Source organism: Aythya ferina (genome assembly GCF_964211825.1).
Source record: "Aythya ferina genome assembly, chromosome: 2".
In the NCBI taxonomy this organism is placed as follows: domain Eukaryota; kingdom Metazoa; phylum Chordata; class Aves; order Anseriformes; family Anatidae; genus Aythya; species Aythya ferina.
This window is the reverse complement of record NC_140297.1, coordinates 34,755,955-34,882,352: the sequence shown is the minus strand read 5'-3', so window position 1 is coordinate 34,882,352 and position 126,398 is coordinate 34,755,955. Positions and strand designations below refer to the sequence as shown.

The 126,398-nt window shown below is 38.5% G+C and overlaps 1 protein-coding gene across 6 annotated transcripts; it reads left to right on the top strand.

Annotated features, from left to right (window-relative positions):
• The first annotated feature begins 35,080 nt into the window (after positions 1-35,080).
• OSBPL3 (oxysterol binding protein like 3) lies at positions 35,081-125,755 on the top strand. Of its 6 annotated transcripts, XM_084508841.1 has the most exons (26): positions 35,081-35,173; positions 35,575-35,703; positions 54,441-54,567; positions 76,820-77,144; positions 77,688-77,928; positions 85,718-85,837; positions 86,067-86,120; positions 86,325-86,438; positions 87,242-87,412; positions 90,803-90,929; positions 91,780-91,883; positions 92,027-92,119; positions 92,791-92,947; positions 95,309-95,439; positions 100,243-100,350; positions 103,157-103,291; positions 103,971-104,064; positions 106,747-106,997; positions 108,562-108,699; positions 111,503-111,566; positions 114,583-114,661; positions 115,914-116,058; positions 117,380-117,524; positions 118,159-118,285; positions 118,854-118,976; positions 120,193-125,755. In XM_084508841.1, exons 5-26 carry the CDS (start codon positions 77,836-77,838, stop codon positions 120,287-120,289), a joined length of 2,670 nt encoding a protein of 889 aa, XP_084364967.1. In that variant the 5' UTR covers positions 35,081-35,173; positions 35,575-35,703; positions 54,441-54,567; positions 76,820-77,144; positions 77,688-77,835; the 3' UTR covers positions 120,290-125,755. The 6 variants fall into 6 exon arrangements, with proteins under 6 accessions (XP_084364967.1, XP_084364970.1, XP_084364968.1 ...); XM_084508844.1 differs by lacking the exon at positions 35,081-35,173 and having other exon boundaries at positions 85,721-85,837; XM_084508843.1 differs by lacking the exons at positions 35,081-35,173; positions 35,575-35,703 and adding an exon at positions 36,096-36,164.
• The last annotated feature ends 643 nt before the right edge of the window (positions 125,756-126,398 follow it).

Sequence of the window (126,398 nt, the reverse complement as noted above, 5' to 3'; positions counted from 1 at the left end):
TGTTCTGGAAAGATAATTACTAAAGACCAAGTTGAGAGTTAATAAAATCTTACTTCAGCAAAAGCACTAACCTAAAATCTACTGTTTAAAAGCAACTTCTGATGAACAGGTACAGGAATAAATGCACTGGTAGACTAAAAGGAAATTGTCTTCCTATGCGCCTACCTGGAGCCTATAGCACTACAGAAGGGTCTGTTTCATGTGTAAAGCAGCATTTTAACTGCATTTTCTTCAAATTAATTGAATTGTACAGATGAATGTATTTACTGTGTACAACACAAGCACAACTCAGAGTGATCAACCTGATAAATTAAAAGTATTGAAAGTTTCGTTTTCTGTATTGTGTGAAATTTAAGTGAGGAACAGTGGGGGTAAAGAGGAAAGTTGGGTGTCTGGCTTTGTCATTACAAGACAAGCACAAGCTCAGCATGAAAGGAGTAAATGCTAATGGAGCTAGTGTGAAAAGTGGTCAGCGTGGCAAGGTCAGAAAGCATTTCAAACCAGAACCAGCACAGCTAGGCTATCCTACCTGTTTTTTAACACTACTTTTGCTGCACTTCCTAAATTGGATGGGGTGAAAAACTCAAAATAGCATGGAAGCTGTAGGTGTGCTATAGAACTGATGTTTCTGAGTTATGTCAGGTAGAACAGCATGCTTAATGATCGAGTTCTGAAGGGCTGTTAGTCCCAGTACACGACAAGAATTAAGATTAACCACAGACATTTGTTAGTGTTACTCTGTTTAGTGACTTTTTTCAAACTGAATGCACAAGTGTTTCCTGCAAATAGGAAGGCAGACCTAATATTAACCAACATCAGTTTCCTTTCTTGTTAGTAGAGATGCTCAAGCTGTAGTTAATTACTGACAGATTTTTTTAGAAGCAGTGTTTATTTTGGTGCTTTTATGGCTATGCAGAACTAAACAGCTTTCACCATGCCAAAATCCTCATCGAGCAGCCCTAGGTGCAGAAGGTAACTTCACCCAGCTCTGCAGCCTTCTGAAATGATTAAGATGCTTTGCATAAAGAGCATTGTGAAGCTTTCATCAGCACCTTTATGAAACGACAAAAGACTTTTTTTTTTTTTTCAAGTTGTTCTTCCCTAGTTAGGCTGGAAAAGAAAGAGACTAGAGACGATTTTGCAGTAAGGTGGCATTTAAGCCTGCATAAGCAACAATTTAGAAGAATAAAGTTATGTAATTGGAAAAACTTCAGGAGAAAGCAGTGATGGCTTGATCAAAGGTAATTGTACACTCAGTTTAACTTGTTTGGCTTTATCCATCTGTATTTTGGAGGCTTTTCTATAAGAGGCACTGCAAGCTTATACATACCACAGGAGGCGGAGAAAACTTTTTCATTCTAGACTGGTGATGCATCCTTATTGGCATTTTGGAGGAAACCTTCCTCATTTCTAAGATTTCATTTCTCTCTATGCATACAACACTGGTTAGCAAGCGTTCACAAACTTTGTTGTAGTAAATAGCTAGCATCTGTTCCACCTAATACAATTGGACAAGCACGCTGCCACAGTATTTCTACAAGTGGCTCAACAAAGTAAAAATATCAAAAGGAAGGATATTAGATTGTCACCCATCGAGATTAATAGGAATGCAAGTATAAATTTGTTTTTTTGGGGGGAGAGATCCAAATGGGTTGTGGAATCAAACTTGAGTTCTTTGATTTCAAGTTTTACAGAATAGGAGAGTGAGGCTCGTTTTTGTTTCATGAAGCAGCAAGTATAGCGTTTTGCTTTTTGATAATGCTACCAGTCCAAATGTGACATTTCAGTAGTTTCTTAATAGTTCCAAATTAAGGAGTCAAAGCACCATTGCCAAAGATTGCTTAACCCCATAAACATCATTCTTGGCTGCAGGTTACATATTTGATGGGGCATGCCTTTGAAACTGATCTTGTAATGTTTTCACGTGTAGTTATGCGGATGCGTTAAAATTGTCAATAATGACTAGACAAAAGGTAAAACTTTAAAATACACCTTTTCATAGAGTGTGTTACGCTATCAGTGGTCCAAAACAAATACATTGATACATTGGGCTTCTCTTATGGGGAAGAACAGATATTAAACTTGTAATAGTGAAGGAACTATGAGGTATTCTAGTCTTTCATGTATATCAAAGGCCAATAAAATGCACACTTCTGTATTACAACTAGCCACTTATCTTTATCTAAAACACATCCAAAACTCTTCCAGGACCAAAGCCAACAAAACTCTGTGTTGCTACATGTAGGATGTGCTGAACGGTTTAAAACTGATGTCCTGAAAACCAGGTTATTCCAAGAGGGGAGCAGCCCAGAGCTAGCAAAAGAAATGCTAACCCTGGGAAAGGGTGTGAAATCCTGTCCTTTTCCAATGCTGTAACGGCTGAGTCAGGACTCCAGATGGTTACATCCATCTGCTCATGATTCAGAGCTTGTATGTAAGTACTTGCATGTCTTTTCCCACGATTACTCTTTTAATCTGAAATAGAAAAAAGTATGATGGTCACCTTTTGAATAATTAATTTCTGGTCAGAGGTCTCACAGGAGGTGAGAGACTTGTATTACATTTGTTTTGGTGACAGGATGCCAATTTACATCCCTAGATTTCTAGAAGGCTGCTTTAACCACCAAGCTGAACGTGTGCTAGGACGAAGATATTCTGTACTTCTTCTGGAGCTGTCATTATGCAAAAGCAGAGCCAGAAAGAAAATGAGCAAGGAGGAGCTAACTATAGAAGAGCATTCAAAACACATACCTTGGAGCAGGGAAGAAGCGGTGTTCTTTCCGGGTTGTTTATGTATTTAATTTTAAACAGCCTTGTATAAAAATAACCTGGCAGCGGAGATCAGAAGTCAATCAGAAGTCAAACCACTCTAGTGGTTTTACATCTCCCTAACAGGGTTCACCACATCTTTCTGCTGCGGGACAGTGTTTGTTCAGGTAACATGAATCCCTGCCTTGTTCCCAATCACCCATTTTCCAGATGCATCATCCCCTTCCTCATCATCCAGGTCACTGAAACATGTTTTTGTATGTTAGACCGTGCTGTCCTGATCTCACCTCACTGTCTTTTGGTCATAGGCACCCAAAAGCTGTTGAAGCATCAAAGAGCATTCTCTTCCTTATGGTACCCTGCAGAAATTTACTGCTCATGTCCCCAGTCCATCATGACTATATGACGACAAATTCTTTTAAGATGTCTGATGGTTCTTAATCTGTGTGATACTGCTTTTTATTGGCCTTCTTTAATTCTAAGCTTCTAATAAAGCTAACTAAAGCTGGAAGAGTTTTACATGACTTTTGGCTGCACTCTTTTTTTTTTTTTCTTGCTGGGAGCTAAGCAGTTGTTTTGCTCAGCTTTCCCTGATACGTAGTACTTTCAGACAAATAAGAAAAATGCACCAAATAGAGTGAATTAAAAAAAAAAAAAAAAAAAACATGCCATTGGTGTCACCTATGTGTCACTGGTAGCCTTAACAGCCTGGTGTCCTTACTCAGATTCCATTGCAGGAAAGTGCCTACATTGACGGGAACCAGCACTTCACGGAAACACAGGATGGTTGAGGTTGGAAGGGACCTCTGAAGATCATCTAGTCCAACCCCACTGCTGAGCAGGATCACCTAAAGCAGATTGCACAGGATGGCATCCAGGTGGGTTTTGAATATCTACAGAGAAGGAGACTCCACAACGTCTCTGGGTGACCTGTCCCAGTGCTCTGTCACCCTCAGCACAGAAGTGCCCCCTCATACTCAGCCAGAATCTCCTGTGCTTCAGTTTGTGCCTGTTGCCTCTTGTCCTGTCACTGGGCACAAATGAAAAGAGACCAGCTCCATCCCTTCAGCACCTTCCCCTCAGATATTTATATACATTAATGATGTCTCCCCTCAGTCTTCTCTTTTCCATGCTAAACAGGCCCAGCTCTCTCAGCCTGTCCTCGTATGACAGAAATCAGGATTTTCCATATCATACCATGTTTCTTATGGGATTCTGACATTTTATTTCCAATTATTTTGTCAGCTTACCTGATATTGATATTAAAACTGAAGTTCTTCCCAGTGCTATTTTTAAAGGAAAGATACCACATTTTCAACTCGACAGATTTTTGCTGTAGTAACTAATTTTAATTCTGATTCTCATGTACAAATTTTTATTGGTTAGCTTACCTGTTTGGTCTTTCTCTTCTGTATTTTACCTGCTACTGTTACACTTGTGTTGGCTGAACTGCAGGTACTTTACTGTTCAAATGGACACTTTAATTTGCACATCTCTTAACTCTGTAGTGGATTGGGGTTTTTGAAGTTTACAGATAATCACTTTACTCAAAAACACTTATTTCATTGCCTTTTTCATTATTTAAAATCTCTTCTGGTGAATGAGAGGAAAAAAAAAGGGTTCACTTTTTAACAGTTCTTCACACAGTGGTGTTTTATCTTATTACTTTGTATACACCACTCTTTTTGACCCAGCTATTCTTAAGTTTTAAACAAGGGTCGTGTCCTTCACAGGAATAACTGGGAAATAATCTTTTCTTGAGAGTCTCAGAAACATACTTTCAACAAGCAATCACATGAAGTGCTGACACTTGTACCTAAAACCGTTTGTTATTTATACTAGATGAACAGGAGAGGGAGCCAATGTACTAAATAAAAAGCAGAAGAAAATCATAAGTGCACTTGAAGGCAATTTTGAACAAACCTTAGGCAGCTGGAAAGTCTACGTTCATTTGTACAAAAGGCAGTTTTACTGAAAGCACTCGGCAAAAAGAGCTGGAGGTGACTAGTACAGCTGAATGCATTGGTATGCCTACAGTAACCGTAGGGTCTTCTGAATTCTTAAACTGATTCATGTTTCATATTTCATCAGGCAAGCTCAAGTTTGAAGTAGCCTATATTAAATTTCAACTTATTCAAATGGTAAAATATTCAGTTAGAAAGGATAATGTTTCTTTCTGACTATTAAGAGAATCTTAATCTAAAGTGGGGATCTCTAATGGATACTCTGGCTTTGTTCCTATTGTGGAGCTCACATTGATATCATCAGTTGAAGTATTATGCCTGAAATGCATAGACAGACTGTAATGCAGTTCCTCCACTAGCAATTAAGTAGGAACATGTAAACTTTTGTTAGTAAAAATGTGTTTTTATTCTGTTTTTAATACTGTTCTATGAATGGTATATGACGATAGGCTCAAATCACTTAGAAAACCATGATATATTTTATAATACAAGTATACGAGTAAATTGTTACAGTTTAAGGTCCCAGGAAAGCTAACACTTGCAACCTTGAGTCAAAATTTTAATTAGCTAGGGTGCTTATCTTCGTTAAGTAAACCATTTGTATCACTTTTCTAGCACATGCCAGAATATGATGCCTTTGCTACTTCAAGACCATGTTTTCCTTCATATCTAACTATATCTGATTGCAGCTAGAGATTTTGATTATGAGACCCAATCAGGAATCCCTTCTATTCTTTTGCATAAAAGATGGCATCCACTTTTGCAATACTCAAAGACTTAAACCTACAGGACTTTGAGCACCCATGAGTTGAGTGCTCAAATCTCAAATTAGCTCTATGTATGTTGCAAGTTAAGCTTGTTTTTCAGTGCCTAACTCTATCAGAAGCTGTGCGATCAGACATTACAAATTTAGTCCATACAAGTGCGTGCTGTCATTCTGAGTTCTCAGAAAGATGACATCTCTCTCCATGCCAGCATGCCGATGACACATCAGAAACAACTCCCCAAAGAATGAAGCAATCCAAAGGGAGGGCATTGCAGTCAGAAAATACTTCCACATCAGGAGATCTATCAAGAACATGGAGAAGTCTTCAAGGAATGAACAGGGTCACAGGATAGAAAACAAGATGACACAAGTGAGGCAAAGAAAGGGGAAACAAAGTGGAAATGAAATGAGGTTAGCACAGGCTGAAATGCTACATATTCTCATTACATGTTCAGCAGTTACAAGGATTAGCACTGTGCCTGTGCTTTAGCCTACTTAGTAAGGGTATTGCCAGGTGTTGCACTCTGAAAGGAGAAGCACTGGAAACCTAGAAGCAATAAAAAACAGACTTAACCTACCTTCAGCTGAAGGTTTGGCAACTCTGTGTGTGTGTTCAGTGAATATCCCTCTGTTTGGGTGCATTTAATTTTGCTTCAGCTCTGTGAAATCACCTGTTTGAGGCTACCTGGCTCCAGCAGTCTGTATTTTGCTGCCACTTATTTTAGTGTTATATATTCCACATTAGCAAATCAGCCAGCTGAGACATGGTGTGATATTTACTCAGTGCACGTATCAAATGATATTTTGCCAGGCTGTAAGCTCTGATCTGTCTTCTGCAACACTAGAGCCTAATGTCCCCACTTGTGCAACATGCTTGAGTTACGCTACAGTCAATGGCATAGCTTTAAGCTTTAAGATCCTACCTAAAAAGTACAAGGCAGTGATCTACACCAGTTGCTGTGAACATAATATAGACAAAAGGGCAAAAAAGAAAGGCTCAAGCAAAGTAGGGAGTAGTCATACAGTAGACTTAGCATGAAAAACAGCCTCTGTTTTGTAGCCAGAAAATACAAAAAGTGTTGATGGGGAGAGGAGCATAGCCTAAATTACATTTACATTGCAGTTTATCTTTTTATTATTATTATTGTTTAAGGAAGCTGATTCTCAGACCTGCACTGTGCCAATACAGAAATCACTTGAAAATCCTGCCATCAACAAATGAAGATAAAAAGCCACTGAACCCAGTGGATCTGCACTGACTATAGTGCTGTCTGTCTGCCTTGTTTGCTGACTTGAGCCAGTTGTTTTTCTTCTTCTAGACAACGCACTCTAATGCTTTTATTGATCATGTTAGACAAATTTTTGTTTTTCTCTCACTGATTCCAACAACTTCTTTATTTCATGTTGTAGAAAAAATTATTCCTTTGGTAAACTGGTTAGTTTTATTTTTCTCATATCAAAATTCACAGCAACCATAAATATCTCTTTCTTTGTGTCTGTCATTCAGACTTGGTTAACATTCTGGAAAAGATAAACAAGGGAAAGATCCATACTTTGCAGGTGAATAACTAGGAATGGGTGCGTTGCATGTTCCATCCACCCAAGCTCTCTTGAGACCAAAAAACAGATGGACATGCATTTGTGAGCTTGCTTAGTTTTCAGAGTCAGAAACAAGAAAAAAAAGAAAAAAAAAAAAAAAAAAAAAAAAAAGATTTATTCGAAGTTTACTCCTGTAGACACAATATCTGTGATGCATTTTTTTCTCCCTTGTCCAGTTTATCTGTGAACAGAGAAGGGAAGGAAACATTTTGAGTTTCCAAAGCATTTTGATTCTGTCAGTTCAGGGAGATAGAAGAGATGGGCTGTGTGATGAACCACTTGCTAGGAGAGAATTAAAACGCTCTTCTTAGAAAATGATTTCTTAGTGTAAATCAGTGCTTTGTATTGCACTTTGGTGTTTTCTGAAGGGAAAAATGGTCATAACCACCTTAGCTTCTGCTGGAGGCTCAATATCAGATTCTGGAAATGTCCAGCCCAAATCCATCCCTTATTTAAACCCCAGTAGACGTAGACATGATGTGTTTAGACCAGATAAAGGGGACTGGGAAAGGCTTCACAGAGCCCTAGCCTGGTAGAAATGTGTCACAGCCACAGGGAAAATGCCCCAGCTGCCAGGCACCAAATTGCCATCAGTGCACAACTCATTATCGTGCTGTCTCTGGGCTGTGGCATGAAACCCATGGAGGGGACCATCTCAGCTCACTGCAGCCATTGGGAGAAGCTTTCTCCATTACTTGTCCGTCTCACAGTTTCCAGTTGTTAGCATCACACAACGCTGTGCTAGGAAATGCATGTTGTCAGTACTGGTGCAGGGAAGGGGAGGGCAGGGGCCTTCAAGGAAGACCAAGGAGAAACCTAACACCTCCATGGGTTCCCTTGCAGGGACAAGATCAGGGGATGTGGAGTTATTTATTAGGTCCCCATCTAGTGCTACGACATGCATGTCATCAAGCAGCTCGCTGTAAGCAGCGGTCTCCAAGCTTTCTTGTTACAATTTTCAAACATCCTTTCTTTCTAATCTAGAGTTACAGATTTTGGTTCTTTAAAGAGCAGCACAGGATGCTTTCTGGAATAGTGACTTCTTGTCTAGACTTTGATTTCTGCAGGTCTCTCTTGGGCAAGGGCTTTTTGTTTGTTTGTTTTGTTTTGTTTTTCATTTCTCTGCTGAAAGGTGACTCTGAGTGACTTTAGCTATTGGGTAATTATTGGGTAAGAAATTCTTACTACTCTATCTATAAATTTTGTTTGTTGGTGCATATCAAATACTCACTTTCTCTTCATTTATGGACCTAAAGTAGTTCTAGAGCTTGCAAGTTCACTGAAAATAGTAATAAGTAAGTTTTATGACAGCATTCAACATCAAAAGGTTTCAAAGACAGTTTTCTTAACTTCCAGTAAAACAGATGCGTAAGTCTACATGAAACCTTTATGCTAGCATGAGAAGAATCTATAACTTGGTGGTTTCATCTTATAACTACATGTCTCCAGAAAATTAAATATATTGCTGTAGTGACTGCTGGAACATTCAGCTAGCAGATGTTTGTTTTAAGCCACTTTTAAGAGAGTTCTTGCATGAATGCAATAGTTTGTTCATTTTTCTTTTATTTTTATATAACTGAAGCCCTTGTCTCTCTCTCACAAACATAGAGGGTGGACCAGGACAGAGAGATTTGTGAACTCTGACCGCCATAGAGCTTTTTTCCATGTCTGTGCTTGTACTATGCATGGGTGGGACATTCTCTGTTTCCCGTGACTTGCTCTTCATACAGTTTCTTCCCAGACACAGAGAAGGAAATGTTCTTCCCTTTTGTAAAGCCACCTTTTGAAGGAAGACATGATGTTTTGTTGTGTAATACCATCTTCTCCAGTAAACGTGTATTCAGTTAATGGAATGAATCTGAGTACAGTCTTGTGCCAGTCTCTGAAACTTACTTTTGAAGTGGTTTCATTGGATTAATAGAAGATGAGATTTCATTACTCAGGATGCTATTCAATTTCAAGGCTAAAATTAAATACTTCTAACTTTCTAACTGGGGGCAAATATTATGCGTTTGTTTAATATTTGCAAGCAGGTGGAATTTTTATGTCTTGCCAGGCTTTGTAGCAATTACATAGTGCTACAAGCAATTTCTAAGTATTGAGTATATTTTGGTTAGTTCAAAAATGCCCAATTTTTTCCTTATACTTTTTTGGATATATGAGACCATGAATCTGCCAATATGTTTAATCACAGAAGGTACAAATGCCAGTAAGTCCATGCATTGTGTACAAAATATGTGGCCATAACTTTATTTCTTGTCAGTCTTAGGAAATCCACAGTCTGAAAAAAATTCAAATGCCAGCTAGACATTAATGCGGCTACACAGCTGTAAAATGGCTGCATAAAGTTATGGTGCTACACCCAAACTTCACTGACAAGGATTTACACTCCATTGGCCTTGATCTTAGTTGCATGTTGCCACGACCAAAATGAGAAACCTCTTCTGGGCATTATATCGTCTAGGAAGGTAGGACATAGACCATTGCATTAGAGCATCTCAATATGGGCTTGCAAAGCTGGTGTATGTATGTCGGGCCTGAAGGTTTAGGGCTTGTTTTTTCAGCTTCAATAGTTCCTTGGTGCTATGCCCTTTTCAAGATTAATACAGAATTGTAGAACAGTTTGGGTTGGAATGGACGTTAAAGATCATCTATTCAGATCAAAAAGATCACTGGCTTTATTGTTTCAAAGTTTGTCTCAGAAACACTCAGACACCAATATTTGTATTCCTTGCTTGAATTCCATTTTAAGGAAGACACAGCAGAGACAGTCCAATACTTACAAAGAAGTGAATGTTTTGCTGCCGTTGACTTGAGTCTCTGATAACAAGAAAAGCTAGTTTAATAACTGAAGCAACAACTTTGGTTAAAGATGTACTATACCCAGAATCCCAGATTTAAGTCCTAGAGGGATCAGCTCTTCATCCTTCATTTATCCAGCATTAAACAGTCTATTCAGAAAGAGCTTGTCTACAGTGAATGTGGAATCTACCAGTCTGATGGACTTCCCCCTCTGACTCCTGAAAAAATAGTGGTTTCTTTAATGTCTCTGGATGAAATCTCATCTTGGTACTGTTCTGCTGTTTGCTCACTGATTGTTTTCTCAAATACAGATATATTCTATTGCTACTTCACAGTGTACGTACAGATAGCTAGAGATTAAAAGTCTGCACAATATAAGTTACTACAATAATAATTCCAGACTCAGAGCACTGAATGTTCTGGGGTTTTGGTTTTTGTGGTTTTTGTTTGCTTACTTGTTTGTTTGTTTGTTTGTTTTTCAGGTAATGACCCCTGGTAGTTCATAACTGATAAATAGGATGCTGGATAAAGATATGCAGCTCTGGACAGTGTTTTCAGCAATCCTGTTTCTGTGGCTCCATTTATACTGTTCATATGCATTTTCTTGATATGTGTATGAAGCTCAAGAGGAAAATAATCAGCTTTTGTGGGATTTAGACCTTGCAATGCTTCTCTATTTCTAAGCACTCAAGTAATAAAGGCTTTGGTAATCATCTCCAGCATACTGTATTACTATCTTTCCAAAGCCATCATTGCTGTTAAGCTTAATGGCTACTCTACAACTTAGGAGCAGATATGAAAATCAAAAAGGATGACACAACTACAGACTGAAATCCAGAAAGCTGCGGTTCTTGCTCCAAGAAAATTATTGAACACATTAGCAGAACATGACTTCATTAACAGCATTAAAAGTTAGCATTTACTGGAAGGCAAGCTCTACTTTGGCACATATTTCAATGAATGACAACAATTTTTTGATTATTGCATCATGCATCAACATCTAGTTTAGGGCAGTGAGTCTAAAAGCATTTAAGATTACATCAGTGTTCTTCAAAACATTATGAAGAATAGTTATTGAACTCATTATTTTTTTAATTTTAAAAAGGCATTTTCCAGAATGTTTAGTATTTACTAATGTTCATATATAATTAAAACCACAGGCAAGAGCATAAGTCTCTGAGCTAATTATGTTGCCCAGTATCTTTCTGAAGCCATTGCCTTTTATCCTTTTCTCTTTCCCTCATAGTAGAAAAAGAAACAGATACTAAATTTTGGTCTTTCGTGGCTTTTATAGTTTTACTTAGAGTTGACTCAGCCTGATGACTGCAAGATTGGATTGCTTCCTTCTGGTTCTCCTCCATCCTCACCTCTATAGCAGTGGCTGGATTTGGTGAAGATGTCTTACTACCAGCTAGCCAGCAGCAAATTCTCTCCTAAGTAGTTGTCACTGCTGCTACAATGCTGAGATTTTTGTGACATTATCCTTTCTGGGGACAGCAGGACAGATCTCGTGAATTTCTGCAAGCCACATGCCTGAATAGGGATATACCATTCTCAAAGACTGTTACCATTTCCTGAGCCAGCAAAGCAGTAGTGATAATATTTCTTAGCTGTTCGGACTTTTTTTTTCTCTTCAGTCTCACGATTGTTTCATGAATAGATGGTAAAATTTTGATTTAAGACAGCATCATTCAGTGTTTCAGAAAATCAGGATCAGTTTCAATTAAGCTTTTCCAATTATCTTTTACTTACAGGGAAAAAAAAAATCTAAATGGATAACAATGTTATTGGGTCTCTTGGGATTTCTTGTTTACGGTTGTAAGGCTTAATTCTTTTCTCTCTTACAGTGATACAAAGTAGATATAAATGTAAGGCACGTAAATGTAAATGTACACTGGGGTAAAAGCAGAGAAGTGAGAGGAAAGCACTTGGGCCTAACATGGGTGAAGTAGAGAGTATTTAGATGCATGTAGGGTACATGATCTTTGAAGCAGAGGGGACAAGAACAGGAGGTCCGTGAAGGTGAAGTTTCAGGAATCTGAGGTCACATTCTGGAGAAGAGTGTTAGAGGTGTCTCATTTGGTGTCCTTGCCCACTCTCCCCACAAGCACACATTTTTGGGTGCAGCTTTTCAGACAGGAAGACTGTACAGGTGAGGTGCTTGACAGATAGAAGTGAAAGATAACCATCTAACACAAACCTTCCCTGCACCTCCAGGGACTTGGAAAGGAGAGGAAAAGCAGACTGGTTGCCCCTGTGTCCTGGCTCTGGGTGGCTGTGGAGACCAAGCACACCTCACCAGAGCACAGAGAAACGGGGGGGGGGGGGGGGGGAGGGGTGGTTCTGGAAACCAGGAGAGCCTCTTGGCAGCTGCCATGCCTGAGGAACTGCAGGTCCACCAGGAGCTGCCTTTGCCATGCCCAGGCCTGGGAGCAGCTGGCATCAAGCAGCCTTCTCTCCCAGGCGGTTAGGGAAGTCGTGCAGGCCTCGTTTGCTGTTACCACAACCTCACAGAGGCTGTCTGTAATGGAGCTGAGCACCATCACTGCCCTCCTAAAAGGGATGAAAAATGAAGTTTAAAGAAATGTGAGAAGAAAGCAGAAAAATAAATAATGTCAAGAATCAAGCTAAGAGCAAGCCTGCCCTTCAGCTCATTACAGCAAGGAGGAAAGAGTGGGGACAAGAAATCAGCAAGTCCTGGAGGGGAGGATGAGGGTACTGCATCAGTTAGAAGCAGGAACTGAAAATGTACATTTGCACCTCAGATATTCACCTTGTTGCTCACATCTAATTTTCTGCCAACATTTTCAACAATAATGGCCATTAAACACCACCACATGTATGCACAAAAGCTTGTGTTCTGGAAATGGCATTCTATTCTTCAGTAATTACAGACCGCTCCGTTACACTAATGAAATACCCAAGCAATGCAAGGAAGTGTTCCCTCTGCCGCCCACCAGCACAGAATAAATATATCATATATACATATACATAGCTACTGAACATGGGGTTTGGCATCTGTAACCAAGTTGCAAGTCACCAAAAAAAGAAAATAAAAATTCCTCAAGCCACTAAAAATTCAACAACATAATTCTCATTTGACATGCTGTGGGGAGGAAAGTCAGTATAAATTGTGGGGGCACCAGGAATGCTATGGGTGAGCTCCCTATCCAGTGCCTCGATGGAGAAATGCAGACAGTGGAATAAAAGGGTGACAGCTTAAGTGAGGAAAGGGGTAAGGGAGCCATGAAAGGGTGGGAAGGGTGAGGGGAAGATTAAGTGACTTTTTGTAGAAAGAAGGGCACCAAGAGTCACATTTCTCAGGAAGGAGAGGACAAAGGGACTGGAGATAGTCAGGGGAAAGGGAAGACAGTGATGTGATCACATGGAAATTAAAGAGGCAGTCCTGATCACATTTTCTGGGGAGGAGGCAGCACTGAAGGGAGACAAAGCAGAAATACATTTTGAAAGGACTTTTCCATGCAAAGTATGAGAAATGAAAAAGACTACAGAAAATTCACCCAGACATAAAAGGATGATGCTGAAGAATCAGAAAGGAAGAATCACAGCAGGACTAGGATGTTATTGGCTTTGCTTTATTGATTGTTTGGCACATCCAGCATGTTGCCCTGAGAGTGAATGATTAATGGCTTGCTTCCTTCCCTAGGCCCTGCTCCTTTGGATACAGGCTGTATCATTCTCTCTCTCTCTTTTCTTTTTTTTTTTTTTTTTTCTTTTTTTTTCTTTTTTTTTTTTTTTTCTGAAAAGCATACTGATGCACTCATGTAGCGGAAAGTCCATAAAAATTCAAACAAATAACTTTACAGCAAAGAGCAATATTACAGTGGCAAAGCACTGTGCCTCCACAGGCAGCAGCTGCAGGAACAGGGTCTCACTTTACTCTGATCAGCTCTTTACCCAAGCATTTTCATACGTCTATAGTCTTATTCTGTCCATTATCAGAGAGGTAACAAATGACAGAAGCTTCATATTATGAATTATGTAGTTCATCAGTTATTAGAATATATGTAACAGGAGGACATATACACATAATGCAATGATTTTAAATTTTAAATTATTAATTTGAAACCCCACTTACCGAAATACCAAGAAAATTACATTCTATCTGATAGGGTTTTGAGCTTTGTGTCTTCTTTGTTCATAAGGAGGTAAATCCCCCTCCCCCCCCTTTTTTTTTTTAATTTTTTCTTGTGCAGTAGAAAGAGAACACCCAAGATCCCCTTTTCTGTGGGGGAATTTCAGAGCAAAGAGTTGCCATCTCTTATAGCACCAAATAACTCATTGAACTAAGTCCTATTTGCAGACTCATAAAATGACAGCAATCCTTCGAAACATCTTTCACTGCTGAAATTGGTAGTTTTATTTTGTCTTCTGATTAAATTTGCTTTGGAAATAAGGAGTGGGGAAAATTACCACCCCTGTAACTACCCACCTGTGTTTGTACACCTTTTAATAATGTTGACCTGTAATTCAGAAAGAACCAAAATGCTATTTTTATGTAAATACATAGAAAGTTACTATCCTCTGATAATAAGCAAATGTCTAGGAATGTCTGAGACACAGGTTTAATTTAAACTGGAAATGATGTTTTAAAGAAGCTTTCATGCCTCACAAGCAGGCATATAACTGTTTTGTCTGTTTGTTTGTTTGTTTGTTTGTTTGTTTGAGGATAGTATTTTCATTTCTACTCAGCTTTCTCTATTTCTCGTACCTGCTCTTAGAAGATTTTTAAAAGAGTTTCATCTATCAAGTAAAAATTCCTTTAGGAAGAAATGGGAGTTCCTACTGTTCTCCTCTGCTCAAGGCTTGCCATGGCTTTTCACTCCAAGGGTCACGTACACCTGTGCTGCCTGGTGTAAAGATTTCCAAGCCAGTTCTTACTGAGTTAGCATTGCTATCAAAGTGATAACAGCTGCATTAGCAGAACGCTGCATGACAGCCAAGTTCTGCTGCCGAGAAGCCAGCTTGGATGCCTGCAGTCATTTAGCACTAGGTCCGGCATCACGGCCAGGTACCGGGTTCTGGCATGGAGACGTGAGCAATGTTTCTGAGAGAAAGAGCACTGACCACTTCCCCAGCCTGCCTGTTCCCAGATGATTCATCAGGCCAGTCTGCCTATTAGCAGCTCATGCGTGCTGGCTCCAGCAGCTCCAAAGGGCACGATCGCTCATGAGTGACACGGCGAGGTCAAGAGACCTTTGCATCTTTGGCTCCTGACCAAACTCCTCCATGATAGGCAAGGCAGGCGGGTGGCAGTGGCTGACCTGGAGCATCGATCCAGGCATTGATTCATTTCTTCCTTCAGCCTGAGCAGAGCAGGATCTTGTTTCTCCTTCCAAAGGGAACTGACTGTGCAGGAGCCTGAAGCGGAGCAGAGTGTGTCAAGCAGTACTGGAAATACCCAGGGAGGCTCTGCAGGCATTGCAGACGATGCTTCATGCAGCACCAAGAGCCATGCTATTGATTTTGCTCCACTCTTGTCATCAAGCTGAGTCGAGGCTCAGTTCTCCTAAAAGCTGCATTAGAAAGACATAAGGATCAGCACCTCCATGTATTGTTCTGAAAGCTCACAAGATTAGCTAGGCCTAATGCAGTAGGCCGGGGTATAATCTTTCTCTGTGATTGCCGGACATCCTTTTTGTTATGCCAGGCTCTGCCTGTCCTGAGAGAGAAAGGGTATTGTGCCAAATCTCATCCTAAGTGAGTGCAGTTCTATAAATCAATGTTAATGCTGAGCTTATTAGAACCAGGGGCAAATAAGAGGAGCCTAAATGAGCAATACTGTGTATTTAACTATGTATGAGGAACAATTCAAACAGCACAAGAGCTGTGTGTTGGATGTACTATCCGTAAATTCAGTAATGAAGCTGTTTACTGGGGAACACTTGCTTTTCTTTAGCCAAATGACAAGAAATCCTTTTTGGCATTGTATGACTGTGATGCTGCAAGTTTTGAAGAGCAGAAATAAACTTGAAAATCTAATTTAACACTGAACAATAGCTTGCTGATCACAGACTATATAATTTATCTTGAGGTAAGTCACTTTCCTCTAGACAACAGCAATTAATGCTTAGGCACAGAGGTATAATGGAGAGTTTGAAAAGATAGTGTCTTCATCCCTGTGTCTCATAAACCCATTGTCCTTAATGCACATAGTTCTCCTTAACCCTCAACAATGTCCTCTGCAGAATGCACTGCAAATGTTCTGGATGTTTGCTTCTTAAAGGGCAATCAAAATATAATGAGATGAAGATGGCTGTGATTTATTCTTGAAGTTGTTTGTTGCAAGATCCTGACCCAGATTCAGCCCTCCTTAGGGCAGTTTTGCACTGCACTCTGGGCAGGATGCCCTTGGAAAGGGCATAGCTGGTTCTGTGTTTGTGGAATGCACTCTGAGGTTTCTTAAGTAACAAAAGTCAAACTCTGTTTGCTCTGTGATTTTTTTTTTTTATTATTTTTTTTTTAATTTGGAAAAAGCTAAGGGTGGGGGAAAAAAAAAAAAAATTAGCCTGTAAAGAATATGCTGCCTAAAGCCTGTGTTAAGATCATGTATAGCAAACAGTGCAAAACAAGAAATCAATTTGACTCCTGCTAATAAATCTCTAAACGGGCCTTATTGTTGAAGAAAATAAATGAGGGCATTAGCCAGTCTAGTTAACACCCTTTGGGTTTGCTGTTTGGTACTGATGCTGGAAGTGCCAAGTTGGCACCCAGAATCCAGCCTTACAAGCATGACCCTACTTTTGCCTTTTCCTGAAATGTTCTGTAACAAAACAGGGCTCTCATCTCCTTTTTCCTGATCAATGGGCTTTTGTCATTCTACTTCTAAGAAAAAGAAAGGAAACATCATGATCTCCACTGGATTTAGCTTATACCTGAAACTTACTGTTTGTTTTACAGACTGTCCTTTGTGCATTGCCCTTCCTTGCATCCCATTTTCATTTCTCTTACTCATCCTCCCTCTCCCTCTCCTTGAGCAGGTAAGACTGTACACCTCCGTGACACCTGGATTAGAAAGCTGTGCCTTAAAGAGGCTGAGTGCTAATGCCAGCTCACCTAATTTTGCAGGCTGTGGATTTAACCTAGCTGCAAGGGTGCAAGGAGTGCTGCAGCAGCACAAGTCTCATCTGTACCTCCTGCACTTTCTCTCTGCTGTGTGCACTTTGTTTTGTTTTTACAGAAACACAGCTAGTTTCTCAACAATGACGGTGAAAGACCATGCTGTCTGCTCTTCTATTCTACAGGCTTTTCTCAGTTTCAGCTGCTGGGATGATCAGATAAGTGGTCCAGTAAGGGTGATTGTCTCACCACTGCCAGGCCAGGCAGGTTCATCTTGATGCAGAGAAAATTAGGTTTGTCTCCCTTCCCTCTGTGTATCTTACACTCGTGCATGCACACACACACATACACGTTTCCTACCTGTTCTTTCTCATGCCTCTGGGCCTGACTGTCACACCAGCAGGCCACAGCACAGAGGAATTTCCCCTTCCTGTATGCTTCAATTTGTGTAGGACATCCTGCAATGTGAAGGAGAGCCAAGACCCAAAGCAGCCCCCATGACCTGCTGTTTGTGGCTGACAATCTGCCCTGTGCTTTGAGAATGTCATTCTTGTTCACCTGGCCTGTTTCACCTCTGAAATGAGCCCAGCACTAACCACAGGAATATCTCTCACTCAGAGGTCACTGTGCAGGCCTGTAAGAGAACCGTCAGCCTGTGTCTGTTCAAGGAGGCCAGCGCAGCTGATCTGCAAGGCCCGGGGCTAAATTCTTCAACATGAGTGAAGCTCGATGGAAACTTCTCCCAAACACTTCGGGTCACGCAGAAGTCAGATTGGAGAAAACATGTGCTGTAACTGGTAGCAGAAGTAGGCAGTAGGCAACCCCAAACTGCAGTTAAGTGCACGTAATGAGATTAGCTATGCATATCAAAAGATTCAAAGACTGATGCAACCTGTATGGTTTCTATCAGAGCCCCAGTTTTGGCTTTCCTCTTTAGAAAATAAATGTTTCTGTATCTTCATTAGTGGAAGATTTTAAAACAAGAGTGAAGCAGGTGTCAGGAATAATCCCCATACCATCCCTGCTGCCAGTGTCCTTGGAAGCCAAGATGGGATTGACATTTTCCTCTTTTAATTATGTTAATTTTCATTTTCTGGCTGTTCATAAGGAAGCCATTAGCCTGGAACATATGCTGGGGCCGTGGAAAATTAACCCCAGCCGTGTCCAGGCTCCAGCAGATGGGTGTTGCTCTGCACAAGCTGATGCATTTGATACTGACAACCAGTCCTGAAGCCGAGGGCAGCAGGCTGAAAGCTGGATATGTCCTGGAGATCAGTCTGTCCTGCCTTCCTCGGGGTTTATCTTCTTAGGCCTTGCAGAGATGGATTTACGGGGGGAAATCAGGAGGAGCATAATGCCCCTCATCTGTAAGTACCATAGTGTGCTTTGTATCATGAGGCAAGGAAGTGACCATAGCATTGCTTTCTCTCCTAAAGCACCATCATAAGTGGTTTATAACTATCCCTGAGCTATGGACAAGTAGATAGGATACCTTTGGAAAATCCTGACTATCTCCTACTGCCTGTCTTCAACCCCAAAGCACATAACATAGTTTCTTGAACTAAGGCAAATCTGTGCTGTCTGGAAACTTTTACCCCAGCTAAAACACAGGTTGATCCCTGTGTTGGCAGTGGTGGTTTGCCCTGAGAACATTAGTTTGTGTGCTGTTGGTCTAGGGCGGCTACCTCCAGGCTTTCGCCTTGAAATTTTTATCTCAGAGCATGTTTGGTTAGTGCTTTTGCCCTGGTTTTACCTGTTCTCGGAATTATATTATGCAGTCTCCAGTGCTCCCTGTGCAGCATGTGGCTGTAATTTGCCCAAGACTCCTTCCATTCTGTCACTCCAAATGCTCTTTATTTAAATTAAGGCTGTATTTCATGGAGAAAATCAGCAGTGTTATGGTGAGTCAAGCAGAAGTATGAGGTCAGTTGGCATAACTTAACAAGAGAAACCTGCGTGCTGAAGATTTCATCATGCTAAATGCCTTTGGTTCAATTTAGGGCACTCTTTCACCAAGGACTAAGTCCCTCAGGATTAAGGACCACTTTAGTCACATTAGGACCACTTTAATCCTAAATGAGGACATCCATTTGGGGCTTTAATACACATTGGCTTCCTGTGGTCAGGTGAATTGGCTTAACTTTCTGAGTGTCCCCTTGCAGACAAACCCTAAATCTCCTTTGTTTTGCATTTTTGCAGTGTCCTACAGCAAAGGACTGCTGCGTCACACCTGCTATGCCACGTGTCTAAAATCCTCTTTCCTTCCCTAAGTCACTGACTCATCCCTCTCATCAACTCTTGACTCTCTTTGCAAAGTTTTGTAGGCTACAAGCTATATAAAGAAACAAATTGTGCTCGACTGTATTAGCAAGCAGCCTGAAGGGTTTTTGTTTTGATTTGTTTTTATTTCATTTTTTTTTCTATGCAACGTCAGAAAACAATTTGCCCCATGTTCAAACTTTCTGAAACACTTGACTCACATTCCTGAGTTATCAAGACTTCTTTATGCCTCAAAATTACTGCATATGCCGGTACTTTACTCCTTCATTCACTGCCTTTTTTTATTCTGAGTTGATCACTTTTTCAGAAACGCTATAGATAATGTTACAATTAGCTTATTTCACATAGAACTAGCACATTCATCTACTCTCTCACTGCAATTAGAGAGAAAAGTAGCACATCTGAAAATAAATAGCCCAAGCATGAGGTGTTTTTGTGGAACAATACAGAGCAAGTGGGTGGACAGGAATGTGGAAATAAAGCCAGGATTCAGAGTGGCAAAACTTGGCTTATCTCCATTAGCTTGCTTGAGCTACAATAGCATGAACTCTCACATTCACTGATAAGCTATGAAATGATTAAAAATGCATAGTATAAGGAGAAATGTATACATCTAAGCTGTTCTTTCAGAGGACTTCTGCTGGCAGCAGCACAGCTTAGAGACTAATGGTCTAAACTTAGGTTTTTGTAGTTGCCCTTCTGGCTGTAACCCACAGGGCCTTATGTCAGGGAAACCACACAAAATGGAGGGTCTCTGTGACAGATGGAGCGACTGGAGGTGCGCAGGAGGTGAACGAAGAGGATTCTCCCTGCTGGAGTGATCTGAGTGACCTGGAGATATGATGACTCAGACTGACAGCTCATGACTTGTAATTTATGCCATGGAATAGTGGAGAGAGAATAACATTGAAAAATTCCTTAGACTTTCTCCTCTTCTTGCTAGCACAGCTGGTTCTTTTCCTGACTTAGATTCTGGAGTGCTTTTTTTCAGAAATGCCAACACTTCCAAATTCAAGGTGCTGCTGGAAGTTGTATTCCCATCCTGACAGTCATCACCAACTTGACATTGCAATTCTCCCACGCTACAGCTACTGTTTATAGTTTCTCACAGGCAGCTTTCTAGTTTGTGTAAATTGGTTGGCCTTCCTTGGCATCTTCCAGATCATGGACAGTACTCAATAAACAACCATGCACCTAAAATCTGTTTTAGCCATCATTATGTTAGCACTAATAGGAGAAAAGCAGATCTTTGTGATCCAGCTTCCCAGTGTAGTATCTATGCCTAGAAATGTCTCCTGAAGTGAGAGCTTATCTGCTTGGTCGGTGCTGTTTAAGGAAGTCAGGTCATTAAAATGTACCAATCTTTACTTAAGAATTTTGTTTGTCTTTTCTATTTCCCTATAAGTCAAAAGACTTCATGACAGCTACCGTATCCTTAGAAAAACCTCATCACTGCTGTGCTATATTTATTAGTCAGAAGGCCTTTTTTCCTTATGACTCTCCAGACATGCTCTTCCACTCTTGCATTTATTTACTGCTTTTGGCTGACAGCAGCTTTTCGACCTGCTTAATATAGCATGTAAATATCATGAATTTTCAGAATATGGAGAATCAAAGGAGAGAATTACGTCTTACTATGGCCTTCTTCATTTCTCAGGCTAATTAATATGGTGTATGCTTCCGTTATTGAATTGGAAACAAGATTATTATTTTTTTTAATTTAGGTTAAGTTAAAAGGCTAAGAGTACTCCCACATGCTTACACGGGAAATATTATAAGCATGAATCATCATCTTCATTGCGTTTTCTTCCTTCTTGATGCTAGTGGTTGGGCTGGCGATCTCTCCCAGCAAGGACATTGTTTTGTGTGCTCTTCCATTCCCTGACGTACATCTGATGGCTGGGACTGTGACCAGTACTTAGTTTTCAGAGTTGACAGCTGAATTTCACACTTATATTGCTCCTGTCCAGGAATTTGGATGACAAAGTATTTATACAGAGCTCTACTGAACTGTTTGTGTAAGGACTATCATTAGGACATTGTTGGGAAGCAAGACATTTCTATCTTTTTTATATTTGATTTATCTAAAACAGCCCATTTTTCATTTATTATTTAATGAAGTACATCAGCAAGATTATTTGGTGTAGCTACCTCAGGTTCCCTACAATGAGCAATCCAGCAGTCACCAGTATCGTCACTGACCACACAGGAAGACCACAAGAGCACTAGTAAGGACCAGAAGTTGCTCAAAATTGTCACCAGTGATTACCAGGCCTGGCATTTTTTACTTTCATATCTTAAGGGAAAAAACAGCTTTGTCCTTTGGCCAACTTCAGATAAAAGGGATGGTTGGCAGAGATATCAGAGGTATGAAGGTCTGACAGGTAATTGAATGGGGGCAGGAAGAGGGGAGTTGCAGGGGGAACTCATCTGAGATTTGTCTCTCTTATCCATAGCTGGATAATCACTGGCTGTGCCTGCAGCTCTCCATACCCGGTGCTTGCTCTTGCTCAGCAGGAAGCCTGAAGGCTGTATGCAGGGAACATAAGGAGCCCTTCGGGTGTTGAATGAACGGGTCAAGGGACTGTAAGAGGAGCCTGAGGGGGAGGAGGATTTAGGGCAGGCTGGGGGCAGCGTTACAAGAAACACAGCTGAGAGTTGGATTACATGTACAGATTAGTGCTCAGGACAATGAAAACACATTTGTGAGGCATCAGGCTTAATTTGCTTTACTGCTAATGGAATAAATTGTTTCTCAAGTTAGCCCCAATTGCTGTTGCTTTGTTTTTGTAGTGGCTTCCTCATCAGCAGTGATATGAGAGGCAGACACAAACTTTCAGGGCCACTTGAAATTCTCCCATGGCAAAAAATAGTGTTTCCTAGGAGGGGAGCAGCTCCCTGAGAACTGCAGGAAGCCAATGGAAGAGTCAAAGTGCATGTGTGTGTGAGTGTGCACGTGTGTGCACGTGTGCGTGCCAGCAGCAGACCTCTCAGGGCAGTGATCTGTGCAAATTAGAAGCAGAGGTCCCTAACAAGCCAGCCCAATTTAGCAGAAAACTTACCAGAAGTGTGGTGTTTAACACCTTCTCTTACCCTTGGCTTTTGATATGTTTAGTGTGGGTGTTCTGCAAACAACGTGAATAGGCCTTATCAAGCTGTGACCTTGAAAGAGCTGCTTTTATGCAAGAAACCAGGCTATGCTTGTGTGAAAGTCACTAGCAGTCCACCACGACATTATTTGCCATTTACTTGGTGAATGGAGGTGTTGTGTTTTTTTTCACTTGGCAGTGTGCCTAGTTCAGTTAGTACCAACCAGAGACTAAGTCTAGATCTGTTACCTACTTCCAGGAATAGCATTTGCAATGCTGCTCCCTTTGTCGAGGTAACTGTGTCACCCTTTGGCAGTTCAGCTTTATGTGCTTGTAAGACTTGAGCTTTGCTGAAGTTGTAAAGTAAATGGCAACAGCAACAACATTTCTGTGAGCCTTGAGGAAAGTGGTGGGCTGCTACAAAGTGAGAAGACTTGGGATAATAAACCCCAGGCTTCCAGAATCCATGTTACTCATCACCTATGTGATCTAATGTAAAGCACCATGGACCCGAATAAGGAATTACTGTGCTTTGTCAGGGAACAGATGGCAGCTGGAAACCCTAGTTTCAGAGAACGAACCCAATGCTTTGCACGATAGCTTTCAGCTTTCAGCAAGCTGAAGGATGTTGCAACAATATTCTTTGCAGACAGGCAATGGACAGTCTGCAGACAATGATTCAAAGCAAAAACAAACAAACGTACAAAAAACAACAACAAAAAAAGCACAAGTTTACTCTGCAGAAATAGGAAGATCATTCTATATTATCATCCTAATCTAGGACTGTAAAGAACAAGCTGCAAAAAGTGAAATGGAAATTACCTATCTAACCAGTAACACCCTCCTTTCCTTCTAAGAATTACACTAGGGCCAGAGTCCTTGCTGCTTTGTCTTGTTCCCCTTGCCAGGGAGTTTTAGGAATTCTCTGAGAAGAAAATTGGTTGCAGGTTTTATGATTATATCACTGGAATGCTGTCAGGAGAAAATATATGCCTGGAACTGCTGCAAGGTACTGTGCTGCCAAACATGGTAGCTCTTTGTAAGTGAGGAATAAGAGATCTGTCTCATCTCAGTTCTGCTTGCAGGACTTTGTTGAAAACGCTGACAAAAGTATACATCCACATAGACAGCTTAACATGCTCATGAACTACACATTTGATTATCAGAAAGAGTTGTCAGGTATTTATTGTGGAGACTGAGGAGAAAGGAGAAGCGGATTGCTAATACAAGACTAGTGCTTATTACCTAGGTAAGCTTAATGATGTAAGGGGTAAGCTGTGACTGCAAATCTCCAGAGCTTGATTTACACCATGAAAGAACTTGGGCTCCGTCATTCAAAAGTATGCCACTGTTAGAAGTAGGCAGTTTGTTTGGGAAATAAATATTACTAAAACTCGGCCACACACTAATCAATTTTATTGCATTGTGAATCAATTGTATTCCTGATAAATTGTTTCTGATCTCACACATTTTAACAAGTTGCAGATGACTTAGTATTGATGAGTTTCCACATTAATTCTTTCTATTAGGTCTGGAAAAGGTCTTTCAGGGGCCCAAATATCTAGAATACCAGCAGTTTTTGGAAACTGACCAGAGTTTACTTTTTATATTGCATTACTTTGCTTCATGTGCCTACTTTCAAGGTTACAACTGTAAAAGTTCCTCTTCAAGTAAAAGCTGTGATGCATGGCATGTCAGACTCATGCATTGGAGTGCTGTGTGTCAGCTGAGAAATCTTTGGGGAAAACATTTCTTTTGACAATGTCCTTTTTAATCTTTTGTATCACAATGGCAAATACACATAAAATGTCACAAAAATGGGCACCATCTCTGGTCCAGGAAATATCAGGCTACTATCTAGCTGGTAGGTAACCAACTGGTAGATAACCAGACACCATGGCCACAGGTAACCACAAGCAGCAACACAATAATGAAGTTAGTACAAAGCATGAGTAGAACTTGGCATCAACTCATAGAAACAGATTTAATAGCAGGTGACTCTGCAGTACAAGGCTCTGCAAACTTGCGTGACCTTAACCCAGTAAGACCTAGAATTCATCCCCGTGAGATCACAGATAGATTGCTTCCAGATTCAGGCTGGCTCACATGGAGGCCATGTAGCTGTCTCTGCACAAAGAACCTGGCTACCGTGCCCCACATTTAATTCTGCCCCAGATAACCAGGAGGATATTGCCATAGCTTTGGTTTTAGATGGGTTAACAGCTTGCCTGTATTTCATACAAGCTAAAAAAGACAAGAATGTCTTGATCCAATGGCAAGGATGGCAGCATTTTACCAGAAGTCTGCTCTGTACTTGTAATGCTTCAACCCAGTTTTTATTAGAGACTCTTTCGCCTTTTTCTTCTTTTGTACATCTAGGAGCTAATTTCCATTTGCAAAGTTATTTCAGCTGGATCAGATAGCTAGGCTTTACTTCTTTTAAAATGGCTGAAAATTATTTACATCTATTCATTGTGAAAAGAGCCCCCAGAGTGCTGGGCATTCACAGCAGAAAACTATTTTTAGTCCATTTTCTTAAGGAAACAATGCCAACTCAGCCAAGTTGTTTGTTCCCTCATCTATCAATTTAGTCCTAATAACTATGAACCTGCAGACTGATTTCAGCCAGATTTGGCAAATTTGCTCTGTTCCTGCGAATCATGTAAAAATGTGTGGTTAGATAGAAAGAACCTATTATTTCCTTCATGATGCAGGGAAAGCGGGAAGAATTCAGCCATTGTTTGCTCTTTTGGGTGAGAGCAGGCTGGTCCGTTAGGCTGTGCTACTAATTGACCAGGTGCAGAGCTGTAATACAGCCACAGCACATCTGGCCCCTGCCTGGCCTGGCAATTAGCACACCCAGAGTGAGGTGAGACTACTGTAGGAGAGCCGAGGGATGTGTGGATTGATGAGGGGAAAACTAGGGTTATTGAGCGAGGGTTTGTAGGAAATATCATATGCAGAGAAACAAATCTGTGGGAGACCAGGCTTCATTAGTTCTGCTGCCCACGAAATACCATCTTCTCTTTCCCTCTGGAGCATCTTACTCTGAACATTTTTTGTCATTTATATTCAGAAATCTCACCTGAATGACTCAGATCTTTTCAGCTGGCAGTTTGAAGATGTCACTGCCATTCAGCCTACATTTGCTGGATAAAAATGACAGCCACCTTTCTGGGCACCTCCTCCCTCAGCTACTTTGGGAGCTCAGAATCCCAAGCAGCACGCTCCATCCTCCCCCCACACACATTGTCTGTGTCACTTTTTGTCCTTTTCTTCTTTGGGGTAATAAATACTGAATATACATCTCACGCTGGAACTGGGGAGCTTTTATGATGACAGTCATGATTTGTGAAAGTGCCAGCTGGCGATGTCTGGATCATTTCTCTTACAAGATATAAAGAATCAAAAGCACACATTAGCATGTACCTGCTAAACAATGTGCTTTTCAAATTAAAGTCTTCTAATATCAATTACATACAGAAGTGACAGGATGGCCACCTGAGGAGGGGAGAGGGGAAGAAAGGGAAAATTAGAGGAAAACAAGTAAAAGGAGTGTTTGTTACCTGACAAAGGAAAGCCCAGAGGAATGCTGCATGGTATCAAATTGTTTTGTTTAGTACCTTTCATTCTCTTGTTACAAATCTTACCACCTTACTCACTTTTTGACATCTGCTGAGCACCTGGCAGATATCTTGGATGAGCTGTCAGCAAATGCGCTCGCGTATTGGGTGCCACAAATTGATTTGACAGCTAAAACAGAAAACTTACACAGAAATTGGTTACAATAAAGACTGAAGTCTATCTTCTGCTTGCCAAATTAAAACCCTGAAAAGCGTAGGTTCATTTGACACAAATATTCCCTCCAGCCTCAGTGGAAGACTTTGCTTAGAAGAAAGGTAGAGGAAAATGTAATCTAACCCTCCAACATTACTGTTCCTGCTTCTGCAGTGAGAAAACACCAAGGAGGTGGGTGCCCTAGCCACCTGTCTGAAATGTTTTCTGGGACAGATGAATCAAACTTTCCTTGGCATGCAACTAATTAAACACAGAGATCAGGTAGAGGCATCTTCTTGGGAATATTTTAATCATTGTCAGAGTCAGGGACTCATTCTCATTCTTTTTGCTCTGAGTAAATGAAACTCCTCACCCCACTCCCTTGGGCACAACTTGTGCAGAAGCACTGACATCGTCCCATGAGATATGCAGCAGGGAGGTGATTCCGCCCATCTTTCCCAAGTGCTCCAGTTACAGCTTCACTTTTCTGAATCTGGCCTTCAAATATGTGTATATATATATATATATATATATATATATATATATATTTCACAGATGAAATCATTTGGCACAGTCATTTTGTATTTGCAAACAGTCTCAAGATGACAACAGTCACACATGCAGTTCTACAGGTGGTTTTTGGATAGCCTTATTACCTGTTCTTCTTAGGGTTTTCCCTGGAGGTTACCGTTCATTCAGAGCTCGCTGCATATGGGTGCCACAGCCAAAGTTCCTTCTATCAAGCCATATCTTCATCTTTCTCTGTCGGTATTTCCTTTACAGTTATATTGCTTCCATTTACAGTAACATTATTAGATCCATCTGGTATTCATCGTATTCCTCCCAAACCGTTCCAAACCCAAATAATGTGTATCACAAGCAAATTTTACTACCAGACCATTCATCCTCCCAGACTCTGAATAATATACTGAACGTTGGCTCCAGCTCGGGTCCTTGGGGCATCTTGCTATTAACCTGTTTCCATTTTAAGAGGTAGTAATTTATGCTAGCTCTTTGTAGTCTCTCTCTCAGCTAGTTTTTAATTCATGACAGAACTTTACCTTTCACCTCTGATTCTCAAGTTCCTTTGCAGCCTCTTTGAAGACTTTTTTGACAGTGTTTTTAGGCTCTAAATTAATTGTGTCCCCTCATTCTTCCTCAGCCATTATTATAATACTGCAATAATGTTTATGTCTTAGAAAATAAATGTTTTTCCCACCTCTAGCAAGTGACTTTATTTTGGCTTACCAAAGCCAGCACACAGGAGGGCTGTGTGCTTGCTTTCCTCCCCCTATCATTATGAATGTTTGCTTCCAGCCTATAACAGTCCCCCAACTGCCTAAGAAATGCACCTTTAGTTCTTTACCTCAACAATAAACTCCACAACCTGTACGATTTCTAAAGTCAACATGAGATCCACTTTAAAGAGCGAATACTATGTTTTTCATTTCCTCCTTGCAAAGCAAATGTTTACCATAACACATTACCTTAGCTCTTTGAGGTCAGATCAACAGCCCATTTAATTCACTGTGCACTTTTCATTTTTGGGATGGGTTTTCCTGAATTCAGCTACTTCTTATTTTAGTTCTCACTAAATGTTCTTGTATCACCTGCTCCTGGTTATGCAACGTGATTTAATTTCATCTTTTCAAACACATCTCCAGGAGGCTTTTGCCCCCATAACTTCTAAAACCCAAGATAAAACCCTGAGTTCCCATTCCATTATACTAACCAGTGTGATAATGGATGTACATAAACCAGTCCATGTCTCTGCCAAATATTTTTCTTCTTTGGTTATGAATGGGGAAGTTTCCAATTTTCAAGATTTTAAAATACACTTTGTCACTCTTTGTTCCTTCAAACGTCTATAGAACAATGGCCTCAAATTTTTTTGCTATAGGATTTGCTCAACTTTTCAGTATTTTTTAATTCCATGGGAAACATACCTGCTTATTCAAATAAAAACCTTAGCTGGTAAATCTGTGTCTATTTGTATTCAAAAGGGAGATTTGAAAAGTGGATGGTTTTCAAACTTTGTAGAAATATTCCTTTTCCAGATCTCTTCTGGAGGCAGGGGGGTGGAAAGACATATCTCCTTTAGAGCTGAGGGCATTGTTAATTGAATTTGTGCAAAGTGGCCTCTTGTGTGATCAGCAGCGGACTGAGGCAACAGTGATGAACTGGCTATACCTGGGCAGCTGGTGAGTAAGCTTCCCTTCATGCCTTTTCCTAGTGACCTCTGTATTTGTGTTTGCCCATGACAGACTGTGTGGGAGGTTTGTTTTTCCTCTATTTTACTTTGTCAGTCAGTCGTGTCAGACTGTGTCAGTAACACCATAAATACTTTTGTTCTCCTTTGCAGCAATTGCCTCTGAGATCAATTGAAGGCTTTCATTGCTTTATTGTTTTCAAAACTTTCTTAACCACAGAAACCCATTCCTCAGCAGCAAATGCTTAGAAAAAACAGTGCACATGAAAGGATGCATTGAGCAATGTAGCCTGCATAGCCTGTCTTGCCTCAATTATCAACGGGGCATTAATGGGAGGGGGTTGTTGTCCTCCCAGCAGCTTTCTGGATTCTCAACAATGTCTTGAGATTCGAGGGAAAATTCCAGCCACTTAACATTTTGATCCATTAGGTGAGGCATTTGACTCTGTTGAACTTGAAAAATGATTTTTCCATTGACTTTAGCAACTCTGGATCTGGTCTGGTGCAGCTGCCTGGATCTGTAAAGCTCAAATAAAGGTGAAGACTTTGTTTCCTGAACATCCATTCTGCCTGGAACTGTTGCTATGCTCTGGCACAAAACAAAACAAAGCAAAATAAAACCAAAACCAAGGAACAAACAAAAAGACAACAAACCACCTGTGTGGACTTACAGACTTGTTTCCTGTTGAGTCTGGATACAACGTCCATGAAGATGTATTTTCTGTCAAACAAGGCCAGCTGCCAGTGGGGAAAATGGGAAATTAGTCATACTAGAAGACTTCTGAATAGTTTTAAAATTCAGACCCTGACACTAATGGCTGTGGTACAGAAAAAGGAGATGCTACTGCTGTGTACATCAGCAGATCTGAACCCACCCAGCTTAGCATTTCCCCACCTAGACCTCACAACATGTCTGAACAGCAGTTTGGAAATCTCCTGATACAAAACGTACAGTCAATTCACACCAGCAAACAGGTGTGCTTCCTACTATCTCTAGTGAAATTCCTACCTGTGTATGTATATCTGAGAGATATCACCTTGGATTGGCACATGAACCATTTACTGAGGCACAGGTCAGGGCACGCAAAGTATTGATAAGCACAAACTGGCTGTGTCCCTGCCTAGGCTGAGAGCTGGGGGACTGATCACTGGAGCAGGAAGGCTCTGGAACAGCTCTGTGGCTGGAGGCCAGAAGTCTGACTTCCAAGTGTCTGTGAGGAGAGTTGCTCCTCTGCTGTTTCATTCTGACATTGGTCAGGAATAACTGTTTGCTAACAAGCTTAATGTCTGTAGCTGGACTTGCACAGTTTTCAGGATTGCTCTTGTTACTGCCACAATCGAACCTTGTCAAATATCACATGCCCTCAAATGAAGCATTTGCAACTTCAAGGAGTTTACACAATGGAAAACTTCACCCATGCTGGCAGGAAATGTACCCGGTGAGTACAACTTACAATGTTTGAACAACTACATTTATTTTCCCTTCCAAGTGAAATGCAAAGGCATCTGTCCCATAGCCTTTCAGAAAATGCCTTCCAAATATAAATTCAGTGCCTTACCTTACCTTCTGCTTTCATGGTCCTGAAAGAATGAAAGTATTTGATGTCAGCAATTTTTGTGCCTTAATGTTTTGACATTTTTTACTGTTACATGTATTCAAAGTGAAAGAATAACAAAGCTAGCCATGGCAAGAGAAACATGGATCCTATTCCCACTCTGGGAAAGGAAAGCAGGCTCCATGCAGGGAGCCAGCATCCAGATCTGAAGTGCTGTTCGCTGCATGCAATAGTTATGGAGAGAGCAACACAAGAGGTGTGCCAGGGCCTCACCCACAGCTGAGTGAAGTAAGTAGAAACTGTGTCTGCAATGGACAATGTATTACAACTTTCATCTGCAATAACGTAATACTTTAAAAAGGGAAATGTCCCATGGGTGTGGAATATCTCTGCTAATCCCTTGTGCCCCACAGGTTTCTTTCTCTCCAATTCCAGAGAGAACTCCTCGCTAGCAACCTGAATAAATAAGCTTGCATTGGTAGGGAAGGATAATGTAGCCCACAGTGCAGTGAATTACACTTTCTTAATAGCTGTATTATCTTCTTTGCCAACTGAACTGCATCTGGATGCCAAATTCTGCGGAGACCTGTATCATGTCTCTGTAAATATACTTACTGAATACGGTAAACTTTAATGTACTCTGGTATTTTCTGTCTTAAATAAAGTGGAAAAAAATATGACCACTTTTTTCCATCTGACTGCATTTTAGATAAATACTAAAATCCAAGAATACTTGGAAGAATGAGTAATAGTCACCAATGAGGGGGAGGAGGATAAATGTTATAAAACAGCGTCTGGTGTGTATGAAACCAGTACAAGACTGACAAATCCAGAATTTTAAATTGCAAGTTTGTTTAGCTTTTATTCTTAAAGGAAAATGCTCTTGTTTTAAAAACTGCAGAATCACTGTGGCTTGAAAACCTTGGAATTCCTCTCATTTCCAAGTCAGTATTAAAGTTCCTGCTTGAAGCATGTCCTTATGTGTAGTAGAAGCTTAGAAGGTATCTCAGATTGCTGTTTCTCCAGTGGTTTGGATGTTAGACCTGCTTATTCACCACACTGTAACCAGTTGACATTCACAAGCTGGTCCTCAACTGCAGTAATCTTGGGAGCTAGTCCCAGTAATGTTGGGTCCTCCCATTTTCCCTGAAGCTAAATAGAACAGAGAAATAAAAGTCAAATCAACAACAAGAAAATTATTTTTAGTATTAGTGATGAATGTTACTGTTTGGAATTCAGCTGTTTCCAAATTCATGGGTCCTATTGTGGCAACTGCATAACTCCCCTGCCCCCCCCCCCCCCTCCCCCCCCAACACACACATACACACACATAAAGACAGGGTTGTCCAGAGCCTGAATTTTATTTTCTTCACTATGGTACAGTCCACAGGTATAATTTGCTGAGTGCCAGGCTGGTGAACATTCATTCCTTTTCAGTTTTTCTCCTTTCTATTTTGAGTAACTTCTGGCCACACATCTGCTTTGCCAACATAGAAAGACTGTAATCTTCATGCTCTCTCTGCCCTTATCTGAATAAGTTAACATGAGCCAGTTAAGCCCCTTGTAAGGAGAAGAGTTAGTGCAACAGCAGGTCTGCTTTCCCCCACTGCTGTGGAGCTCTGACCACCAGAAAAATGAAAGTCAGAATCAAGACTCTGAAAAGTATTTGCAACATCTCATGAATTTTGCAACACAGGTGATATGCTTGCACAAAGGCATTGCAGCATCAGGCACTTGAGAGGTAAACTTTGCCCCTCAAAGGTATTTGGAAGGGCTCCAAAGGGAGTTTAACGAGGCTCGGTCTAGTTGGGAAGCGAGAAGAGCCAGGAAAGAAGGCCCAGACACTACAGTCATGAGAAAAGAGGGCTGGGCAGATTAGGGAGATGATAGGTAAGTGTTTAGAAATACCAGCAAGACACACGAAAGCTAATGCCAGTAGCTTGCATAATACTAGCCTGTATATGCAACAGGATGCTGGTGGTATTTGCCAAAGAATTGTCAATGGGATAGAAGGCTCCTCAGTGGTCGCTGAGAAGAAAATAAAAGGTACTGGCACAAGGACAGAAATGACATAATGGGGAGGGCCAGTAGTAAAATAATAATAATAATAATAATAATAATAATAATAATAATAATAATAATAATAATAATAATAATAATAATAAAAGGTACCAAGGACAGATTTACTGCTGCTCACACCACCTCAGCCACAAGGATTCTGATAACCATATTCTTCTGCTGAAAATGTAGAAGGTCTTCAAAAGATTTCTTAGTTATTCATCTCAGAGCACAGGACATAACTTGTATTTCACAACAAGCCTTTCTCTGTCTGTTCCATATCCATGCTATAGGAGCTCGTTCACCAGCATGAGACTAAGATTGCTTGAACATGAAAAATCATTGCATGATATTGAGTTCAACAGAATCCTTTTCATTGCACTCACTGCAAATATTATTGTGCACTGTCTTTACAAAACCACAGGAAAGAACAAGCTAAAAGGATGCACCTAATGGTGGAGTTTTAATTCAGACCATGCAATTTAATTATGCGTTATATTAGATCAAAGGGAAACTGAATTAAAAAGAAAATACCTGTTGGATCATGGAGATTGGAGTTCCTCTTCTTAATAGCTCTGGAAAGATTACAGTGTCATGAGGCTCCATCACGCAGAACTGAAAAACCAAAGAGCAAGGATAAATCGAAGGTTAAGTGCACAGGGCTGGGGAACACCCTAACCACCTTCTTTTTACTAATACAAACCGGATGGCTTTGTGTTGATGGATCTATTAAAAAAGAAAAACACCAATCTATATTCAGACAGAGGCTTTCTGCCTATATATTTCCCCTGATGTATGCAACCACCTTTTATTTTGCCATCTCAGTTAAGGCTCACATTATTTCTCTGTGCTTTGATTTTCTAATAGGAAGAATGATCTTACTCCCAAAAGGCTTCCTATTAATTCATTTTTAAACTTATTTTTAGCCCAGGAAAAACACCACTCCACTACTGGTTTTATTTATTTATTTATTTATTACTTTTTTTTTATTTTTTTTTTTCTGAACAGGAGGGCTGAACAAAAGGAAAGGAAAGAAATCCACAGAAGGATCAAACTCCCTCCTGAAGTAGCTGTAGTTAATATATCCCAAACATGTTTGGCCCATGGTTTTTGCTGTGATAAACTTAGGAACAGTGATTGTCCTTAATGTCTCAGGAACCCCAAGTAGCTTGCTGTCTATACAGCAGTACTCAAGATGGAGATTTTAAACTGGAAGAGGATTTGAATTTTGCTTTTTTCATTTCCTTCTCCTTGCAAGGTCTAGAGGCTATTCATCATCAAAGAGCCACCCAGTTCCTCTCTAAATCAAGAAGTGGTCTGAGTTTGGCTTTAGTGGGAGCTCGAGCAGACCCCACATGCATAGTACTACCTACTGGTACATTAGTACATCATGTGATTGCCAGAAAGGTGCCTCACCAACACATTCCAGCTGCCTACGTTTTTCTTAAAAGATTTGCTGCAGGCTACTTAGTACCATCAGTTCAATAATCATGTTCATTAAAAGTACAGTGCTAGTTTTTATTTTTCTTTGTTTGTTTGTTTGTTTGTTTCTCCTAAAACTTGTACTTATAAAAGCAATTTTGATAAAACTTGAAATGTAACAAAATGGTATATGCTATTTTTAGATTCTAGTTGTTTGCAAACTGATAAACACCCTCCAGCAAAACCTGAATTCCCACACTGCAGAAACACAAAGCTACATTCAATAACATTACCAAAAGTAAAACTGTTTTGTTGCTTTTCATTGACTTTGCTCATTGACACTCACTAAAAATTGCTCCTCATATAAAAATGGGCATAAGTAATGCTGAAAAAGCAGTATTCCAAAGGCCCTGTCAATATTATTTTCAAGTACATTTTATGATCTATATGAACTAAGGCAAAAATAAGTATAAAAAAAAACATTTAAAGGTATTAAATGGTTTGGGATGCTTTAGTGCCTATGGCTTGGGAATCCTCTGCAAAACCCTGTTCTTATAAACGTGGTACTCTGTGTCATCTCATAGCCTTTTAGCAAATGTGGTTTCATTCACAGTGCAAGGTACCACCCTGCAGATGGGCTCCCATCCATGAACGCTCTCCCTGCCTTTTGGGATGTCACTTGGAATGGCTTTCCCAAGCACTCCCACCCTGTTCTGAGGCAGTGTAAAGGAAGAGGAGGTTTTCCAGAAGGTTGCCCAGGGCAGTGGTGGTGTCACCATCCCTGGGGGTGTTCAAGGAAAGGTTGGATGTGACGGTTAGGGACATGGTTTAGTGGGTGACATTGGTGGTAGGGTGATTGTTGGACCAGATGATCTTTAAAGGTCTTTTCCAACCTTAATGGTTCTATGTTTCTCTTTCCTGTGACCACTGAAGTAATGAGAAGCATCGAGTGCAGGCTGGGATCAAGAAGCATTTGGTTAGCTTGGGGCCCGCAATGCTGAGCTGGGAAAGCTAGGGGCCCCTTTCCTCCCCTTCCTCTCCTGATCGAGGATTAAACCACACTTTGCACACGAAAACCACACAAGCTCTGCACCAGGCCACATCCTCCCTACATCCTCACAAGCAGCAACCATTTCGGAAAGGCTTCACACACACACCACGGGGATCATGGAAACAGCCCAGAGCACTTCGAACAGCTCGGATCTCATTAGTCTCTCCAGCTGCTTCTTCTTATACAAGGCTCCGAGGAACAGGCAAATTTTAGGATGTGGGGTTTTAGGATGTGAGGTTTTAGGGTGTGAGATTTTGGGATGTGGGATTTGGGGATGTGAGGTTTTAGGATGTGAGATATTGGGATGTGAGATTTTGGTATGTGGGATTTTGGTATGTGAGGGTTTAGGATGTGACTTTGGGATTTGATTTCGGGATGTCACATTTCGGGATGTCACATTTCAGGATACCAACGGGGTCTGTACGTGTCTGAGGGACGAAGCCTCCCCGCACCTCCCCTCAGCACCGGCCCCCGCCTCCCGCCCCACCTGCCGGTGAGGCCCCGCCCGTGACGTCACGGAAACACCCCGTCTCCCCCCGCGATCGGCGGGGAAGCGAACGCGAGCTTCCCTTTGGCCAGCGCGGCTGCCAATCAAGCGCGGAGGTCTCGCCTCCCCCCTCCCCTCTCCCCCCCTCCCCGCGGTGCCGCTCGTGTCCGTCCGGCCGGAGCCGAGCGGAGCCGAAGGGAGCCGAGCGGCCGCCCCGCGCCCCCGCCCTCCCCTCCGCTCCCCTGCCCGCCGCGCCCGGTGCAGGTATCGCCGCTGTGCTACATTAAAATAAAACTGAATAAATCTCGCACCGAGCCGGGGGGACGCCTCCAGGTGTGTTTAGCTCCGGGACGGGGCTCGTACCAGCGGGTAAGGGGGATGCCCCCGTTGTTCTGGTGGCGCAGGGCAGTGGGTTAAGCCCCTCCAGCATGGCTTCCGACGGGGTGCGACAAATTACGAGCAATTTGGGGACAAATTACGAGCGATCTGGGGGCAAATTACCAGCAATTTGAGCGCTGAGCTGCTCCATTGCTCCCAGCTGCTCAGTACAGCTCACTGATGCTTGGTTCTACCGGGGGGATGTGCGGGGTGGCTGGAGAAAAGGGCATTCGGTAAATTTACTTCTTCCTTATAGTGTAATTTGCCTGCTTTGCACTTTTTTCTAGGCCTCCGATGACTGTCACGGCGCTTTTTTGCTTCTCTGCTCTCCAGAGAAGGGGCACAGGCTGTTGCTCCATCCCTTGACTTTAACCACCGAGTTGGGAACGCTTCACTCTGCTTCATTTCATCAGCCCGTAAGTCCTGTTTGGGCATACACAGCGTCATTTATCTTATTTTCCAGCCTTTTCATTGAAAATACGTCTGTTTTTAAATCTTAAGTAATGCTCTCGAGTCTGCACTCCAATGGATTAAGCTGAATGTTACCACCGTGCTTCCAGTGCGTTGGCTTTGCAGTTCCTCGTTTTGGTGCTGTTCCCCACCACGCACATGGTGTTGGGCCCGCTCCTGTCCCCCTCTATCGTTCTGTACGGCGTCTGGGTTTGAATGCAGGAAGGGTGGGAGGGGAACTTTAGGGATTGGAGATGCTATCTGTGTACGAGCATGCATGTGTGTGTTCTGGGGGTGGTGCTGAGCAGTTGTGGTCAGGCTGAAATTACCAGCAGGTTCGCTAAGGACAGGAAATGATGCTGAGGCTCTGATAGAGTTGCCTTATTGCAACGCTGTGTGTGTGGCTAGCTCATTTACTTTCGCAAAAGTAAGTATGCGGTATTATATACAAAACCTCCTTTTTCTGGTAGCTGTGTGTATGTCATCTTACAGAATTGGATCTAGTTAAAATAGCTTCTATTATAAACCAATGCGTGTATGTCTAATAGGCGTGTATCTAATATTTCCTTCATTAGTCACATTCTGTTGGTTTTATTTCATGCTGTGTAGAAATTAGGGTGAATTGTGACATTGTGGCAGTCTTGGATCATATGGTTTCTAATTGTAAGAATGAGTTTTCAGTTGCTACAAACAGTGCTCTACGCAATTCACGTATGAACTACTCTTTCAACAGGAAGGCTTTTCTCATTTTGTAGCCGATGCACTTCAGGCTTAATTTTGACTTGCTGCTGAGGTCTTTGAGATTCTCAATTTTGGTGTGTGTCTTCTGCCTCTGTGGTTATGCTGAAGCAATATACTTTGGGGACATGCATCATTTTTAGTCGCATGCAGCTGTCACTTGTGGTACCGGTATGTAAATCCATGAATAATATGCCTGGAAACAAATGTTCTATTGCTTCAGTTTCTCATTTATCTGAAGGATGAGGAGGTTTTGTGTATGTAACATTATGTCCTCTTGTGGGTGCTTGTCTTTATTCTGCTAACTTAGAAATTAACACTGAGGAAATGTATTTTAATTACCTTAGAATAATTTTTGCTGCCTGCCATCGAGGTTAAGAGACGTGGGTGTTGATTGGTAATATAACAATATAAGTAAAATAGGAAACATAATAGTTGAGAAACATACTGCTGTGGGTATGCTCTTGGGAAGCAGGATATCATTCTCCTTTCAGTCTGTTTTAGCTTGCTTCTCCTGCAAAGTTCCTGAGGCTGCTTGTGACTTCCATGTTGCACATATCATATGTTCAAGAATACCAGATTCTATTATATATTAAGTTATGACATGAATTAACACAGTATTTTATTGTTAGTTCAGGATTCTGTCAACATGAAACTCATGGCATATTGTTTCATGTTGCTTGAAACAAACAAACAAAAAGTTGAGGACAGCCTCAGTGAAGGAAGAGAACTTGCACAAATTCTTTTTCTATTTTGAGTGTCCAAACTGAGGTGCTCGTTACATGATCCAAGTCCTGTGTTATTTTTTTGTTTGTTTTGTTTTGTTTTTTGGGGGTGTCTTTTTTTTGTTGTTGTTGTTTGTTTGTTTTGTTTTTGGGTTTAGCACAAATTCAGTGACAATTCTGGTAAATGCATTGTTAAGTAAAAGCATTGCGTGCTTTAAGAAAACGCTAGCTGAGATTGAGAAAAGCATTTGATTAGCCCAGTGCAGCTCAGCATTTACCGTCCTGCCTGTCTGGTGTGCCAGAACACCACTGACTCAGTGCAAGCTCCTTAGGGTAGGAGTCACGTGTTAATATATAGCAGTAAGCACAACAGCACTTAATTCTATTTCAGTGCCTGGGTGTTCCGTGCCACTAACCACAAAAGTAGGAAGAACTGAAGCTGAGCCACTTTGGTTGTGGAAGGTGCTGAGCAATGTGTGCAGTGCATGTTTGCTAACAATTCTCCATCTTTGGCTGAAGGCTGAACATGTGGTTCTTGAGTCTTTTTTTCTGAGGAAAACAAGTAACTGTTAAGCATGACTTGATAGGAATCCTTGGTATGTGCCGTGGAAGAGAGTGAGAGTACAAGATATAATAAGAGTGAGTACTGTATATAGGAGTGAGAACTGACTTTCACTGACCTTTGAGCTTTGAGCTGAAACAGTGCATTCAGAATTGCTAGGAGTTCCTAGCACTCGCAGGGATCTCCATTCTTAAGAACTGTACAGCTGGCTGTAAGAAAGCCTGATAACAGCGGCTGCATAATAGCATTGGGTGAGTCACAGAAGGAGGGCAGCATACATGATTCTCCACATGCCTCTGTGCTTTTCTTTTCAGCTTTGTGATAGTTTAAACTCATTTTGAAAAATTCTTCCTTTGTAGTCATTATACAGCAAGTTAGCCAAACTGCATTCCCTGTCTGACCAGGAGGCGTGTCTCTATTCGTGTTTCTAGGTTTCTTACTTTCAAGTCGTGTTGTTAAGGTACAAGTACCTGGCCTGAAGGTTCCCTCTTTCAGTAGTGGGGGGTTTATTGGTTGGATCATATTAGGTTGGCAAATACAGCTGCTGCCTTGTCAACAATTAATTTTTCCAAATGTTTTCTTTAGCACTTATGTTAATATGGGTGTGCAAACAAACCTACCTTTCTTCTGCCTGCTAATGTAATGCATCAGTTGAGAATTGAAATCTTTTATTTTTGATTTATCTCCCCATAATGCCAAGTTCTTAGTGATAGCTTCAGGTTCTGCCTGTGTGTTGGTTAAACCGTAACATAACATATTTTTGCTGTGATTTTTTTTTAAGGTGTACAGTGCCATAATTGTCTTGTCACTTGTGACATAATTGTCACTTGTATTTACCTGCTGCTCTTAGAAAGAAGATGATAACAATCCAAAATACTAAAGTTGAGAAACTAATCCTTGTTTGCACCAATGTTTATTTTATCTTTTTTTTTTTTTTTAATGTTAATGATATGCACTGTACTTGGGTTTCAGTAATGACTTCTTGTTGTTGTTAGAAAAATTTGACACATGGGGCTTTCTGGCTGTGTGGTGTATCCTCATGTGAATGTTTTTAGACTGGAAGTTTGAAACATTTCCCTGGCTGAACAGTAGTCTTACTCTTATCTTAATTTCTGCCATTTCTGTTATTGCTACTTGCGATAATAATGCCATGACTCTGCTTTCACTGTCATCTTACCTGTTGTGGCCATCGCTTAAATCACTTTGAGGTCACCTTTCTCTGTCATTCTCTTTTATTCCTCTTTTCCCTCATAATTCTGTAGGTTTTTCCTAGTCTCAGTGTGTATGCATTATTGTTCTGTTATTTGTCTGTTCCACTTTCCATACAGTTGCTGGTGAAACTGAATGAAACCCCAGGTCTTAGCAGTTCCAGTAAAGAACAACTGTGTGGGCATACTCAATTGCCTTAAGCATTTTCTTCCTTCTGCTTGGACAGTAGCTGAAACCACAGAAGAGACAAATTCTGAATGGCCTGTCAGTCACCAACAGGCCTGCGTGTGTGGGAGACTTTATCCTGCTCAGTGCACAAGCCCATCTGTGTCATTCTTAATTCTGCGTGTTACTGAAGGTTAAACCCTGCCCTTCAAGTTTTAAAACAAGCAGAGCAGAATCCTGGTCGCTGGCGCTGCTTTCTTCCCTCTCTGCAACCAGTCACTCGTATTAAAAAAAACTGTTGAAATGTCTTCCTCTCCTCCAAGTTATTTTATTTTTTTTGTCAGTGTGTCTAGAAAAATAGCCTTGAGAAGCGGTGGAGGGAGTTTCTTCGTAGTTTTAACACCCTGAGTGAAATGTACAATTGTTTTTATAGCGGAGCTTCTGCTGTCCTGTCTGTAATGGCAAGAGATGGTGTTGAAACCAGTTTTGATAAGTTTTGTTGTCAAAAGGTTTTCACCGCTGCCTCAGGCTGTAAAGCATAATAGCAGCATCTCCCCTGAACATCATGCAGAGCACGTCGTGCTCATATTGGCATCTGGAACCGCGCTGGCTGCAACCACAGTACTAGCAAAGGAGCTTGTTTAATAGTCTTATAAATTACTGTATTCTGACAGAGCGAACAGCTCCCTCGTTTGTTTCCAGATCCCTTGCTTGTGACAAACCCAAGTGCTGAGATCCCATAGGTGCAACCGTGACAGCACGAACTGTGAATTGAAGTGCAGCTTGTAGTGGCGGGGCAGTACGGAAGTTTCATTATGAATGAGAATCAGTCACTGACCTTTTCATATCTCTAATTTAACAAATAAAAGTAAGAAAGGAAGTGTCTGTTTTCGGTGGTACCGCTTGATCGCTTTAGCTAAGTAAGCGTAAATTATCAGTGTCAATGGGGATCCCCGAAACACTGGTGATTACCATCTGCATACTGAGGAGCTGATGATGTTAACTCCAAAGGATGTGGGCAACGGGGAGTCTTTGCTATTTTGTAGAGATGACTGTGGTAGGAGTGTGGTGCCTTTCTCAGGTTCCCTCCCTGATACTGCGCCGCTTGCCAGCCGCAGGCAGGCTGATACTTGCTGACAGATACCTTTCTACGGTTTAGTAACTCTTTACTTTTTTTTTTCCTCTCTTCCCCTCATGGGATGTATCTGTGTCTGCAACTGAGTAGTATATGACCCCTCTGATTTTGGGAATCCTGCAACCATTTGGGTAGCAGATGTTCCAAGAACTTTGTGCTGGCCTTAGCATATATCAGGCTATTTGGACCTGGTGTTATTGCTAAAAGATTGCAAGTCTTTGCTTTCTAAATAAGTGATGATGAAATGAAGAAACAAAGATTAACAACTAGGGGGCGTTACTGAGACTATACCTAAAGATAAGATTTCTCCTTAACTTTTTTGCTGGTGAGTAAGAGTGATCAATAAGCCTGTGCAGCCTACCCTGGTGCTGTGATTAAGCTTCTCAGAACAGCATCCTACTTGCTGTTACTGTCAAACAGGGTTTGTGGAATCACTCAGAGAAGTTATCTTTAGTATCCTTAAAAGATAGCATTCTGGTAATGGTTTTGTCCCGTCCTACATCTTAACAAGAGACAATGGGCACAAAGCAAAGGAGCATAGGAGGTTCCATCTGAACATGTGGATTTTATTTTTTTTCTACTGTGTGGGTTACTGAACACAGCCCAGAGAGATTGTGGACACTTCATTCTTGGACATATTTAAGAGCTCTCTGGACATGGTTCTGGGTGACCAGCTGTAGGTGGCCCTGCTTGAGCAGGTCAGTTGGACAGCCAGAGGCCCCTTCCCACCTCAGCCATTCTGTGGTAACTAGTAGTGTGTTTTGGGGTTTAGCTTAGTGCAACTCTGCACTGCAAACTCTGTTAGATTTAGAGTTTGGGGGGAAAAGTCACTTGCAGACCTAGCATTCTTTTCCAGTCTTGCATGGGTCAAGAGTGGATCGGATCACTGCACATCTTTGTGGCTGGATTACATGTAACTTTTCATACAGCAGGGGGGCAAACATTGTTGGAATAGACTATTTCTGGAGGATTGCTGGTGTATCTGACAGAAGATGATTTCCAGAAATAGAACTGGAACTAATGGGGTTTGCTGATACTATGGCCAGATAACAAGGAATTTGCATATGAAGACGGGAGAATCTAGGTTAAATCTACTTTTGTCACTGAACTCTAGCAACAGCCATGTTGGGAAAGAAAAGTTGATACTTCCTGAGAATTTTTTTGACTAAGGCCCAATAGAAGAAGGACGAGAATTTTGCTATAGGTCTACACAGTTTTGTTATGTCCTGGCAAGAAAGTTACAGGCTTTTGGGAAGTGAATTCAATTGGTGTACCCTTAGTAGCATCAACAAATATTCTGAGGGCACACAGCTGGGTTTAGATTCTTGGGCTGCATGACGGGGCTGTTTTGCAGTGCTATTGTTAAGCTTCCAGGTTGAGGGCTCTAAAGGGAAATGAAATGCAAAATTTGCATGTTGAGTGAAAAATTGGGACAAAGTATTACAATTGCTTCTTGTCTTCCTTAACTGAACGGTACTGATAATTTATGCTGACTGTTGTGAGTTAACCCCCACAACTCACCCCCAGCTAAGCACCACCAAAACCAGTAAGCCAAAAAGTAAGCTAAGCCAGTACAAAACCCAACATTCATTTTTTCCTGTGGTGGTCATGATATCTCTCAATTCATTTTCAGATTTCTTACTGTTCTTCAAATCTATGTACCTTGTCTGTAAAGCGATAAAACCAGCAGCACTCAATATTATACTAACATTATGAACCTTATAAAACTGAAGCTCACTTACTGAATATCTCCCAGTGCTTAGAGTGTTGCAAATTGCTGAGAAAGGGGAACTTAATGAAGTAAGAAACTGTTATAAATAAAGTTCTTGCCTTTTAGCTGATGTCCAGTACATACAGTTGAAGCAAGCTTTTAACATCCTATTTCTTGGAATAAGAATAAACATACGCTGCTAAAATGATGTGCTTTTTTTTTTTTTCACTTAATTCACTGAATAAATATGGAACTTCGTGTCAGATTCAGAGATATTAGAATTTTCCACAGAATAGCTGAATCACAGGCTTCTTTCCACACACAAACTTCTTATTTTTCACTGCATTATGCTACACAGTATCATATCCTTTGAAGTTCAGCAGGATCAACGTTTCTACTTGCAAATTAACAGCAGAGCCGTCGCCAGGATGTCACTCAGGCAAATGAGACTTTTAAAAAAAATATATTGCTAGGCTTTCACAACGTGGACTATTTGACAAGAGTGACTAGTAAATTTTTTTCCCCTCTTTTATTGTAGGGACACTTAAGTATTCAAGGTCACTTTCTTCTGGCATGTCATATTTGTGGAATTGCTGGTGTACTGAAGATTCCTTATGGGTGATAATATTACATTTTAAAAGATCAAATTTCAAGTAACGGGACACCAGTGAGTATTTTTGAATGCACACAAGGTCATTGTTTTTATCAGGTGAGATTTAACAATCTGTTTTTAGTCCTAGTTGATGAGTGTGATAAGCTGAACAGGGAAGATACATCTTCCCATTTATTCCTAGCTGTTTCTTCATCCTTGCTTTAAAGCAAGTGGCTTCCTTGATTCCACAGTAATTCAGTGGCTGTATCTGAGTGTCATTAAGTGACTGGATGCTCTTGCTTTGGGAAATACTTGTGGATCTTGTCTGTGATGGTGGCCCCTTCCTACTGAAGAGGCATGGGGAGATCTTTGCTTTCGTGGCATGGCTCAGTACCTGGAAACACCCACATCTTCCTAACTGTGGATGCCATTTCAGCCTTGGTATTCCTGACACAATGACAGTTCATAATGAAGTACCAAATGTTTGTTGCCCAACGAGCTTGCATTATTTGCTTTCATATGGCTAGAGTGCATGGTTAACATAAAAACATCCCATGTTTGGGGTAGAATGAGAATTGTTTACTTCTGATGTTCTCAAACAAAACTGTCAAACAGTATTTTAGTGTGCAGAGTCCCACCGAAGAATTATCTTTGCTTGCAGTTAAGTGAATTTTATGTTCTGAAACTAAAATGTTGTTTCTCAAATAATAGGAAGGTGCAGTGCCTTTTTCAGTGTGTCCTGTCTCTCAGCACTCACATCTTGCAGAACTTGAATTCATAAGGGAATTTCTTTCTGAAGGACTGTTGAGCAATGAAACCAAGTGCATTGCCACTTGATCAACTGTGTGATGGGTTACTTAGGAGAGAGAAGGAGGTGTAGGCTGTGTATCAGTTGTTGCTTGCTGTTGTATCTATCAAATTGATCTTTGTTGCCTGGCCTGGTATGATTATAGCTGAGAAGAAGGGAGATGTGTGGTAAGGGATATAGGGATGATAGGTGGGGGAAAAAAGCCTTTTATTTGTGAATATACTTATCTTTAATTCTCACCTCTTATTCTGGTTAACCAAACTGCTTTTTATTTATTTATTTATTTATTTTTATTTTTTTAACTTTCCTGTGTTTCTTTCTGGGTCTTGAAAATAATCAGAAGTCATAATCTGGGTAGACTTGATTACTACTACTACTAATAATAATAAAAAAAAAAAAACAGCTGATGGAAAAGAAGCTCTAGCGAGTCTTATCACAGAATCACAGAATTTCTAGGTTAGAAGAGACCACAAGATCATCGAGTCCAACCTCTGACCTAACACTGTGTTAGTGTTAGTGACCTAGCACTGTGACTATGTCAGTGCTGACTGAGTTAATGGTTTACTGTTTGTTGGATCTGTACAGATAAAGGTGTATATTAAATTTTCTGATTATTTTAAAATAGTCTTAGGGGGAAATGTGGAAAATGTATTTTAGAGCTGTCTGGGTTTACAGGTTGCATTGTTAAGGTTTACAAGCTGAAACGTAGGAGAGACTTCCTTTTTAAAAAAAAATAAAATAAAATAATTGTCTGCCAGATTTCTCTTGTCATAGTTCCGATAGCATGGACTAATTGTAAGGAAATATGATGAAGAATTGGCATGTCTGTATGGTGAGAAGTATGTTGGACTACTTGTTAAGAATGGGATGAAAGGATTTGGGCAATTTCCCAAAAGTAAAACTTATATGTGCTGTTTTGCCTTGCACTGTTTGTAATGTGAGCCAAATAGCTTGTACAGTAAGGAAGAAAGAACTATGTATTCATTTAATTTAGATGGTGTAAATTTAAAGAATTCAATTAAATGAAAAGGTTTATGTACAACATAATGAAGTTAAAATTTTCATTTTAATAACTCTTGTTGCTTTGTTTTGGGGAGTTGAAGAAAGCTGTTCTGATCCCTGCACTGAGATTCCCAAATGCTTGTTTTTATGTATCAGGGTTCCAGAGTAGTAGGTGCCTCTGCAGTAGGCATCTTCAGGAAGATAGGAACATGCAAAATCTTTGAAAATTTTATCAAATTAAGAAGAAATCAACAAATCTCATTTTTGGAATTAATATAATAAAAGCTACATATGCTTGGTAGCCTAAAGATAGATTCTAAAAAGTTTTATTTCCTTGATCTGACACTTTTTGAATTTAATATTCCATAATAAAAAAACACCCCATGATAAGTAATGACAGAAAATCATACAGAAAAGAGTACAGGTGCATGAGTAAAACTGAAATAATTCATTTTTACTAAGGGAAATTCTAAAAATATTACATCAAGGTCACTTGGCAGACCAGGTTAGATCAGCAGTAGATTTTTAAGTGGTATATAATGGTATTCTTACTCAAAGTATCTGTAGTGACACTTCATATGACTGGAAGAGAAGCCCTGGATACTCATCTTTGGTATTTCTGTTGCAGTCTATACTTCTATATAATCCCTTTTGTAAACTGACAAAGCATCATCTTAAAAATAGTTGGAGCTTTGACCTGGTTGTCCCATTAACAGAATATTTCAGAACTTTGTTGCTTTGACTAAAATGCTATTCCAGGATTTGGGATAAATGTATTCACAGCCAGTCTGTGCATGTAGCTAAAATTAGTGTTTTCTCTCACCATTTATAAGGGCACCTGTATTCCCTCTGCACCTTTGTTTTGCTAAGCTAAACTGGTTAACTCCTCTTTCTGCTCTCATAGGAACGCTCTCCATTTCCCCATCATCTTTCATCTCTACTTGAAGAGATGCAGAGACTCTAGTGATTGACTACATACACTGTGATATTCATTTCAGCAGGATACTCGTTGTCCATCTCCCTTGCAGAAGAGTACATTTATCTCTCATATGTCTTACGTGCTATTTTTGGCTTCCTGACCAGATCAAGTGCTAACACTGCCTTGCACAAAGTTTTTTTTTTTTCCTTTTAAATGCATCTCTATATTATCTCTGTAGAAAATGCCTTACTTCATGTCAAAGGATAGCTCTTTGTTTTCAAACGTTCATCAGATTAATAATTTAGTGAATCTGCAATCATCTCAAACATGCAGGTACCTTTCCTTCCTTGGTTGCTCCCAGCTGCTCACAGCAAAACTTGTGCTTGCCCTGCTCCTCGGGTTGCTGGCCTTGCCTTTGGGACTTGAGAGCTGCAATTCATCTCACTGCTTCTGTTCGTGTGGTTCCTTCACCCAGTGTTTTGGTTACTTGGTGCATCAGAGGTGCCTCTGTGCATTTTGTCAGCAGCAAATTTCAGCAGATGCTTCAATTCCTTTGCCACTGGTAGCAGGGCTAGTGAATAAAACCAGCCCCAAGGCAGTTCTTGGCAACCTCTTATGGTGATCTCTGTCCAGCCTGGTATTTTCTAATTACCTTCTCTGACCAGTTGCTTAGTTACTTTGCAATTCTGCTGTTAAATATAATCATTTCCAGCTAGTATTTTGTATGCAGTTGTCAGGTCCAAATGATAATCTACATATTTCACTCACTTCTAATTGTTTTAGGTTCATTTTATAGCATTGATTTTTGATATTTTCATTTGAGTCTTTGACTTGATCTGAAATCTTACATGTTACTCATTGTAGCCAGCCTGATTGTTTTTCTCCCCTCCCTAACTCTGAAGTGTCCTGTTTGCTCTCTTATCATAACTTACCTCCTACTATGTGTGTGTGAAGGGAGAGAGCTGTTGTTTTGTTTTTGTTTTTGTTTTTTTGTTTGTTTGTTTATGCTGGTCTGCTAAAAATGTATAGATTGTTTCTTTTTAGATGTGTCTATAAGGTAAGGGTGAGGTAGCCGGGTCACCTGAGGATGCATGAAAGTTTTATTTGCAAATGTGTACAATTTCCTCTGCCTCTTCTTTCAGAGACCTGTAACAGTGTTGCATGGTTTCCTCAATTTGTGCTCGAGAAAGCTTTTAGTTCTGATCCCATGTCATAATTTCCAGGCCTGTTTTGTAGTAGGCATCCTGTCTTTGTTTCTGTACTAGGTGATAGTCATTGCCAGGTTCCTTCTTTGCTTAGTTTCAATGTGTTGTTGAAGAACTTAATTTTAAATATTTTTTTAAAATCATTTTTTAGAATGTTTTAACTTTATTCCTGCCCTTTAGCATATGAAGTGAAACTTCTTTAATCAATTCCTTCCCTGCGTTTTCAGGAGGGTTGGAGAAGCTTTTTATCTAGTTAGGCTTCTTTCATCTCACGAGTTGTCTGCTGTATGCTACACCCCGCGAGTCGCTTCCAGACCCATTTCTACACCTTAAACAAGGCAGCACCTCAGCATTTCTGATTCAGACAATCTGAATTCCTCAGCCCACCTGACTTCAGCTAAATCCTTTTGCTTATTATTCGCTTGTTGGAGAAGTTAATCTCTTGTAATGCACACTTCCCTGTAATATTTTTTCATTCTAATCAAATCTGTACCGAGGCTGGATTTTGTGTATGTATTGCAGACTCACAGCACTCTGAGCAGGGCAGTCCTTCTTTAAGTGCATTTTTGGACCCAAATAGATTCTGTTCTTACTTTGCAGTGTTTTATTTATTTATTTATATATAGTGTGTGTGTCTGTATATTTTAATCTATCACAGTTTTAAGTTGTGTAGATATGCACCACCCCAACATCTACTTCTGACTTCTCTGAATAGCATAGGCTTTACATAAAGCACATATGTGCTTTAGCCACCAAACCTCTGTTGTCCCTGTTATATTTAGCTTTATATTTAATAACTACTTCAAGTTACTCAGTCTTGTAGAACAGGCTTTTTCTATTCATTTTTATCCTTTTATTTTGCTTACTATTTTGAATGAATCTACTGATACTTCAAAACGCTTCATGTGGTTGTGTAAGTTTAACTGGACAGGCTACTTATTTGTCTGACCCCTGCTCACATCCACGTTAGGACTTAGGCTTTTATGAAACAATCAGAGAGAAGAATCTTTCATGGCCACATCCTCATTTTTCTCTGCAGGTACAGTGAAGTTAGATGTCAAGACTGGGCACCCACGCAACAACTCTCACTCTCATCTCTAAATCCCTTCTTGGGTATGTCACCTGTCCCAGAGGGTCAGTGTCCTTGTCTCATGAACAGAGTCCATCAGCAGGAAAGTCCTTTTTCCATAAGTAGCTCTGAATACTCTGGTGTTTCACCCAACTTTCTCTCTCTTTGTTATTTATTCTGTGTCTTTATTAAATCCCTTGAGACATAGCTGGATCAACTGTTTAAAGTCTCTCTACATAAATAATCTTCATGTGTTTTTGTTGTTGTTGTTCTTCACTGTTCTGTTCTCGAAGTATAATTTAAGAAACCTTGAACACCCAGGAAAAATAAGCTTCAAATCAGCAGGGGAACACCTAAAGTACAGGGAGGAGGGAGAAAGGCTTGCATGTGTGAATTACTTGATCTGGCAGTGGAAGCATTCACTTAAATGGAATAAGATATATATCCATCTGTCTACCTAAAGTCACATTGAAGTGCATTATCTATCTATAGACAGATTATATATAAATATATCTATGGGAGAAAGCATATATATATATATATATATATATATATATATATATATGTATATGTATATATATGTATATACATATATATACATATATATACACATACATACATACATATATATATATATATATATATATATATATATATAAAAAATGCTATCAGTCACATTTAAGCAAGTGTGTGTATGTATATTTATTTCTTTCCTCATAATGCCACATACATTATGTGGCATTATGGAGCTGTTGCCAGCATTTTTCAGCAGCTATTGTTACAGCTGAATGAGGCAATCTTGCAGGTCACCAAATGCAGAGAAAAGAAAAGAATCTGGTAAATAAATAAATTCTGGAATGTGTAGAGATGTAGTTGGCCACATCCTTCTCTGGTTGCCTACTCCCACAGGAAAAAGTCTTTGAATAAATGTTCTTTGAGTAGATTATGGGTTCTGGAAGATGGAAGAAATTTATTCTCATGGATCCTGTTGTTTTAACATAATTGGTTTTTAATTAATTACTTTTTTCCATGGAAATTTTGTAACTATTTAGGCTTCAACTGTCCTGACCTGAGGCTGAAGGTGCGCTTTTTTTTTTTTTGTGGGTTTTTGTGTGCGTGTGAGGCTAAGAGGAAAAGAAGAAGGGGTTGTACTTACGCAAGCATTCTAATTTTGGAGAGGAGAGTAAAATCTCTCCAGTATTACCAGTAGCAAGAAAACAAATCACCTTTTTCTAGCATCTTTTCTCTCCTGCTAATCTTCAGATCCAGATTTACTGGACAGTCACATCAGGTTATCACGGTTGCATGTTTCCTTTCCCAGACTAATCCTGCATTTGCTTTGGCTGATGTCCCCGGTACTCCCGGTTCTTTCTCTTGTGCATTTTTGCCCCTCAACCTTTCTTAAAAGGCAGTGTGTGGTTTTTCTCTTCTCTCTGCACCTTATGCAATGGATTTAAATGCAGGGAGAGGGTGGGATGTTGCTTGGTGCCCCAGCCTCGTATGCTGAGAACTTCTGGGTCGTACCAGTTAGCATAGAACATTTAAAGTGTGTTTGTCCACCACAGATGCATGATGTTTGCTTGGTTTTCTGAAATATTGAGCTGTACCAAATAGGCTGTTGCGATTGGCAGGGTTTTAAAACAAAAATGCCTTCTGTAAGAGTGACAGAAGGTCTGTTACACAAAGCCTCTAGAGCATTCGTTCCTATTTTTGACATTATTTACCCACATTTTAGTCTGTTACTTCGGAAAGAAAAATTTCAACGGCAGTGAGTGGTGACACTGCAATTTAGAAATGGAGAAAGAAATCTGTCCTCACCTGCCTTAACAGCAGGGAGTTGTTCTTCCCTTCTCCTGCTCTGTGTCAGCTTGGCTGGCAGCAGAGCAGGGATGTTCTGGTGCAGAGCCTCCTCTTCAGGAGGAGGCTCGCCTTCAAATTTCTCTCAATCAGCACCAAACAGGCGTGGTTCCTTTAGCCTGTTTTATCCAGCCTGGTCCTCCGCTCAGAAATGGTAGGCAGGAAAACTTGTGGGATGCTAGCTTTGGACTTGTTAGGTGTTGTAGGTATTTCCTGGCAGCCCTCCAGCTGGTGCTCCTACAACATGTGCACGGCTCGGTAACGCAGGCGAAGCTGGGGTTTTAACTAGCCCATCTTTTCAGCTCTAATGCTGCGCTCAGTAATTCATGTGGTCTGATGAATACTTTTTTTTTTTTTTCTTTCTGTACGTAGCAATACTGTTTTTGTCCCCACTCACCACAGACAAGGCATGAAGACGACCGTAAATCTTAAAAACAAATTTATTTATTTATTTTTTTTAAAGAAGACTTCAGCTCAGTAAAAAGAGCAGAGTTTGGGTAAAACTAGAGAGAAAAGGTGAAGAGGAGGGGGTGCAAGCAGGTGATGGGAGGGGTGTGCGGTCACGGGAAAGATTGCCACTGCAGCAGTGGCTCCCTGCTTCTTGAATTTGAAGAACAGTGGGGGGAACTTCAATTGCATAATGACCCGTAAAATGGAGGTTAACAAAAATGCTGAATCTGCAGAACATATTTCTAGGTGTCAGCCAAATTTTCAGCCTGAAAGCCTTTATCAGCTCAGAGAGGGAAGGTAAAGCCTGCTACATAAAACTTTCGCAGTTGCGTTTTTCAAAATCCTTATTTGGTGCAAGAAGGCAGAAGAGAACTTGTTCCATGCCTGTATCGGGGTGGTGCAATCTGCAGCTATAGCAGATTTGGGACTCCCTCATGTGTGTCATGCCAATACAGCAGCAATACAGGTAAGGGTCAGGCTGCATGCATGTGCAGGAGACTCACCCTCCTGTTCCTCCCTTGGGGTGCTCACCTTGGCAGTACATGAAGAAGCGAGGGGGTGCCAGGGAAGCTTGCTGGTGAAGGCAAGATTTTGGCTGGAAATATTGGGCAAGGGAGACTCAGCACAGTCTACTAATTCAGCAAAGAAACAGAAGGGTCCAAAAAGGAGCAGATACGGTACGTAAATGGAAGCAGAGTGGTGGAAGAGCAAAGCGAACAGCAGCCTGTTGAAACCAGTCATTCTGTACGGATGTTTGAAACTCTTAAAAACTTAATCATCGTTAAGGTTTGCTTCCTGTTTCTTAGTTGCGATACGCGACTGTGTGCCTATCTGCTTTTTCGAACTGGAAATTTTTTCTCTTCTTGAAAGACAGAAAAGCTGCAGGGAGCTATTAGATTCTGAAAGTTATATTTAGCTGAGAGCAATTAAAGCTAGCACTACATGATGACATCTGTAACTAGCTTATCCATCATGCAAACTGTAAGATTTTAATGTTTGGTTTCAGTCAGGCTTGGCATTACTGACAGCTTTTGCTCGCATGCATCAAACTGAATTTTAGAAGGCATGTCTATTGCAGAACAACCCTGGCAAGATGCTTGCTTTCTTACTGGTTCTTTGTTCCTAGCTCCAATTTCAGTGCAAATCAACATAATTCTGCACTGCTTCCAAAAAAGGGGTAGTTGTGCTCTATGGGTCCTGTCTGCAGCTGCTTGGTTTGTTCTTTTTATTGCCTAAATTTTGGCACAAACACTCGCACAGCGAACTGGTTCAGCTAACAGTGCGGCTAAAAGTCTGGCTTTTTTCCTGCTTGAGTTATGAGCTGGACTAATTTCCCAATCTCATTCCACTCTCTGGTCGTGTTGCTACTGGTTTTGCTAGGAGTTGCAGCAGAAACAAATGGTGAGCTTGGAGAAGGGAGAGAATTGCCTGGTTACTCCTGCAGGGCCTGGTTCTGCCTGCTGCAGACTTGTACCCATCCACATCTTGTTGCCAGATCAGCTCTTAGCTTGTTGCAGCTCTTCCAGAAACACTTAGAAATATGTCTCTTCTTTAGGACTGGTACAGTGCAAAACAGCTTAATGAATTGTGGAGTTGTGAAAAGGTCAAGTATTGCTTTTTTATTTTTTTTCCTTGGGTACCAGATAATTAATTTCCTCTGTTCTGCTTTAAGTGAGCAGCCCTCTATGATGCTCACATGAGCCGTAGTCACCCACTGAGAGTGAAGTTTGTTGTTCCATTTGTTGTTCTATTCCACTGTATCACACCGTAGTTTTCCTAATGTCTGTAAATACAACAGTGAGAAGTTCTACATATTGTGTCTGCACAAATACAGCTTATATTTTCTTTCAGAAGTACAAAAAAAAAAAAGAAAACTGTAGATCAATCAACAGGCTGTCAAGTGTTGCCGTTAATCTGGTCAGGATTTCCCAGATTATTTTAGGAGTGTGTTTACCTGCCTTGCAAAATATTCAGAAAGATTTTTTTTTTTTTTTTTGTAAAAAATAGATTTCTACCTGTTGGCCTATTTTATAGGTAAGTTGTGAAAAGGACAAACATTCATGAGCTGTGTTTAGCTCTTTGGTCATACCGTTATCTATATAGCTCCTGTTTTTGTCTTTGAGATTTAGAATCTGATCCGTATTTCCTGAGAGCAGAGAGATTTATTTTGTGGTATATTCTGCTTTTCCCCTAAAAAAAAAAAAAAAAAAAGTCTGAATTGCTTGTGCTTTTAATTTCTCACGAGGGCTTTGTTCTGTGTTCTTGTTGTTGTTTTGTTGTTGTGTTTTGTGTTTTTTTTTGTTCTTTTATTAAAGTGAGAATAGCTTTACCACCAAAACCCTGGAACTGTGCCTATGCTGGTCATGTCCCAGGGTCTGCCAGTGCATCCCTCTGCCTGTTATTTTATTAGATCACTGTAGCACAGAGAGGCTGGGGTGCAGTAGGGAACATGGGTGCATGCTCCCTACAAGCTACTCTTTTAGGACTAGCAAGTTGCAGGAAAAAATTCTTTCTGAGGGAGGAGGATTTATTACATAGCAAAAATACGGAAAGATTGGAAGAACACCCATTGGCCCTATGGGGCAACTAAAGTGTCATGTTCCTATAGGGTACTTTCTATTTGAGTGTGATACTTAATATATTCTTGATAAATAATGTAGCTTTCTCAAACTAACCAATATCAGATTACTTTTTTCCCCTCTCTCTGTTACTTTCTTCATACAAACAACACAAAGAATTAAAGGCACTATTTTTCAAAGTTAGATATTTGCTTGTATTTTTTTCTTGTTTATTTATTTATTTATTTATTAATTATTAGAAGCTTATCATAAGATTATTCTGTTGCCTTAACCACGAGAAGTTCTTAATGCGTGATTAGTTGGAAGTTTTAAATGTAGAACAGCTTAATTTTTGAGATACTGGGAAAAATGCCAGCCATAGATTTGGAAAAGTCTGACTAATAAAATTGTAAAGCTGGTTCATCATTCAAATATGTTATTATTTCAGCTGCCTCTGCCCACTACAGGCTCCTACAGGCTAAAAATGTCAATGGGCTGTTGCATTAGTACCTATTTTAGGTCCCTAAACTTAAAAGGCAGAACAAATGAAAGAACTCTGATATTTTATTTTAATCTAAAGTTAACACATCAAGATTTTTTTTATTTGCAACTTTAACATCTTGATTAGTATAAAAATACAGAAGCTCATATGTTAAAAGATCAAATCCTAAAATTAGATCACAGATGTTTAGATCCCAAACCAGCTGGGGGTGGTGGCATTTTCAGGAATGTAACAAATAGAAGAAACAAGGAATTAAGTATAAACATGAAATTAGGAGTTATTAAATACAGACAATTGGTAAGAGAAGGCAAAAGTATTACTCAAAACTCAGCAGGTTGAAAACAGGGAAAAGGATTATCTTTTTTTTATTCCCTGGAAAACATGCCAACATTTTAAGAATAATACTTAATAAGGGCAATAATGCCAATAATTAAACAAATGCAAAGTAATGTAGTTGCGCTACTGAAAAGAAGCTGTATGGTAGTTGATTCACAGCACATAGAAATAATGACAAAGAAAAAAAGTTATAACGGCTAAAACTATATATATATATATATATTCAAATCTACATAGCAGATAAGTTTTGAATCAAGTGTACATATAATTTGATGAATTTTCTTCTTTCATGTTGATCCTGAAGAAAGATCAGGAAAGCCTCAGAGCACTGGGAGAAGCTTAATGATGGGCCAGCTTTTATAAACAGCAAATAATTTGTGGTACCCAGATACTGTTTTGCCTTGTGCTGATTATAGAGTTCTGGGAAGATTATCATAGATATGGGGACTGGCTTGTTTCAATGGAAATTGAAATTTAATAATCATAGAATCATACAGTCTACAAGTATAGAAATAAGTGAAAATATCTATAATTCTATAATATATATAATTTCTATATTCTAATATAGAAATAAGTGAAAAAACCTTTTTAGCTCAAATTGGTGGTATTCTGATTGTCCAGAGATATTGTACAGGCTGCTAAAACTGCAAAGTTGGTTTGTCTTTAGAAAAAAATGTGTTTGAATAAATGTTAAAACTGCATGTTGGTTGCTATAAAGCAACAGCTGAATAATGATAAGAGTTTGTCAAAGACAGTAGTGTACCCCTGGTATCTCTTCCCTTCTTTTTTATTTTCTCAAGATGTGTGAGAGGTTTCCCTACCCTGTAAGTAGAGTTACACCTGTTGTGCAGAATCCTGGATCCTTTGGGCAAGAAAGATTTCTGTTACAAAATGTATCACTGTATTATTGTGTTAGTAGCCTAAAATGTAGTTGCTTTTTTATATAGGAGAATTTTGCTAACCTGAACTTCTAATATACATATATACCCTTCAGGAGAGGAAGATGTAGTCATAGATGCTTTATTTTACGGGAAGATTTTAGTTAATGACAGCAACAGAAATTTCCAGATATTTGTAGATCATATTTTGTATCTCTCTCATGCTTCCCAGGTATGGAAGGATAAGTTTTATTTTTCACCTGATTTTTTGTTTGTTTTCAGATCCAGCAGCAGACTCATGTGAGCATGCCAGGTTTTGCCTGATGGAATTGCTCAGACTTCCAATGCTCTAAAAGGGAGAGGAGATTTGGATTCTTCATGGTCAGCACTGAGAGATTGCCCATTCACTGTAAGTCACTCCTTATATTTTGGATCCCTCTTTGAGTAGGGAAGTAGAAGTTAAATTGATGCAGAGCCTATTGCAGCTTATGGGGGATATGGTGAAAGAAGCTTCTTACTATGAAGAATCACCCCATACATATAAAACGGGAGAGGACTGTAGCGTTGCTGTAGAGGCAGTGCTTCCATCTCCTTTTTGGATGATAAATTCTACTTAACTATGTCTAGAAGAATTGAAGGATGTAGGAAGGAAATGAGATGGGTAAACCATGGGTTGTGACAATGTAACCTTATATTCTGCTGATACAAGGACAATTGCTTGAAAATATCTCAAAGCTGCCTCTCTTTTGAGAGAGGACTAGGATGGAAAAAAAGTACCATTTCCAACCCTAACCATTTTGTGATTCTGTGATTTTGGGCTTTTCTTTAATCTTAGGCTTTGAGGTTTTCACTGGAAACTTACCAGGTCAGGAAGAGACTCTCCCACCTGTTGTGCAGTTATTTTCTTTGTGGTTTGTACCTTTTTATGAAATGCTCTCCATAGAAACAGCCAAAGCTGTGACTTTGGCAAGGGGAGATTATGTTACAAGTGTTACTTAAACAAAACAAAAAAATCATGTTCTTAGTTGGTGTGTTTTTTTTTTTTGCCTGTGTGCTCACTAATTGTGAGATTTAGGATTGGGAAAGAAATCTGTTCGAAGTCATATTGCTGGGCGTAGCACTTGTGGCATTTCACCTTCTTCTGATAGCATGTATTCAGAAGGCACTGAGTACTTTTGATTAACAATTTCACTTTTAGGGTAGTGACATTGCTTGGTGAATTCTTTTAGGATCAATCTCTCCTCATTTCTGTTGTGAGCATGTGCAAGGTATTGTTAACTGTATGTTGCTCAGGAGGACTTGTGTTGCAGTGGAAAGTTGGAGATGACTCATGGAAACTGAAGTATGTAGCAGGCACAGGGGCTGACTCTTTGCTAGATGTGGCTGCTGTTAATCACATTAACAGCCGTGTGCATTTCCAGTTTCTACAAGCTAGACGCCAACAAGGAGTGAGTGGAGTGGAAAATACTCCTACCTGGTTTATTTGTTCTGGTAGGTACTGCTACGTTGCTACTATGTGCTCCTTCTGGGAGGTGCCAGGTTGCTCTAGGATCTTTTTGCCTGTGCATATAGGAGAGTTTATCAAACGCTATTATGAAATAGTTAGCTGATGATGTTGGCATGCTTTTATTTAAGTAGCAAAGTAATGTTTTGTGGTTGTCTAACAACCCAAAAGTTTTGTGTACTTGGCAGAAATGAATATAGCCCTGCCCACAGCGTGCAGCATGTGGCTGTTGAATTTTTGGAAGGGGTTCCTGAGGAACAGGTATGTTAATGGCTTTCTATGGAGTCATGTAGGAAAACTGTGACAAAGTCAGGGCAGGAAACCTTCATTTTGCTTATCCTAATCTTTAACTTCTAGTGCAGGAATGTTCTCTGAAAGGCAATTTTGATAGTTGCTAAAGGAAGGGTGGTTGCTAAAGGAAGGGTGGTAGATTTACAGGGATAAAAAACTAACAGAATTTGGAAGATTATAGAAAGGAAATTATTTGTCTGCTGTGGCAGAAGGCTGCCATAAGAGCTATTACTTTTCTTAACAATAATATTTTAGTTTTCATGCTGACGTAGTACAGCATGGGGTAGGTTCTGTTTGGGTAGGTTCTTGGAATCCATTAATACTTCGTAATCCCCTTTCTTAATATACACTGTCTAACATTAATACCTGGTGTAATTTCATTGAAAAGCCCCATCTTTCAAAGGGAAAAAAAAAAAAAAAAAGAATACTTAGTGCTCAAAGTGAATTCACCTTAAAGTGAATTAAATTCATTTTACGAAGTTGAAATGAATTTGTCTGTTACAGAAGCAATTTCCATAAGTTACTGAGATGTTAGAATGATTCTTTACTGCTCACTTGAACACAAAAAATATAGTGAAGGAAGTGAACCTCATTTTGCAATCTTTTTAAATTTTATTTGAGAAACTTCATGCAATTCTTGTGTATTCATTGCTCTTTTTTTTAGGTTTCCTCACTTTTGCCAACCTGAAGTTCCAAGCTTAGTTCTTTAGTACAAATATCGTGTACATTGATTTTGATTCTTCTTTCGCTTGGAGCACTAACATAGTAAAATTAAATACTTTTCACAATATTTATTTTGTAAGTTCAATATTGACAGAAATGTTATTAACAGCGGCAGTTCAACAGTCTGCTCTTTACTGTCTTATATGAGAAACTCATGCAGGACTGTGAATTTCGTGCTAAAATATGTCATTTGCTGCTTGCTTTGAAAGAAAATGAGGTCAAATCTTAGGGTGCATGTGCTTCTAAATGCAAAAATAACCAATGTGCACAGCCTTAGCTGCTCTTTGTGAACAAGCTGGCGCCTGTAAGTTCAAATTATTTGTCTCAGATTAATGCCAAATTCCTTCTAGTGGATTTAGTTATGAATACTGTCATTAACTTGTTCAATTGATAGTAGCATAGATAGAAGTTTCTGGAGGAAAAGAAAGAAACAAAGAAAAAGTGCAGAAGGGAAGAAAAGATAAATTTGTTACTCTGTCTCAGGAGTTGCTACTGAAACAAATTAACTTTGTATTGTTTAAGACTAAAATGAGCTATATATCTGAGCATTCTGTATGGCATCTATGCAAGGGAGAATGAAGGAGCAAGATGACCTTATTTCAAAACAGCATAGCTTGTAGTTTTTGTTTTAATGATAGTTACTTTGATTTTAAACAGAGATAATACCTTATTAAAGGGGGGAGCAGTTTGAAACAACTGGACTGTCAATTTAGTGTGATTCCAGAATAATGTAAATTTTAGAATTTGTTCAGTAGAAATTAAATGTTTGAAATTACGAACAGGTGGATCAAATGTACAGTCCAATTTCATTAATACAGCATGATAAACTAGTAATAGCGTAAATGTTTCTTTTAGGGCAGGTTGCCATTAGTAAATGCCAACTGTGTGTTGGACTGATGTCAGGCTTGAAGCGTTAGGAGGAAGTTGTGAACTTCGTGATTGTGTGGTGTCATGGATGCAGAATGTGCCTCTTGCAGTAGGGATGCAGTATGCCTCAGCCATGAAATTCAGATATTTCTAATATTTCCTACAAAAGTGCCTGAAATAGTCAATTAGCATAGCCAAAAGTAACATATGAAAAATCCTGAATCTTGTCTCCTGTTACTCAAAGTAGTGATTCTGTATGTTTTTATGCAGAAAAAAGTAGCAACTGCTGCCTGTCTTGTCATTCCAAAGGAAATCAGGTTGGTTCCCTTGTGTTTTAAGATCAAGAACAAATTATGTTTCTATTGGCACTACTGGGAGGGTTTTACGAAGTGAGGTTCAACTTTTTTTTCCAGGAAGTGATATGGACAGTCCGTATTCTCACCAATTTTCTCTGAAAATGTTTTCATCACACTATCACTGAGCAGAGACATTCCCTTTTTATCTGGAGGTCATCAGTGAAGTCAGTCCTTTGATGTAAATCAGTTCTGTGCTTGTGGAAGCCATGAAAACTTCTCTCTCTGATAGGTATCTGTCTCTGCCTCAGAGATATGTTTGAACATGTGCTTCCATCAGGATTATATCTTTTTTTTTTAATTTTTAGAGAGACACTAACTTTTTCCGATATTTGTTTTTTGTAAACTCATGACACGTTGCTTATTCATCTACCAGTTGAAGAATAAAAATAATAATGCATCAGGAAGCAAAAGATTTGTCACAGTTCAGGAAAGAACTTGAAGAAATTCATTCTTTGACTTATGAAGAACAACCATTATATGTGACCTAGGTACCTTGCATTTCAGTTGTGCAACAGCAAAGGTTTTGTACACAAACTGCATGGGAGGGAGAGTTGCTGTTCTTGGTGGACTCCTTCCACAGTATGGTAATGGGGTATGGGACTGAATCTTTGATCCTGGCATGTGTTGCAGTGGATGAGGTACAGGTTTGGCTTCTAGTGACTCCCTTTCTCATTGTCCCAGTGCTAGTTTAAATGCCTAACGCTCCCATCTGCATTTGGGAAAAGGTCATACCCTCACTTTAATTCAGAAGGCATGTTCTTGTAGCAGTAGGTATTTGAGTAAGAAATGAAAATCACATTCTTCCTTTAGGTCTGAAGAAGCTTCCCACAGTAAACAGAAAAAAAAAAATAGGTTATTAAAGTAGGTATTTCTCAAGGAGAAATAAAGATTGGTTTAAAGATTCTGTAAAATGTTAACAGTATTCATGTATGTATTTATTTACTTAAAGCTCACTGTGAAAAGTTGACAACCAGTATACTTTCACAGTAATGTGCTTTAATCTTATTTTGTTTATCACATCTGTCCAAGCAGGTAATCTGTTGTAGTTTTCTTTTGTCATGCATCTTATGAACTCATATTTGAGGGATGAAAAAAGCTGAAACCTTACCAAGAATAATTATGAGCAGTGATTAATAAACATAAATGTATTTATGGAGATATAACATTTGCAATATTTTTTAATGAGTTCATCAAACTTACTGACTCAATGTGCCACACACTTATAAAGGAAAGTGTCTGCTATGTCTGCTTGCTTTTTGGTTGTAAAACTGTAGCAAGAACTTTGAGAAGGAAAATATATTCTCCTGTCGGCTGAAGTTATGTTGAAAGAACATTCCGATTCTGGCAGAAAATCAGAGAAGATCTTATCTGGTAGGGAGTAAAACATGCTGGCTGGTAACTTTGCAGACACAATAGAGCACATCAGAGTAATACCATATAAAATGACTTTAAAAAGCTTTTAGAGGTTTTCAGCATGGCTACCAGTTTCGCTGTGACTTTCACTGGTGTTCCTTTTGTCCAGCTAACTTTTGTCTCCTTATTTCCCAGAAGAGACCTGGGTACTTCTGCCTAGAGCGAGCTCTCAACCTGGCTATGCTTGTGGCAGTTCCTAAGCAAACGGCTGCATGGGATGCACAAGTACAGAGAGGGAGGTGCCAACTTGGGAGGTTAGAGTAGGGAAAATCTCACTTCATGGGGAGTGACCTGATGGGAAGGGTCCTCTCTGTCTCTCTCTCTCCTAAGGTAGATGGAGACTGGATGGCAAGTGCTTGGGGCTGGCAGAGGGGTATGCACTGACATACACTCTGTGTGTGTGTGTATGTGTACACACACACGTATAATACGTATGTAAATAATCCCTTAGAATCATCATATTATTTTGCACTTTTCCTTTGAAGTCTGTCTTCTGTTTCAGATCCAGGAGAGGATTTAAAGCTGAAAGGTAGTCTTCCCATTCCATGCCCAAGGTCTATTAGTGTCACTTGTAAGAGCTCGCCTGCAAACCTTGTTTTTCCAGTGTACATAGAGCAAGAAGTCTGAAATGGCACTGCTGCTATATTTTTGGAGGATGGTGAACTTTTGAAGAAAAGTTCTTGATCTAAGTGTAGGTTTTGTATGATGCCTTAAAGTACTTTTTTTTCCCTAGATTTTGTTAAAGTATGTGTTTATCCACTTGATTATTTATTTACTCTCAGTATTAACTATATCTGAACACTTTGACAACTGTCTACAAGTGTGATTGAGTGTTGTACAAGCAACAGTTTATTTCATATAGCAGACTTTTTTCAGGAAAAAAAAACAAACAACAAAAACAAAAAGACAAACGCAAAGGAATTTAAATTATTATTCTACTTTAAAAGCATAATACTAAATGATTAATGAAAATGTTGACACTAGAAAACTGCCTTTCTGTAGTACAGTAAGTCCAGAAGTGTTTTGAACTGCTAGCAAGCTGTCAAGCGCTACAAAATGAAATAATTCTAGTTCTTGTGGGCTCTTATGTCACATTTGCTAAAAAGTGGTGCTGTCAACTACAGTAATAGTCAAGAGACAGCAGTGCTGACTCTGTTTACAGTGAAAAAGCTTAGTGTGCTTGATTGAAGGACATAAAAGAATTTATCCTCATAAGGATAAGAAGGACTTCAAAAGTGCACTGTCCTCTTGCATGCGGTTTTAACTCCAGGTTTTATCTGGCAGCAACTCTGCCTCTAAGAGTTGAAATTATTTGATAATGCAGTTTTTAACATTTAATGATGTGCTGTTCCCTACCTGATGATTTTCTTGTTGTTGTCATTGGACAAAATGATCTAAACAACAAACATGCTCAACAAGGTAAAAGGTACCCCAAGGCAAATTAGCTTGTAGCTTTGCCTATAATATATTTTGGTGTCTTGCCATGTTCAGTGGATTTGTTTTGTTACGCGAGTAGTATAAATCTGTACATTTTCTATGCATGTAATGATTTGCATAGCTAGTAAACTTATGACTAAATTTAGCATGTTCTAACAAAGTGGGGATGCAACAGGGCAGACTGTAACAGTGTTGTTGCTCTCTTGCCATAAAGAGTTCTTAACTTTAAACATTTCTTACTCTTGGAATGATGACTAAGGTAATATTCTGTGTATGTCCTGTGGTAAGTTGCACTGGCATGGAAATTGGGTGAGCACTGAAAAAGTAATTTTAAAAATTAAATTTAAAATGTGCGATGTGCCTAGAACTACTTTACTGAACCAGAAATGTACAGTGATACTCTACTGTTTTGTTTCTGGTTGTCCTTTGGAAGTGTAGAAGTTGCGGATCTCATCCCCTTGCACAGTTTGGTGATACTTTATTAATTTATTAGGTGAAGAATTAACGCTTCTCTCAGCTCCCATTTGCCTTCCCCCTTTTCAGTGAGCAATATCCAGCACTTAAGACTAGACAGCATATGCTACCTGAAGAAGATGCTGTCATATAAAAGTTCATGTTAACTTTCCAGAGCACTTTTGATTCCATGTGGGTTGTTAACAGCTCATCCTAATCTCGTGGTTAGAGTCCCTTTGAAACCTTTCTATTAAGCATTTGCTGCTTTAATTTGCTTAGTATACTGCCACCAGGCAGTGTAATCATAACTTCAGAAATAAAATGTCAAGGTTAAAAAACATTTTGACAAGATTAATTTTGTTAATCTTCCAGCCTGTCTCTGGTAACCAGAACTCCGGTATTTCTAATATTTTGTCATCATCTAGGGGTGACAGCATCCACCTGTCTCCTGAGAAACAGAGCATGCCTTCTTTCTTTCTGCTCTTTTAATGGAAGAGACAACAGGCTGTAAAATATGCAAAAGCTCTGGCTGCCACAGACTAAATAACAATGAGACAGTAATTTGCTTCAAATCATGCATTTTCAAAGAAGAAGACTTTTAAAGACTATCGAAGACTTCTAAATCAACACTGGTTAGTTAAACTCAGGATTTATAATCTGGTAGTGTTGTAGTTTGGAAAAGGTATTAATGAATAGACTGGTTTACTTGTCATTCTGTTTAAGTAAACATAAATAAATGAAAATATAGATAAAAGTGAGGGATTTTTCCTACAGCAGACTGCTAAACCTGAATAATTTTGTATATATTATATCTTTGCTGTATAGCCATAGGAGTACTCACATCTGTGTCTGAAGTAGTCATGAATTTTTGGTTTGGTTTTCTTTTAAATAAGTCCTTGCCGAAATGCATATTTATTTTTATTTCCCCCATTGTGATTGGGAGATAAATTGAAGACAAGGTGACAGAGGCTAGGGGTGGTGCTGGATGACTGGTTGTCTGTAATAATACCTGGGGTTTTACTGCTCTAGCTGATTTTTTTTTTTTCCTTATCTTTCTGCAGCGTGGCCTCAAGTAGGCTGTGGGATACTTTTCCTTATATTTGGATGTATCAAATTTGGAGACAAGGACTTTTCCTTACAAATTCAAATCCTACTGGGGGAGTGATGAAGAGGGAAAGAACACACTCACCTGTTTTTAAAGTCGGTTACCCCATGACCAGTAATTCCAAGTGTTTTGCAAGTCTCCTAAATGCAAAATTATTCTCCCTAAACACCATGATTCATGCTTTGCCGTAGATAAATGCTTGTTCCACTTGGCCAAAGTGCAGTTTATACTTCATTTTTACAAATTTCACCCATGGTTTGTGGGGTTTATCTTTCAGTACCATAGAGCCCTCAATTTAAAATGAAGAGAAAACCCTAATAAGAGCTGGTGATAGCTAAGTAACAGCTGTTGAGGCATGATTCAGCATCTCCCCCCTGCAATGGGCACTTGTATTCTTATGAGATTTCTGTCTACCCAGTATTTGCAAACTCCTCGATGAACACAGTGCTGGTGACCAGAGTGCAGGAACTGCTGCACAGGGTGGGCTCTGGGGTTTTCCTGTGCTCATCTCTGGCATTGGCCAGCAGTGGATGCTATGGAGGAAAGCGCATCAGTCCTTATCATGAAAAGTTACAAAGCATCTGCCTTTTGGTCAGACCCTTTCTATAATCTTCATCTGATAAGGTATGACATATGATCTGGTGTAAGAAAGGCTGTTTAATTATTTGTTTTTCCAGGTTTATAAAAACTGCACTTACTGGTCTCACAAGCGCATAACTTGCTTGGTGGCACACATGAAGCTAAATAAATGTATTCTACAGGGATTTACTTTGCTGTGTACATTTGGCATAAATAAATCAGTTTTCAAGGATGGTGTTTATCAGTTCTTTCGGCAACAATTCCCATGTCCTAATGTAGCAGGTTGAAAAATAATGCTTGCTTATTTTAAATTAAAAAATGAAAATGCAAAAAAAGAAAATCCCCCAGCACCAAGAAAAGAAAGCAATTAATGATTGATAACTTCAGTAACAAAGTTGGGCATGGAAATAAAAGCCTTCCCACCCCCCACCCCAACCCCCCAAAAAAAAAGACAAAAAAAAACCACCCAACACAATGACATAGCTGTATAGTTATATCTTACTTGATAAAGATGAGATGACTGTTTCGAGGCCTTTGTTATGAGAAACTGAGAAACTTCTCTTTTTTTTTTTTTTTTTTTTTTTTTTTTAAACTTGAGGCCATTCTCTTCCTGCCCACAGAAGCACCTGCAAACTCTCACTGCTATTGACTGTGTTCTTTTAAGTTTTGATTTCTCTCTGGAGTTGTATTTCAGATAGAAGAATTTTGAACAATATGACAGAAGCACTTGTCAAAATAAAATCCACATAGCATTCCTAAATCCTGAGTGTCTCATTCTCAGTGCACCAAAGCAACCTCACTGACATGAGGCTTACTGTAGGAGAAATGGCAATGCTGGTAGGAAGGCAGCACTACCATCGACGGTAGTCCTTTCTCTCTGTGTGGTGCTGGACAAGGTGGAGGGCATCCCGGCTGAAACGTGTAGAGAAGAATGGATGGAAGCGTGAGGGAGATATAGGGAAAGAAAGGAAGGAGTGATGAGAATGTCTTAGAAATCTGTATTTCTGCACTTAAAATCATGTGTTGTATTTTGCATAATATATATTTCAAAGCAGAATTGTAGGTTTTCAAGTTATTAACAGATTTTAGACTTCTGTAAAACATAACTATGCTAAAATGTTATTTTAAGTGTATGTCACTTAAAAGTGTCAGTCATGTCCTGCCTTTTTTAAATACATGTTGTTTTATTTTTTTTAAGCAAACTTAAAGTCATAATCCCCACTAAGACTGAAATGCAATTCAATGTAAATGTTTATCAGTTTCTTCTCATAGTCTAGTGGTAGACTATCAGAATTTTCACTGAACTCCTAATGCAGGAGGATATAAATATGTAATTTATACCTAATATGACTATGAGCAAAAGTTCCTTAGTGTGCATCTGTTTAGACAGTTTTGACTGTTTCAGGCTTTATCTTCCTGGCACCTTTACACTTGGCTAATTCATGATTAGAAGGAAAAAAATGTGGGGAATGCTTGTGGAGATTTTTGAAGTGAGATCGTTGAGCTGCTGGCCACAAGCCAGAGGCCTGCTTAGCAGTGGATAAGGAATAAGGAATAAGGAATGTGGATAAGGAATGTGAACATCATTTGCCTTCAGGATACCAGGCTGAGTGGGAGTGAGGCTTCTCTTCCACTTGGGCTGTTTAACTCTTTATTTGTGAGGAGATCTTTTTATTATTGTTATTATTGTAAACATACGCATGTGTTTAAAAAGCCTGTATATAAATAGGGATATACTTTGCATAGGTATTGGTAATAAAGCAGCTTTTATGACCAAAAAGAAATGTGGGTTTTGGCATGGAAGATAGTGTTTCTGGAAAAGTCCTTACAAGTAGAATGAAGCTGTGAAAGGCGCACTCAGCAAAGAGGAAGGATGCGGCCCACCAATGTCTCTCGGTACAAGAGCGCAGTGACAGATCTGAGCACCGCGGCCGGCTGTGCAAGCACGAGCAATGCGCATATTAAGGGAAATATCCAGCTCTGGTCAGGCTCTGCGGTGACTGTAAGTGGCCTGGCTTCAGCCTCAACATCCAGATATGCTCTGTTGTGTGGCCAGAGTAATCTAATAGGCAGTGACCTTTAATTGTCCTTCAGCCTTGCAGCATCAGGCTGCAACTGTCATAGTGTGAGTATTAGCCAGTAACGTTCCTGTCATGAAGCTGGAGTCCGAGAACAGCAGGTCTTCGTTCTCCTTGTTAGTTGAGGTAGCTTTAATTGGTATCTGACAGTGTCCATAGAAAGATTTGTGCTAATTTAGCAGGTGCAAAACAGAGCAACATATCTAGTGCAGGGTGAGGAAGATTTACCTTCCTTTATAAAGAATATTTTATTGCTATCACTAAAGAAGTTGTGATGTTTCTGCACTTGCTTGTATCTCAGAGTTCTCCGAAATGATTGTGAAAACTATCACTGCTGACTTTTTTTAATTTTTGTTTTTCCCCATTATCAGTGGTGAACAAGCCCTGATCCTGTATGCTACAGGAAGGTCAAATGGAAGGCTGTTTAGTGGTGTTGGATAAACTGGCAACTTGACTTGAGCTGTTCACTTTCAGGTGGTTTATTTAAATTGCCACCTGCGAAATATCTTGTTTCTGTACATGTGGACATGAAGACTGAGCGGGTATTGCTCAAGAAATAGATCTCTGCTTGCTCAGATGAAGAAAAATCAAGCCTGCAGCATTCCTGGAATTGGTTCTGAATACTTAATTGAAAAAAAAAAAAACAACAGTGGTTGATTATGTGCATAATGTTAATTGTAATTTTGCTCTGTTCAGACATAACTGATGCGTGACTTAATTTAGATGCATTTCTTTCCATATGAATGTAATGATTCTTAGCTAATGTATTTGTCACATGTATTTAGTTTCCCATGCTTAATGTATAACACCCAACTTGACAACTCCTGCACTTGTTGGTGAGTTTAAGCTCCTTAAATGTGCTGTGTAAGGTTGTTAAGCTGCTGTTTTTAACTTCTAACTACCTCACACTTTTGCAGTGTCCTGGTCTAGCTCTAGAAAAGTATTCCATGTGCAGGGGGGGAGTTGGGCAAAGAGGAAGGTGGTGAGAGATGGAACTGTGAATGTACGAGCTAGTAACGGGAGACGTGAACTCTGCTTCAAGCAGTTTGTGGAGTCTCCAGGCAAAATTCATTCCAGATCTCTCTGCAGGAGGGAGCAAACACAATTCATTCCAATGTTTACTGGAAACTCTAATTATTCCAAAGCCCTGTATAAGGAAATTGTGTGAACAACCTGCAAGAGCAGATGACGGGCTTTTTAAAATGAGTTGCTGGACACTGTAGTCAGGAAAGGCAAATTTACATCCAGTATTTGTGAATGATACCAAATTTTTGTGTAGGCTGGTGATAGTACTCCCAGCCATACAAAGTCCTATCATCTGTGGTGAAAGCAAAACACAAAGTGTGAACGTTTAATGTTGATTTGTGTCAGTCTAAATGAACTCTACTTCACAGTGGAGGCTTTGGGAAGCATGAAGATGGAGTCAGCTTTTTCTGGAGGCTGTTCAGAGCCTGGTGTAAGTCTACCATTTGTCCTACTTTCAAATCTTTCTTCCAGAACCTGATGGTGCTGAACAGAGAGAAACATAAGGAAGAGAGATCAGAATCTTTTTCACTTGAGTAATTCAATAACTTTTTGCGTACTTGATGGAAATCATTCCCAATGATCATTCCCATGGGGGACATCAGGGGACTGGTGCTTCAGTCAGAGTAGGAACTGTCCTTTTGGTTCTCTGTCCATATGTGCAAGGTTTCAGAGCTTTGTTAGGCAATCAGATATGTGTGGTGCTCTTCTCAACATCTTTATTTTACTAACTGCAAAATGCTTCTCATAAACTTCAACTGTAAAGAATTTTCATAGATGTTGCCTTATTCTACTCCTGGAAAGCCTTCAAGCCTTTCAAAAAGGATGTTTTTGGAGCAGTCTCTGTATTGCACACAAAGTGACAACATGTTTAAAATACCTTGCTCTTTTCCCCAGACACTGATGAGCATGAGCAGTCAGGCGACTTAGCGTGTCTGAGAATGGCAGTCTGGAATAGGAACAATGGGACTGCTGGCTCCTGCTGCCACCTTGTTTGTTTGCAGCTAGAACAGGCAGTTGACTTATTTTCTTAATTTGGAATGCAGAACAGAAGACTGGAAAACTGCAAATGCTGATTGTGTAACTTCTCCAAGAGTAATCCTTTCAACTGTTGTCAGTCATTCCAAGGTTTATCTTTATGTTCCATGTAAATTGTTGTCATTTTGAAGTAACACAAGTAAAGGACTTGAACATCTCTTGACAGTTTCTGATGTTCTCTTAAAAAATAAAAATAAATTAAAAAATGTGAGTACAGTTTTGGGGAGCAAATTCGTGATATGCTCCCAAAAATACACATACACATTTTATATGGAAGTGTTAAATTCTCTTCACTTTAGGTTGCCATTCAAGCCATTTTTTTTTTCACGTTCCTCCTCCAGCTCTTCATTTTTTGACAAACATTTATTTTTTCATAATTTTCATAATTTATATTTTCACAATGAAATACATGGAATAAAATTCTGAAATTCAATTCTAAGTGTTGACTGTCTGTATGGCGTAGATATTTATTTTTTTCTAGAAGAAAATATGAGTTAAGAAGATGCTTTAAGCCCTGCAAAGTTCAAGTATTGTGGTCAAGATTTGATGAAAACTTTGCATATATTTTCAATCACAAGAGCTTTAGAAAATACAACTTTATTTCAGAAGTACAATTTTCTGGCATAGGTTTTGTGAAATTGTTTTCCTCCTTTATGCATTTTCTATTTCGTCATATAAAGACGACTTATTTGGATGAGTTGCTTAGGCTTTTTATCCTGAAAGTGTTATTTGCTGACAAAATTGTAGAAGACATAGTTAGTAAAAGATGAGTGTTAAGGATAAAATATGTAGGTCAGCCTGGATGAAGTGGGCATGACTACCATCTGTTAAGAAATCAGCTTTCAATAGTATGTTTCCTGATGCTTCATTTTATTAAAAAAAAAAAAAAAAAAAAAAAACCTTCAAAAATAATTTTATTATAAAAAAAAAAAAGCCTTTTAGCTCCTTCTATTAAGAAGAAATTGCTTCTTTATTCACATTTTTCAGAAATTCATTAAGTGCATTATATGAAAAATTGTGGACAATGTCTTAAGTATGCCAGGATGCACCTTATGCTGCACTACTCATAATTAACCGCAGGTTTAATTTGTTTTTGTGTTGTAAGCAGTGGTGGTTTTAGAAAAAACGGTACCAACTGCCAGCATTTTAGAAACAAACACAAAAAGGGTGAGAGGCTGGGAGAAGAGAGTAGAGAGAGAGAGGAGGTGAAGAACAATAGTGGTGGCACTCTTACACTACAAAGAAGTTTAAGGGGAATCTGCATCAGTTGTAAACACGTCTGTTTATTGCTGCTTTTATAGCCTATAATTAAAATCTAGGCTGTTCAGCTGTAGTTCAAGTACAACCAACCTCAAAAATGCTATGAAGCAACCAAGATGCTAGACTGCACACACATTATGAAACTCTGCACGTTGTCTGCTGTCTTTGTATCCTGTTTAGTGACTGGAACTGAAGTGAAAAATGAGCGTACTCATTAGAAGTAATAAATATGGATTGTTAAGCTGTAGCACCCTTTCACTAAGCTTAAATCAAATTCTTTGTAAGTTATTCATTTCTTTCATGTTGCGGAGGCATCGTAATTAAAAACTCCAATCTTTTAAACCTCTAAAAATGCTTGAGAATGGGATTGAAGCTTTTTTTAATTTTTTAATCTTGTGGAATTTCTTTCATTTTTTAATTAAATTCAAATAGATACGCAGTCGGTAGCACTAACTTGAATCTAAATGTAAGATTAGGGACATAGTATCTCTTCTAGCTTGATCTGGACCAGTTGAAAGTAACACTGCTTCCACTTTTTTCATTGCTGCCCATAAGCTGGAGAGTGCCATGCCTGCATTTTGGTGAACAAAGTACGTGAACTATTTGCTGTGTCAACTGACTTGACACTGAAGTGGATTAAGGAAGTTTCCTATGATTTTACTTATTTATAAATTTTTGGGTGGAGGGGAATACTTATCTCCAGTGAAAGGGCAGTAACAAGTTTCTTGGGAGCAAGAATATCTTAAGCTGCTTTGGCTGTTTTCAAAGTGTGTACGAGTTTAATGAATTTGAGCTCCAGTTCCTCACTGGAGGCACCAAGCTGCTGCTGAGAGCCAGGGAGGTCCTCAGTAGTTTTATATTAACTATTAACTTTATTGCGGAGGGATGCCATATTTTATATTGGGATGCCATACTGTTGTTGAATGGTATAAACAAGCTCGGTACATTAAAACTCTATACATCTTCCTTCTGCTGGGCTGTCTGTAATAACGCTAAATTATTCACCAAGTCGTAACTGAAGCTTTCCTTTCTGGCCAATCTCCTAATTTGCTTTTAGGTTTTGTTCTGTTGTAGCTCTGCAGTGGTACAACAAGAACTGATGTGAAAGCACTTACTCTGAAATGGGCCTTTTGTTCTTCCCTAGCATGGCTGCTTCATCTATAGCTTTGGGTTCGCTTTTATTACTTTTTTTCCCACAGGGTCAGAAGTTCTTTGCCAGCTCTGTCTGAATAGAGCCTTTAAGGTAACCCTAGCTGGATTCCAGTCCTTCAGCAATTGAGAACTTGAGGAAGTAGTGGTCATTGTGGGGACTTGGATCATTTAAGTTGGGGAGATCCCTTTTAATTATTACTTTCTTGGTCAGGACATAAGAACCTCAGACTAGCTTATCAGTTTATCTCTAGCCTGAGTCATCTCTTGCTGACCCAGCTATTGCAATTGATTCTTTCCCCCGTTTTTTTTTGTTTTTTTTTTTTTTTTTTTCCATTTTGGAAAAACACCACATCTAATCATTCAGTTTTATAATCAATGTTCCTATATGTTGTGTCTCTGCTTCTAAGTCTCTTTCAGTTCATGTTTATCTTATGCCAGAAGGATAATGTTGCAGAAAACCTGATCTGTGGAGTCTCTTTCCTAGTTCGCATTGTCCAGGTGTTTGTTACAGTCATACATATCAATGGATTTAAGACTAACTGTGATATGTATGTGTCTTCCAAGAGGATGATCCACTCTGTCAGCAGCTGCTTCTCATTGTTCGTGTTACCTGCATACAGGTACATGAAGTCTTTCCCACCACAAGGACAGCTTCAGGAATTGTTCCGTCTGTCCTCAAGGAGCTCCAGTGCAAGACTTAACATATTTCTTTTAAATAAGAATTAAACATTTCTATGTACATTTTTTAATAGTATTTGCATTTTTTTTCTTACCTGTTGGTATCAATAACAAAAATACTTAGCACTCATAGCACTAATTGTCCTCATCACACCTTGTAAGTGGTGTTTCTTGCAACACTTCTCTAAAGTGTCAAGGTTTGTTTACATATTGCCAGTTCAGAAGCACAACATAGGGAAGTTAGTGGCCCTCAGCCTAAAAAGATGTAAGAGAAAGTTAACGCTGATGCATTTAAAACTACTTGTTCTTTGGTCAAAATACTACACATCTCTTTTTCAAGTTTCAAATTATCTTAATATAAAAAACAATCTGTGAAGACCTAATCTATATGTAAGCATTAAAGGAAACAGTGTCTGTCTGCATCAATTTGTAAATGCTAGTGTTATAAAGTACACTAAAAGAGGTGTATTGGAGCGGATTTAGAGACCAGAAGCCTACAAAGATACGGCAAATCGGTCAAGAAATATGATGTTTCCATAATCCACGGTCACTGCACTTTGTAAAGCATGTAAACAAATTTCTATGCATCTGGGGAAAAAATGAATCTTGTTACCATGCTCATTAAAATTAATGAGATTTAAATTTTGAGCTAATAGCCCTGCTTTATAAAGGATAACACTAAACATTCTCAAGAGGAAGTGTTGTTTCCCCTGCAACTTTATTTAGAAATTGTGATATACACTACACGTACATGACAGTTCATCTCTATCATGGAAAAAAATAGGTATCTGCAAGGGGAAAAAAAAAAGATTTTTTTTAGAAAGTATATGATGAAGTGTGAAAATTAAAACATCACATCAAAGAGAACAGAGCAGGCATGTTGGATCCTGCCACTCTTTCAGGAACACATCTAACTTTCCAGATAAGATTAAAGGATCTCTGGGTTGTGTCTGCTGTTCTTACATACTCCATGACATTTTTCTTCAGGCTTTGGTAAGAATTCTACCTGGGCTGCAGAAACCCTTCTTCCAATAGTCCTTTATACTGTTCTGCATGAAACAGGTGATTGGATTGGGGTTTGTTTCTCTGTAGTTAAACCAAGTCAGCTGGTCTAATAAAATACGTTGCTTGACGTCAGCCTTGGTAGATTTATGCATCTCACAACATTATGCAGCTGATCAGGTCACGAAGAGCCAGTCTGGTACAAAGTTATATGGATGCCTTCAGTGATTTTAAAGGAAAGTGATGTCTTTTTCTTGATGTACAGACAGTGCTGTCTTAAGATCTTGAATTGCTACACGCTGGCAGACTGACAGCTATTTCCACCAGAAGGCATTGACTTCCAGAACATTGTGCCTATCAAAACTGAATCGAGGAAAACAAATAGTGTGCATTGCAGTAACATTTTAGCAATAATGAGTATTAAAAAAAAAAAAGAAAAAGAAAAAAAAAAGGATTAAGCCTTGGTATATCTTTGTTTCGGTGAACAAAGCAAAGCTTTAAATAGCAATAGATAACAGAAAAATGAAAGCCAACCATGCTCGTGCCAAAGCTCTGATGATGGTAAGTGTTTCCACTCATACCAACCCTGGGACATTCTCATTAGCAGATGATTCTCTCAAGGTTTTTAGTACAGACTGTGAAATGACACTGTATGCCTGTTCTTTTCCTGACTGAAAATGAAAAGCCTTCTTCTCTCTTCTATTGCTTGATCATCCTTTGTCTTTTGGCTTGTAAAGTCTTCTCTGGATGAATAGGACGTCCATTGCAAACAGTCCCACTGCTTCTTTATTGCTTGAGGTTGACAGCCCTCACTGTGCCCACGAGCAGCGCTGTACTCCCAGCATTGGATTTGATCACAGCTTGGTAGCTCCAACTTTCTGGACAGGGAGACTGTGGACCCCTCTGTTCCAGCATCACAAAGCAGGTGCTGTGGTCCCTGGGTTTGGGGCTTCTCTGTCACGTGTGTGAGGTGTACTCAGAGCTGGTAGGGGGTTATCTGGGACCCTGGTCCTTCTGGTAGCTTGTGATAAGGAGCACAGAGCTGCCAGCCTGTCCCTTGGTAAGGCTCTGTCCAAAAGGGGACAGGGGAGAAGAGGAATGAATTATTTAGGACCCAACTGTGAGCTAAGTCAGTCCTATTTAGCTGTGTGTTCTCATTCTCACCCGTGATTAAAAGTTGGATTGAAAAGGTGGTATGACAGCTAAACAATTAACATTATAATGCTGCCATTACTAATGGATTTTTTTTAATCTCTAGCCACAAAGATTATTAACCTATCTGTCCGTGATACATATGTAGCAAATTTCATACAAATGTAATCTATCTCATCTCTGGGGGAAGGGGGCAACAGTGTCAAGATTATGCATTTAAAATTAATCACGTCACATGTAGTGTTAAAGTCAATTTCTATGGTAGATGTGAGGGAAAGGTGGTATTTTTATGTATACTTACATTTTAGGATGCATAATGACCTACTTCTAAATTTATATAAGATCTTTCTAGTACAAGGGACTGAATTATTTGTCCCAAGGGTTAGTGAAACAGTAGATACTTGCTTTGCTCCAGGAACATCTGACTAGACTTGACAACGAACCATGTTCTTCTTTGGTGTCTTATTTGGGATGTACTGTAGTGGATTGTCTCTGGGTGGTTAGTTGTGTGGGTTTTCTTGTTGTTTTGTTTTGTTTTCTGTGTGCTTAGAACACAGGATTTTTTTTCATTAAGTGATGAATATTATACATGAAAAGTAATCTGGTGTTAAATGCAGGATGTTTGTTGTTTGTCTGGTGTTTTTTTGTTTGTTTGTTTGTTTTGTTTTGTTTTTTTCTCCCTTTTCTACCTTCTGTCTCTCTTGATTAAACAAGTAGGACAGTTTTGTTTGAACTAAATTTTCCTCTCTTGGGTCATTGCAATAGCATGATTTAATTACTAGAGCAGCCTCCTTAAGAAAGTAGACTAGATAGAAGTAACGGTTTCTTTGCATCACAGAGTACTTCAGAGAGTAAGTAGCACATGTCCATGGCCAACAAAAGCATCTGCTCAACAGAGGCTGTGATTTGGATGGTATCTATAAATAATTTTATAATGCTTATAATTTTTTTTTCTTTAGCCAGATGAGACTGTTGGATATATTAAAGCTGACAATTTGAAGTATAACAGAGAAAGCCATGAAAGCATTACTTGGAAAAAACTATTGCTGTGTTTATCCAGGTGGACATGAGTGAATGTAACTTAATAATTTTATAATAGCTGTAGAGCTAAGGTCTCAGTATTGATTCTTTTTTAATTCTGTGAAAGTCACTCAATGTTGCTTGTAACTCTTACTTTGGATTTCTCAGTCTTGCACTGGCTGTGTCCACATGACTTTCATCAGGCTTTTCATTGTTCCCATTCTTCTAGTCACAAAATTTCAATTGACTACAGATACGGGGTGAGATGTACACTTTCAGTTTCACTGCTCAAATTCTCTCTACAGTGATTTTTCACTGCTGAATCAGCTCTGAAACAGCTGTTAAGTCTTTTTCTTCCAAAGCCATAACAAAAACAATCACATAATGTTGATTTGATGCTGCAGTTTTTCCAGATTTTTCTAAATTCATGCCTTTCTATTGTGAGATGTGGGATTTTGCTGTATGCTTATTGCTTTGAGAATTGCTAGAGATGAATTGTGATACTGAGGAGCTGTTTCGAGCCAATGCAGTTGTAAAGGTTTGAGGACAATGAGGACAAGTTAGGATGGTACTCTTTTGTTTTTTATTTTTTAGCAGGTCTTCCTGTTGTACATATTGTCATATACCTATTATTTGTTTTGATTGATTTAGAATGATAAGGCTCCTGGTAACAGATGATAAGTAAAGATAAGTACTGCTTATGGGTTTAGGACACAATAGCTATAAATAATATTGGATGCTCATGTTTTCTTACTTCTATAAAATGGTGAGGTGATTTGCAGAAGTACTCTTGGCCTACTTTTGCTGTTGTTGACTTAATAGAGAAGAATTAGGCCAATACTTAGCAGTTGTGACAATTCTTCTCCTAAATTTATTTGGATTTGCCTCAGCCTCATGCCTTTAAATTGTCTTTTTGGAGGAGACAGAGGTAGTTGGTAGTGCATGCTTCTGAGGAAAGATGGGAGCAAACATACTTAGTTCTGAGGCTCTCCTGTGGCAAGAGGAAAAGCAGAAAGTCTTGAACCTGAAGTAATTGGATCATGTTTACCTCAAACCATGAGAGCCTGCTGCAATTTTAGCTTAGTTAGCACAATTCTGTTTTTTGTGCCTGCTTTAAAGTCTTAATTGCTCATGTACCATTGTAACCTTACGTGCTGCAGGTAATGTAAAATATGAGTCACCCTAGAGAAGCTCAATCATTGTTGTTGGCAGCCAGAATACGAGTCTGGTTGGGATGCAGGATCAGTGTTTTCACACCCTTATGGAAGCATAAGTTGGTAGTTGTTGAAGGGCAACCATGTTTTCCTCTCTTCTTCCTGAGCTTGAAGAGAATTTTAAAAAAGGAGCACAAAGCAGTTGCTGGAGGATGCAGCAGTTTTGACAGATGGTTTGGAGCCGTATTCAGTATTCACTTACAGTTTCACGTTCAGATCTGGAATTCTCGAGGTAATAACTTGATTTACTGGGAAACATTACTGAAACATTAATAAGACTTCAGACAGAGGGCACACATCATTCCTGCCTTCTTCAGAGCTGGTAACAAAAGCCTTTTCTTAAGTCCATGTATCAAATTAATTTGAAGGAATACAAGAAAATTGGAAAGCCCTATTTTGGAAGTAAACCTCAGAATATTCAGAATACAAGGTGGTCTTTGTCACATGTATCCTTCCAGCCTCCTGCCTCTCTTAAGCACCTTGGGTTAGGTGGTGGAGTCATCTTCAACTCATTTGAGTTCTGGAAAAGTGCCCATCTCTCTCTTTTTGCTTCCTACATAACAATTGCCAAAGGAGATCTGGAGTTCTTATCTGCGTGCCCAAAGTTAAGTGGTGTAAGTCTGTGTCTAGACCATATCAGCATTAGCAAGGAGAGCAGTGCAGTAAAAGCGGACCTCTGTAGTGAATCAGGTAATGGCGAGGATCCCACATCCACACCAGGATGGGACCAGTCAGGATGAGCTCCAGTTTGGTGCCACAGCTCAGTGAGCACTGGCTGTGCTCCTGGAGCATGCCTTCTGCTTTCACTTCATCCAGAGGGGATTTGGTGTCCATGCTCCATGACTGTCCTGCAGAGCTACCCAAATTGTGGTCAGAAGGGGTGATCAGGAGATTTGCAGAGGAAGTGTACTTCTAATCTGTGCTAAAATGCAAATGTGGGCACACCTTAATTTCCTTTAGGCTCCACACAGAAAAAAAGAAAGCTGATGGAAATATCCTTTTGATTACATGGCTTCTTTTTTTGTATTAAAATCAGAGAGGCCTCCAGTTTGTTTTTCCATTTTCTGAAGCTTCCAGGGTGTCACGACCATTGCGCTGTGTTCAGATGGGCAAAGGGTATCACATAATTTCCATCTGGCATGTCCTGGGGGATATGCTGTCAAGATAATGATGACAGTAACTTTAAGTGCATTTTGCTGCAAATTAACCCTGTTTTCTTGTCATGAACTTTGCCAATCTTTGCCAAAATGCCAGGTAGTGAACAATGAAAGCCAAGTGGTAAAATGGTCGTTTTAGACACCAAGCAGTGAAGAGGACTGCATGGCTACCTGAGTGAACAGTGAACATCAGTAAAACACTTGGTGCATGGCACTTTCAAGGCAGTATCTAAACTGAGTTTACATGAAGAGAATTTATGTTCCTATCATGTTTGACATCTACTTCTTAACAGGGATGTTACCGTTAAACTGTTTTACTAAATGCACCTTGAAACTGATTAATAAAGTTGTGCTTTATGCTTACTCAATAGTTTAAACCTGTTAAAAGTGCTAGTCCTTGGTGAAGTGACACACAGAAATTTGTCTTCTGGCTAGGAAGAGTCTATACCTTCTCCAAACTGCACTAGTCCTATTCTCAGCAGTAATTTCAGTGCAAAACTGGTGCGCAAGGCCCAGTTCACATCACTGTGCTGTTGTGTTTTTCTTAGGCTCTTGCATTGTACTCTCTGGTTTTGTATTTATCAGATGGTTACTGGAAACGATTGCCAACTGACTCACCAGTGAAACAGCCTCAGCAGAGCTTGCTTTTTCATCTGACTTCTGGAGACTGGGACTGTTTCATTAGTGTTGTTTAGGATAGATTTGCTCTGGGGGTAATTAAGTATTTCTAAATAGGTAAGATCAAGCCATACAGCAGAAGAGGCACTATACACTGGAACTGGTCTTTGTTCAGAAGTTGGATGCTTCAGACCAGAGCAGTTAGAAGCAAGGCTTTCTGAAGTACCGGCTTGTTGTTATCTTAAATGCGGCACCTGTTTGTCACGGTGGTTTTGTTTGCTTGTTGTTTGTTTTGTGTTTTAAGGGAAACTATAATTTCTAAAACAAAACATTTTACTAGGGATCTTAAAATGCTGTTTCTCTCAGCATGGGCTTTTGTGCCTCTTCAGGAGAAGAAAAATTAATGGAAAACTTCAATAACCAGAGAGCCTAGTTCAGGACACTTGTGACAGTGTGAGCGATTAAGCAGGTTGTGAAGTAATGCCTCCCTATTCCAGCAATTAATTTTCTCTTCTCTGTGGAAATGTCTTTACCTTCCTAGGTTCTTGCACCGTTCCTCATGTGCAGATTTTTTGCCCAAGACAATAAAATCTGAAGCGACAGACAATTCACAAAGCTGCTCCGTCACCCCAAGTTTTGGAAAGCATCACCCTTTTGTTACGTCCTCTGTTCAATTTAAAAACAAAAATGCAGTTACCATGACAACTCTTGCCCACACTGGAAATCCATTATTGGGAGTTTCTGGCATGGGTTTTATTTGCATATGCTGCAAACTGCACTGTTATTAAACAGACTGTTGACTGTTCTTCCAGTCACTGACTTGGACAACTGATGTGACAGTAGTCACAACTTTCTTCTGGTTTCAGGTAAGATGCTCATGCACAGCTTTATATAGCTGAATTTGCATGCTCTCTACTTGTGTATATTATATGTTATATATGGTCTTTTTTCTTACAATCTGAAGCCATGCTTACTTGTTTAAATCATCAAAGAACTTGAAAAAAAAGTATTTTTTCAGTTGCTGTCCTTTTTGTAAGATATTTAGTTAGATGCTTTCTCATTTTGAGAATATTTTGATCCTTTTTTCATAAATATTTAGTATACTCTGTGTCTTCGTTAGTTGTCTTTGTTATTATTATTATGAATTTAAGTCTTTAAAATGATTCTTTGTACTGTACTTTGTCTTCTGCATAAATCATGACAATTAAAGTATGCATTTAGGACCCAAAATTCTTGATGGTCTTGTTTGATCCTTGAAAATCTATCTTAAAGTGACTGTTGAATATATTTCTAGTAGTGTACAGTAATGCGGTCAGCTTGTATTACCAAAGGCTGTATTATGATTCATGTTACTGGATGGCAGTAAACGATCATATCTGATAAACTCAGCTTTTTGTTTTTTCTTTTAGGAATTTCCATGGGATGCAGATCATGCCACTGGAATGCATTTGAGTAAATGATGAGTTCTGTATTTCTCAGGAGTCTTCCAATACCTTTGCTTAATTACCTTTTAATGGTGTTCTAAGTGAGCTGATGTGAAACGAATGGTCTTGGATCATGAGTGAAGAAAAAAGCTTTGGTGTATCTCAGAAAATGCTGTCTCCTTCAAGAAGTACTAGCAGCTGCTCCTCCAAGCAGGGAAGTCGACAGGTAATACAAATGCTTTGTAACCAAACTGAAAGCGTTAGCAAAACTGGGTGTTACTTTTGCTTATGAATACCAGTGAATCTCTTAAATTCTGTTTTCCTGTTGATTGTTTTATTTTATCACTTCTTTGGCTTCCTCACCCTTTTTTTTTTTTTTTTTTTTTTTTTGTCTGTAGTAGGATCTTCTTTTCAGTCAAATGCAGTTATACATGTTATACAAAGATTTATTTGTAAAATAATGTGTATATATATACATATATAACTTGCCTGAATTGCAAGCACTTGTAAAATTGAATTCTATCACATCGTATGTACGGTGTCTTTATAGTGAAATATTGCTGCTGTGGAGTCTTGATCTCAGTGGTTTGATCTTGAAATCCCAAATCTTCCTTAGAAGATACCGCTTCTGTGGTAGAATATTGGGCAACTGCTCTGCTTATTTCAAGTTTCCAGGGAAAGATGTGAGTGCGTGTGTGAAAGAGAATGCATTTTTCTGGAACTTGACATAGGGCCTCTTTGACATTAAAATGTTCCTGTGAATGCCTCTGTGCCTGTTGCTGCTGTAGACATGTAGTTAAGAAAATACATATTTGTGTAACATGATGCATCTGGATACCTAATGCTATATGAAACATCAAACCACACTTTGCCTTCTGCAGAAGTGATCATTTAAGCTGTTCTTTCAGCCTTACAGTTTTAAAAGACCTGACTGGGAGTGTTTGTACTTGATGAGTAAGACTGCTTAAGACAGCTTTTGTTAGTGGGCAAGAAACATTGACCAGTAGCTGTGCTGAAAATTAAGTTTAAACACACTGAAACCATGCCTGTAAAATGATGAGCAATATGCTCAACATAAACTTTTATTTGTACAGATGCTAGTTTAGTGGAGCTCTTGGAGCTGCTTCAGGTTGAAAATTTAATTGGAACTGAGCATCCAAATCCCCTGAAAGCTTTGGAGTCCTCAGCTGTGTGTTGAAAAAGCACCTGCTTTTCTGGGACTTATGTCCCTGCCTGTACAATTGGCAAGGTGGACAAATCTCTGAGCAATTTGTGCATTTTAAAATGCTGTGCTTGTAAGAAATGCTGTGCATTTCTAGTACACTAAGTATGGAAATCTTTGCTTTCAGGACACTTTTTGTTTTCCTTCAACATTATTTTTTATATCCTCAGTATGAGATTACCTTTAAAAGCATAATTTAAAATATTTTGTATTGTCTGTTCCAGCAGCTCATGTCAATCAAGTGTTTCGTATAGTATTTCAATAATAAGATTTACATGAGCATGACTAAATCCACTGGTGCTTTACATAGCCAGTAAAATCAGCCATACTTATGCAGGAGGAATTTATGCAAAAAACTCACTGCCATTTAACATGGCCAAATCAGTTGGCTAGCTGAGGCTTTTGATATTATTGTCAGTGGATCCCATTTCTTAACCATTTTATTCTCACCTGCTCTCTTTTGGAGAAAGGAAATAAATCAGTAAAGTTTAATATCACCTTGTCTGCACCTACTTTTTTAGTCTTTGATCACCTGTACAAAAATCAAGGTATATCTGACAAAGGTGAGAGATGCAGCTTTCTGTTTTATTTGTATTGCTGGTGCATCCATGTTCATTCAATATAGTCAGGCAGGTGGTAAGTTGCCTCATACACCTATCAGGTCAAGCTGAACGGAGATATAAAGTAGGTTGTTGCTCAATCTATATTGAAGGCAGTACAGTCTATAATCATAATAATTCATCATAATATGAGGCATAGTGATAAATATCTCCACTTTGATTAATGTTTCACTATTAAACCTTTCATGGTCATTCATGGCAGTACCAAGTAAGTAACAGAATGCATCTGCATCTAGAGAATGTAAAAGAGTCGAGTGACTTCTCCATGTTTTCAGGAAGTGTTAATGAGAGAGGCAAGCCCTCAAAAGTTGGGGGCAGTTTGCATGACTTGTTATGTGCTGAGACATAATCACTAAGCAAGACTAAAATTTCTTCTTGCTTACTTTTCATATATAGTCTGAAAATATAGAAAAACATTTTTTCAGAAATTAGTTATTCATTTTAAGGTGTTTGTCATTTTATTTTTTATAAGAGAGACTTCTAATATTAGGGAATTCCTTAATACTTTCTCTACTCTCTTCTTTACGAAGTGTAGTATCTTCCTAAGTTATCCTGTAACTTTGTTTGCATTGGCCAAAGTGATCAAGAGGTCTACAAAGTAGCTAAGTTTACAATGTTACTCCTGTTTAACACATTGTGGAAGTTTAAATCATTTTGCCATATGCTCTGCAAAATGTGGATTGTTGATTTTGCTATTACTTTGTTTATCTTCCAGCTCTATGGGAGGCTTCTTACTCTTTGTTCCAACGTTTGTGCCCCTTTCAGCCACCTTCAGAACTATATTTTTTGCTTGCAACAGATCTGTCTGGATGCATTTTTCTGTGCTGCTGATCTGACATGGCAACTCTTTTAATCTGATTAAGTAAACAAACAAACAACCAAACAAACAAAAAACCTCTGGACAGCACAGAAGGAAGGGATTGAGACAGTTTTTGTTTGTTTTTCCCATAAATAGTGAGATCTGAGTTCTGAGTCTCTTTGTTTTCCTAGTCACAGACTCTGTTGCAAGTAGACACTGGCACCATGTAATAAGCAGCTCAAGACTGGGACATGGAACCACAATAGTGTAAGGCTACCACTGGGGCTCCTGTGACTGCTAAAATTTAGTTATTACTCCTCACGGAGTAACATGTGCCAGTGGTATGGAGGATAAATGGAGTCCCATGGTGCAGAGGTAGGCCACCATGCCAGAAGCGTTGACTTGAAGTAGGGCCGCAGGACTTTGAGGGGCCTGCTCCTTCCTTTGCTAAACTTGGTGCCCTTTTTCTGCCAGATGCAATACATTTGCAGTGTGAACTGCAGACACCAACAGTTAATGGTGTTCCACTATGTTCACCTCACCCTGAAGCCCCGTGGCAGGTTGGAGAATACTGCCACATCTCATCTCTCTGCTGTTCTCTGCCAGCCGTGGAAAGGGTTGTCTTCCACAAAGCCACAACTCAAACCGTGTGTTGTGAGGAAGGAAAGCTGGTCTTGGTCTTTCCATTTAAACTGACCTATGTGAAAAAGTAGATATATTATGATAGTCATTTCTAAGTCTAATATGCTAACTAGCTTTTTAAATAGATACAGTAGGGAAAAAAGCCTTATGACAGGAGAGCTGCTTAAAAATACTTCATGTTCTAAAAAAGAAAATTAAATCATTTCTGCCAATTTTATGAACTGTAACAAATGCTTTAGTTGCAGCTGATGCCAACCCTTATCCTCCACAAAGCGGGTTTCTATTTTTGGCACTTAAAATATTCAGTACAACTGACTGCATTTTACACTGAAAGAAAGTCTGGCACTGTCATCTGTTTCGTTCAGGGAGCTGCAAGTGCAAGCATCAGTCTGAGAGCCCTTCAAACTCTTTGCTTCATTCTTTCTCCTGAAATAATTCACCTTGAGGAGCTCCATGGTACATAATACTGCAGAAAATGGGAAGGCTTTTATTTTATTACGTAAAGAAAATAAATACAATTACCTCATGACAGACTTCTCTCTGAAAACCAAAGTGTATGGGTTTTTATTCTCAGCAACACAGCAGGTATGCTCTTCAACGGCAGTGTGAATTTCCCATGCTGGTCTGAAATGAGCATCTTTGGACCTGAGAAAAAGTAACAATGCTACTTTCCTCCATCAGCCTTGAGTGAAATTTCTGTCTCAGGCAGCAAAAGCAAGGTTGATCATTTTGTGCAGATATTGGCCCATAATGATGCAAAACTTTTGGTAGGGTTGTAATATTACTTTTTTTTTGGGGGGGAAAGAGGGGAGAAATATGTAAATAGGTGTTGTGGGATAAGAATCAACAAAATGGACCGTAATGTAAATGCTTCCAGTAGCTTTCATGAGGTTCTGTATTTCTAATTTGCTCCTCTGCTGTTTCAGACAGATGAGACCAAATGATAACCAACCAGCCCACTTCATTTGCCTTTATTTTAGAGAGTAAGCAGTTTTCTTTTGCTTCAGCAGCTGCTCCCAGCAATAGCCAACTGACGCTTTTTTCTCATTAGATGAGGTGTCAGATCTCTCACAAAACAAACTACTGATAGAGATCCTGCAGGGCTTGGGTTAAGAGCAGACAGATCCAAAAACAGTCACAGCAGCAGTGTTTTGAAAACCTTGTGAGTTCAGGGGTTTTTCTGGGAAAGGTTGGGCTCTTTGGCTAGCCGTGTGGAACAGAGCCCAGTGCTTGTTGTTATTGCTGTGTTGAGCCTTGTGGTTATCCAGTAGTTCCTCATGCAGTTAATTCTCTAAACTATTCCTTGCATTTCCTTGTCTAACCTAGAGGATTAAATAGTCTTGTGCTTTTAAAAGCATTGGTCCATTTCCAGTCCAAGTAACCTTTGTGTAAGCTTGCAAAAACATGAGATTGCTGGTTTAACAGAAATGTGAGTAGGAGACTTGCCTTCCCCTGAGATTTGGCAGGCCTCTGGGCCTACTCAAAGGGAAGTAGTTCTACTTCAGCTCTTCTTCCCATTTTCACACTCCTTAATTTTGAAGACACTTTCTTGGCTGCCTCACTGAGCAAAAGAACAAGGAGAGATGTGGATCTTCTGCAGGAACAGGGGAAACATCTTATGCCTGGACTGCAGAAGAGTCCCAGACTAAAATTGATTGTGATACAGGCCAGGATATGCTCTGTATTTAAACTTTTTACCAAAACTGTTGACGCTGTGTATCCCAGGTGGGTGTACTGCCACTGAACTACTTCCCAGTGCTTTCTTTCTCTTTCATCTCATATGCCCAATGTAGCATGGATCTGTCTATTTTGAGGAGTCCCTTTAAAATTGAATCGAGATTTCTGTGGCTGATTGTGCTCATATTTGTGCTTGTCTCCTGCAAGTAGACAGCTTTATTAACAATATACAGTGTTTAAGCTTAAACAAACTCTGTGAGAACTGGATCCAAAGTTCAAGAAACTGGATTAATTAGGCAAGACAACAGAATACTGAAAAGGATCTGCTGTTTGATAGTCTTGACTGCTATCAGATCAGCTTTCAATGGAAAAATGATGTGTTTGGATACTGCAGTTTAATATATTTTGGGTAAGGCAATGGAAATAACATGCTTGGTAATCATGCAATATTGCTTTTAAGCTCTTCTGGCTAATTTCAAGAAGAAACAAAAACATAAACATGCCATTCTTCTTAATCTTGTAGATGTGCCCATTAGTTCTTAATTAGAATCATCTTTCATTAGTTCCATTAGGTTTCACACTTTTTTTTTTTTAATGTTTACCTCAAGTCCCCAGTTTGAAATCAGCTCATGTCAAGATTCGTTATATATTAGCTCATTTAGGAGAACATATTTCCCAAGGAGAGGAAATTTTATCCACATGTGGAGAGTGAACAGCAGAAAGTTCAGCTGTTATATGCTTAATGTAAATTGTAGCATTATACCGTATTTGATTATATTTAAAGAGGGTGCTCTGTCATCATAAGTCCTAATGCTTGTAATTATATACAGGTTAATTAAATAATCTTTAATAAGCAAAGAAATTCCAAACTCACTGCAGAAAGCAGGTGGTCTAATATTTCCATTTATGGCAGAAGAGACGGTGGAATATAAATTCTTTTATGCTTTCAAGGTTGGAACACTCTGTGAAAAAAGAAGAAAAGTCCTTAATTGTGGAGGCTTATAGCTGCCTTTGTACTTGAATAGCTGTCAAACCACAGCTAGCAAGCCATAGCTGGCTGTCACTGTAAGGGCACAAGCTGACTCTCTGCTTCATTTTCTGGCTGCTTCACCCCACAAAAGACTTGTGCTGCTGGTGTCTAGCAGCAGAGCGTGCACTGCTGTGGCTCATGTTGCGCTGATGTGCTGGAGACAGCCTGGAGACCTTCTGCTCTTCATTCAAAACATTAGCTGCTGGTGTCTATGAGTAACTTATCTGTTCCCTGACCTGGTATCATAGCAATTTTCCCCTAAGTAGGAGAGGATTTGTGATTATTTAGAATCCTAAGGGGGTCCCACATTGAGAAAAAAAAAAAAAAGAAAAAGAAAAATAAAGAATATGGAGTGAAATTTCTGGTTTTCAACAGCAAAAATATGGTTTCATGAGTGTACTAGTTAGAAATAATGGTATTTAAGGAGCTGTCAAAATATTGCAAATTGGAGGGAGTAAAGGAGCTGTGCATTACAAAACTGGCAAGCATAAAACCCAAGCCCATAGGGGCACAAAATGCATGCTGTGATAACAATTTAATTTAGAATGAATGCAGTTTTGACTTACCTTCAGGCAGCAGAACATCATGGCTGTGGCAGCAGAACATCATGGCAGCCTGCTGTGTAGTGCTGGCAGAGGGAACTCAAGTCGAAGAATCTGACCAATTTTGCAGTTTGTTCCATAAAGTGCAGTACAAGGAAAATAACAACAAAATAGTGGAGTGCTGCCACTAATGTGTTGGAATAAGAGATCATGTTGTTTAAACTATTTAATGGATGGCTTTTTGTCTTATTCTGGTAATGGGCATATAACCTGACGTAATTTTTGTGGTTAGTTTTAGATTTCTTGGGGTGAATTTTAAGGATTCTAAAGATGAATAAATGAGCACAACTAGCACTTTTGCCAATTTTTGTTTAACATTTGTTTTAAAGTTTTTGAGTCAGTCTTTTTTTTTTTTTTTTTTTTTTTCCGAAGGGAAAAGCTACTTCCCTTTGTAGCTTAAATGAAAGATCACAAGTACTCGCCTGCCTGGTGTAGTTCTGTTTTCTCATAAGTGTTTCATAGTAGTCCTTTACATTGTTAAATTCTACAGGTTAAAGTATTTGTCTTTTTTAAGTACACGTCAGTGGCGCAAGCCATGACATTTTCTGTTAGTTGTTTATAATTAGGGATCTGTGGAATCCAATGGTAGCTGGCAATAAATAATTCATGAAATCTGTCATCAGAAATCTTGAAATTCATGTTACATGGTCATTAGTAGTTTTCCCATTTGAAAAAAAAAAAAAAAAGTAAAAAATCTCATCAGATAAATTCTTTTTTCTGTTGCATTGCTGCAGGATATTTCATTTAAGACTTACTGACAGCAGAAGAGAGATACTCCTTTAATTAGAGGTGTATCTGATGAAAGTGGGGGAGTATTTTACTTGTACTCTCCCTTTACATCATGTTCTTCATAGTACTTGAATTACTTAGCTGGCTTGTTCTTTTTCTTTATTTTATTTATTTATTTTTTTACTATTATTATTACTTTATTTTTTATTTTTAGGGAGAGTGCAGTTCATTAAAAAATACAAAGCCTTTAGTAACTGAGTATGGGCAAAAGAGCATTATAGAAATGTCTTCATTTTCAGACTTTTATTTCTGTTTCATAACCTACAAAGCATATCCTTTTAGCATAGTCAGTTTCTGTACATGACTGCAGAAAGCTTTTTATGGTAAACTGACTAGGCTGTGGCTACATACTGTGTGTGTACCCACAGAAAAATATACATATAAAATTCTGGTAAGCATCTACCTTCAATGATGGTTCATGTCATAAAAATAGCATTTTTATTTAGTTTATATTGTATCTATCCAAATTTTAAAAATTATATCTTGTCTCTTCGTAGATACGTAGGAAATGTATAAAGAAGGATCTAAGGTTAGATTTCAGCATCCTTTTGTTTTTGTTTACTCCTCTCCAATCTGTTTTAACAATTCTATCAGTTGGAAGGAATAAGATTGAGATTTGGATTTTCTATTTAAGCAGGACAGCTGGGAAATTGTAGAAGGACTCCGGGGAGCAATGAATTGTACCCAGGAACCACAGAAGCAGGAAGGCTGCTTGCTGAAAAAGAGGAAATGGCCTTTGAAGGGCTGGCACAAGGTAGTAAAGGAATGTCTGTCTGAAAGCCTGGTGCCATTTGAATGTGACTTACTGGGTGTGTTGTTACAGCAGAAATAAAAATAAAAAAATTAAGAGCATGGAAAGTGTTCTCCAAAGAAGTATGTGTGAGTATTTGGGGTAGGCTTTTTTTTTTTTTTGGTTTTGCATAATTGGTTTTTTTTGGTTGTCTGTTTGTGTGGTTTTTAATTCTCTGCGTTTCTGGTTACAGAGATACTTCTTTTTGGACAGAGGGATTTTGAAATATTCTAAATGCCAAGCCGATGTAAGTAATTTAAAACCCTTTAAGGTCATTATAAGGTAACAATAGTATGTTATCTGAAATACTAGTAATTCCATATTACTGGTTAAGAGAAGTAGAGTTTCAGCAGCTCTAAACAGTAGGTCGAAGGCAGGAGAATGATGGTCTTAGCAGGTCTGTCCTTCTGCTTTATTCTGGGGTTATTGCATTCTCTTTACTTTTTTGCAGATAGAGAGAGGGAAGCTTCATGGCTGCATTGATGTTGGGCTTTCTGTCATGTCTGTAAAGAAATCAACAAAATGTATAGATTTGGATACAGAAGAGCAGATATACCATCTGAAGGTAGGTCTTTAAAATTATTTAAAGTTTACTCCCAAAACTGTAAGGGTATAACAACATTAAGTCTGTATGGTGGAGACCACATTTATTTTTACTAGTAGTAGGTTTGTTAGTTGCCCTAATAATTTTTAGTCTCAGGAGACTAGTTTTACACTTTATAATTTCAGAGATTTTACTGTACTGTTCCAGAGTTGGTAACCCTGTTACAAAATTATTCTCTAAGTAGAAACTTGGAAGATACCTCATGTTTAGCAGTACTCTGTTCTCCACCATTTTTTTTCAGCAAAGGATATGCACTTTTTATATAAGTGCTTTTATTTTCGGTATTTGTATCTTGTTCTTTGTTTTATCTGTAGGAAGTATTCTCTATAGTCAAATGTATAGAACTGTATATTCTGTCTTGTGAAATAAATTGTTGTAAAATTCATCACCAAAATCAAATTTCCGTTTGCAGTTCATTAAACCTTGACTAAACCTTAAAACTGGCAACTAAGAAATGACAATTTTTTTTCTTTGTTTATATTGCTTTTTTCCTATCTAGAAGTTGTTACGTATTGTGTTCTGTATTGAAATCATAGTCATGTTGACTGAAGTTTCTCTTTTTTTTGACTTTCTCCAGTGACAATTTTTCTGTCGTGCTTAAGCTCATGAAGCGTGTCTTCTAATATGAGCATCATTAGAGAAACTTTCTCGATATTTTGCCAATAAAAGTCAGCTAGGCTAGCTGTCTAATGAGCACAAGGTATCTTAGTTTCTTTATTAGCAGTTTTGGATGTGGGTGTTACAAAATCTGAAATTTTATGTAGGTGAAATCTCAGGAGCTGTTTGATGAATGGGTAGCAAAACTTCGTCATCACAGAATGTATCGTCAGAATGAAATCTCCATGTTTCCTCATGACGTCAATAATCTTTTCTTCCCTGTATCTGCTACTGTGGACTCTGTCCCCGGTGTGTGTGATTCTACTCCAAGTAGAAAGGTAATAGTTATGATTTATAAATAATGAGCTTTCATCAAGGAATAAATTAGCCTGACTTGTGTTTAAATAAAGAGCATAGGAAATTTGTAGGGGTCTAAGTTATGGTCTAAAATATTTTGCTCTATAAAGAGCAAAATAATATTATTAATATATTTTCTCCCAAGCAGTTTTCTCTATGATGATGGTAAATTGTATAATATTGTCTTATTATTTTAGTGAATTAAATAATATTCAGTTTTAAAAGTAATGAAAATATAGTTATAACCCCATAATATTTGAGACATATTTCAGTATTTGTGTGGTACGTTCATGGTGAATGTCAGTCTGGGTCACAGAAGAGCACTCAGCTGTATTATTTTTTTTCCTTTTTCTCATTTTTTCTTTTATCCTTTAGCTAATAAAACCTCTCTCTTTTTACATTAATGTGTCTGACTGTGCTTAACTGAGATGTATATAGGGATTACTGAACAGCCATCACCTGTGACTACCACTTGCATTTTTAACTAAGGTACTCTCACAGAACAGTAATGGTATTCTGCACTCGAACGCAACCTGTCTCCAGCAGTTTGCATGCTGACTGGTTGACGTTCACCCGAAGCTCTTCTGCTCTTGTCTAGAACCAGTGATCTCTTTCGAGAACATTTTTTTTTTATCAATACTGTGCTACTTTCTGTAACTGAAACTGCTTTCTGTTTCTGTCAACTCCAAAAGTACCTCTGTGCAGCAATCACCTCTTTGTTATCCTCCTACTTAAGGTTTTCTTTTCCCTAGCTATATTGCTGTGCGGTCTGAGTGGGTTTGTTTCACACTACCTGCAGTACAAGAATTTTCCTCCTACTGGCACCTCCCTGGTTTGATAGGACTCCTTCTGAGCTGTCAGCAACATGTTTATCAGTGCTTACTGGGGAAACAGCATAGTATTTCTGCGTAAAAGGGTTTTAGGCATTTCTGAGGATTCTCCATCTGTAGGATTCTTGGGGGATGTTTAGGAGTGCTGTGTAAACTTACCCACTAACCTTTCTCCCACGCCTTTTTCTCCTTCAGAGACAACAAGTACAGTACATCCCCTGGTATTGACAGTAAAAAACAGGGGTGCCTGTAGTATCAGTTTGAACAAAGTCACTCTATACGTTTGCCTGTTAGCTGCATGGAGCTCTGTGTCTACAAGACATTGGGATGGGGGGAGGTTCATCACTTTGGTAGGACTATACTGTTACGGTGTAAATTTTTTTATTTAGCAAGCACAAACATGTGCCTGAACAGCTTTTTGCTAGTGGCTGAGAAGGAGGGAATCTGTGTGAGCCAGCAGCTGAAAGCACAGTGATGTGCCCTGCGGTAACAGCACTGTTCTGCAAAGAACTGTCTGCATGGGTTTTGTGGAGCCAGTACCTCTGCGGCTCTGACAGCCTGCTCTGCTGAGACTGTGTCTGCTAGGAAATGGGAAACCTTATGGGACAGTCTAGTTCTTTTCTCCTGCAAGACAGCTGGAATAGAGGGGGGAGAATAATATTGAAGGTAGACATCAAGCATAACAATGCCTTTGCTCACAAAAAAAAATAATATATATATATATTCATGTAACGAGAATATCTAAAATCTGTACTCACTGTCAGGATCTATAAGCATTTCTTCTTTGGCATGAAAGACTTTAATTCACTTTTAATTTATTAATCCAGATTTGTACCGCAAAGAAGCCCTGCTTATTTTCATGTGAAAAATAGAAGGGGATAGTTCTTAAGCTCCAGTTAATCACCTTAGATCTGCTGAAGCTAAATGGAGGTTTGCCAATTTACACGAGTCCTAGCTAGGTTAATGTTGATATCAATCCAGAAGTTAAGTTATTTTGAGAAAAATATGTTAAGTGAACTTTTTATTGCATTTTATTTGCTTTTAGAAATGCTAGACCAATTTTCACTTCTTTATTGTTGTTGTGGGAAGGTGGATATATGTATCTATGTATATATATGTGCAACACTTAGAATCTAATGCTTAACCAGGCTGATCATGACCAAGAGTATGCTAACTGGAGCTCTCCAAACTCTTTTACCTGTTTCTTGGCAATGTCTTCTTGCTTCTTACCTCCTACTCATGCCCCTCATGGATACAAATTCTGGAAAAGGTTTGGTTATATGGTTAGATTTTTAAGAGATAAATGTGGGATTGGCTTCCAAAATGTCAGTAAAGTGTTCATCTTTAAATTAAGTTTGCTTATGCTTACAAAGGTGCTGGGATTATTATTTGTGTATACATATATAGATGATTACAGCTTTATTTATGTAGGAATAAAACAGCTGAACCACATAGATTAATTTAAAAATAATTGTGCTTGTTGATGTTTACTGCTATTGCAGACTGACTATATAAATTGGCATAGTACTGAATGACATCATCTGGACAGTGCTTTCTATTTTATTCCACAACTCAAGTTGGAGCATATATTATATAGTTTAAAAGACAAACTAAGAAAACTGCAACTGGATAAGATATACATGATATTTCCTCTGAATAAATTTAAAACTAGTGCTACACGAGTTTTGATATAAGGTGAGCAGGAGGTAACAAATCCTGTAAAGCCTGTGATTTAGAGAAGAGCCAAACAACTTAGTCATCTTTTCTCATAATCAGTGAGTGGGCAATGTAATGCCACTTAAGATGAAACATTTATGAAAACATTTTAAAAACTGACTTTAAACAAGATGTTGATAAAGCAGGTAATTGCTTTATGTAACTTCCTGTTGTTGATATTAATAAAGGTTAAAAGTTTAGTAAAGTTTAAAAAATAATTAGGCATTTGAATGGCTACTATTTGTAGTTACATTAGAAAAGAAAACAGAATAAGGCGCTATGAACTGGTAATAGTATTGGGTAGAAATTTCTTTCAATTGGAAGCTATTTAATTGTACTACTCAGTTAGCTCTTACACAGGATTTTGAGCATCTCTTGAAGCATCTGACAGTAGCTGCTACCGAAAATGAGATAGGTTTGAGAAAGATTACTGAGATATTGCAAAAGAATAGTCTATATCCAGTTAAGATATATGGTTACACATGTAGTAAGGTCTGTCAAGCTAAATCCACTCTTGATTCATAAGACCTTGAGTAAAAATTTTAAAAAGCATCTAGTAGATTATGCTTCCTTCATTAGAAAATAACTCTAACAAATATGTGCATATTACATTTTAGTTACCTTTGGGGCTTCTTCAGGGAGCATGCAGAAGGAACAGAATGTCCTGTTTTGGTTTTGTGCCACATAAGAAGCTTTGAATGTATTAAATTGATTTAATAGATGCATAGCTTTGGCCTTCCTCAAAATTTATTTTTCAGCAAAATATTATTGTTCCTTCATTAAAATATCGTTTGTTAATAATTTGCTTGTTCTTCTTTGGAACAGGCAGGCAGCTTGACCAAACAGAATTCACTGTCAGCTGGAGGTAACTTGTCATTTTCCTTTTCGAGTAATGAGTCCAGGATTCCATCATGGCTACAGTCTTCTGAAGACATGGAAAAATGCTCGAGAGGTAATGATATTCGAAGGAAGCTGAAAATAGCCTATTTCCTATGGCTGTTTTTAAAAATGACAGTACAATAGCATAAATAGTAATTAAAGTTAGAGTTTTCTCAGAAACAAGAGGGAGGAACAAAGTAGTTGTTGGTTAACTGCCTACTTGTTTTCAAAAGGACTACTGATTCCTGAATGTGGAGATTATCGGTTTTGGGGACCTCTTAAAGGAACCTACATATTTCGGTATATGTTCTTTTATATGTGAACATCACCTTCAATAGTAAAACTTGAACTTTCTTAATCTGGGTATTCAAAAAAGGGAAGCATCCAAAATCTAGTCATTTTAAAAGGACTAAATCTTTTTACTTCAAAGTTACCTTCTGCTTCCATGTTTTTCTAAAAGCATGAAAATCTTTCTCATGTTGATAGTGTCTGTATGATGTGTATCTGCTAAGTTTCTACCCAACATTGAGCTTCAACGTTAACATAGAGGAGGCCCAACTCTAGCTCTGAATGGACTATTGACTATTCAGTCTTTAAGCCTTTGGATTTGATAACCCTCTTCATGAGGAGGCCCGACTAGTCCCAAACTGCAGTAATTATTATGTTACTCTCGATTTTCTACAATCAGCAAGGATAAAATACTAAGATCATTGCACAGGCTGTATAGAAACATTTCAATATTTTGAGTATGGAATTGAAGAGAGAGGGATACAAGCTTTTTTATGCAGTTGTCTAATACTGTTTTTTTTGTTCACTTAATAACTTAAGTTAGCTACCATCAAAATAAGACTAACCTACAAACAAAAACTTTCATTGTGCCTGTTACTTGAGAGCAACTGAAAATACTCTGTTGTTCAAAACAGATCTCTCCACCTGTCACACACATTTACTGGAAATGAACCAGCTGTTACAGAGCATGGATGTTCTTCACAGGACCTATTCAGCACCTGCTATAAATGCTATGCAGGTTTGTTGTTTAAAAATAAGTAAATAAAGTTTTCCCTTGCAATTCAAAAAGAACCCCAAATCCTAAAAGATCAAGGTGTTTATTCTTATCTTTGCTAGTTTTATGGTGATCTGCATTAATTTTGTCCAATGTGTTGTTAAAAGGTTGGACCTTTTGAAAGCCCAAAGAAGGAAAAGAGAACACATAGGAGGTGGAGATCCAGAGTTGTTGGTAAAGAGGCTAAAGGAACATTACAGGTAACTTCAATCTTTTCAGTAGCTCATCTTTCTTTATATCCTAGTTATTGGTCATTTCTCAATGTAATCAGTTTAGGAAATATGAGTCCTTTTGAAGTAGTAACCTGTGCTGGATCATTTTAAGCAGTAATATATTAGACAAAACAAAAATATGTCCTCATACATATCTGCAACAGGATCTGTACTAATTTCTTTGGGAGACTGACAATGTCTTTTACCTATTTTTTCCATCTGCCTGCAATTTAGGGGGGGATTCTGGTAGTGTTTTCTTTTTTTAGCAGTACAGATTTTTTATATTCTCCAGGTATTGTTGTGCATATTTGCCTCCAGAGGCCATATTGTTAGATACTAGGAAGTGAGTAAAAATAATATACCACATCCTACAGCTCTCAATGGGCTGGTTTCTTGGAATTTTGCCACATTTCCCGTTATGACATCTTGGGCAAAATTGGTTCAAATTGTATCAATGGTTTTATCCATTGCAAGCCTACTGGTAACCAAGAGTAGTACTTCAATTTTTGGTGTCTCCAGCATGCAACTCTGATAGGGACAAGTAAAAATACAAAACAAAACAAACAAACAAACAAACAAACAAAGAAACAAAAAAACACATTCTTTGCAGTTTGTAAACAAGCAAAAAACAACATCACAAATGGCTGTCCTCCTTACAGGTGCCTTCAGTATTTTCTGCCCCTATGAGACTGCATGCTTCCAATCCTAACTTATCTACAATAGATTTTGTAGAAGAGAAAAACTACTCTGATGGCTCTGAAACATCGTCAGAATTTACTAAAATGCAGGAGGACTTATTTCACATTGCACATAAAGGTAAACGAAATTTTGTTGTTCATTCACAGTTTTATGTCATCACAATTTAAATATTGATGTGACTTTTGAGAATGCATCCTATTTAATATTTAGAATATTTAGAAATGCATGAAACGCCCTTCCTTCCTTTTATTTCCTCATGGAATTGCAAATGTTGATGTCTTGAGTCATTTGAAAAAAGTGGCTTAATCATCCAGTATACATATAAATATATATGTTATGGAGGACCTTACCTTGCTTAATGTACTAAAAACCTAGATTCTATTTGTTGCCAAAAGGTGAAAATCCTACAGTCCATTGCTGTAAATGCTACAGGAGATCATATTCTTTTCTGTTTACATGCATATGTGTGTATATGAACATGTGTGTTTATAAATTCAGACAGTTCGCTGTATTTCAGAGTCAACATTTGTTGGTGATGCAAGGGTTGCTATGGTAGTAACCTATTTTTAGTGAATATATAAGAGTAAAATCATGTAAAGCAGCCAGAGGGACAGCCTGACTCTTTCTTCTCTCAGAATCATTCTTCTTTAGCAGTACTTTGCCCTGTCACCCTCACACTGGAAACATTTTTACTATTTAAGTAATCTTGGTAAGGAAGGCACTCAAGCTTGTATATCTGAAAGACTTTTGAAAGCATTGGTTTTGCCCCCTTTTGCACAGGATAAGGATTTGATGTTATCAGTATGCATTCTTTCATTGTTTTTGCCCTCTGGTGCTGATGCGTCTTGATTCCATTATGTAAGGAGTGTATCTATCTCAGTAGTAAGCTTCATAAAGTCAATTATAATCAAAACTGATCCATGTTTTCTGAAAATTAAAAAGGAAGTGGAGGCACAATTGGAAAAGTTGCTATCTAGTGGAGTTCTGGAAATCTCCTGCTCAAAACGATCTTTGATCTTTTGTCCATGTCCCAAGTTTTGACTGGATTGAACCATGCATTAAGGATACAATTGACTATGCACCATTTAATGCAGTTATCATTGTATTAAGAAAACAAAGATATTTTTTCCCAAACTTGCTTTATATCACTACCCTTCTGGAAAAGAATAGTAAAGAAAACTTTTGCTTTTGATACAACTGAAATGTAACATAAGTACTTAATTCTGTAACATTTCTTCAGATTTTAGTATACAACTTACTAAATGAAATACAAGGTCACTGAGGATTCTGTGTATGTCACCCATGTGTGAAAGGCTAATGTAAAATAGATCATAATGGATACATCTTCCTCTGCATCCTCTGTGACATTGTTAGATTTCTTCATGTAGGTTAAGGTATGAAAATTATCTTTGGTAACCATTTGCAGTGTTGAAATATACCTCAGGAGTATTTTCTTATAAGATTAAGTTAGGTTACCTGAGATACTAAGGTATATACATTTGAGATATTCCTACAAGGTAATGACTATTAAGGATAAGTAGAAATGGATGATTAGAAGAGAGAGATAACGGATTTGTTGTTTTTTATACTTCCTATGCATCCACACTTAGATTTAGTATCTTCATTTGCTTGGTAAATTCCCTGACAATTTTTTTGCATTGACAGTTCTTGTGACTTCACTACAAGGTTTGATTAGTCCCCCAGAAATCCATTAGTTCTGCAGTTATATGAATGTTCAAAGCCTACATAAGCAAATGTCATTTTGTATTCCTCATAGTTAAAGAAAATATCAAATCTCTCTCTTTTTTCTTTTTTAAAGTACATTCCCCTTGAAAAATCTAGTGGTCTTCAGCTTTCATGATCTATTGTCTTTGAATGTTTCAGACTAGTAATATAGGCTCAGGAAGGAGTAGAAAGAGCATCATCATATTCAGGATCCGAGCCTTTTAGTCACTAAATCATCTAACAAGCTGAAATTTCATTGTACCCAAATGATGTAATAGAACTCAACACCACAGTTAACTTGTGGTGAAGCTGTTAACCCTATAGCTCTGGCACTATATGTGCTATAGATGCTTTCTTGATTTTTTTTTTTCCTTCCCTCTCCTTCCCCACTGGAATTCTTAAAGGAATGTGAAGTAGAGTCATGGCCATCTGAAGATTCAAGCTAATTGGGGAACAAAGCAAGTGAAGAGCAGATGTGGTTAGTTAGCTTTGTTGCCATCTGTCACAAATAATCAAAGTAATTTTGACTGTGGCTAATATAGTCAGCGTGGTAGCATTCACCATAAACATTTCTTCTACTAAAAATCTACTCTGTAACCTTGATTAATATTACTTGTTTTTAGTGACCTATCCTAGATCTCAAACTAATTTCTTGTTTCTGTCACCATAAACGGCGTTTCTTTGAAGTTTTACATAACTGATATGTATACAACAGTTTTTTTTTAACTTTCTCTTTTTACAAAACGGTTCTAGTTTACTTCACCTTGAAGTCAGCTTTCAGCACCATATCTACAGAGAGAGAAAAGCTGAAGCAGATGCTAGAGCATGATGCATCCTCATCTCCATCTGCACAAATAGTTGGCCTGAAGAATGCCTTAACATCTGTAAGTGATAAGCTGAAGTACAGCAAGCTTCATTGTCATCTGATACTACTTTTAAATTTCATAGTAGTTAATTTTTGTTTTGTTAGTGTTCGCTCTGTGCTAGAATTTTTAGTATTGAAGCATAATGAGTTATTATATATGGTGTTATACAAAGACTCTCTTTCCTAAATGGTAAAGGTGATAACACTGAAGTCTGATAGATTTATTTGGGTATATAGTATAATCTGTATCATTTGATGTCAAGTATAAGAGGGCTGCTCTGTGACAAGTCTACCTTGTCTGGAAATATACACTGTTCAATCACTCAGTTCTAGGAGGTTGTGGTGGGGAATTTAGGTCGGTGTACTTTGTCTAATTGTTTGAGACCTTCCAGGCTGTTCATATTCAGATTGCTATCTGTTCAACCAAATAGCAATCTGGTTTCAGAGCAATGAAAACTATCATTACCATGCTCTTAAAATTTCAGTCTGTGTTGCAAATTCCTAATCAGAGGCACTCCTGACTCTCTGGCTATATGTGATATAGATCATCTCAGAAATCATTCAGTATAAAAATTGTTCAACTCCCTTTGTTTTACAAAAAGTTTACAAGATTTACAAGTTTATAAAAACTTCCTTTGTTTTACAAAAGCTGCATATGGTTATAGATTTTTAGCTTGTAACATGTTTCTTTGCATAGACCTGTAGAGGCAGTTATGTCTTTGTAGATTTTGGCAAAAAGTGAAACTTGTTGCATAATAACTGTATTTACTCATTTGTTTTTGGCTTTCAGATACTCCACTTCTGACATCTGGATAGGTGTCTCACACTTTTCCAGTGCTTTTTGAGTACTATTTTATATCAAAAAATCAGTTTTAAGACTTCTGAACTAAGTGAACACTCAGCCTGTTGTATTTGGTTGTTGTTTTTTTTTTTCTGAGCAATGAAGGATTCATCTCTATCCTCTAGATGTCTTTTAAAAGTCATTCTCTTAGCTCTTATCTGTTACTTAATAAGCCTTCTGTAGCTTGTCCAGATGTCATTTGTGAATGCTGGCAGTTACAGCATAGGTTAACATCTATATGAGAGCTATTCTTAGCCTGTAGATCTGTAAAGCCATGATGCCAACAGAAATTTTCTCACCATGCACAGGAGAGATCCTGTAAGAGAAAAGAATGAGCTTTCTTTGAAGAGCTATGGAAGCACAGCTATGATAAACCTGATGCATTTGCAAAAGTGTTCTTTTCAAGAGAGTCCTATACTGGTTACTTTGACTTGGTGTTTGTTATTAATTCATTTTTTATTCTGTATACGTGCAAAAAAAAAAAAAATCAAATTCATTGGATGAAAGCTATCAAACATGTCTGTTTTGCTCTTACTAGCCTGAACAGATAAACTGCATAAAAAGACTTTTACAAAATTAGCGTCTCTGCTTCTATCCTTGACCTACACACAGTCTAAGAAAAGTAGATAGTGAATAGAGAAAAGTAATATATAAAAAATTAAATAGAAGGAAGATAGCACAACAGAAAAATGCTACAACAGAAGGAAAAAAGCACTTTGTAGCATGCTATACAGGCAGGCTGTGTAAATTCTTTTTTGCGCTCATTTGAAGTGACACATAATAAAGCACCTGAACACTCGACACAGGAGTGGTAAATACCTGCATGCTGAATCCAGATTACACATACATAAAGCCAGAGAATGTTCTTTCTCCCTTCCACCATCACTTCAGGCCTACTGTCTTTCCTGCCCTCAAGACCATATCCATCAGAAAATCAGAAACATTACTGGGACAAATTATTGTGTAAACAGGAGGGTTCTCCACATTCTGATTGCAAAAATGGGCAGTAGGTCTTCAGTATTGTTCCAACCATCAAGAGGGTTTGTTTTTTCTTCTTTTTTTTTTTTTCTTACCCAATTCAATAGACACAATTAAACAAAAAAGGAAAATGTGTTTTGTAAGGGCTGTAGGACCATCTTCATTTCTATACTGGATTTATTTAAAATGATGATCTTGGCTAGACTTGTGTTGCAGTACAGGAACTATGACTCAGAAGGCTTTTTTTTTTTCTTTTTATGGTTAAAATTAGTAATGCGATTTTTTTTCAGAGACACATTTTCATTTCAGCAGGGCTGCATTCTCTTCCTTCAATTCTACTGTGACTGACACGTGGCCATCAGATGCACTCAGCACAAGTAACTAATACCAGAGTTTGCAGTAGAGATTTTTTCTTCTTACCATTTCCATTATAAGACTGTCAGAACATGAGTTGTACCTGTTCTTTGATACAGTGGTAGAAAGAATTGTGAAGTTCTGCTTTCTGTAGAGAACTGCTTGGAAGATGTAGATAACCCTTGCAAAGTCTACTTTGGCCAGAGGAAATATTTCAAAATAGTCTAAATATACTTTATTTGGAATACAGTTTGAACAGCCTGCTATAGTAGATATTTGGCATCTAACGAAAAAATCCTGGGACAAGAACATCACAGTCAAATCTTTTTTTCCATTCCCTTTTGTTACATTGACAGAAAGCTGAGACTAAACACTTAAAGACACTTCTCCTGCTTCTGGGCAAGTCTGACAGCCTAAGGAGTTGCACAAGTCCTTGAGACTTACCAGGATAAACATGCACTAGATTGTTCCTCAAATTCCTACCCAAAGTTGCCTCTTTCTTTCAGCTATGCATCAAACCATCCACAATCCGTCCTGTGGTGGAGTACGTTTCAGATGTATCTTAGCAAGAAGATTCTGCTTCACATTGTTCCATTTCCATACTGCCAGGAGGAATGCAAAGACAGCTAGGTGGAAGAGACCTCTTCTGTATCAGTTTTTAAAGTAGAAGGTGTTACAATCAAGTCAGAGCAGTCTACAGAGCTCCAGTTGGTGCAGCAGAAAAATAACTACGCTTTCTGGTTCTCTTCAGGAGGACAAGAAATAAAAACTTGTATTCCTGTCAGTAAGGATAAAACCACATATCCTTACCCATTTTGGTAACCCAAACTTTAGATGTGAAATCCCTGTAGATGATCAGAGGGCTGGGACATCTCTCCTATGAAGAGAAATTGAGAGAGAGTTGGGGTTGTTTAACCTAGAAAAGAAGGCTCTGGGGAGATCTCAATGCAGCCTTCCAGTACTTGGGGGGACTACAAGAAAGATAAGTAGGCTCTTTACTGGGGTGTGTGGTGATAGTACAAGGGGCTTTAAACTAAAAGAGGGTAGATCCAGGTCAGATATAAAGAAGAAATTCTCTACTAGAGGGTTGTTGTTTCTTGGAACAGGCTGCCCAGAGAGGTTGAGGATGCCTCATCCCTGGAGGTGTTCAAGGCCAGGCTGGATGGGGCTTTGGGCAACCTGGTCTGGTGGGAGATGTCCCTGCCCATGGCAGGGGGTTGGAATTAGGTGATCTTTAAGGTCCCTTCCAACCCAAACCATTCTGTGGTTCCCTGGCTGACAGTCACTGAAAGGAGACAGGAAGCTGCCCCCAAGTTTGTCTTTCAGGGGATAAATAAGCATCCAGGAATTGTAGACATAATTAAAGAAGCAAGGAGGCATCTGAAAAAAAATACATTGTAACCTACAAAAAAACCCTAGTTTCAGGGAAGAAATAAGCTTGCAGACAGGACAATTTGAATACCCTAGCAGACTGAAGTTTAGTCAAACTCTTGGCTCACACTAATCCTCAAACACTGAGCTTTTGTGTCTTTTGTGGTTCCAACTGAGTATGAAGGAAAACCCACCTCACCTCAGAAAAGAGTTGCCCTAAAGATCATAGTGTGTCCAACTAACAGCTGTGGCTGGAGGAGTGCTGGCCATATATTTAGAGTGTGTGTTGTTTGAGTCATCCCATCTGAGAGACCGTGACTGCTTCTGTGTGACCTCCTGCTCCATGTCCTTGCAAAGGGGAAGTTACGTTACCATACATGACTACCTGTTGGTCTTGCAGTGTTACATATACTTGTGATACTGTGAAGGATGGCGTCCTTTGAATTCACTAGAGTGAATTGGTTTCTGAAATGGAACAAAGAATGGGCTGTTTCACTGTCAGGATCTGTAGAGATTGATTTTTTAACAGAGTAAATTTAGAAGAATGCTTACACATAATTATAAAGCAGTAGAATATAAAATAGTATTGCTGTACAATATTAAAATACAAATACAGAATTTTGGTTATTAATATCTCGCAAAAAAAAAAAAAGAAAGAAAGAAAACAGAGCTAAGTTGTTGTAAGCATTGTTAAATAGTTTTCTTTGTTGGTTTTTATTTATTTATTTATTTATTTGTAGCCATCTCCAAATCACACCGGAAAGCTCTCCCCTAGAGCATAATCATGTCCAGTGAAACTTGCCCTTTGCCATTTCTGGAATTGTCTCCTGGAAAACAATGTTTGTCGTGTGCGAGGGTTGTCTTTCACTTCCAGGCTGCATTCTCAGTTCTTCAAATGTTTTTGGGTGTGACAAGAATAAGAATACTGAGAGACTAGGTTGGAGATCGGACAGAAAGAAAGGAGCTGAAAAAAAGAGATGCATAAATTAATTTTTAAATTATTATATCACCTTACAGAACCTGGTAGCTTGTAAATACCATCCTTGGCTTTTGTTCTCCACTTATACGTCTGAACAAAAATAATTTTATTTTAGACATAAAGAACAAGGGTTGAAGCATTTAGAATAACTGATTTGCTGGACCAGTAAAGAATCGTGTTGGTGGTGTTTAATAATGCACTTTAAATATTCTTCTCCCCTTTCTTTTTACGGAATAAAACCACTGTTCAAATTAGTTGAGAGAACTTTATATCCCCAATATTTGTGTTAAATATTCCAGGCAATAGCACAAAACACTGATCTAAAAGACCGGTTACGCAGAATACATGCCGAATCTATGATCCTTGATTCAGCATCTAATGCAAAATCAAGTCCAGATTTGGTGAAGGTGGGTATGGATTTCGTCTTCCAGTGATGTCTGTTCCTCCAGCTCCTACATCTAGACCGTGTTATATCTTGTCCTGTTCTTCATGTGTTCCCCGCAGTGTATTGTGTTAGTAAAATGAGTCCACTTCTGTGGTTATGAATCATTTCTGATGATGCATTGTGTAATGTTTAATTTTAAAGACTTTCCTTGTGAGCGGTTTTCCTGAGCACACTTCCATTGCTTTTTCCTGCTGGCTTCTGGTGTTCTCCCTCACCTCCTGCCCACTTCCCATTCAGCATGAACAAAGCTGTCTTGTTGTTACCTTGCAGCCAGCATTTCTCTCCCCCTTACTCCCTTGTTAGCTTTCATGTTCTGTATTTCTTTGTTGCCTAAATATTTTTAGCCCAGAACACTGGCTACCATTGGGGCTGATTTAAAGTTTAGAACCATTACAAGACTTTTTCATGAAAGGATCAAATAAGGTAGATGTACACAGCTCTTAATGAGCTCATTCACTGATTTAGTTTTGTGTGTGAAGCCATGGAGTCTTCTACATATCCAGTGAGTCAGTTTGAGATGTCCTGATGTTCAGGCAGCTCTTTGGCTTGCTGCAGAAGGCATATGAATATGGTGTATTTATAGGTCACAGGATCTAGATGCTAATGGTGCTGGTAAGGGGAGCAAGAGCTGTGTTATTTCTGGTGGATTTTCCTAAATGTTAACTCATACAGAAGCTTCTGCTGCTCTTGTATTATAAATCCTGCACTAGAACTTGAATGGATGTAATGTTGGGGGTTTTATATAACTTACTATTTCCTTCCATTTTTAAAGACAGTTTAGTCATTCAGTCTGTTCACTTCTATTTTCTTTCTCTTTTAGTAGAACTGGTTGTGGCCATATTTAGCCTCCTTTTTTTTTTTTTTTTATTTTTTCTTTAAGGTAGTTGATCATTCTATTTGCCTTTTCCTTTTAATCCTATACGATTTGGGACAGCACTTAAGCTGCTATCCAGAGAAGCATTCATGTATCAATACAATGTTTTTTTAATTTCAGGAGTTATTTTCCTATTTAGTAGAGGCTCTTGCAAAGACAATGGATTATTTCTGAAACATGCTGTATGCATTGCATATATCTGTGACAAAAATAGCTTTCTAAAGGTCCTTTAGGGGGTTTGTTGACAAATTCCCTCTGGCATGGTTGGGAATGGAACTTAAGGACAGAATCACTTATATTGGAAAAGTTTCATCTTAGATTTCTCTGAGGGCTATGGTATAGCAGTGTTGCTGTAGGTTACTGCACAGAACCTGGCTGTAAATGATACATCAGGTGCTATGACAGACCTGTGAAAACTGAAGCAGTATTAACTAGTTTCTCAGGCCTTAGCATAAGATAAAAGTTTAGTTTGTCGGGCAGTTTATGGTGTAGTTTATCATGCCACAATTGGAACATGAAAGTAGGCAAAATGAAACTCTCATGTGATTAAATATAAAAAGCAACTGTTCTTTTATGAGCCTTTTCTGCTCATTTTGCCTCTCAGATTCAAAGTAGTGTTGGAAACAATCCCAGTAGCAACGCTTTATGTATGTAAGATTTTTTTTGACTTAGAGGCCAGCGTAACTGGCTTCCCACAGAAGAGATAATTTCGAGGTTGCATCTTTCTTGCAGCTATATCATGGTTATATGCTAAAAAAGCAAAAAGTCTTTGGTATCATAGCAGTTTGGTTTGTTACCATGTCACCATTATCAGTACACACTGAGAAACATTTCATACTGTAGTAAAATCCACCAACACAAGACTGAAATGGTTTGTCGGTTTGAGTACAGACTTATCAGATTATTCGTTAAGTGAGCTCTGAAAGTAAAACACTATGTTTCCTGCAAAACGATGATAGTTAGGGCAGTCATGGTTACAAGTTAATAGAGCATCTCATGCAGAATGAAGCTTGAGAGCAGCTGATACACTCGTTTGGGTCAGCTAGCCCTTTTCCTTAGTACTGGTGGAGTTAGGAGTAAACAGTAACAATCCTCTCCAATTTTTTCCTGTGTCCACATAATGAACCAAGGTAATCCCACCTTTGCTAGACTATTTTCTGCAGCTCTGCCTATACCAACTATCTATGGAGCACTTGGGACTTCCATAGGCAGAAATAATGAAATTTGTATGATGTTTCAAATGGGCCTGCAGCAGCAAAGACAATGTCATTTACGTGGCTTTGATAATACGCTGATTTTGGTTAACAGAGTTCTTGTGTGTGGATATGAGGGAAAGCTTTCCAAAGCACAGCATGGGAAGTAGTCTGGTGGAGAAAGACAGCTAGGAAAGCATTGCTGTTATATAGCAAGCGACTTTGCCCCTCTGAATTTTGTATGCAACTCCTAGGCCAGATTGCATTGAGCATGGCCTGGGAGGAAAAGACTGATTTGATTGCTAAGATCAGAAAAGAATGTGAATCCAGTATAAAAAGGCTGGGAGTTTTCTTATTGTGGGGCTTTTTTAATAATATGCTTGCATGTATCTAGTTAAATCACTCAAACACCAATGCATTTTTATATTTATTTTTTTTAGGGGGGGAAAGTACATGCATCACTGTAACTGATTTACTGAACAATGCATTGCGATTTTTTTTGCTGTCTTTTTCTCTTCTCTTTAGTCTGTTTTCCTTTGGTTTTAATTCCGTCTTTAAAACATGCTGCCTTTCGCTAGAGAGGAGCATGTGCAATCTTCTCCCACTGTTTTACAGCCCGTTAAGTTACGTGACTGGATTTGCATGCATGAATGATATTTGTGGCATTTTTCTTCTCAAAACTTTGTATTTCTTTTAAACAGGAAAATTCGAGAGAAGAAAGCAGAGGTCTGGTTCACCAGATCTCCAATGAAAGCAGACTGTCTATTGCTGACTCTCTCACAGAATTTTTCGATGCACAGGAAGTCCTACTGTCTGCTAGCTCTTCAGAAAATGAGGTCTGAGCATTAGGATTGACATTATTCTTATGTAGTTCATTATCTGCTACTTGACACGTTGTCTTTCAGAGGGCTAATTGCTTGTCAGATGACTGCCAGAAAATCATTTTTTTTTTAAACAATAATAACACTCTGCATTTGTTGTTATTATCTTTTTGCAATAAAGTGTAAAAAAATATTATGGAGAAGTCTTATGTGTGCATTAAGGAAAATAGCAAAAAGGTAGCTGGTATGCAGATATTGCATATATTATATCATCTGTCTTGAGTCATCCTGCAGCTGCTTAAGAAATTGTATCATAGAAATATATATTTATACTTGTCCTTGTTGTACCTGTCGGTATCTTGGGGCTGATGTCATGCACACTGAAACTTAATAGCTCACTTTATCACCTCTCTGGGACTCCATAAAAGCCTTGGCTTTTGATGCGGGGAAAGCTCTTTTAGCTCTGGGGCCAAGATGAAGCATGCTTTCACTAAAAGTTGAATTGTCATTGATGGTCATCTCTCCCAAACTTATCTTTTAATTCTTAGGCCTGCTTTTCTATAATACTGAAATACAGCTTAAACAGTTCAAATATAATTAAAAAAAAAATATTGGAGCAACAATTTTAATGTGCAGATGGGGTTATTTTAATGACTGCTTAAATATCTTGCTTATTTCTCCACCTTGCATGTAGGTATCAGATGATGATTCATACGTAAGTGATATCAGTGATAACGTCTCAGAAGATAACCTAAGCAATGACATGGAGAATGAAAGACAAACTTTAGGTAAGTTCAAAGTTTTATTGTATCATGTTCTGAAAACTGTGTTTCTTGTTGTTTGGGGTATTTTTTCTCATCTTGCTACAAATGATTCAATACTACAGGTTTTGTGATGCAAGTAACCTGTTTGTTTTTTTTTTCTTACCACCTCAGATAAGTTTTGAACAGCACATTCTGGATAATCTGATTAACAGGGCCAGGACACCATTGTTTAAGCAAGGTGGTGTTCAATGTCCGTAGATAAACACCTGTTTTCTTGGCTTCATTAGTGTGACTCCAACTCATTTTTAGTTCCTTTCATGTCCACGGGATTCTTCAAACTACCAAGACCTAGCTGCTTTCTTTTTTTTCCAGAAAGTATTTTTTTTCAATTTAACAACCATGTTGAGAGGTCTGTTGTTTTTAGCAGAATTTGTTTAAAGGAACATGACAATTATTATACACTGGCAGTGTGTATGGATTTCTTCTTTGTATGTTTTAATTATGATAGGCTTGTTACTGCATACACTTAACTGTCTCGCTAATTAGAATGAGAATCAAGAAAGAGGAAGAGGAATTGGTAATAACAAACTAATTGGCTCTGTGCCTTCAAAGCATGTCATCTAGCCACAATGTTCTTCACTCTCTATCAAAATGTTTTATCTTCAATAATGCTGAATAGTGGTTTCTTACTTGCAGCATGGGCTTTTTTTTCTTTTTTTTTTCCATGAGAGGTGGGCAAACTATACTGTAGAGAAAATTTGGCATCTAATCTGTCTGCCTAACCTAACCACTGAGCATGCACCAGCAGCCTTAAAGGAGATTAATGAGAGCAGTATGGTTGGAATACCAGGCTAGAAAGCTCCTGTTAGGTGCCCAGATGAATAAATAGTGTTAAGTTTCAACTCCCCTGCTGCATGTTTGAACTATTCACATCTTTTTTTTTTCTACACTTAGATTTTTTTCTCTTTCTCTGCTGTGTTTTGTCACTATTTACCCCAATTAATAGACTGACCCAGAGTATGTAGTTCAGTGAGTTGGTATTCAAGTTTTAATCAGAAACTGTCAAGGGATATAGCCAAATCCTATTTCATAGAGCTCTCTTCAACAGGAGTATGTTTTTAGCACTTACTCCTTCCTCTTCAGATATCCAGTCATTCCTGAGTTATGTGAGGAAACATCTTTCTTTTTGGCCTTTTCTGATACTAAATAAATATTTTCAACAGGGAAGTAAGTATAGGAACCAACTTCTTCTTAAAAAGGCACACTTAGCAGCATTAAGCTTCAGGCAGATTTTCTGATTCATAGTGCCCACATCCTTTTTATGCAAAAAGAAAGAGATATGCACTAGTATGTAAATACTTCTCCTGTCCTTGTTACAATAACTCAGTCACATGAGTTGTTAGGACTTTTAGTTCTGTGAGTAGCAGGAAAGACAGAAACTTCTTTGAGGCTGGTGATTATGAAAGCCTCTGTCTGAGACATTGGGCTAATATATACGTCAGTGATGGGGGACGTTAGTTTCTTGGGGTAATCTGTACTTTTTCATTGTTGGAAGCACTGCTGGTTTTGTGCTTATGCCAATGCAAAAACAAAGGAAATAACATTTGAAATCATGCATATAAGGGCAGTGTTTCTTTGGGCAGGTATGCTACAGGAAAGCTGTGCTCTTCTATGCTGTTTCAATACCTCCAAGGAAAAGCTGTCTGCAGAAAGCCAGATGAGGATGGGGATTAGCAGTCTGGGGCTATACCCAAAGGTCTCCAAATGGCAATGGACTGTAGTGTAGGAACATCCTAGGAGCTTCTAAGGATGTATAAAGGATGCTCATGTAGTGGCAACTGTGCTCCTTTCTGAACTGAGATTTATGTACAGATAAGCAATGTAATCTTCAGGCTAGTGCCTGTTGCAGAAGCTTGTAGGTCTATCTTGATTGTGACACAAATCATTTCATTTCGTTGCACACTTGCAACCATTTATTCTGTTCTAACTGCTTTGACAAGGCATCCTTTTTTTTTTTTTTTTTTGAATCTTTATCAAGCCCAGAGCTCTACAGTTTCTTCAGTTTTACCACCTACTAAAGAGGTCATTTCTCCACCAACATATGGGTGCATCTACAAGCTAACATGGCTTAAAATTTTTTAAGTGCTCACTACAGTGACAAGTGCTCTAGAAAAGCCTGCATGTAAATCTGTGGTATAGTAAATTCCCTTGGTAGAAGTATTCAAAAACGTAGGAAGAGATAGACAGGTGATATCTTTATGCTTGGATCTGTTAAGTGACACCTTGTCTTCTGAGAAGTGTCAACTTAATTGAAGCTCTGTCAGGGAAGGAGGTTTTATGTCACTTAAACAGATAGGAATCCATCTCTGTTACAAATAGGTTCGTTCTAATATTTACTCTTTCAAATTCAATGGAAAGCCTGAGCCTTTCTCATATCCTTTAAGAGTAAGGAAGTAATTTTTTATGCTGCTTTCCTATCTGGAGTTTAACTTGGTTAACTTCCAGAAATTAAAATTGAGTTCTTTCTTTATCCTTTTGTAACAGGCTACCTTCAAACCATAAGTGAAATATTTGAATGAAGTGTGAGGGTGGATGGAAGCTTTGACAGAAAAAAAAGTTGGTTGAATTTTAATGTATGTTTGCAATGGAGATTAAATAGAAAGTAAGCAATGTATTGATTAACTTGTTCTGCAACTTCCTTTTCAGACTGTATTTCTGAAAGTGGAATTGGATGCCATTCTAAACGGAGAACATGTTTACCAGCTCCATGCCCTAATACTAGTAATATCAGCCTATGGAATATCCTGAGAAATAACATAGGAAAGGATCTCTCCAAAGTGGCCATGCCTGTTGAATTAAATGAGCCACTTAACACCCTTCAGCGTCTCTGCGAGGAGCTGGAATACAGTGAACTACTCGATAAAGCAGCGCATACACCTAACCCCTTTGAACGGATGGTAAACACGTTATTCCTCATACTTCATAACATTCAGTATAGCCAGAATAGAATACAATGTATAAACAATTTGCCAAAGAAATTAAGATATTCTGTTCCATTTTTCTTTTTCTCCAAGCTGAGGGAAGCAAACCCCTTAAGCGTGCCTGGGCATGCTTACATACCCTCTACTTTTGATTCTTCTGCCTAATTTCTGTTGTTTTGTCAGAAAGCGTATCTGCTTAAATGCCTTGCTGTCCTGCAAGGTTAAGTAACATACTAGTTTAACTCTGTTTTGCAGCTTTTCCTCTTCCTTTCTTACTCTTTCAATCTTCCAAGATTTAAACTTGGAAAAAAGAGGGAGGAATTGAGCTAATATGTTTCTTTCATGAGTATGAAAGTTACAATAAATCTTTTCTTAAGGTCTATAAATAAAAGATTTAAAAGCTTTCAAAGTTCTCTTAAAATGGAAGCTATGGATTATACCTTAAACTAAGTCAAGCCTTTTCAAGTCAGTATATCTTATGTTAAAAAGAGGCTATTAATGAATGTAAATAGTTATGTTATAAATACTGTTTGAAAAGAATCTTGCTTCATTCTGACAGTCTGCAAGGATTACAATTTAGTGTCTGTTCTCTTCTCAGGATAAAGGGTGTGGCTGTTTATTTGTTTTTTAGGTGCATAACCTTTTTGTTGTTCTCCTGAGAAACACATTAAAAGGAAATGAGCAGTAGTTCTTCACATCAGAGTGAAATCTTTTCTCTCCTTCCTACAACTAAGCATCTGGAAATTGCCTCAGAATGAAGTATTCTTTGCCTTTGAGAAATTCCTGAGGCAAAATTAATGTTAGCTGTTGCACAGTAATTGCCATAGTTCAGTTTAGAATGGCTCTTTTATCAATTTGGTTTCTGAAATTGTGAAAGGAAAGCATCTACTCTTTCACAAGATGAGGAAAAGGGAATGAAAAGGGAGAAAAATGGTACAGAGGAGACATGAATTGAACAAAACTAATTCTAATTCCTCAGGCTTGGGAGGAATTATACTGTGTTGACTGTAATAATTTGGAAGGATCTCCTGTGCCTTAATTGTAATAAAGAGCAGTTTCATTATTAGGTAATAACATACAATAGATAAAAGGCAATTCAAACTGTGTTGGACATAATAAATTTTGTGAAAACTCTTTTAATGCTCCATGTGCCATGTTTAGGACAAGGGTAGTGTGTAGATCCATAGAATCACAGACCGTAACTGTAAAAGCCAGTTAAAAAAATATCTAACGGTGATTTTTAAAGTTACTGCTTTGAAGTGTGCATGTTCCAAAAGGCTGAGTTGTTTCAAACAGTTTTCAGAGACACTGTTTTCAGTTGATTAAATTTGCAGAGTTTGATCCTAGTAACTCCATGCATCAGTGAACCCCTGAATGACTGAAAACTGAATACTTCTGTTATGTGTGATCCAGTGTTTAACCTGCAGCAGGAGGCATACACGTTCATACTCTTTTTTCCTTCTATTAAATCCCAATCTATAGCAAAAAAATGTGCATGACTGTGGTAAATTAACCAAAATTCCATGTATGTTATTCCCAGGTGTATATAGCTGCATTTGCAGTATCTGCGTATGCCTCCAGTTACTACCGAGCTGGAAGTAAGCCATTTAATCCTGTTCTTGGAGAAACCTATGAATGTATTCGTGAAGATAAGGGTTTCCAGTTCTTTGCGGAACAGGTACTGTGTGCTGCACCCCTTACATTTGCTGTTTGATAGGCTGCTTAATGCTGAGTGCATGGCTGGTATCCGTTAGAATTAATAGCAAAATGTAAAATTACTTTTACCTAACCTTAGCCCAGCAAATCTCAAGGGGTGCTACAGAATTATAAATGAAGGAAAGTGCTTTGTTTTTTGAGGAAACTCAGCTAACTCTGGCATGGAACATGACAACCAACAGCTGGCAGTTGGAAGCAAAGGCTGGCAATTTGTCTGCTCCAGCAGCTAGATATCTTGGTTAAGGGGAGTACAGTTCCCCATACTGAAGTCTGATCACTGCTGCAACAAGCCTTCATGTTCTTGTCATGTTCTTTTGTGTGATCATTAAAAATACTGTATTTTCAGCTGTTTAATGTCTTTTTTAATGACAAATATTTCACTCATACGAGTCAGTCAACCACTAGTATTTTTTATGGCACCTTGAATATTACTCCTTGCTGTCCAAATATTTCGTGGGCTGAGCCTAGTACCACAGCTTAGTAGCTGAAGAATGTATGCAACACATCAAGGTCTGACTGTTGCTGAAAATAGTCCTCCGATAGAAGAGTAATTATTAAGCATGGGCAAAAAATATTAAATTTAAACCAGTTGAGTTACCAAAATTGCTAAGCTTGAGGCATATGTTAAAAAGAGATAAAACTTAAATATTCTGGTGCCTATCAGGGTGTAAGAATGATTGAAAGCTGTCTTGTTTTGTCTAGACATAACAACAACAAAAAAAAAAACACAGAAGTGTGGTGGTCAAAGCTGTACAACCTAGAAACTTGATCAGAAAAAGTCTTAAAAGAAGCTTGTGGTTTTGACACATTTTGTACATCATGTTCTACAGCTGACAAAAAGGAATGCTCTGTGATCTTTCCTTGGTCTCAGGAAGTATCATGGGCAAGAGAAAAATAAGGGAAAAAACAAAGCAGTCAAAGCAAGAATCGAATTAAAGTTCAAGCAATGTGTCTGTTACTTTATTGTATTTAGTTCTAAGGTAACATATAGCACACTGAAGTTACCAGTGTAACATCAAATTGGAGTAGCAAAGTGGTTAATAAAAGTTTGATACTGAGTTTAATGTGAGTTTGAATTGAGAAGTTTTTCCCCTTGATACTGGACGAATCAGTACAAAGACAGCTTTTACTGAAGGAGAACTTTAAAACAGGAGGATTCTTTAGTTGTTAGTAACTGTTCTATAACTGTGTGTAATAAGTGACAAGAGTTTATAGATGGTAAAGTTTTAGTATACTAGTGTAGGGTGGAGGAATATTAGGAAGGGAGGGTGGTGTAGGAAGAAAGAAATTCCATAGAGCTTGCAAGCATTAAATAAATCTTTTTCCATCAGGAGCTGTTGCTTATTGCTTGTTTGTGCAAGCCTTTTGATGCTTACTGTAGATAACTTGTTAGCACGGACAGTGTGCAATCCATGAGGTAGATATGCAAAATGTATAAAATGACAGAGATTCTGTTGCATGACTAGAGTGTGTTCATAATAGCTCTACTTAGCTCCATGACCTTACTCTGGAATTATAACAGTTTAAGTGAGAGCTAAGTTTAACCCAGGAATTATAGTGACATCTGGGGTTAATCTGGGTGCAGTATGTGAGAGAGAGAGTGTTGCTCCCAGTGGATTAGGCCATAGCTGACAGGAATTAGCACTGCTTTATTTTTTTAACCAAGTAGAGGTTGTTCAGTGAAGAACTGAATGGAAAGAAGAGAGGAAGGAAGGAAGAGAGGAAGAGAGGAAGGAAGGGAGGGAGGGAGGGAGGGAGGGAGGGAGGGAGGGAAGGAAGAGCTCAGTAACAAATTTGCAAAATAAACAACAAAGAAGAAATTAAAACTGCATTTGAAACATGTATGTGGTTAAGAAATGAAATGTGTAGTAGGAAAGCAACTAGCCGTGAAAATAAAGGTGTTTTTGTCAAAGAACAGTATTACACATCAGAGTATTTGGCCTGGTCAGTATTAAGTCCTGGTCACCCAGAATGGAGAAGGTACAGCTGAGGAGGAGTGGTTGCTTTTGCTTTGTGCAATCACCTTTGCACACCTGTGCAATCACCTTTTTATTTACCATTTTCTTTTAATAGTATGCATTGGGTATTTATTTACTTACAGTCCTCACTTTGCTGTTTCAGTCATTGCTCCAGTTCATGTATGTGCTTTTACCCAACGCTGATAAAATGCAGTGCGTGTGGTTAGAGTTTCATACAAGAAAAACCTGAGGTCTCACGAGTACAGCAGTAGGTGGGTGTTGGTAGCTGGAATTTCTTGGTTGTATTTCTCCACCCGTTTGGCCCCCCTTCAGCGATACTGACTGCTGTCTCCTCCTTCCCACTGAGTTTTCTGTAGGTATTTACTGTACAGAATAATTTAGCCTCTTGGTTTTTGTTTGGTTGGTATTTTTTACTTTTTCCTATGTACTTAAAGTGCAGCTTCTGTTAATATATGAATGGAGCTTTCGGATTAACTGTAATTATCACATTAGAGACAGTGTGCAGAATATATAGTTATATTTTCATTTGATGAACAGATTCACAGGCCTTCTAAAGCGTGCTTCCCATTTCATTCTAGTTTTCTCAGGTCTCAGTACCTTACTAGTCTCACTGGCTCCCCCTTTAGGAAAGAACTGCAAAAGAAAAGCAAATGTTCAGATCGTAAATGTGATATATGAATGAAAAATTAGAGGGAAAAAGGGAAAAAAATAAAAAAAAAAAAAACACACGACTATTAAAGTGTTAACATGTCCATCTTTTTTTCCCCTTTCATGTCTTGCTATTAGGTCAGTCACCATCCACCTATTTCTGCATGCCATGCTGAATCTGTGAATTTTGCTTTTTGGCAAGGTAACCTTTTCGTCTATCATTTACTTTTACAGCCTTCATAGTAGTTTCATTGTGTGCCTAACATGAAATATTCTGAAATGGGGAAAAGGTTAATTTCCCTTTTTATATCATATCAGAATGGCTTCAAGAAATCCTAGCCTTACTGCCATGCTTCTTATTTGTGTTTTCTGCCATTACAAAAATCTACAAGTATTTTATAACATTATTGATCATTCTTTTCAGAAAGTAACTGCATTTATTCAAAATCTGCTGAAATATTTTTTCTCTCTTTTTTTTTTTTTTTTTTTTTTATGTGTGGAAGGTTTGTTTACTAGAGAAGAGTTGTACCTCAAGCTATTTATAAAAACAAGTTAGAGTAGTGCTTGAAAAACTACAAGTTAAATCCCGAGCCCTGACAGATCTTGTAATCCTGTTCTGAAAATAATTTCCAGGAATGCACATAACAGCAAGGACAAACATATTCTTCGTGTCTTTCTCTGTTAGTATTATTACAGAATGGAATATTTCATGCTGTTTCACTACTAACATTCAGTCTTTCAAAAAATATTGTGTTGGATCTTTGTTTGCTCTGTAAGACTAGTGAAGATGCCAGCCAGTTACAATACCTGTATTGTTAGGTATTTTTGGAGTGCACAAAGAACATAACTGTGCCTTTTAACTCAGTTCGAATCCTTTGCCCAGAGTTTTGTCAATTCACTATGTAGCCATATTCTGACATTTAATTCTGTTATGATCGACTCTGCTGACTTGATTATAGTTATTATGGATACAGCTGTATTGAACAGAAACTGGGACTCTGTCATTAGTCTGGGTTTCATTATTCAACATAATTCTGTGCTTTATAAACACATACAGGACAAGAATCCTTCTTAGCTGAAAAGCAGAGGTGATCAAAATTTATTCATTTCCTGAATACTCTGTATATAAGACTAGAAAACATCCTGTCTTAATAAAAAATGAAGAGACTGATTTATTTAACAGATTTTGGAAAACTGCTGTTGCTTGACTATCGTAACGTGCATGTACAGAACAAAGTTTTTCTGTAAAGATAAGACCTGAGAATCTGGTCAGTAAGAGAGAGTCTGAGGTTTGGTCCTGATGACCCCAGAAGACTCAATCAGGCTACAGCAGGGTTTGGGCTCCTTTGATTTGTTTGATTTATTTTGTTTTCAAGCATGGCTAGCTGAGCTTAAGGGAGATCTAGACAATGATTTCCAATGCAAAGGCAGTTTGTAAATCCTGTGGCCTCTTATTAGAGGGCTGTATTAATTTATGTGGAAAGATTAAGTTAATCATAAAGGTAGCTTGTCAGTGAGGTAAGATCTTTCTGTGCAAATATCTTTCCACTTAGCATATTATCCCCACTGCTGGAAAGGAGACAGCCCTCAGCTACATTGCCAGAGAAGTACTGTCATCCCACCAGACACTGATATTAGTTCCTCTTTCAACATCAAGAAATCTCTGGATCATTTCTGTCGAGCCGTTAAGACTGGGTTCTGACAGTGATGGTTATTTCAGAAGCTGTTTTTCCTTACTTAAGAAACTAAAGCGACTTTTGCAGAACCTATTTGAAAGGACAAGAACAATGGAAATGCAGAATAGAAACTTCCAGCTATTACAGTATCTGTGCCTCAGTTAGTCTGAGCATAGCTTTGAAAGAACACTTGGCTTATTTTAGCTCTCCTAAAATTTTTGCATGATGAAGTTACACACTGGATCCTAAGATGTTTGCAATTTAATGATCTCTGTGTGACTTTCTGAGTCCGTAGAACACAGTCTGAAAATACATTTTAACTGTTGAACTCTGCAGGGTCTGTCATTGCTCTTTTTCTTTCATCCCAGTGCAGAAGAAAGAAACCTAGTGCAGAATTCAGTTCAGCTATGATGTCAAGGTAGTTTTGGACCTCTTGCTGTGCAGTGTAGGAATCATGACAGAATTCCTGTCACTAGAGATACTGATCCAACGTAAACCTTCAAAACAAACAAACAAAAAAGAAGGTCCTTTTCTCAAGTGGTAAGAAAAGGAATGTTTTTTCCATTAGGAATTCTTCCTCATGTCTCATGCCAGTTTTTGCAGTGGTAGGCAGTTTGATGTGGCTCAGTCTTGTAATACATGCACATATACTTGGGAACAGGTAATCTCCTAACTCCAGTTTGAGTATCTATCTCACAAGAGGTTCCCCCCAGCAACTGCGTGGGAAGCAGTAGTCAGGAAGTTAGTACTTAGTGTACTATCATCTTTTTGAGACTAGAGATGAATTATTCCCTCATTTTGAAATTGCTCCACGAACAGAATTGGGGATCCTAGCGTCTAATACAGCAAGGATACTATCCACTCAGCTCTGAAGTTGTCAAAGTTACTGCCTGATTATCTGGCCTAATTTAACTCCATACCCTTTCAGCCATGCTTCCCTGCCCATGTTTATTTCACTTCAACATCAAATAAGTTGCTAATTTGACAACTGCCTCAAGAAAGTTTTATAAATTCGCATTGAGATTTCTCATCTTCTTTTTTGGAGGAAATGACTTGAGAATTGGACAGTTCTTTCTCTGATTCAGACCAGATTTTAAAAGGCCAGTTAAACTTCCAGGGGAAGTTGGACTAAATCCCTCTCCAATTTTCTGCCCTTTGTAGCATTCTCTTGCTTCTTCACTATGGATGTTGCTAGTTGTTACATTCTTGTATTAGAAATTCTGGCTTGGGTTTTTGAAATGTCTGCAGTAGAAACTGAATTACAGATGAACATACACTGTTGATAGCTTATTCAAATTCCCCTCTTTTGAAAGGTTCTTAAGAGATGACTTTTAGAACTCTGGTGCTTTTCTATTTAAAAAAACACTAATGTGAAAAAACTTGCAGCTCTTAGAAGTTCCATAGCATTACTTTGAACACTTTATTTTGTTGCATTTCATTATTACGAGTTTCCTAAAAATAAAGTAGAATCCAGATATAGGTTGATTCACCCATGCCTCTGACTAAACCTCTTATTTTTTTTTTTTCCTCCTCCTGTTTCAGATGTAAGATGGAAAAACAAATTCTGGGGAAAGTCCATGGAAATTGTTCCAGTTGGTACAACACATGTAACTCTTCCAGCGTAAGTGCTTCAGTCTCATATTGCTGTTTGCACACAGATACACACATGCTTACATGCACTGGAGCTACATTTATCCAGATGAGGACAAGCTGTACTGTGTAAATGAGACCTCTGGAAGAACTGGTGATTATGATTTAGTTTAAAAAGAAGGAGAAGGGAAAAAAAAAAAAAAGACCAGAAGCTCTAAATATTTAAAAAGTTATCAAACCAAAAGATGAAATAAAAATGGTCACTTTTGTGTGTTTTGAAAAAGGCAAAGTTGGTATTTTCATACTCTGGTTGAATTTCAAGCTTAGTTGCATAGAAGAGCTGCATGGTAAAGGAAGCTATGAATTCAGGGGTTGTTGCTATATTTGTGCCTGTGTTCATAGAGACCCTAACACCATGGAGTCTAGGTCTATAGCTGAAGCTGATAGCTGTCCTCACTGCTTAAGTAATTATTATAAGTGATAAACAGCATCAGTAGCATATCTAATATTTATTTTCCAAGGCAGTTGGAGTAACTATAATTAAGTGTTGAGTATAGTCTGATTTTTTAAAAAAGAAAAATCTGCAGTGTTCCTATGCTGGCTTCTCAAAGAGCCTGTTATGGATCAACAGTTAAAATTCTGGCCTATATCCAGCATGGTTGCAGAAATGGAGGTCTAAAAGTTGAATAGTGTTCCAGTTATATCTGTTTTCCAAAGACAGTCTATAAATTTAATTATTCTTCCTTATTAAAAAAAATAAAATAAAATAGCCCAATATAGTCAAAAGGTAGCATGTTGTGCTCTCTTATTCATAGTGGCTAGATTAAGCTGTGGAGTGAGAGGACTTTAGGATTTGAGTGAAGGTTCAGAAGCAAGGTAACTACCAGAGTAGTACCCATGGTGGGCTGATGAACTGGAAAATTTTCTGATTCACATGTTGTCTCCATGTGCTGGTTTGTATCCCTGTGAGAAAGATATCTTATGTAGATTTGCATACAAATGGCAGAACTGAGAGAAAACTGAAAGTTTATAGGAGAAGTGAATAGGGTATTCTGGGAGACAGGATTGTTTTCATGGGCTTTGTGAAAGAAGGAAGACACGAAGACCAAGACATTATTAAAAAATAAAGATTTCCATTTCACCTTTTCTTCTAATTTCACCATTTCTAAATTCACCTTTTTTTTTTTTTCTAATTGAATTTTTTCTAATCTGCATTTTTTTCAAAAGTTTGTAAGATAGTTTAAACATGGTGTGAGACTTCTCCTGTATGTATTTTCTTACAGTTTTAAAGACCACTTTGCATGGAACAAGGTGACATCTTGCATCCATAACATCTTAAGTGGACAAAGATGGATTGAACACTACGGAGAGATCATCATCAAAAATCTTAACGATGACACTTGTTACTGCAAACTGACTTTTGTAAAGGTGACTCAGGAACTGCAGCAATTTTGGCAGTGCCCTTTCTAGCATCCACAGGGGGTGGATGCTGTCTACTGAAACCCAGTACAACTGCTTACATGCTGTTTTCCTATAGTTCTGTAATTACCTGTGATTCTCTGAGAAGTGTGAACTCTAAATGAACTGCAGCTCAATAGGTAGAGCAAGGCAAGAGAAAAAAAAATAAAATAATAATTCTCAGGTGATTCTAGCTGAAAAAAAGTATGAGGATGGGAAAGGAAGAAATATCATCAAAAACCTAGTCTGTGTTTGACAAGAGAGGTAGGCACAAGGTGTTTACTGCACGGATCCTGCTAAGCCATTGTCCTGCGCTGTGGTTGTATTCATCCAGCAGCTGTAGAACCAGAGCTTACGCAGGGTATTTCAAACAATGCACTTCTGTAGCCTTGTGCAGATAGGTGGAAGCGCTTAAATGAGGTCTTGTGCTGTTTTTCAAAACTTTTGCTTCAGTACAAGGCCGAAGTATATAACTTCCTAAAGAAATGCCCTCATAACTGAAATAAAAATTAGGTTTTAGCAGTAGATGCCTTCTTCCTAGAAAGAGAAAAACAATTTAAAACCTAAAATAATGCTAAAATTTCTAACCTTAGAAATTTTGCACAGCATACTAGGAATCTTAACTTAACCTGAGTTTTCTGATTCTAATTGCTGGAGCAAGGCTGTGCTTTTCATAGCTCCTGTCTGCACAGCCTGTCTCCAAGTACTTCAGCATTCCAATGCAGCATGACATGCTCAGCACCAGAAGGAAAGTGGGTATCATCATTTTCCTTTTCCTACTTCTGAATACTATGTGCTTTCTAAGAAGCATTAAAGTGAGGCATTTAGGTACGTAATTGAAAGCACTGTAATGTATTTGCAGAGCTGCAACAGATTTTTGGAGTTCACATTTTAGATTGAGATACTGCAAGTTTTATATCTTTGATATTATAAATTGGCAAAAGTGGAAATCACTGTGAGTAACAGTGTTTTCTTTTTCTGTTCTGCAAATCTGGGGAGGACGTCAATAACTATGTCAGAAATCAGTGTTACCTATCATTGGACAAAATGAAGTCAGCTCTGCTTCACCTAGTGCTGCCCTTAAAAAAAAACAGACAGAATAGATACAATTCTCAATAGTAGTATTTTAATTAGCTAATTCATAGTACTAACAGCAGTTCTTTGTGCATGATATTGTAATGTACATATCAATGAATAATTTCCATTTCAGAAAAATACTCTACAGCATGGCAATATCACGCCAATATTGCGCTTGACCTCTCACGCACCTTTTTCCTCCTTTTGATTCTAGGCAAAGTATTGGAATCCAAATGTACACGAGATTGAAGGCAGTGTTATGGATAAAACTGGGAAAGTTGTGCATCGGCTCTTTGGGAAGTGGCATGAAAGTTTATACTGTGGGACAACTTCATCTTCAAACTGTATTTGGAGAGCAAGTTAGTGACCAGAATGGTTAACATACAGAACTTAAAGTCTGCTTGAGAATTGCTGTTTATTTTCACTTATTAGGCCCCCACTTCTTTTTGTTTCTATATGGAATATTAGAATTTTGTCAAGCATTTAAAATTTAGACCTGAAGAATAATAAATCATTTAACTTAAATAAAATTCAGATCTTAATCCCATGGCTTCCTGCCTTTTCCTCATTCTCCCTCATTTTTGTATCTGGCTATAAAGGAGGTATTCAGGACTCTATAAGGAAGAAGAACAAACAAACAAAACAACAACCCCCCCCACGTTTTTGTGTACAGAATTGCGATTCATGTATTAAACATTAAAGGATAGCCCACATAGCTCAGCTCTGTAACAAGAGCCATGAAGTTCTCCCAAACCTCATGGGTTTTTGTCTACTGTTGTTTGAAAAAGGGCTATGATTGTAGTACGTGTTTCATCACAGTTGTGCCCTGATTCAACTTATGAGATGCCTCTTATTCCTCCAAAACTGAGACCAGCTTCAGAGATACAAATAAGAAAGAAAAAAGACTGACGGGAGTTTGATATTGTCCTTCTACAGATAGACACTTTTAATTGGAATTCTCAATGTACTTTTTTATGTATTTTTTTTCTGTAGATCCTATGCCTAAAGACTATGAGCAGTGGTATGGATTTACTCAGTTTGCATTGGAGTTAAATGAACTGGACCTGCAAACTAGGTCATTACTTCCATCCACTGATACACGTTTTAGGCCAGACCAAAGGTAAGAAGTTTCCCTCATATGTATCTTCCTCAAGTAGTTTTAATCTTCTGTAAACTCATTTTACCCCTGAGCTCAGGTGTCTACTTTATATAGGTACCTGCAGTGTGCTTCCATTTTTACATCACTTCTGCATCTGAAACAGACATTTTAACAAGTTACCAAGAGACGGTCTAGTCATTATGGATCAGTGTTTTCTGGAAATGGTTTTGGATGCTTCAGTTTCTAGATAATTGCTTTTTCAACAACGGTTTTAAAACTTCTGTTGTTAGGCATACTGTGTTTGAATAGCCAGAAGCTGAGACACTTGAATTTGCTTTTTGCAGTGGAATTTCTACCATTGCTATCTTCCAATGAAAAGGTTCTAATATAAAGATTACTTTGAACTTAATGTGAGAATTACTTTTCCTTTGGTGCTTTTTGCTAAGGTAGTTGTCTGCAGATGTAGTTTTTTACCTTTCAAACACTGTGAACCACCTGCTGTAAGGATTAGATTCTGGAGCTCTAGAGGACTTGACAAAGATGGGGACAGAAGCACCAACTGTGTCTTTTCTCATTGCTGCTCCTACAGGTTTCTAGAAGAAGGGAATATTGAAGGAGCTGAAATGCAAAAACAGAGAATTGAGCAACTACAGAGAGAACGACGGAAGGTGCTGGAAGAAAACAATTTAGAGCATCAGCCTAGATTTTTCAGGTACTGTACAATAATTAGCATATAACATCATTTATTGAAATGTTTATTATAAATCTAGTTCTAAATTACCATAAATCATGCTCCAGTTTTCCCAGGTTTCTTCTAAATTCTTTCTTTGTTGTTGGTGGCGGGTTTTTTGTTTTGGTTTGGTTTTGCTTTTTTTCTTGACGGTGAATGCTATTTGGTCCAAGATTGAATTTGCCTGAGGAGTAAACGTAGCACCCTTGATTCTTTCAAGCAAGGTGACATAGGTCATTTTAGCTTAATTATCTCTGCTGAACTCCTGCTGAATTCAGTGGGATTGCCTTGTGCAGCAGTGTGCAGAGGTGAAGCCTTTCATATTGAGGGATGCTTTTGAGAAAGTTTCCCCCATTTAATGGCAAGATAATTGTGATTTAGAGAGCACTTTGTTTCTTCCTGTTATAAATCAATTAACAGGGTACTTCAGCTACTGAAAGACAAAAATGAATGCTAGTGAGGATGTGGCCTTTTGGCCTCCAGCTTCTCTGTTGAGTATGCAGTGAAAGAGTTAGACCCAAGGTGAATGTTTTATGGGCTTGTGTATCATAGTTATGATATATAATTAGTTATAATAGTTATAATAATATAATTAGGATCTGGGATCCTGATTGTTTTCTGGATAGATACAGTACTTAGGAGGAGTAAGAATTGGAGGAACACAGAAAGGTTTAAAATAGATGCAAAGAGGAAATGGCTTAGGCCAGTGCCTGTCTGAGGAACTGGTGAGCTAACTACAGAAAAGCAAACTTTACTTCCAGCAGGCTAAATAGACAGGAGAAAAGCAGTGTCTAAGTAAAGCAGTAAAGCAGTGTCTAAGTAAAGCAGTACTATGTTGTATCTTCACAATGAGGATTGTAAATAAGGATGAAGATTTGAATCCTTATAATGAGGATTTGAAAAATTGAGATTTGTGCTGTAGGTTTAAATGACAGAATAAACAATTAATTACTATATAGCAAAAGTGTTACCAAATGTTAGGTTAGATATGAAACACGCATTTTGCTTTTCAATGTAGATTTCTCCCTCCAACAAATCACAAGCTCTGATTTACGTTGAATGCTGTACTGAGTTTCATTGCACCTGGTTTGTGGGCTGGATTGGGTATCTGTGCAACCCTCTACTTTACACCACACAACGAATCTAGAAAATACAAGCCTTACATAAAAAAAATAATCAACTGTTTAATCTTTGTTAGGAAATCCAAAGATGACTCCTGGGTGAGCAATGGAACCTACATGGACCTTAGAAAAGAACCTGGTTTTTCCAAACTGGACAATCCTGTCCTCTGGTGAAAGAGGAGCCAAGTGAAGATGTTCTGTGCTGTTTTCTTGGATCTGATTTCAAAGAAGTATATATAAATATATGTGTATATATATATATATCTACACACACACATATAATATATGTGTGTGGGGGTTGTATGTGTGCAAGTGTGCATATCTCCAGAATTGTGCTTACTTTAGGATATGATAATTCATTTGTTTTCTCTACTCTATTGCAATGATTGTTTGAATGTATAAATACCCTAACTTCTTTTTATAAAATATTTAATAAATAGCACTGAATGTTAACAACTAGAGGGAAAAGAGGAGCTTTTACACTACTTTTCCAAGGTGTGTTGGTAATGTCAGTTCTGCGTTAACTTATGCCTTATTGAGTTGCGTTGGAGACAGTAGCATCGGCTTCTCCTAACTGTGCTGAGAAATGAGCATAAGCCTTAGTAACTCAAACTCTAAGTAGGCTTCCACAGTTCAATGAGTAGTTCAGCTGTCTCTGTGCTGGTCTAAATTCCTAAAAACGCATTATCAGTTGGTGCTGAAATCTGAGCACGATCCTTTGCTGCCTGTGGAAAAGATTCAAATAAGCTTTGGTTTCTATTAGCTTTCTTACTAGCGTTATGGAAGCAGTAGTTCTGAGCTTACTTCAGTGGATTGATGGCTGTATAAGTGTACCTGGCTAAAAGCAGTGCTAGAAATTCAGGAATCGCCAACATTTTCCACTGGGAATCTTCAGATTTATAGCCCCCAACAGGGCAAGAGGAAGAGATCTTTTGTATATAATGGTTGAGCACTGACTAGATGAAGCAGCTCTCTCTTTTTCCAGTAAGTAATGTGTATACAGAGCACAAAATCCTGTGCTTCCATAGCTTCATTTGTTTTTATTAACCTAAAAATTGCAACAGTAAGTCTTTTTAAAAAGTAAGCAAACTGATTGTTTTAATCTAGTATTTTTTTCTTAGTATTTTGATATTTTCTACCTCTTCAAAAATAAACAACATATTTAAGATCTTATATTTAAAAAATGACCATCTGCCTTATGGAGAAATGTATGGAATTGTTGATCTTCCTCTGTTTGTTATGTTCAGATAAATATTAAGTGTCTTGCACTAAATCAATTGCTTCTCTTTCCTGTAATTTTATACATTTGGGTAGATTTGCAAGAGTATGAAACCATAGGTCAAAATATACCAGGAAACAAATGTAGCAGAATTAGCACTTTTGAATGAAGATTATAATGATGGGCAATTTTTATTTTTTTTTTCCATGACATCGCAGTGCTCGTGAACTAATTGCACTCCTGCCTATCTGCAGCTCAAACCCGACTCATTCTTCAAGTCTGTTCTGTGTGTCTGTGACTCTCTGGCAAGAAAACACTTTTCAAGTTTAGATCTATATCCACCACAACCCTCATTTTTTTCATACATGCCACTTCTACAATAGAAAATACACCCTATCTATGATAAATGTTGTTGGCATGTTTACCTGGCTTATGACTGGAACAAATGGACAATACATGCATAAAGGTTACTGGTACCTTAGAAAAGCTTGCTTGCTTTCTTTCTTTCTTTCTTTCTTTCTTTCTTTCTTTCTTTCTTTCTTTCTTTTTTTATTATTTTTTTATTTTTTTACATCTTACAGCATTATTCTAAAGAAAACCCATTAAAGCAGATCCATGTAATATATGTAATGAAGGAAGTACTACAAAAACTTCCATTTTAAACCAAATCCATGGTATCAGTTTGGATGTATATTTAAATTTTGTTTCCTGTTACCTTGATGCTTCATTGTCTTACAATCAAATGCTTCTTCGCCATTATTCACTTTGTCCAGGAACTCTGTTTCACTATCGTTTCTGTAATTTATTACCAAAAATGTTAGCATAACTCTCTGTTTAATGTGTCTTTTAAAGATTCAGCTAGCACTCCAGCAGCTTACAACAAGGCAAGGTTCAAGTCAGTATGAAAACAAAACCCATGCTTTGATTCTGAAGGAAATCTTAACCTCTGGGGACTGTTTGGCTTTTCAAGGAAAATGAGACTCTTTTCATGGCTTGAGCCTTTCTATTTTACTCTTGTATTATTAAAACTTGGCACAGAAATGAGTGGATATTTGTAATTATCCTTGTTGCTGGCAATTACCATTTGTATGAAAAATTACACACATTTAACAACAAAGGAGGTAGGAGAAAGGGAAAAAAAAAAAAAGCTTTTAAGAAAGGGAGTAAAATTTATGGAGGATACATTAAATTTGCTCATTGTCATATTTGGCAGCTATTGTGATTATTGTCTGATCTGATTGCTGGTTTTGTATTTTGTACATGTGGAGTGGATTTTCCCCTACTATGTCATATGAGCTAATAGTTGATAGCTTTCAAAATTAAAGGAATAGAGGCAACAAGAGAGTTAAAGAACCGTAATGCATTAAAATTTGTGGGTGTTAAACAAAAACTCATTTAATTTGGGGTGTTTGAGTCATGATTTTTGAGAAGTCAGACTGGTGCTGTTGTCTTGTATCTTCCAATCCAAAATGTCTAAAAGACATTTACTTAATGACAGGGAGAATTGGGCTGGGAAGTGCCTTATAGAAAATTGTTTCCTTTGACAAAATTCCCGTAGCAGGAAGGCAAAACTCAGAATTTTACTATCTTCCTCTGTAAAATAACGCCCACAAAGAGCCTGGTGCATTTTTTAGATAAACAAAGGGAAATTGTTTCAGAAGAACTCCTTTTGTAAATCTGTGATACGCATCTGAAAACCTGGTGTAACCAGTTGCAAATGATCCTCTGACCCCACATTTCCAACTACAATATAGTTGTCCCTGCTTACCTTTGTGCGAAGCAGTTGGGTGTAGTTGTTAAGCTTCTGACAACTGTATATTAAGAAGTGGAAGAAAAATGTCTCTGTTACTTGTGTATTTCTATAAAAAATATATATATATTATATATATTCATCATTCACAAACCTTAATACATTCTATAGTTATTCTTGGTGAAATAATGACATTTTAGTAATTGTTTTCCAAAAACTTCAGCTGTGTTAGAGTGCCTAACTTACATTAGTTTTCTGCAATATACTAAGACATATGTTGTTTTTAGTGACTGACATTTAGAGCCTTTCTACCTGAGTACTAGAAAGAAAATAGCAAGCAACTTACTGCATCCTTTCATGCGCAGCAGTGACTCCCAAACTGTTCAGCTCAGTGGATCAGTCCTAGAATTTCCTGTTGACCATTGCCTGCTGTTTTAGCACTCTTACTTGATGACTTTGTAAACGTTACTTAATGTGATTTGGGGAGGCAGTTTGAATACCATTCATGGAGCTCTCCCTTCCCTCCTATACCCCTTCACAAAGTGAAAAGCTTACAATAAATTTACATCAAGGGGATGGAGCAGCTCACGCCTTTGGGTGTTAAACCACTACTTAGTTTTCAAATAAGCAAAGAGAGAGGAAAAAAAAAATAAAAAAAAAGCCCGAGGAAATAGTAATCATAGAAATAGAAACCCACAGCTGTATTCTCAAATTTTCAGATTTGACACTGAGGTTCTGATTTTGGTGCAGAGATTTGGTGTTACGAAACAACAGAGTAACTTGTTTAGGACGCTACTCTTGGAAGGATGAAATGCTGTTTAGACTGAGTGGAACTAGACTGCACCACTACTTATTGCATCCCTTTTCTAATATTTGCTCTCAGATTTATGCTTTATGTGTTAGTTTGCCAAAATCTGTCAACCTTTTTGGGTACTTTTTGAAATACAGATCCAGTAAAGTACTTAGGTTCTTCATACAGAGCCTAGAAAATCAGCTGGTCCTTATTTGAAAGACCTGAAGCTGGGTTGCTGGCTTCTGTTAAAACCTGGCCCCTGGAGGAGGTGGTGGTTGCAAACTTGGTCACCTTATTTTTTGGCACTTTACTGATTAAACTGTCCCTGAAGAGCATCAGGCTGTTGAAGCTAGACCGCTGGACAGAGAGGAACACAAATTCACAGGGCCAGAACATCCAGCCAGGGACAGCTTTGAGGTTGGACAAAGGTTCAAAGCTGGTCTTAAATAAATGAAGACCCGGCCCCCCAATTTCCCTCATCAGTTTACAGTGCTGTTAGGCTTTCTGTGTGGCCCCCTCGTATCTTAAAGTCCTTATTCAGTGTCCCATTTTCTCTTTATTAAAAAATAAATAAATCCCAAAGAATAGTAAAACATCCCACCCTAACAGGATTTCAAATGACAAAACATGCCTAAAAGCTGCAGTTACAAATTTCTTCCACAAACATCATGGTCTATTTCTGTACCTTTTCCTTGACTTTGTCACAGTTGTACTCTGGAGCCAGACCACAGCCTGGTGAGGGTGCTGCAGAAATATCCAGCTACAGCTGCTCAGCATATTCCTCATTAACATTCTCGCATCTGCTTTGTATAAATCTGTTCTATTGTGTCTCTAGATGATCAGCTTTGCAGAGCAGGACGTTTTCAGTGTATCTTATTTTGTTCAATACAGCTTTTTTTGTACATTACTCATACAACGGGGAGGGGGATGGAGGCAAGCTGAAGAGTACAAAACCTGGCCTACCATGCAGATAAAATAGCGAAGGATGAAACCCCAATTTCTCCACATAACTGGGTGCATCTTGCAAGAGTTGGATGGTTCTATTCAAAAGAATGAAGCTAAAATGAAAGGTTCTTTTGGTACTGTTTTCATTCATGGATTTTGCCTACTATAAATAAATTTCCCAGTGTTTACTAACTCATCCTTTCTATTTTCTAGCTACTGGTGGGTGCAACTTACTCCAGCAGCTGTGAGTTGTTAAGAAATTGCAAATGTTATCTGGCTTATCTATTGAAGTTTAGTAACTGTAACTTATCACCAAATATATTATTTAACTGCTCAGTTCTTAGGTACTGTTCTTGCTGCAGCTTTTGAAAGCAATAAGAAAAAATTTCCACATAAGTAGTCGCTGTATGTTAAAAAAAATAAATAGGTGGTGTGTTTTTTTTAATGGAAATTGTTGATATGGTGTTACTGTTGTACAAAACAAAACTGTATTAAAGCTTACAGGAATGTTTTGGAGATTGATCCACGTGAGATGATGAGCTCCGTATCTTCGAGGTGTCTATGAGAATATTTGGTACACCTGAGAATCAGGCAGTCTTGTATTTATGTTGAGTGTTTTACTAGTTTTGGTGTTGGAAAACACGCCACATGTATGAGGTATTACATATGCAAAGCTGCTAAATGTTGAAATTGTTGTTTGTTTTGATAGGGCATTAGTGATTTCAGGATGAAGAAGGGTATCATGTTAGAATTATCACTGACTTTCAGATTTTTGAGAAAAACTGCTGTAGTCAGGATCACTCCTGTTTTCTGCATTCCTTACTGCAAAAATTTGTAATACTGTTGGAGCACCTTGACGTGCAATTTGATTTACTTCTTTGTCTCTGTAACCAATTTAGTTGGATGTTAATAAATCAGACTTGCAAAAGGTCATAGAGCACCCTCACTTTTTCCCAGGGGTTGTAAGCATCTTTCTTCAAAGGTTGTTATTGACAGCTGAAACAAGTTTAGCTGCTGTAGTGATCTGTGAGCTTTATACCTGCTATAATGGCAAGTATGAAAGCTTCCATCTGCTAGAAGTCTTATTTATCACTCCCACAATCTGTCTTAGAGTTAACTTTTGCAATTTTCACCACTTACCTGCACACACTGTACGGCACTGCCACTTGGCTACTATGCCAGACACTGGAGCAGGGAAAGGGGTAAGCTGACGGAATTCATTTACAGTTCTAAGTTGGGTCTTAAAAGCAATTTTTAGGAGACAGATGTGCAGCACAAATGCTATGCTTTAGCATGGAAGTGGAAACCACAAACCACATGTTCTCCATAAAACAACTTTTAAAAGCAAGGAAACATAGTATTTGCTGGATAAAATAAATAGCTGGAAGAAAACTATCACTGTGGTGTTTTCTCCCTCACAGAATGGTGGTTTAGTACAACTCTGTCAATCAACTGTGCCTCCCAGTCCCACCATATGTGTGTAAGATACAATACAGATGGATTAGGGTCATGAAAAATGTGGGAGTACAGTGAGTGTAATTCCTGACCATCCTGTAATGCCAGACTGCAGTTCTGC

Excerpts from the sequence above, each read along its gene's own strand:
- OSBPL3 (XM_084508841.1), top strand. The coding sequence starts at position 77,836 with ATGAGTGAAGAAAAAAGCTTTGGTGTATCTCAGAAAATGCTGTCTCCT. Across the intron at positions 86,439-87,241 it reads AGCAGATATACCATCTGAAG|GTGAAATCTCAGGAGCTGTT; the intron begins GTAGGTCTTTAA and ends AATTTTATGTAG. Across the intron at positions 117,525-118,158 it reads AAACTGTATTTGGAGAGCAA|ATCCTATGCCTAAAGACTAT; the intron begins GTTAGTGACCAG and ends TTTTTTCTGTAG.